The following is a 144,179-nucleotide window of genomic DNA, read 5'->3' as shown; positions in this document are numbered from 1 at the left end:
AGGGGGGATTTACTCGGGGCAATGCCATTATTCCGAGAGGCTGCATTCTCAAGCCTCTCTCTATAAATATTGAATAAAAAGCAGGTGGTAAGAGCCTGCCATGGGGGGGGGGTCAGTTCCTCTGCCGCCTGACAGATTGTCCTGAGAAAATCTCAAAAAAACCCTTTTCTCCCACTTCCTCATTCGTCAATAGCACACACACACCCTTACGATTGCCGCTTAGGGCCCTCTGTCTCCAAGCTCTTGGCTCTCCTACTTTTAAGGCTCGCCAGGTTCTGGGAGGTGGTGGGTCTGAAATCACTACCACTAGAAAGGCTTTCTAGTGGTAATGTGTCAGCCAGCCACTCCGGCTCTGCCTCCTCCTCTCCCATTATTTTCCAGCTTTTCCCCTCATCTTCCTGTGAGCTGTGACCTCCCTCAAACCCCTGTTGTAATTCTGAACTGTCTTCTTCTTCTCTGGCTGGGGGGGGGTGTCTCCACCATCCCTCCTCTGCCCAGTCCCTGACATTGTTGTTGTTGTTGTTGTTGTTGTTGTTGTTGTTGTTGTTGTTGTTGTTGTTGTTGTTATTCCCCTCCTTCTCCTCTCTTTTTTCTTTTTTGCAGAGTTTAAGCTTTCATTCATTGTTGTTGTTGTTCTTTAAAAAACCACCACAATATTAGCGTACTCTAAACTGAGTCAGCAAACCTTATGCAAAAGATTCCGACCTCCCCTCTGTTGAAGCGGGAAATAGTCTGTCAAGTTATAAGTCCCTTTGCTACCCAGTGTTAGTGCACTTTTGGCAGTTTGAGGGAGACAATATGTGAAATTAGAAATTAAAAGCAGGCAAGGTAAGCCTGCCTGGAGGAGAGAGGTCTGTGAAGCATGAAAGTTGGTGCCCCAGCCAGCATTGTTTTCTCATTTTCTCATTGGAGTGGTGATGAGGACATGAAGTGTGGGGAGCAAGTGAGGAGAGGTCAACTGGGGTGACAGTGGATGGGTCTGGAGAGCAGGACAAGGAGTGAAGAAGAGCAGCTGAAGTAGAAAGGGAAGTAGAAAGTAGAAGAGGAGAGCTGGAGAGACGGAGAGACCAGCCTTCAGCCATTAAGGAGCAGTGAATTTCAGCAAGTGTACATCAACATGTTGAAGGCAACTGTGGCGTTTGCCCACTCATTATGGAGATGTCGTACTGGGGGAGGGAGAGAAAGGGTTAATAAGCTGACCAATAAGAAAGCCCGGGGCGGAGCCTAACTGTGTTTAAGGCTCAACACAGGGGTTTGGGCAGTTAGCTCGGTTGGTTTCTTGCGGGTGGGAGTCATAGGAGTCAGAGTGAGTTAGAGACACAGGGGATACAGAGAGTGAATTGGATTACAGCGTTTCAGAGTATTTAAAACTTGTTTGCGTTCACAATAAACTTGAATCTTTGTTAATACGTTACAACCTGACTGAGTCTGCTTGGTGGCAGTGGAAGAGATAAGCTGTGGTGGTGCAAGGTCAATAGTCCATGGAACAACCGGGGGCTCTGTGCAAACGCCACAGCAACATAGCCATGGGCACCTGCAAGGCTGGTTTTCCTGATGTTGTGGCAGAGTACATGCTTACATAACTAGCATCAGAGAACAGGTCTGCTTAATATGGTAAGAGTTGGTCTACTCAGTTCAGTTAGACTTGGCCCTCGAGAAATTTGCAAAGCAGGTCTACCACTTCCTTTTCTTCTCTCTCTCTCTCTCTCTCTCTCTCTCCCCCGTCCTAGCCATAGAGGCTAGTGGCACGGAGAACCACGACGCCGGGCGCTGGAGGGCGCTGGAAGGGCACCAAGTGAGCGCAGGGTTCCGGCGATCTGGCCAGGACTGCGCTCCTTCTCCGAGGACTCTGCGCTGCGCCTCCTCCTCGTTTCCCCAGCGCTGGGTTCTGCTCAGTCAAGCTTTGCCACCAGCACGCACACAGCGCCCAAGCGGCTCTTGCTGGTCCCGCGGTGTGTGCGCTGGTGGCGAAGCTTGACTGAGCGGAACCCAGCGCTGGGGAAACGAGAAGGAGGCGCAGCGCGGAGTCCTCAGAGGTGGCCTCCCGCTGCTGCTGCGGTTCGCTTGGCACTCCCAGGTCCTTGGAGGGCCTCTGGAGGGGGGGCGCTGGAGGGACCTTAGCGCCAGGGCGCTGGGTGGGCTTAATACGGCCCTGCTCTCTCTCTCTCGCTCTCTCTGTCTGTCTGTCTGTCTGTCTGTCTGTCTGTCTGTCTGTCTGTCTGTCTGTCTGTCTCACACAGAGAGCTGCATGCCCCTGCTATTCAGATAACGCTAAAGGTGTGTTCAGGCAAATCCTTTTCTGGGGAGATGAACCAGCACTTGTCCAGTCCCTTTTGATGCTGTGGAGTTGTGTTTTGAGGTGATGCTCCCACACTTCTCCCTGGTATTGCTGGACCCTCTGGTCCTAGCAGCATTTCTGTCCCACGTCACTGTCCGGTTCAGTCTTTACTGCAGCCACTGCAAGAACTTGAGTACCAGTCTCCCTTTTACCCCTCTTTGAATGCTACTCCCTTCCTTCTTTCCCCCTGCTGCCTTAGCTGCCCTTTACTGCTGCTGGAAAGCATGGGGGATGACCTTGGAATAGCTGTCAATAGAGCATGAGACTCTTAATCTCAGGGTCGTGGGTTCGAACCCGCACCTTGGGCAAAGATTCCTGCATTGCAGGGGGTTGGATTAGAGGACTCTGGTGCTCCCTTCCCACTCAACGATTCTATAATTCCATGAGTCTGTGCTCTTGTGTACATGTTCTGCTCCCTGGTTTCCCGCAGGCATCTGGCTGGCCACAGTGAGGACAGGGTGCTAGACTAGATGGGCCATTGGCCTGGTCCAGGAGATGTTCTTCTGACATACTTATGACTCTCCCAGTGTTCCAATTCCCTTGGCAACAGTCACCAAGGCCGGCTGAGAATCCTCCCCCTCCCTTGTTATGGTTCTGCTTATCTTCTGTATTTCCCAGGCAACTGACCTTTATGAAATGACAACAGCAAGGGCACACAACAATGTAACACAACCACATGAGGACATGGAGGGTGGAGACCTTGGGCTGCTCCACTGCCCTCGGTAGCTCAGGCGGTGATGGCTTGGAAGAGGGCCTTCTCAGTGGCAGCCCCTAAGTTTGGGAACTCCCTCCTCACAGAGGTGTGCATGGCATCTTCATTATACCATTTTCTGTGAATGGAGAAGACACACCTCTTTGCCCTGGCTTTTGACTCCATGAGGTACATATATTTTAGGAGCCACCCTAATTTGTGAGCGTAAGTTGATTTAAATGTTTTTAACATTGTGGTTTAAGTGCTGTAATCCACCCTGGAACCTATGGGTAATGAATTAAATCCTTGGCATCATCTGGCACAGCTGTAACCATGTATGGCGGCTGGGGGGGTACAAACACAAGACCTGCCCCCCGTGCCTCCATGTGCATTGCCCCATGGTCTCAGGACAGCCTTACATAGAGAACATGGCAGCAATCTATCCTGGAGTTTACCAGCACATGGAAGTCAGAGGACAGGCAATCCTGGTCCAGAAACAGCTGCTGCAACCAGCCAAAACTGATAAAAGGCACTCCGAGTGACAAATATGGATTCATGAATCTGCCCAGACTATGAATCTGCTTCCAGGGGCAGTACAACCCCATGCAAAGCAGGTAATGGAGGAATGATCTGGACTCAGGCTTATTTGTGATGGTTAACAAGGAAAGGGACCCAGGTGGCGCTGTGGGCTAAACCACTAAGCCTAGGGCTTGCTGATCAGAAGGTCGGAGGTTCAAATCCCTGTGACGGGATGAGCTCCCGTTGCTCAGTCCCAGCTCCTGCCAACCTAGCAGTTCGAAAGCACGTCAAAATGCAAGTAGATAAATAGGAACCGCTACAGCGGGAAGGTAAACGGCGTTTCCGTGTGCTGCTCTGGTTCGCCAGAAGTGGCTTTGTCATGCTGGCCACATGACCTGGAAGCTGTATGCCGGCTTCCTCAGCCAATAACGTGAGATGAGTGTGCAACCCCAGAGTCGGTCACGACTGGACCTAATGGTCAGGGGTCCTTTCTCCTTTACTTTAACAAGGAAAAGAACTACAGTAGGCGCAGCATATTTTGACTGTGGTGTGTTTGGGATATGTGGAGGGGCTCACGCCATTAACATCCCAACAGATCTTGCTTCTCCATTACGTTTCGAGAGAACCCACCAAGTATCAGCTTTGGATTCAGCAAAGAGCAGACATGCCTCTCTTTGTCTCCAGTTTTAGCCCCCCCACCCCCCACCCCAGCTATATACAGACCATCTACCTCGGATGCATCCAGGCAGCTGAGGGGTGTGAGGAAAATTCCTGTCCATTATTCCTGGAGAACACCATCCCTTAGTAGTAGCTATTGCAACCTAGCTCATTCTGGTGTGAGCACTTAACTGGCAGCCAAAGCCATTACCTTAACAAATGAACAGGTTTCCTTTTCTAGATTCTGCCCCAACATATATGAGATCACAGGGTTGGAAGGGGTGCACACATGTCATCTAGACTGATCCCATCACCAAAGGAAAAAACCCTCATAACATTACTTAATCAGGGAGCAATTCCCATGGAATTTGGTGGGGTTTACTTAAGTGCTGAGGGACACAGGTGGCGCTGTTGTCTAAACCACAGAGCCTAGGGCTTGCTGATCAGAAGGTTGGCGGTTCGAATCCCTGCAACGGGGTGAGCTCCCGTTGCTCGGTCCCAGCTCCTGCCCACCTAGCAGTTTGAAAGCACGTCAAAGAGCAAGTAGATAAATAGGTACTGCTACAGCGGGAAGGTAAACGGCATTTCCGTGTGCTGCTCTGGTTCGCCAGAAGCGGCTTAGTCATGCTGGCCACATGACCCGGAAGCTGTCTGTGGACAAATACCGGCACCCTTGGCCAGTAAAGCAAGATGAGTGCCGCAACCCCAGAGTTGTCCATGACTGGACCTAACGGTCAGGAGTACCTTTACCCTTTACTTAAGAGCTAAGTATTACTAAAACTGCAATGTTTAGGTGTCTACTGTTTTCTCCCCCCCCCCCTTTTTTTTTTGCAAAGGAGTAGAATGGAGAGAAACTCAGAATAGATGGAAGCTACACAACATTTTTTGAATTATGGTGCTGGAGGAGACTCTTGAGAGTCCCATGGACTGCAAGAAGATCAAACCTATCCATTCTGAAGGAAATCAGCCCTGAGTGCTCACTGGAAGGACAGATCGTGAAGCTGAGGCTCCAATACTTTGGCCACCTCATGAGAAGAGAAGACTCCCTGGAAAAGACCCTGATGCTGGGAAAGATTGAGGGCACAAGGAGAAGGGGACAACAGAGGACAAGATGGTTAGACAGTGTTCTCGAAGCTACCAACATGAGTTTGACCAAACTGCGGGAGGCAGTGGAAGACAGGAGTGCCTGGCGTGCTCTGGTCCATGGGGTCACGAAGAGTCGGACACAACTAAACAGCAACACAACATTTCCCCAAGCAGTGAAGAAACTGTGACAACAGGGACCCCTTCTGAACCAAGGTGAGAGACGTTTCAGTTTAGTTAGTTGTTAGCTTAGTACAACTTCAGTACTTAATGTATCTTGCTTATTGTTGCAAGAGAACACCAGAAAAACTTGGCTGCACCTCCCTGACCCCCTTGGCCACTAAGCAGTCCCACCAGGTCCAGTGCCCATGAGCCATCACTGAGAAGACCTAAATGTTTCCTGAATCCATTGTTAAGCATCCGCATCTGAAAATTATTTGCGTCAAGCCCTGCTTTGTAATTTCCAGTGAAGCAACAGGGATGTGGTTGTCACTGGGGGGCATGGGAGCCTATGGGAGCTATTAGAAAAATGTCTCCACCCATTGTATTTCTCCATGCATTTTCATTATGCAGCAAGTTGTAAGGGATGTTTCACAGGCTGTGACTAATGTGCTGAATCAAAGAGGTACCTGGACAGGTAAAGAGGAAAAGTTCAATCTTATGAGTGACACTAATTGCACAAGACACATTTTAGCAATGAGCTTCATATCAGATCAGTAACTGTAAAAACTGCAGAGGCAAAAGTGGCATGAATCATAGAGGCATTGTGCCTCCACCGGGAGCCCAGTCAGCGCAGCCAAGATACATATATATAGAATACATAAATGCATACATTCATACATAATTTTTTTGTATGCTGCCTTTCTATACTTCAAACCATTCTCAAGGTGGCTTACAACATGGAAAAAATTACACAATTACAAACATAACAAAAGTAGCTGTAAGCAAAAAATAAACAAAAAGTACAAAACCATTTCCACACAAATCATAAGTTCTAAGAATAAAAATACAAAAAAATATCAGTAACAACAACAATGCCCCCCTCAACAAAAAAGCCCTAAACCAGGCACCCCCAAACTGCGGCCCTCCAGACGTTTTGGCCTACAACTCCCATGATCCCTAGCTAACAGGACCAGTGGTCGGGGAAGATGGGAACTGTAGTCCAAAACATCTGGAGGGGCGAAGTTTGGGGATGCCTGCCCTAAACAGCCCAAGTGTCTGTTCAGCTGCCTAAGCTTTTATAGCTGGAGTCAGTCCGGGTCCCGCCCTCCCAAACCAGCTGGAAAAAGGCCTGCAAGCCAGCAACAACGTAGCTAGCCGCTCAGGTGCCTGGGGCGGCACACGCAACCTGCATCTGGGGGCGGAGCAAGCTGGGGGCAGGGCGAACCAGGGCAAGGCACACTGCACAAAGTCTCTCTGCCGCCTCCCCCTCAGCTCTAGGGCGGCTGAGGGGGAGGCGGTGCCATTTCAGGCAGCGCGGAGCCTGCAGTTGCCCAAGCCACCACGTCACTCCCAGGAGAGACACATGGCTCGGGCACACTGCAGACCCCATGATAAGTGCCGGCCCCCGCGGTGTGGCACCCAGTGCCAGCCACCTTTCGTTGCATTTGTTGACTGAACTAAAAAGTTTTGTGAGCCCCCCCTCAAAAAAATTTTTTTTAAATAAAAACTCATATTTTTGCCCTTTTGTCACCCGCCTCAGTGATGACACCTGGGGTGGACCGCACCCACTGCACACCCCTTCCTACCATAGCTGCTAAGTCTCCCGTTTCCCCTGGGAAAACCCCGTTTTTCCAGCCTTCCCCAGCCGAAAAAACGGATTTTTTTGTTTTTTCCCGGTTTATTCTGGCGTGGTGTCCATTTTGGAACTGGGCAGAGCATGCTCAGAAGCGACTTTTGATGCTGCTCTGCCCAGTTCCAAAATGGCTGCAGCGCGACTTTCGGTCCAATTCCTTATTTTTCAGAGAGGAACTTGGCAGGTATGCTTCCTACGCCACTGCAAGCCAGGGAGTAGGTCTTCCAGGACTCACAGGCAAGATGATCTGTGGCCACCTCCGCAGCCTCCGCTTTTGTAGGTGGAGTCAGTCAGGTCACCAAAGATTCACAGGCAAGGAGAAAGTCAGGTCACCAAAGACAGACCAGATTAAGATCCTAACAAAATGCACTAAGCCTCAGCCTGTTCTGCCGCCCAACTCCACTAGCTGATTTCTGCGAGACAATCAACAGCACCTTCTTGAAGACCCCAATTAGGTTTGCCAGGTCTCCCGAGAGTCTGTCATGGGCCAGAAATCGGCTTTACCTGCTGAGCAGCAGCCTGAAGGAGCAGAAGGCAGAGTGACTCCACCTGCTGCTGATTAGCCTTCTTGCTCCTGATGAGAACCAGCTGGCTTCAGCTTTTCTTAAGCAGGGTTTCCAGCCTCAGTCAGTTGCTGGAAACAACATTTGTTGTTCCTGGCCAGACATTGCTGCTTCTCGTGACCTTGGACTCTCGGCTTTCTTGATCCCCCGGACCGTCTGGCTACGTGAACTGAGATACTCCTGACTTTAGGACTGGACTGAACCTTGCAATGCATATGCATCTGCCTCCAGGCAAGTACCCCCCCCTGCCCCTGCCCCTGAGCTCTGCCATGGCTGGGCAGCATGGGACTCCTACAACAGTCTACTCCTGAGTCATGGGTGGCATCACTTGGGATCACAAGGGCAGCACCTGTTGAAACAGGAAATTGATCCTAGTTATAAAAAAAGAGGTAATGTAAGATGCCCTCTCTCCCAAATCTTACAGGTTTTCAAAATGTCTTTATGATGCTTACATCGATGTCCACTTGCTATTCTCTCACTCCCACAGAAAAAAGAGGTGTTTGCAATGGGGAGAAAATGCAATATGCTAATCATGCTGAGCTGTGCCTCTCTATGCAATACCTTACCCCCTCCATCTCATCTCCATCTCATCTCTGGGTTGCATCAATAGGAGTATAGTATCTAGATCAAGGGAAGTAATAGTACCACTGTATTCTGCTCTGGTCAGACCTCACCTGCAGTACTGTGTCCAGTTCTGGGCACCACAGTTCAAGAAGGATACTGACAAGCTGGAACGTGTCCAGAGGAGGGCAACCAAAATGGTCAAATGCCTGGAAACAATGCCTTATGAGGAACAGCTTAGGGAGCTGGGTATGTTTAGCCTGGAGAAGAGAAGGTTAAGGGGTGATATGATAGCCATGTTCAAATATATAAAAGGATGTCATATAGAGGAGGGTGAAATGTTGTTTTCTGCTACTCCAGAGAAGCGGACACGGAACAATAGATTCAAACTACAAGAAAGAAGATTCCACCTAAACATTAGGAAGAACTTCCTGACAGTAAGAGCTGTTTGACAGTGGAATTTGCTGCCAAGGAGTGTGGTGGAGTCTCCTTCTTTGGAGGTCTTTAAGCAGAGGCTTGACAGCCATCTGTCAGGAATGCTTTGATAGTGTTTCCTGCTTGGCAGGGGGTTGGACTGGATGGCCCTTGTGGTCTCTTCCAACTCTATGATTCTATGATTCCAGCTCCCTGATATTTAGATTTGATTTACACATATGCTGCCTCCCTCTCCATACTCTGCAGACTGAAAGCTCATTGGGGCAGCGAGTTGCCTCTTGCTCTGTAAAACACAAAGTATACTGGCAGCCCTCTATAAAATAGGGGAGGAGAACCTGGTCCTCTCCAAATGTTGTAGAGCTTCAGGGATGATGGAAGATGTAGTCCAAGCACATCTAGGGAGGGCCACAGGCTCCTCCCCCCCCCATCCCTGATACAAAATAATTATTACCGTATATACCACTGGAAACCAGCTCTTTTTGCATTAAATATCCCTTGGTGCATTTCCCCATTTTTTAGATTTTAGATATTTTAGATTTGACTCTTAAGCTATGGATCTTACTATGAACTGGCTTCAAACAGTTCTGATGAGAGCAATAATTTTGCTTTAAAATGAAGACTTGCTATGAAGAGTGCTTCACTAGTGGCAATTCAGGAAGCAAAATAGTCACACACAAAACCCCACCCCACCCCCCAAAAACCCAAACCCTTGTCTGAGAATGCGGCAGGCTAGAGATGTTGAAAAAGGGTCAACCTTTAGCAAAAATCTATTTTATGTCTTCTGTCATGCTTCAAAGGTACGCTGGCTATTCCTGTCTGCTGTTCCTGCACATAAAACCAATTCGTTTGTCAGAAATGGGTGGTTGTTGTTTGAAAGACATGTTTTTCTCCAGTTATGAAACACCCATAACATTCTAAGTACTTCTGATTTGCACTCAGGGGAATCACTCAGTCCAGCAGAGCAGACACTTTGGCTCCACTCTCAAAGGGTTCATGCAAGGCATTAGAAGCCACTCATCTCCCAAGTTTAGCTTCAGAGGGAGAACTCTCTCCCTGTGTGATTATTAGTAATGATGGGCCACATTCACTCTAGAATCTCCAAGCAAGAGTTCAGCAAGAGCTGAAAGTTCTCCCCCTTTTTTCAGAGCAAGTGCAATTATTTCATTGATGTGACAGGACACCTTTCAGATTTTATTACAATAGCTTCTCAGAGAATGTGAAAAATAATCAAACAGAGGCTGGATATTTCTTTCCTTTGGTAGGGTTCCTACCTCATGGCAGTAGTTTAAATGGTAGCAATCCTTCGCAAGAATTGTCTGCATTTCTGATTAAAAGCTAAAGTGTGCTCCAGTTGACTGAAGATCTTTGTTTAAAACTTGCTATGTTTTACACACTGAATCTACGCAGTCTGAAGTAACCACTACAATAGTTAGAATTGGTTGTAGGTTTTTTATCAAAAAAAAATCGGCATTTTCCAGCACTTCTTATATCTCTGTATTGCAGACCAACCTTGTTACCCCTTATATTACAAATGTGGGGTGGGGGGAAGCAGAGAATGGCAGAATCGCTCGAACTTAGCAACTTTCCTCTAGGCAGATGCTGGAACTCCAAATGGTGACCTGCTCAGGGAAGCCACTCCTCTCTGTTTAAATAGACAGGACTTGGTTGGCCCAAGACACTTTGCTACCTGAGAAAGAACAGTGGTATAGAAAGCAGTCCGTCTTCCCAGGGGGAATTGTATATCTGGGAGAGGAATAGGTGGTCTCCAAACAAACTAGGATTCTTTGGGGGACTACTTTGGGGTGTGTCCGCTCTTAAAGAAAACTTCATTAGATCCTTAAAGGTAAAGGTAAAGGGACCCCTGACCATTAGGTCCAGTTGTGACCAACTCTGGGGTTGCGGCGCTCATCTCGCGTTATTGGCTGAGGGAGCTGGCGTACAGCTTCCAGGTCATGTGGCCAGCATGACAAAGCCACTTCTGGTGAAACCAGAGCAGCGCACGGAAACGCCGTTTACCTTCCCACTGTAACAGTACCTATTTATCTACTTGCACTTTGAGGTGCTTTCGAACTGCTAGGTTGGCAGGAGCTGGGACTGAGCAAATTATATCCTTTAGATCTATCCAATTACTGCCCAGTTTCGAATCTTCCGTATCTGGGTAAGGTAATTGAGAGAGCGGTTGCTGAACAGCTTGGTAGGTTTCTGGAGGAAACATCGGCCTTAGATCCATTTCAGTCCGGTTTCCATCCTGGTTTCGGGACCGAGACGGCTCTGGTAGCCCTAATGGATTATCTCTGTAGACAACTGTTCCGACGCACAGAGGCCCAAAAGAGGAAGCTCAGGGCACATGCATCAGGGCACATGCATCCAATGATCCCACCCACAACACAGGCAGACAGGTGGGGTGGGAGAAAAAGTATTCTGGGGTACTTCTGTGCCCCAGAAGAAAATCCTTGGGGGAGGGACCACGGGACCCCTGTGCCCTAGAGTGGATTCCTATGCCAGGATAATACAATGTCCTTCTTCCTTCCCAGGGCCGTGGTTTGGGAAAGGCTCCAGCCAAGCAGCAGCCCAGCGGTGCCATGGGGAAACCCAAAATGTGCAGGTATGCTGGGACCTTCTGTGGCAGAGAAAGTGTTTCACAGTCACCTTGCCAGCTGGAGGAAGGCGGCCTGATTTAGATATTCCTATAGTTTTATGGGAAGTGTTTCTCTGTGTTCCACCTGGGCAGGGCAAGGGGCGTAATTCTCTCTCATGCCAACACCACATCCCGAGGCTGGGCTGGGGCAGTTTTAGGATGGCATGACCAGTGCGCTCACACTGGGCACCACGCTGCAGAGAGTGCCAAAACAATGATGAAAAAGAAGAGGGAGGGGTGCCAAATTGTAGGGTCATAGCTGGGCGGCTCACCCTGCCCTCGGCTCCAGGACACGCCCCCACACCAGGCACCTGAGCCACGAGGTACGCCACTGGTTCTAAGCGGCTAATGTGAACATGCCCCATGTTTCCTGCATTGCAAACTCATGACTGAAGCAAATGTCAACATCTTTTAGATCTAGTCTTACTATTATGAGCTTATTTTTGTGCCACCTATCATATTTACTGATTTCTTTTTCAAAGACTAGCAAAGGCTTGGCCACATTTTTCTGCTCCATACAAATAGGTAGTAGATGCTGGAAAAAATCATTTTCTTAGATGCTCTTCCTTCATCCCTATTTCTTAATGCATGTGACAGTGTTTGTGTCACTAATGTAGCTTTCATCTATCTGTCAAGTGTGCACCGAATCGCATTCTTGTAGGTATAAACTCCCTAGTTCAATGGCGTGAGATCATGGATTAATTTAGAGTACTTATATCCAGTGTTTCTTTTGTAAACTCAGGAGATAAAGCTTAAAGTGAATGAAAAGTTAGTTGTGGAACATTCTGAGGTGAAAATCCAGTAGGTTAGGTGGGAGAACCAATGGGAGGAGAGAGTAGGCCCCACCTTGCAATATTTTGCGTGACAAAGCTCCCAGAAATCCCAAATAACTCACAACTGACACGATATTTTAGGTTTGGGTTTTTGGCATTATTTTGGCCACAACTTTATTCAAAATACATTTTAATTCTGAGTGTTGACTTAGGCTTTGGTTAATCCATCTGTCCACTCTAAGGGACAGGACCATTTCCATCTGACCCCCGTTGGGTCAGGACCATTCCATCTGCCCTGGTTGGGCAGGACCAATTCCATCTGACCCCCTTTGGGTCAGGACCAGCTCCGACTTACCTAATGGTAGGTAAGTCAAGTAAACACCCCAAGGGATTGGAGGTACAGTTCACAGGCACTCTCCTCCCCCAAGGAATGTTCCCCAAGGCTCGGCTCTGTAATGGCCGCACCATCCTTGCCTATGGCAGGATGAATGGACTAGAGTCCCTGAGCCCCAGGATTCCTTTAACGGAATACTTCTATAAGGAGCAAGTAAGGGGGGTAGGCATTTTTATGCCATGCCCCTCCTATACCAATTTTTAACCAAAGCCTAACGGCCAACCTAACAGGTTGTGACAAATTGCTTGTCAGTAGGCAAAAACCAAATGGCAACAGCCAAACAGCCAAGTGGCAAAATTCCTACTGGGCCCCTGAATACAGGCGACCCCCGCGAACGGGCAAGCAGTGTCGACTAAGCCTAAAAGCAGCGGTGGGCGGGTGGGAGATTCGAAGGCTTGCCGAGAGTGAGAGGGAAAGCGAAACCGACCTGGCGTTAAGTAAAATACTGCTGTCAATCAAAATCAGTGGCACGCCCCATGACTCAGCCTAACTACAGCCCACCCCCTCCCAGATTTCTTTTGAGCTCGTCCGCAAACCCCACTGCACTCTATGAGTGTAATGGGCTTTGCAGGAGGAAATCTAGTAACATGTAGGAGCGCAGAGTAAAGTCTCATCCACATTTGCCATTTGCCCTGAGCTTTCTAGGTACAGGTCTGTGCTTTCCCAGGCCATCACTTTTTCTTTCTTTCTGTTTTGCCCCCTTGGCTTTTGACAGGAAAACCCGGAATCGGAACAAGAGCTTTCATGGGGAACAGGAGGGGGGGACACTTGGACACAGACCAGAAAAGCACAGAGGAAAACTAGTGTGGATGAACCGTAAGAAACCTAAAGGGATTTTGATGGTTATGATCATCTTGGTTTTAAATCTTGGGCTGGCGAAGGAGAAATGAAATTCTGTGCTTTGATTTCACTCATTCTCACTAATCGGGCAGAAATGGGACCTAGGCAAGTCTCCTCATTCCAGCCCCAGTGCTGTGGACCTATATCATTTGCTGCTTATCCACATTAATTGTGGGAAGGAAAAGCTTTAGCAGTATATTTCCATGGCCATCTGAATGTGAAATGACTTGGAGTTGGGGATGCTAACTCGATAAAGTAAATCAGATTATCTCCACACTTTATACCTGTTCGTAGTAGACTTTGTTAAATACAGTGGTACCTCGGTTTATGAACACAATTGGTTCCGGAAGTCTGTTCATAAACTGAAGCGTTCATAAACTGAAGCGAACTTTCCCATTGAAAGTAATGGAAAATGAATTAATCCGTTCCAGACGGTCCGCAGAGTAAGCGTTCATAAACTGAAGCAAACTTTTCCATTGAAAGTAATGGAAAGTGGATTAATCCGTTCCAGACGGGTCCGTAAAGTACTTAAACTGAAGCGTTCATAAACTGAAACATGGGTGTAATTGGTTCCGGAAGTCTGTTCATAAACTGAAGCGTTCATAAACTGAAGCGAACTTTCCCATTAAAAGTAATGGAAAGTGAATTAATCCGTTCCAGATGGGTCCGCGGTGTTCATAAACCGAAAATTCATAAACTGAGGTGTTCATAAACCGAGGTTCCACTGTACTGGAAAAGCCACATTTCAGTCAACCAAGCATTACGCTAATTTTCCTGCATCTAATGGAGGTGCTCAATTAACCTCGCTAAGACAGTCTTTGCTTTTGCTGTCACATTGTAATTGAATGAGCCAATGTGTGCTTGAAAATGAACAATCCATTTTCTTGAGAATCTGCCAGGTTTCGACATTTAATGCATCAGGTGCTCAGCATCCCTTCCTCCCCAGTAAATGCACTTTCCACCAGTTCATCAATAAGGCTCTGGTTCATGGTACAAAGTGACTGTGAAGTTCTTACTCTTCTGCTCAGTGACGAACTGTTGCCTAAGGAAGCCCTGCCAGAGAGCTGTAAATATTTTTTTCCTGCGTGATTGCAGTCCATCATCCTTAGCACTATAATAATGGAATATTACCAAGCTGCCTACATGCTTCTGTAATGACAGGTGTTTTGAAACTTGGAGCTCAGTGAAGTAACCATAATGTACTCGTTTGCTTATTGGTGTAGCAGTATTGTCATGACAGCAGCCACACCCTGGGAGACTGCTTCAAATGGCCTATTAAACCAGGCCGATGGGTCTCAAACCCTTGATGTGTTAGGGACTTTCCCTGCATGCAAACACAGGCTCCAGCAGATTAAGCAGATGAGACCAGTAGTGGGTCCAGTGGTTGAGAAGGCAATTTCTGCACATGCTGTAGACCAGGGGTAGGCAAACTAAGGCCCGGGGGCCGGATGCGGCCCAATTGCCTTCTCAATCCAGCCTGCAGACGGTCCAGGAATCAGCGTGTTTTTACCATAGCTGCCAAGTTTTCCCTTTTCTCGCGAGGAAGCCTATTCAGCATAAGGGAAAATCCCTTTAAAAGGGGGGTAACTTGGCAGCTATGGTTTTTACATGAGTAGAATGTGTCCTTTTATTTAAAATGCATCTCTGGGTTATTTGTGGGGCCTGCCTGGTGTTTTTACATGAGTAGAAGGTGTGCTTTTATTTAAAACGAGTCTCTGGGTTATTTGTGGAGCCTGCCTGGTGTTTTTACATGAGTAGAAGGTGTGCTTTTATTTAAAACGCGTCTCTGGGTTATTTGTGGGGCCTGCCTGGTGTTTTTACATGAGTAGAAGGTGTGCTTTTATTTAAAATGTGTCTCTGGGTTATTTGTGGGGCCTGCCTGGTGTTTTTACATGAGTAGAAGGTGTGCTTTTATTTAAAATGTGTCTCTGGGTTATTTGTGGGGCCTGCCTGGTGTTTTTACATAGTAGAAGGTGTGCTTTTACTTAAAATGCATCTCTGGGTTATTTGTGGGGCATAGGAATTTGTTCTCTTTTTTTCCTCTTCAAAATATAGTCTGGCCCTCCAGAAGCCCCCCCCCCAATGATCTCTGAGGGACAGTGGACTGGCCCCCTACTGGAAAAGTTTGCTGACCCCTGCTGTCGAGGGAAGTGAGGGGCAGGTGGGGCTCATCAACATAGGAAGGTAGCCCATCTAGGAGAAGGAGAACTCTAGTCCTAAACCTCTGCTGCCTTTCGACTCTGCTCATACTTGAGAAAGGCTTGGGAAGTAAACCCCAAGGGAAAATCCATACCTGCTGCCTTGCGGTACATCTTTGAGAAAAGAAAAGGCTAAGGCGTAAACCCTACACATATCCGGATTGGAGTCCCTATGATGGTTGGATAGTGTCTTGTATGCCTCCTTCCAGCAACTCCTGTAGCCAAGTGTACTGCTCTGCTTTCCTTTGGGCCACATCAGTGAGGCCAAGAGAGGGGTCTTGTCATCTGGGCAGCCAGGACTTCCATGCACACTGCCCAGGCTTGTACCCCGGATAAGTCGCTCAGTGCTGCTAATGCAGCAAAAACAATGCAGGAGGCAGCAGTTACCAGTCTCTGCAGCCACAGCGGACACACTGTGATTCTCCAAGCAGTTTGACTTCACCCCATTGTCTCTGAAGACAGGCAGATGCCAGCAAAAAAAGTCATATATATAAATGGGATGATACCTTTTGGATTTGCAGCCTTCTGGCCTTTGTCTGTAATTTATCCCAGGGGTTCCCAACAAAATTTTCTCGAGGACCCCTCATCGAACCGCTATTGTGACAAGGACCCCCATTAATTCCTAATCCTAAAAAAAGTGAGAGCCAAATTAAGAGTCTTTTTATATTTTATATTTATACGTTTTTTACAGTTACAACAGAGTACTCCATCAGTATACAGTTAGTTTTAATTTTCAGTTCTTAATGAGATGAGTTAAATCTGTCCTTTGAGTCCATTATTTCTGAAATATTAGGTTCCAAACCTGAAACTTTCACTCTGAAATCTGACCGCATGTTGAGCCGATTCCTATATTTGTTTTTCATGAAACACATGGAAGAAAATGCTTGCTTTGTTTACAAACACTACTGTTTTGCAAAGAGGCAGTGCGCGCCAGGGAGGAGGGAGGGGAATGGAGAAGACAGGTTACCTGCGCAGTAGCGCACAAATGAAGCCGACGCGCGCAAAGCATCTTGGGGAGGTGAGCGTTAGTAGAATGCGCGTGCTGCCTCTTTGCAAAACAGACTCTGCGCTAGACTCTGCTCATGCAGGAAGCGGCCAAAACAAAAAATCTGTTATCATACGAAATATATTTAATATATTTTTTATTCTAATAGCATCTTGCGGACCCCTCTATTATAGCTCGCGGACCCCTGGGGGTCCGCGGACCACCTGTTGGGAACCACTGATTTATCCCATTCGGGTAGAAAGGATCCCCCTCCTGCCAGGGTTGCTCTCAATAAGTTTTGTTTTTTTAAATTTTTTTTGGTAGTGCAAAGCCCAGTTTAGGTGGCACCAAATTTGCCTGCTTCCCAGTAGTGCTCACACAAGGCTCCCTTGTAGCCCAGTCAGCTGTTAATCTATACTGGTGGATACGCTTGTGGTCAGATCTGTGCCTGGCAAAGAGGGTATGTCCTGACTCCTGACTGTCACAGGGGTTGCCCTGTGTAAATAATGTATATAAGCAGACATTTTGGGGAAAGAGCCATTCTTCTTCTCTCTTCCTCTATTGCTACGACAAGCAGAATAAAGAGCATGAAATTCACTCTCGATTCCGAGTATATTTCAGGGGTGGAGATGCTCCTTCAGGTATACTGGGCTGAGGGCATTTATGGCTTTAAAGGTCAGCACTAACACTTTGAATTGTGCTCAGAAACGTACTGGGAGCCAATGTAGATCTTTCAAGACCAGTGTTATGTGGTCTCGGCAGCCGCTCCCAGTCACCAGTCTAGCTACCACATTCTGGATTAGTTGTAGTTCCCGGGTCACCTTCAAAGTAGCCCCATGTAGAGCATGTTGCAGTAGTCCAAGCGGGAGATAGCTAGAGCATGCACCACTCTGGTGAGACAGTCTGCTGGCAGACTTGACCTGCGCCTCCAAGGACAGCTGGGAGTCCAAAATGACTCCCAGGCTGCGCACCTGCTCCTTCAGGGGCAGAGGTGCCCCATTCAGGACCACACCCACCCGCCCCCTGTCCCCCCAAAACAGCACTTCTGTCTTGTCAGGATTCAACCTCAATCCGTCAGATGAGTTTATTACTCTTATTTTGATTTAGAAACGCAGAAAATTGGCAGTCGTCTTTCTCAAAAGACAATGGAAAAGTGTGCTTTTGAGGTTGACGCCAAACTGTTGGAGAGTTACAGCGCCTGCTGTGGCTGTAGAGACTGGTACAGGAGAGGCATGTTTTGTTGCACCTGGGCCAGAGGAGGGCGTCTGGCTATGCTGCTGCAGAAGCACCAGGGTGTTTCTTCTCTCTGCCCTACTCCCAGCTGTTATTTCTCCTCTGGTCACTGGCTGTGAATACTCAGCCTGACTATCTGTTGCCAGGCACTGCAGTTGTCTGCAAGGGATTCACACATGATGGAGTTGATGTTCCCAGCCATCATGTCATGTCATGTTGGCAGGCATCTTTGTAACTCGGAGTTACAAAGTGCCTGAAGCCAGCTCCCCTTGGGGATCCTGCCATCTTCCATTCTGTGTACATGACCAAGCCACGTTCCTTAAAAGCTTTAGAATGAGAATGAAGGTTTCCTTTTTAAAAATAAAAAAAGAGCCAAATAGCAATTTTTTGCTTATTTTTTTAAAATCTCTTTCAAATCAAAGTTCCTTAAGAGCAGAGAATTTAAAGGAACAATAAAAAAGGGAGCAATAGATAGAAGTCAGGATGGCTACATAAGGACATGCATGGGAAATTGGGGGGGGGCAAATGTCCAAGGGTAAAGATTGCTTTACAAGAGCTGATAAATTACAAAAGGGGTGGGGGGTTAGGGTGGAAGAAAAAGGAAATATTAGGTCTGCTGGGTGAGAAGATAGAGAAGTCTTAGTGGGTGACAGAAGAATACTGTGCCTCAGGCTTCTCTCACAAGCGAAAAAATTATCCTCAAAGTGACAAAATAGCCTAAAGGATAAAGAGATGAAGTCACAGCTCCAGTATAGGCAAAGAGGTTTATCTCCTGGCACCTCCTTAGTGACTGTCTTGGCCTACAGTCACTATTTTAGCAATGCTGCTAGCCTCACTCAGTTACTTTCAAATCTCTGGCAGCCGGTTGAGAGTTGTGGCTAGGACCTCGGGATGGAAGAGGGATCGGATTTAAAACAGATTTAAATGCAGAATATGGTGGCTCTAATAGGATCAAGCTTTGCTCACATCATATCACTCTTTGCACTGAGTGTGCACTTTCATCTGAGTCACTTGTGCATTGTTGCACATTATTGTTGCACCAATTATATACAAAATTATGCACACACATCCCCACAAATCATATGCATGTATAATACATCTGTGTCAAACCCGATGCTGTACTATGTTTCTGCAGCATAATTTAGTTAACATGCAAGTATTTTTATACAGTTATATGCACTGTTGCTGTATGTATCTGTTTAGGGAACATGGAGTAAATACATACTATGCATATAATATTCAGGAATTGTCTGTATTTTTAGCAGAGCTGGTGGGAGGAAATAGCTTTTGTGGAGATCAAGAAGCAAGATGGGAATTAGGAATAATTTGTGAGGATTAGTTGGATGGTGAGATTCTCAGTAGAGCCTATCCCTACTTGAGATTCTTAATTTCGGGGTCATGGGTTCAAGCCCCACCTTGGGCAAAATATTCCTGCATTGCAGGGGGCTGGACTAGATTACCCTTGTGCCCCCTTCCAACTCTACAACTCTGTGATTCTACTAGGGACACTCTTTTGTGCCTTCCCGATATATCAGATTGCTGCCAAAGCAGAAAAAACAGTACAGTATGTTGTTGTTGATTTTCTGCACTCCAACCTCTCTGGTTTTGATTAACATGAGAGTGTTGCTATTTTTTCATTTTATGGATTTAACCTAATGACACACAGTTATTGACCCAAAATTGTTGTTGTTTCTAGCTGCTGAATTTTGGGGAGGTCAGGATAATAATTATTGTAATAATATGATTTTTGCTCCTTCAGCAGCAGCAATATTTATGAAGCCATATTTCTTTTTGCTGCAGTGATTTCCTTACAGCTCATCTCCTTTTTGCTCTCCTAAGCATATTTATGCTGAAGGTGAATAGATTATTCCTTTGTCAAAACTGATCGTTCTTTTTCACTTGTCTTTTGCAGCACATTGCTACAAAACGGGAAGAAAACTTCTTCCAACTCAGGTGACAGGTAGAAATGGGATATAGGCAATGGTTTGTGGCTGAAGTCAATCATAGGTATGATTCTTGCATTAGAGATGCCAAGGCTCTTAGAGGAGGTAGAATTCAATAGTTGACTTTTCCACTGTAAACAGTCTTCTATTATACTGTAGCTCCATGGGAGAGCACATGCTTTGTATATTTGAGCATGCAAAATAAAAGAATGTGACTGAGAATGAAGGCAATTTTAGAAAGTCAAAACACACATTGCTACCATTATTTTAAGTGTATGAGATGACTTTCAGGTAGGCATACAAATTCAGCTCAAAGGCTTAACAGAATACAGTGGTACCTCGGTTTATGAACACAATTGGTTCCGGAAGTCTGTTCATAAACTGAAGCGTTCATAAACTGAAGCGAACTTTCCCATTGAAAGTAATGGAAAGTGGATTAATCCGTTCCAGACAGTCCGCGAAGTACTTAAACTGAAGCGTTCATAAACTGAAGCAAACTTTCCCATTGAAAGTAATGGAAAGTGGATTAATCCGTTCCATACGGGTCCGCGGAGTACTTAAACTGAAATGTTCATAAACTGAAGCATGGGTGTAATTGGTTCCGGAAGTCTGTTCATAAACTGAAGCGTTCATAAACTGAAGCGAACTTTCCCATTGAAAGTAATGGAAAATGTTAATCCGTTCCAGATGGGTCCGCAGCGTTCATAAACCGAAAATTCATAAAGCGAGGTGTTCATAAACCGAGGTTCCACTGTAAAAATGTGCTGTGTATAATGGGGGGGTTGCCAACCTGGTATTCGCGGGTACCATTGGTGCTACTGGCCAAGGGCCCTAATGTCTGAGCTTTCATTTTTTAAAAAGTTGCCCCTCTCCTCTTTCTCCCTCCTAGAAATAGGCCATGAAGCAAAATGTGCAGGTACTCTTCTAACATTTGTGCTGGTGTGGCTTCTTGGAGGAAGCTTGCCTCTGAAGCTTGGCTCAGAGAAAGCTTGGCTGTAAAGCCTGGCTTCTTAGTGCTATGGTACTGAGAAATTTGTGGCATTGGAGCTCAAAAGGCAGAGAGGGGACGGTTTGGTTATTGTCCTTGTGAAGCCCAAAGATGTCCTGAAACAGCCCGAGTTTCTCCTGGTTCGTGTTGGGAAACTAGCAAGAGAAGTGGCAGTACTAAATGGCGGGGTCGGTCTCTACCCTCTTTATTCAACATCCTGTTATGACCCTTGAGGTTGCTACTCAGAGTTTGACTGCAAGGGTTTGGCAGGGCTTGGGTTATTCATCCTCCCTCTTGCCTGCCCTTTCCCCTTTCTTTAGACCCAGCAATAGGAATCCTTCCTGGGGTCCTGAAGAGCTGCTATTTTCCCCTTCCCCTTTATTGAATTTTCCTGCCTGTCTTATTTTATAGTTAAGTTTGTCCCTCCTTTCCCCCCTAGCAACCAGGATGCATCTTTCATGGGGTGATTCATCTGACATTGGGCAGTCCCTAAAAGTTACCGTACTTTTCCGTGTATAAGACGAGGTGGTTTTTTTCCTGTTAAAATAATGTAAAAAAAATGTGGGTTGTCTTATACATGGGTCGTTCAGATTGGGGACCGGTGATTGAGTGCTGTTAATGTGGCAATTGGGCAGGCGATTGGCAGCTGCTGGCGATGCCTCAACAACTCTGGGCAATCTCTCCGCCCCCCCCTTTTCTTAATTTTGAGTCCCCCAAAATAGGGGGCATCTTATACACGGGGGCGTGTTATACACTGAAAAGTACGGTATTTTCTGCAAACACTACTGCACAAAAAATATGGGTGACAGTGGTGCCAACTTGAATAAAATATTGGGGGCTGGCAGGTAAGTTATGCCCAGCATAATTGATCACGAATCACAGCACAGGCACACCATTTGAATGGTAATGCCTCTCACCTTTGTCAGGGGGGCGGCTCCCTCAAATGCATTATGGGGGGGGGCTGAAGGGACCTCAGTCCCTAGGAGTTGGCTTCTGTGATAGGTGAGTCAAAAACAACCCCCCTCCCACAAAGGGCAAATGTGAAAACTTTGCAAAGAGACATAGGCGTGTCTCCTCCTGATCAAGCACTCAGTTAAGCATTTACTGTACAATTAACTTTCAGTACAATGGTATACATTTCTACTTAGGAGTAAGTCTCTTTGTTTTTAATAGGGCAGCCTAGGCTTGGGTTTAGGGTTGGCATTTCAGGGAAATGGGGATCATGTGCCTTTAATGTGGGGATCATGTGCCTGCATGTACGGCATGCAGAAATTCAACAGTTTGTCTTTTCTAGAATGAAAAAGCAGTTATGGGAAAACCTCCACCATGTCTTTATGATTTTATGTTGTGCCACATCCCCATGGCAGCCATTTTGTGACTTGAACGCAGAATATCTCTCCTGTTGGTTGTTGCTGTTTCTGACTAGCTGTTGATTTGGTTTAGTTTTATGTTCTAGCAATGCATTTACAATTACATGACTTACTTGCAGTAGGAACATAGGAAGTTACCTTGTACTGAGTCAGACCATTGGTCCATCCGTTGTCCTCATGGATGGGTGTCAGCTTTCCAGGGTTTGAGGCAAGGGACACTCCCATCCCGACCAAGAGATGGCAAGGAGCGAACCTGGGACTTTTGCATGCTTGACCACTGAGCTGTTGCACTGTATGTAATTCAGCCTGACACTGCCTGGTGAAGGGCAGGCTAAAGGTAAAGGGGCCCCTGACCATCAGGTCCACTCGTGTCCGACTCTGGGGTTGCGGCTCTCATCTCGCTCTATAGGCCGAGGGAGCCGGCGTTTGTCCGCAGACAGCTTTCGGGTCATGTGGCCAGCATGACAAAGCTGCTTCTGGCGAACCAGAGCAGCGCACGGAAACGCCGTTTACCTTCCCGCTGGAGCGGTTCCTATTTATCTACTTGCACTTTGATGTGCTTTTGAACTGGTAGGTGGGCAGGAGCTGGGACCAAGCAACGGGAGCTCACCCCATTGCAGGGATTCGAACCGCCGACCTTCTGATCAGCAAGCCCTAGACTCTGTGGTTTAACCCACAACGCCACCTGGGTCCCTGATGGGCTAAAGGTAAAGGGGCCCCTGACCATCGGGTCCAGTCGTGATGTAATGTAATTACACTGTATGTAATTCAGCCTGACACTGCCTGGTGAAGGGCAGGCTATAAATGTCTATTAATCAGATAAGAAGTGAGCTCCAGCCTTCTTCGTTTGCTGTACTGTATGTTAACCTTTTAGGAGTATTTATGAATGATTCTGACTTGGAATCTCTTGCAGGTCTGTACTGGTAATATTTAGTCTATGATGAATGGGGAAGGAGGAATGCCTAGGGTGGAGATACTAATATACTCTTTTCAGATACTTCAGGTATAGTACTCTACAACATATTGGCCTTACATGTCTTTTCCAGTTACTCATAAGCTCAGGCTGAGCCACCAGCAGATCCTTTGGGCTCTGATACTTTTCTCTCCGGTTTAATTTCATTTGGCAAAGCTGGGGGATTGCAGCACAGATTACAGTTGCTCTCAGCAGAAAGTAGAGATTTATTGCTCCCTAACTGTTGCCCAAGAAGAGAATGGCTGGGGTTTGCCTTGCTGAAGAGGTTCGTAAAAAGTGGTTCATTAAGTATTTGGCAGCCTTGACATGATGGATGTCTCACTTCCATGGCAAAACTATAATGAGCAGAAACAACAAAAAAAAGGAGAGCATAAATCACTCCAAGTTGGTGGCCTTCAGAATTGCTGTAATACATGTATCTGCTGGAAAAAAATATTAACAACTGGAATCCGATAGCAAATATTTTATTAAAATACAACAGGACCCGTCTGAAATAACTGGCCAATATTTAAGTATTAAGGGACGATTTGGAAATAGTCATAGAATCATAAAATTGTAGAGTTGGAAGGAACTCTGAGGGTCACGTAGTTCATAATATGCTGAGATCTTGTTGTGCTTGCCTGTCTTCTTCCTCTGTGTATGCGAGAGTGTGGGTTGGCCAAGGTAATAATAATAATAATTTATAATAATTTATTATTTATACCCCGCCCATCTGGCTGGGTTTCCCCAGCCACTCTGGGCGGCTTTCAACCAAATATTAAAAACAGGTAGGGCCAAAAAAGTTAGTCACACACACACACACCCAAATGTAAACGTTTAATATGATAAAAGTGTGTAGAGATGTGACCATGGGTTCACAACACAGTATTTTTTTTCCCTTATTCCATTCCAGTGTGTGTGCTTGCTTGCTTGATATTATTTATATGCCACTGTTCTGGAGTGAGTTGTGCCCAAAGCAGCCTACGGAAAATTTATGTTATTATCAAAATAGAAAACATTGGGTCTCACACCGTACCCACTTCTCCCTGAAATGACCCATCTAGTCTCCACTCCAGTTAAAATGAAACTAAATACTGAATACCTCTTGCATCAACCCCTCGGCTCCATTTCTATAACTTATGTCATTGTACCAATATGCTTGTTTACAAAGTTTTCTTCTACCAACCTTACTGTATGCTTGTGAAATATGGACCACTTACAAATGTCATCTCCAACTCCTTGAAAGATTCCATCAACGTTGTCTCTGAAAGTTTTTACATATCACTTGGGAAAACAGCTGAACGAATGCCTCTGTACCGGAAGAAGCAAAGATCACCAGTGTTGAAAAAAATGATTCTTCAACATCAACTTTGTTGGACTGGTCATGTTATTTGGATGCCTGATTATCGTCTTCCAAAGCAACTATTTTATTCCGAACTTAAAAATGGAAAGCATAATGCTGGTCGTCAACAAAAGAGGTTTAAAGACTCTCTCAAGGCAAATCTTTTTAAAAAATAGTATAAACACCAACAACTGTGAAACACTAGCCTGTGAGCTCTCCCATTGGAGAACAAAGGTGTCATGGGCTTTGAAGACGCTCAAACTCAGGACGCAAGGGAGAAACGTGCTAAGAGGAAGGCATGCTTGGCAAATCCACACCGTGATCAACTCCCGCCCGGAAACCTACATCCCCACTGTGGAAGAATGTGTGGATCCAGAATTGGCCTCCACAGTCACTTAGACTCATTGTTAAAACCATGTTTATGGAAGACAATCTTGGCTATGAGTGATCGCCAAAGAAGAAGACGACCAGGCAGCTACGCTTCACTCTCCGTGGACCCTGGAATCAATGCCTGCCTTCCAGGCATCTGCCTGGCCATGCTTTCCCAGATGCTGTTTCGCTGTGGCAGATTTTGGATGCATGATCTGTTCCTCCCAAATGCTGCAGTGCAAGCCACAAACAAGAAGATCAGATGTGTTCTTCATGGCTTAATTATTTCTGCAAAAAGCCAGAACCGAGGATTGGACAAGATGCTGGAACTCATATTTGGAGAAGGAAACCTTTCAAATAGATCTGGGCACTGGATTTGCTTGAAACCCGAACTGAATCTAGCTGATTCAAGGGGATCTGGAATAACACATAAGGGGAACACGCAGGTGCAGTCAAAGTGAGCAGGATTGTATCCTCCACTCAGTGGAGGGTTTAATCCTGCTGTCTGCCTTGCAAGCATGTTCCCTAGTGGGAATGTGCCAAGGAAGCAGCAATCAGCAGGATTGAACCATCCCGCTCTCTGCATAGTCAGTTGTTGTTTAGTCGTTTAGTCGTGTCCGACTCTTCGTGACCCCATGGACCAGAGCACGCCAGGCACTCCTGTCTTCCACTGCCTCCCGCAGTTTGGTCAAACTCATGTTCGTAGCTTCGAGAACACTGTCCAACCATCTCGTCCTCTGACGTATAGAGTTGTATTTCACTATTAATATACTTCTTAATTGTATTTCAGTTCAACAATTACTTTGATAAATTCATATTTTGTTATGTGCAAATGGCTTTAGATACCTGTTAGGTCCATAAATTACCATATAGCATATATTCAACAACAAAAGTGACAATTTGTTAATAATAATAATAATAATAATAATAATAATAATAATAATAATTTATTTATACCCCGCCCATCTGGCTGGGTTTCCCCAGCCACTCTGGGTGGCTTACAACAGAAAAATGAAATAAAATAATCTATTAAACATTAAAAGCCTCCCTAAATAGGGCTGCCTTCAGATGTCTTCTAAAAATCTAGTAGCTGTTTTTTTCCCTCTGACATCTGATGGGAGGGCATTCCACAGGGCGGGCGCCACCACTGAGAAGGCCCTCTGCTTAGTTCCCTGCAACTTGGCTTCTCGCAACGAGGGAACCACCAGAAGGCCCTTGGTGCTGGACCTCAGTGTCCAGGCAGAACGATGGGGGTGGAGACGCTCCTCCAGGTATACTGGACCGAGGCCATTTAGGGCTTTAAAGGTCAACACCAACACTTTGAATTGTGCTCGGAAACGTACTGGGAGCCAATGTAGATCTTTCAAGACCGGTGTTATGTGGTCTCGGCGGCCGCTCCCAGTCACCAGTCTAGCTGCCGCATTCTGGATTAGTTGTAGTTTCCGGGTCACCTTCAAAGGTAGCCCCACGTAGAGCGCATTGCAGTAGTCCAAGCGGGAGATAACCGGAGCACGCACCACTCTGGCGAGACAGTCTGCAGGCAAAGGACAGCTGGACATATAAAGGGCCCCATTACCTTCATTAGCTTAGGGCCTCATCAAACCTAACTCCGGCCGTGGTGATGTGGCTGGAATACTTGCACCAGGGCTCATGCCTGCTGAGTGTAGGTTGTGACCTAGAAGGGCTTTTGAACACAGGCGGAAGGACAAAATGACAGCAAAGGTGTAAGCAAGGATATGCTGTAAGGAAGTGGGTGGTGGCAGCAAGGGAGTGAGGGGGCAGTGGGCTGGTGGGGGGTATGCCCCCAATTTGCCCTCCCAAAATCTTGGGGGGTAAGGAGTAACAGAGTGGGATGGCGATGTTCATTCGGGTGTGTATCTGAACGTACATGCCACTGGAAGTGATGAAATGAAGATGGACCATGGCTACAGATTTATTTTTTTGTCTGATTATGAATACTGATTTTTTTTTTAAAGTCATTCTGACATTTCACTCTCCGTATTTGTGCTGCAAACAGGATACAAAGCATGCTGGTCAGCTGTGAAAAGCACATTGCAGAGATCTCCAATTTCTTTTAAAAATGCATTTTATGCTCAATTTACATTTTCATTATCAATAGTCTTTCTCAGTAATCCCTCCTGCTAGGAAGAAGATGGCCAGGGTTCTGTAGTTGCTTTACCTTTGCTTCTGGCTCAGAAAACAAAAAAGATGGATTTATTCTGCTCCAGTGAGAACATGATTTTCTAAAATACCACCACAATACTCTGGCAACATGACTGCGCCGTGCTCCATGGAAAGTGTAATTTCTTTTCTCCTTCTCCTTTAATTTTGACTTCGGCTTATTTTCCACAATTAGACAAGGTATGTGCAAATAGGACTAGCCAATTTTGAGTTCATGGGAGGCTGCTGGGCTAAGGAGTGGAGGAAGGATAGGCTGGGGAAGATCCTGGCAAAGTCTTTCTCCAGATGGCTTTTCAGCTATGAGGTTACCCGCCAGAATGTGGTTTTACTGGTCAGAGCAATAAAATTATGAAACTCAGATAAAAGTAAGACTTCAGAGATCTTACTCCTCATGCGTAACTGTAAATGAGAGGGCAACTGTTGGAAAAAGAGCTTTGGGAGAGAGATCTCTTACTCTCTTGTATCAGTTAGCACAATGGTGATTGTTCACATTAAAACTTGGTTAGATTTACAGGTGAAACTCGGGAAATTAGAATATCGTCGAAAAGTGCATTTATTTCAGTAAGACAATTTAAAAGGTGAAACCAATATATGAGATAGATGCATGACATGCAAAGCATGTCAAGCCTTTATGTGTTGTAATTGTAATTATTTGTCGTTAAGCGGGTCAATTATAAATGGAATGTAATTAATGAAATATAATAGGGATGTTTATTTTTATATTCTTGTAACTATTTGTTTTATTACTGTGGAATTTCCAAAAGAAAGCATTTGTAAAAATTAAAAGAAAAATAAATAATAAGTTGCATTACTGAAATAAATGCACTTTTCAACAATATTCTAATTTTCTGAGTTTATTTATAATTGACCCGCCTAATGACAAATAATTACAATTACAACAAATAAAGGCTTGACATATCTTGCTTTGCATGTCATGCATCTATCTCGTATCTCATATGCATCTATCTCATATATTGGTATCACCTTTTAAATTGCGTTACTGAAATACCGTAAATGCACTTTTCGACGATCTTCTAATTTTCCGAGTTTCACCTATATGGGTCAAAGGGCCTGTTTTAAGGAACTTTGTGGTTCCTTGAAATCTTAGCAGGGTTTTTCTCTATGAGAACAACTTCCAGAGCAGGAGCCATGTTAGCTTTCAAGGTGTCACAATACCTAGTTGTGTTTTTACTGCAACAGACTAACCAATTTATGATGACATAGGTTTCGGGGTCTAGCAGTCTGCTAAAGCTTTTTTGCTCTTTAAGGTTCCTCAGTGAGTTCAGGAACTGTGTGCAATCTTTCTTGAAGGACAGATCTTTCCTTGTCATGTGCTGAGTGTACATTGTGTATGGCAGGGATCAGCAAACTTTTTCTGCAGGGGGCCGGTCCACTGTCCCTCAGAGCTTGTGGGGGGCCGGACTATATTTTGGGGAAAAAATATGAACGAATTCCTATGCCCCACAAATAACCCAGAGATGCATTTTTAAATAAAAGGACACATTCTACTCATGTAAAAACACCAGGCAGGTCCCGCAAATAACCCAGAGATGCATTTTAAATAAAATGACACATTCTACTCATGTAAAAACATGCTGATTTCCGGACCGTCTGCGGGCCGGATTGAGAAGGCGATTGGGCCACATCCGGCCCCCGGGCCTTAGTTTGGGAACCCCTGGTGTATGGCTTCAATGTATGACCAAAGGTCTTTGGAACCTCTCACTGCATATGTTTTACATACATAAACTTTTAAACATAATAACATGCATGAGTCTTACCATGATTAAAATCAAAGCTAAAGCATTTCTTTGAATATCAGTCCAAACATTGGAAAAATTGGACTTGTTCAAATGTCTTGACCAGGGGTCCCCAGACTTACCTGGCTTTGGGCCGGTGCCCGCCGCACCGATCGCACGGCGGGCCGGAGGGTAGGGGAGTGCGCGCCCGTGCGCATGTGCACACACACTTACTGGCACGGTGGCGCACTTCCAGGTCAGAAAAATCGCCGAAAATCATTTGTGCGCATGCGTATGGGCCTCCCCCCGACCCGGAAGTGCACCGGAAATGACCTCTTCTGGGTCGGGAGAGGCCCAAACAAATGCGCACAAACGATTTTCGGCACTTTTTTCTGATCTGGAAGTGCGCCACCGCACTGCGCGCCGTAAGAGCGGGCAGTGGGGGTCGTCGCAGGCCGGATTGGGAGGCCAATTGGGCCGCATCTGGCCCGCGGACACCCAAAAACGTAATGCTAAACTTGGAGCAGGTGGCTGTTCATTATTCTTTCTTGCAAAACGAACTGAATTTAAGTAACCTCCTTTTTTAGCGTCACTCGTTCAAGAAGAGGAATACCATGCTGTTGGCATAAATAATAACCAATATCTTGTCTTCAAAAAAAAATACCCTAGTCCCCCAAATCCATTTAATAGATTGGCCCTCAAATATTGGGTCTCGTCTTGTGGCCTAGACCTGCTGTTCTCTGCCAAGTCCTGGGTTCTTGGCAGTGGCGTACCCATCATACTGTGGTTTGGAGAGCGTCACACACAGAATGCCAGGTTATACACAATGGGGGGGGGAGTATTACATTTTAAGGAGGCAGGTTAGGATGCCAGAAGAGCATCAGGACACTTGTTCATAGCCAATAGGCCGAAAAATGATAGACCAATAAATACCTTTAGTTTTCCGCAGTAGCAGGCTGGGGAGGAAAGAGATGAGATTCCTGCAGCATGGCTGTTTATGTAAAAGTTTAAAAGGAATGAAGCCATGTTTTGCCCCTCTAATTATCTGAATTACTTTTTGTTAAGGCTCCCCTAGGTGCCAAGCCTTATTTTCATAGTAATACAGTATTATTATTTATTTATTTATTTATTTATTTATTTATTTATACCCCATCTGGCTGGGTTTCCCCGGCCACTCTGGGCGGCTTCCAACAAATATAAAAATATCACAGATTAAAAACTTCCCTAAACAGGGCTGCCTTTAGGTATTTTCTAAATGTCAGGTAGTTGTTCATCTCCGACCTCTGATGGAAGGGCGTTCCACAGGGCGGGTGCCACTACCGAGAAGGCCCTCTGCCTGGTTCCCTGTAGCTTTGCTTCTCACGGTGAGGGAACCGCCAAGAAGGCCCTCGGCGCTGGATCTCAGTGTCCGGGCTGAACAATGGAGGTGGAGACGCTCCTTCAGGTATATAGGACAGTAGTACCTCAGAAGTCGAACGGAATCTGTTCCGGAAGTCAGTTTGACTTCTAAAACATTCGGAAACCAAGGCGCGGCTTCCGATTGGCTTCAGGAAGCTCCGGCAGCCAATCAGAAGCCTCAGAGCCCACGTTGGACGTTCGGGTTCCAAAGAACGTTCGCAAGCTGTTTGCAGCGTTCGGGAGCCAAAACGTTTGAGTCACAAGGCATTAGACTTCTGAGGTACAACTGTAGTCAAATAATGCCATGTGGTGGAGGTGTCAGGACAGGACGAGGGCGACCCAGAAGGTGGCACCAGCAGCTACTGGGGGTCCTTGGGACTCGGGTCAGGAGACCTCGGCACTCGTGTGGAACATGGGAAGGCATCAGAGCAGCTGGTAGACAGCAGGGAATAAATACCAGGTCACACAGCACCCCATCCCCCTCTCCAAGGGCCAGAAGGGGGTCTGGGAGGACAGAACGGCTGTTGCAGCTGCTAGCAGTGAGAAGTTCCAGGCTCACTTTCTACTAACTGGGTCGTACTAAGGATTACATCATGGGATTACTAAATGGGGCTGGGTGTGTTGGTCATGCAACTCCTATGCTCGTAGCTCCTAGCCTCTCTCTGAGCCCAAACCAAACCACCGGTTTTAACCTTTAAAACGCTTCACAGGGCCGTGGCCTCTGAGAGGCAGCAGCAGCTAAACTGGAAATGCTAAATAATAGTCCCACTTATCAAACACTGAAGGATGTGGTTTCAGACCCTCTTAAGCAGGCATCTCCAAACTTTGGCCCTCCAGATGTTTTGAACTACCATTTCCATCTTCCCCGACCATTGGTCCTGTTAGCTAGGGATCATGGGAGTTGTAGGCCAAAACATCTGGAGGGCCGCAGTTTGGGGGTGCCTGCTCTTAAGTGTGCCTGTTTTCCAGAGACAGTCCTGGATTTACAGAAGCCGTCCCAGTTTCTGATTGGATCCCACAGCGTCCTGCTTTTCCTTGTTGTTGTTGTTGTTGTTGTTTAGTCGTTTAGTCATGTCTGACTCTTCGTGACCCCATGGACCATAGCACGCCAGGCACTCCTGTCTTGCACTGCCTCCCGCAGTTTGGTCAAACTCATGTTCGTAGCTTCGAGAACACTGTCCAACCATCTCGTCCTCTGTCATCCCCTTCTCCTAGTGCCCTCAATCTTTCCCAACATCAGGGTCTTTTCCAGGGAGTCTTCTCTTCTCATGAGGTGGCCAAAGTATTGGAGCCTCAGCTTCAGGATCTGTCCTTCCAGTGAGCACTCGGGGCTGATGTCCTTCAGAATGGATAGGTTTGATCTTCTTGCAGTCCATGGGACTCTCAAGAGTCTCCTCCAGCACCATAATTCAAAAGCATCAATTCTTTGGCAATCAGCCTTCTTTATGGTCCAGCTCTCACTTCCATACATCACTACTGGGAAAGCCATAGCTTTAACTATACAGACCTATATGAATGGATAGGTTTGATCTTCTTGCAGTCCATGGGACTCTCAAGAGTCTCCTCCAGCACCATAATGCTTTTCCTTAGGACATCCCTATTTTCATCGGGGTAACGTTGGAGGGTTTGTTGTTTAGCAAGGAAGCACAGCAGCCAACTCCTAGGGGCCGAGGTCCCTTCACCCACCCCCAACAAAATATTTGAGGGTGACAGCCTCCCCCCCCCCAGTTGATGGGTGTTGCCATTCAATGGTGTGCATGCACCATTTGTGTTCTTGTGTTCAAATATGCGGGGCAGGGCTTACCCCATATTTTATTCAAGTTGGTACCCCTGCAGGAAAGCATTGTTTACGACTGTGGCTCCTCAGCCAAAAGTGCAATGCCTGACTCCCAGTCCTGTCTGTGATGATGATCACATAATAATTGGTGGTTTTAAAAAAATAAGGAAATGGAAGTTAAACAGATTTAAAGCCAAGGCTGCATGGAATAGCAATTACTAACTCCTGAAAAGACTTTTGCCAATTAATTGCAATCTTTACTGAAACCACTAGATGGTAGTCAAGTATAGTGACTAAAAAACAAAACGGCAAATGGTTGTTGGAGGGAGAAAAAATGATGTGATACATTCTTTTTTGTTCCATCCTACCAACTCAAATCTACCTTCTGAGACATTAGAGCAGGGGTGTCAAACTCAAATTCACCGGGGGCCACATCAGCAGTTTGGTCACCCTCAAAGGGCCGGTTGTATCTGTAGGACTATGTGTCCACTCTTTATTATCATAAATTATTGTCACTGCATTCAATTATTACTGTTTTTTGTAATAATGTAAGTAATAACTAGCTCTGAAAGCAGAAACATAGTCAGAATAATGGCAAGTAGATATTCAAATGTACAATTATTGTACAATTTATTGAAAAATGATTTTTGATAACTGCACTGGGTGGTGGAGGCTCGCTAGGGTTTCATGCAGGACCTTTGCAGAGCTACTAGTACCTGGAGATGCTGGGGTCCTTCTGCATGCAGGACAGATGTTCTGCCAGTGAGCCACCACCCTTCACCAAAGGGACTGGCTGAGGCTGACTCACTGGAGCTGCTCTCCTGGTTCCAGGGTTTAAGGGCCAGAAGTATAAAGCAGCACCCTATGTTTCTGAGGAGAGGGAGAGGGAGAGGGAGGAAGGAAGGAAGGAAGGAAGAAAAGAGGGAGTGGGAGGGAGAGAGGAAGGAAGGAAGGAAGGAAAGAGGGGAGAGAAAGAAGAGTAGGAAATAAGGAAGAGAATAAAGAAGGAAAGAAAAAGAGGGAGAGAAGACGGAAAGGGAGAAAGAAGGAAGGAAGTAGAGGGAAAGAAAGAATAAGAATGAGGGAGAGGAAGAAAGATGGGAAGGACAGAAGGAAGAAAGAAAGGAAGGAAGGGAGGAAGGAAGGAAGGAAGAAAAGAGGGAGCAGGAGGGAGAGAGGAAGGAAAGAGGTGAGAGAAAGAAGAGTAGGAAAGAAGGAATAAAGAAGGAAAGAAAAAGAAAGAGGGAGAGAAGACAGAGATAAAGAAGGAAGGAAGGAGAGGGAAAGAAAGAATAAGAACGAGAGAGAGGAAGAAAGAAAGGGAAGGGGGGGTCGCCGCCTTGATTCAGCGCCAGAAAAGAGCACGAAGGGACCCAGGGGCAAAAAGCATTTCCTGTGCAGCGTGAGGCAGCGGGTGTCCGTTTTAGGAGAAGTGCGTAAAGCCTCAGAGTTGCACGTTCGTGAGGCTGAGCTGCTGCTGAGCTCACGTTCATGAGGTTGAGCCGCGGCAGGAGGAGGAGGAGGTGAGGCAAGAGGAGGAGGAGGCAGAGGCTTGCTGGGTCGGTGCCCGGCAGCGCCGTGCGGAGAGTCCCGAGCCTCTGGGACGCAGCAGTGCTCTGTAGCACTTTGGATCCTCCTCCTCCTCCACGAGGTGCTGCTGGGTGCTTTGTCTGTGCTTCAGCAGCAGCAGCAGCCGTTTCCAGGCGCCGAGCCGTGGCAGGAGGAGGATGATTCAAAGTGCTACAGAGCACTTCTGCGTCACAGAGGCTCGGGACTCTCCGTGCGGCGCTGCTCCGGCCGCCTTTCTACCCCCCCCCCCCGGCCCTAGCTGTTTGTCGGCACTTTGTCGGCGCGGCGCTTCAGCAGCAAGGTCCCGCTGCTGGGTCCTCGGCGGGCCACATGACGAGGTCTGGCGGGCCGGATTTGGCCCCCGGGCCTTGTGTTTGACACCCGTGCATTAGAGGATGCAGTTCAAGTGTAGTATCACTTCACTGTTACAAGAATAATTAAATACTGTACTTCTATTCTCTTCCCGGGGATCAAAGTTCCACATTAGGGCTTAAGAAGTGGTACTTGGGCTCTGCGTTTTAAACAGGAGAGTTTGGAGTCAGTATTTGGGGGAATTGTATGGATGGCTTTGGTATATTTGAACTTGTAAATACAGCTGGTTTGCTAAGTGTGTGCATATGCACTTAAGCCTGTACTTGCACATTTTGGTAAAAGGTTTTCTAGCCTTCTGCACTGACCTTGCTAAGAGCAGCAAACACAGCAACAGAATTTCATCCACCATTCCCTGGCTGCCGCTTCACAGATCCCAAAATTGATTTACATAACATGCAGGTTGTGGTGATTGCTACTGATTTACACATCCTTATGAGCTTGGCCAATATATGTAGGATATAGGGTGATCTATCGGCTGCTACTGGCCATAGCACCTCAATGGAGCCTCCAAGTTCAGGAACAGTGTACCTCTAATATCGGCTGCTTTGGGAAAACAGCAGGGGAGGGCTGTTCAGTCATGCCCTCTTTCTGGACTTGTATCTAACTGACCACTGGTGGAAAAGGGATGCTGGCTTCTAATTAGCATGCAGCCCTGGTTAGACATTCTGGACAGTGTGAATGAGCAGCATGGAGACTGGAGGGTTGGGGTTAGTTCCCCATGTTCTTTCATCTGGAAACAGGTGTTTGGTGCTCCTCAGAATATCTAAATCTGTGGTGAGAACCAGGTCTGCCCCACCTCTTGCAGAACAAGTTTGACAGGCTGGCAGAGCCGGCCACCTGTCAGTTGCTTGGCATAACATTCACCCTGTTTTGTAGGAGCTTTGCAAGACAAGACTTTGCAAAGGGCTCTGCGAATGTCTTGCTTACAAAGCCCCTTTCAAAGTACTGTGCAAGATGGTGCTTTGAGAGGGTTTTTTGAAGATTAATCAATCAGCTGTTGCTATGTAGAAATGCAGTCTAAACTTGCATGCATGTTGTCTTGGTTAGCCCATCTATGTCCCTTGACACCCCCACCCCCATTTTATTATTCCCCAAAAAATGTAAATACAGAGGAAAATATTTTATTAGGTTAGGTAGTTTGTATTTCCAGCTGGGATATACTAGCCAGAGAACTGAGAGGAACCATAACTTTATTTGGTTACTCTGATTAAAACTTAGAGTACAGTTAAAACCCGGCATATGGAACTTTTCTCCACAGCTGAAAATCATCAGAATGTTTAAAGCATGTACTAGCAAGCTGACCTTTCCCAAAAAAACAGCATTTCTTTTTGTAATTAAATGGAAAGCATGAGGTCTTTTCATTTTAACCAAGGGCACACAAATTCAGGAAAGGGGCAGATAAATATGACTTAAGTTAGTTGGTTATCCACAAAGAACCAAATCGGGATCCCTTTCAAATTGAGGTGCACATTAGAGTCGCGTAAATACGGTAACAAGCATTACACAAAGTGAGACATTGCTATCTCCACTTGAAATTCAAGGGAAACATGTAAGGATTTTCTAACAAAGAAGCAGTTCCTTATCAGGCATTCAGGCCTGAGACCAGGCTAGACCCCTAGGTCTGGGCATCAGCTGACCAAGCAACCAGCACATCTGAATATTTACGGAGGAAGGGGGGGATCAAACTGGTGGGAAGATCTTGCCCCGACATGATACATACTAACGAGTTAGACCAGGGGTTGTCAATCTGGTCCCTACCACCCACTAGTGGGCGTTTCAGGATTCTAGGTGGGCGGTAGGGGGTTCTACGGCACAAGCTGAATCTTCCTTCCATCAATCACTGGTGGGTGGTAAGGAAATTTTACCATCAAGAAGGATGCATTAGTGGGCAGTAGGTATAAAAAGGTTGACTACCCCTGAGTTAGACCGAAGCACTTACTTCAATAGAACAATTTTGAGCTGTGATAATTCTTTTTGTTTGTCAAAACTCACACCCACCCTGAAAGAAGGGGGCAGAAAGGAGAGTTGTAAACTAACTTGCACAGTAAGAAGTCCATTTTAGGAAGGACTTACGCATGTTGCATGCTCAGGGCAATGCAAAGGTGGCTATGCCACCTACAAAATGAAGATGTTAAACTTTTCAGGGCTGGAGCTTTGCTTCTGTTTGGCTTTGATTAATAAAGGTAATAAAAGCCACTGTTTCCACAAATATATCCTCATAAAGGAGGTTCATGTTGCCCATAATTATTGTTTTTTAAAAAAATTATAAGCTGCTTAATCCAACAAATCTCTCTGCAGTAGAATTGTAGAGTTGGAAGGGACCCATAGGATCATCTAGTTCAACCCCCTGCAATGCAAGAATCACAGCTAGATCATCATGACAGATGGTCACCCAACCTCTGCTTAAAAACCCCCAAGAAGATTCCACAACCTCCCAAGGGAGTCTGTTCCACTGTTGAACAGCTCTTGCTGGCAGAAAGTTCTTCCTGGTGTTTACGGTAGTTGGAATCTCCTTTCTTGTAACGAAGCCATTGGTCCAGGTCCTAGCCTCCAGAGCAGGCGAAAACAAGCTTCCTTCATCTTCCACCTTTTAGAGATTTGAAGGTGGCTATTGCAATGTCCTCTCAGTGTCGTTTCCAGGCTAAACATAACCCAACAGCCTGACCCCTTCCTCATCAGGCTTGGTTTCAAGACCCTTGATCACCTTGGTTGCCCTGGACTGGGATAGCCTGCTGTCAGCTGTAATAAGATTGGGGGGGGGGGGAAGGTTCCTTTAAGGTGACCCAGAGGCTCCAGCCAAGGTAGAATGTAGCTGCTAGGCTGGTAAGTGGAGAAGCCTGATGGGACCATCATGGTGCCACTGGCTGTGAATGTGCTGCACTGGCTACCAGTGAGCTACCAATTCAAGGTGTTGGTGCAGGCACACAAAGTACTAAAACGGCTTATGCAACCCAGTACTTAAATGTGCTAGCAGTTTTATTGCTGCACCTTGAGGATTAGCAATTTTTCTAAATTATAAAATGCCCTTTTGAGAAGAAACTTATTTGGTTAAATATTAGGCTGGCAGAAGCATCCAAGGTTGTCAGGCGATCATGCTAATGTTTTCCGCAGTATTTGTCTATCTGAAAAGAAAGTTCAAGCTGTCTGCTAAGTGCAGTTGAATGGGTAAATGACTGCCCTGAATGGAAAACAGGACACAGGTAAATAAAGAAACCAGAGAGGATCAAACCCGATGCACAGTGTGTTGTTCTGCTGTTGAATTGGTTTATTCAGTCCCTGCAGCGGACACAGAAACACTGGCTGACAACTCAGGTTTGTCTCCTTTTAACGCTGCTCTATTCTGCTTTAATTAAAGTAGCCAGCTTCATTTCAATATATCCTGATGTATTGTCGTAAAAGATGACAAACCCAGCCTTCAGGAGACGGGGGGCTTAACACTGTAACTATATTATGAGGTGTCTCAATTTATAGAAAGTATTTGTACTGCTATCGGCTTCCCCACTTGCCCCTTCACCCTAGTGGACTGATCTCTCTTAGAGCTTTGGGATGGGCTCTGCCTCAGCGATGGCAGCCAAAACAAGAGAGACCACCTGCAGTTGAGGAAAGAGATGAGCAAAGAAGTTAGCTGTGTCATTCAAATAGTGGGCTGAAAGCGAAGTAATTTCCCCAGCCAGATTTTTAAAAAGTTATTGTTGCCAACAAGCATATAGAAAAGGAATTGATTGCTCATGCCTCGTTATTTTATGACTTACATTATTGACAACTGGGGATTCTTTTCACACTCATCACACCGGGAACTGAACCTGAACCTATATGGTACTCTAAAGCTGGGGTACAAAATTGTACAGACCAGCTATTAAGAGTCATTAAATAAATCAGTATATTCTCTAAAAGGTAGAACATTTCTAATAGACAATATTGAAAACTGTGACCTGATTTCAAGCTGTTTCAGTCTGAATGTTAATGTATCATTAGCTGCTGCAAAAATAGATCTAGTTCACATATCTAGGTAGTGAAAAGTAAGGCCTGAAGGGGGGAAAGGTTTGTGGGTGAGACAGAAGCTTCAAATCCCTCCTTTCTTGGATGGGCAAGAGTGTCTCTGGCAGGTGTCCTCGTGGCCAGTCTGCCAACTCGGCTCCCATCCAGCTGCACAAGGAGCAAGGAAGAATGGTCAGGCGAAGCTCAGAGGCTCTTTCTCCTGCCTGCCTTGGAAGATGCTGTGAGCGGTCTCATCTCCTGCTATTTTTTGACGGAGGAGAGAGGGAAAGGAGCAGGAAACTTGGTGGGTAGCAGCTGAAGCTCAAATAAACCAGGATCTGGGGAGCACCCACTTTCTCTCTCCTTTTCTGAGTCCTGCACAAGCCATTTTTAGATTGTGCTTCTTTCTGTTCTGCAGGGTTTCAGGGAAAGCAAAGAACTGATAGTTTTAAATGCATTTTATTAAATGGATCTTGCCCTCGATGACGAGACCAAGAAGAGGCAGGATAAGTACAGTATTTCAAAATAACATTGCAACCTTTCGAGTTCTCAGATTTTGGGACATTTGAAGTGGCAGCTATGAGATACACTTTAATAAGTGTCAGGGCCCTGGTGAAGAGTTACGTAATTTCTGCTAGCGGGTAGATGTTGAACTGAGTCCTCAGGCTGCCAGTTTCCCATCAGTTTGGCAAAGCCCCTCAAAACAGAGGTACCAAAGATCATCAAAGTGGCATACGTTCCTTAAAATGGACACACTTTCTGTGAATATTTTGGCTTGTGAGCAGTTAGTTAATTTATTGTTACGGTTCTCGAACAGCACACACATTTATACATCAAACAATCCAATATACCGGTACAATTTAAAAGATATGCAATAAATATAAACTATAGCCATTATAAAAATTATTTGATAATGGAAATTATCACTACTTGGGAGGGTACATATATAAATAATATGTCTAAACTTTCACAATTATAAAATTATTAGATAAAAGCAGGTATCACTACTTGGGCGGGTACAGCTAATAATGGCACTGGAGCATCTTTAGCTCTGTCCTGTAATTTTATGAGCACTACTAACTAGGTCAGCCCGGATTTTTATGGCTCTAGCACAGAACTTGGCTGCCCTTGCTGTCACATTAGAATTAGCATCTGAAAGGAGCCACTCTATATAAAAATTGTCCGAGTGTCCAGGGAGTTCAGCCAGCGTCGTGTGGATGAGCTCCCCTCGCACCTCCTCGTAGAAGCTGCATCGCAAGAGTATGTGGCCAATAGTTTTCACTTCCCCAGATCCGCACGGGCAACATCTCTCACACATTGGGGTCCGTTTATACTTCCCTTGAAAAACTGCTGAGGGCATTATGCGATCTCGGGCTAACGTGAAAGCTCTTCTATGAGATGGTATTTCCAGATGGCATAGATATGCAGCAGGGCGGGGTATGTACCTCCTTTCCTCCTGCATAAGAAAGTGGGGTACTTTACTCAAATCCATCTGCCTTTCTGTATCTGTTATCCTTTTAACTATAATCTTTGCAGAGTTGAGGTCCCGTGATATCAGGCTGGCTGGATGAAGGCCTATACTTTGCATCTTATTTACTTACTCCAAAGAGATTTATAGTTATCTTTAGATAAGAGCAAGGTAAGGCCCTGAGGGTTCAAATTAAGTTTCAACCATAAATTGCAAGCCTGCATTTAAATTCTGGCCTCCACGCAGATCATACCCGTTTCTAGTCGTAAAGCAGCGTTTGAGACACATGGGGGTATTTGTAAGGCTGCTCTGAGGAATTTTGACTGGACTCTTTCAGCTATGTTCAGATTGGGTGGCGGAATGTTAAGATTGGCCCCAAAGAGCAGCTGAGCCATCACTTTAGCCTCAAACAGTTTTAGTGCCGCTGGTACGTATTGACCCCCCCTTTGATCTAAGAAAGCTTAGAATTGCAGCGGAGGACTTGTGGGCTGCTATTGCTGACTGTATTAAATGGGCTTTCTTTATCCCCTTGTCGTGGAAGATGATGCCTAGGTATTTTAGGCGATGGACCTGTTCAGTTTTCTGGCCGTCTATGCACCATGTATAATTCTTGGGACGTTTAGCGAAAGCCATTATTTTTGTCTTTTGATAATTTATAATAAGATGGGATTCTTTGCAGAATTCCGCTACTGACAGCAACGCCCTCCGTAACCCAGTTGGGGTCCTTGATAAGATCAAAGCGTCGTCCGCATATAAAAGGATAGATATTTGCCTATCCGCCAACTTAGGTGAATGAAATTGTGGGCCTTTTACTTTGAATACCATGTCATTTATGTAATAGTTAAACAGAAGTGGAGCTAAAACGCAGCCCTGTTTAACTCCCCACTCCTCGTCGTGTTAGTTGGCCCTGCGGGGAGCAGCAGATCCTAAGGTAGATGTTCGTATATACTCGTCTTATCAGATGGAATAAACGTGGGTCTATTGATGAAGCTTTCAACTCCCAGAGTTTGGTTCTTGAGGTGTAATCGAAAGCAGTCTTTAAATCGATGAAAGCCGCATATATAGCGGAAGATTTGTTGACTGTGTACTTTTCAACAAGGTGCTGAAGTACTAGACAATGGTCGATTGTGGCTCGGCCTTTTCGGAAGCCAGCCTGTTCGTCTGCTAGTAAGGCTTCCATCTCAAGCCAGTCTAATAGTTTATATTTGAGGTGCAGAGCATATAGTTTGCTGACAGTGTTAAGTAGGCTAATGGGTCTATAATTACCTGGGTCTGACTTGTCCCCTTTTTTTATAGATAGGGATTATAATGGCCATTCCCCAGTCTTTTGGGACGTAGCCCGTCTCGTCGATATAAGTGAACAGGGATGCCAAAGCTGGGCACCACCACTCTTTGTTTTCCTTAATAAGATCAAGTGGAATTAGATCTTCACCTGGCGCTTTCCCTGTTCTAGATCTGGATAGTAAAGATTGAATGTATGACATGGAGACCAGGTTCCAGCTTGGGAGATTCGTCGGAATAGCTGCGTCCTTGTCTCTACTCCCGTCTGTATTTTCATACATTTGTCTGAAGTGGTGCTCCCACTCATCAGGTGAGATTGATTGATCAAGCATTGTGGGGATACTCTTGCTGTTGGAAACCATCTTCCAGAACAGAGACCAGTTTTCCCTTTGGCGGCTTGGATGAGTCAGGCCCATGTGGCCATCATTGCCGCCTCCTTTTTTTGCTTTAAGACATCTTGCCGCCTCCTTTTTTTGCTTTAAGACATCTTTATAGCGCTTTTTAAGTTCATGGATTTGAGTGATGGCTATGTTTGGTGTTGTGGATTTATTAGTTTTAAAGCTTGAGTATGCCGCTGTCAGAGGTTCTTGCGGCTACTCTTGAGTAACGACTCTCCACATCTGCTTGTCTTTAAGATGTTTTTTATTCTGCATACTATTTACAGTGCAAAGTGCCTGAAAACCATGTCTGCTTAGTCTGAGTCAGAACCTCGCAATGGCTTCTTTCTGTTTCGCGCCCAACATAATAGCTTGGGAACACCAAAGCCGTTCGTCTCAACTCAGGCATTGGGGGAAAGGGCCGTCCCTCTGACTGTTCTCCGGTCCCTTCCTCCCCACCTTCCTCCCCCTCCACTCGGTGGAGAGGCTGTCTGACACTGCTAGAGGCTTGTCTCTCCCCCTCTGCTTCCCGACTCCTGTAATCTGATCTGCTGCTGGACTTACTGCTCTACGAGGAACTCGGACATGATGGGGGGGGCTGTTCCCTATAAGCCTTCCCCCTTACAGCCGCCATAAGGGCTTCTTTGGCCTTAATACAATCACTGTCGAACCAAGAGTGAGATACCAGAGCATCTTTTTTGTGAAGCGCGGAGCGTCACCTCCTAAATAGGGTAGTAGTTCTCGCACAAGGGTTTCGTAAGCTCTTGTTGGATCATGTTCTTGTCCTATTGTCATCATTTGCTGTCTTTGCTTAATAATAGGTTTAGCGGCTAGGACTTGCTTTAATTGAAGGTCTAATCTTTCTGTCCACTTTTCCCTACGTCTAATTTCCATTTGTGGAAATTGGGTTGCTGTAATGCATGTCTCCGGAAGAAGCCTGGGCTTAATAACTGCCAGTTTGAGATAAATTGGGGGGGGGGTGATCACTATCGATATACAGGAGTACCCTTAAGTTTTCCAACTTTGCCAATAAGGGCCCCGAAATGGCAACGTAATCCAAAATAGAGGCTCTGTTCCCGGAGAGATGCGTGTATTCACCTGGGTAGTCAGCTGGAAAGGAACCATTTACAACATGAAGGTTCAATTTATATGCTGTCATTGCCAGATGTAATCCTGCCAGATTTGCCTTTGTATCCTTGCAGTTCCTAATAAGGAGCTTGGGGGAAGATCATGGTCCATATCGGAAGGGAGAAACCGATACCTATTTGTTATACAGCGTATCATCAGAAAGTGCCATCCTAGCGTTAAAATCGCCCCCAATTATCACTTGAGAACTAGGCGAATTTATGGTTAGTTCAGTTATATATTGTTCTAATAAGGCCCAAGTTGATTTAATATCAGCCGTGAGGTATTGAGGAGGTAGACACACATTAATTATTAGCAGTTGAAGCTCTTGATGCTGAAGGCAAATTGCTGAAGCTATTTGTTGGCACGCTGGTAATGGGAAGATATTAGCCTGCAATGCGGTAGAAACAAAGGTGATTATGCCCCCTTTGGCCCTACCATGTCTAATCCCAGCTTGGGCCCGTATTCCATACGAGCTTGTGTGCAGAAAGCTGTCACTTCATTAGCACTGAACTAGTTTATAGACATTTTGGCTTTAAAATCTATTTAATGTAATTAAAACCTCCAATCACACAGCCGTGGTATTTTGATATTTTACAGCTCAGAGCCAAGTGCAATAGCAATGAAATTGAGTCTGCAGCAACCACCAAAATAGTTTGAGTACTCATTTAGAGAGGAGAGAATGAACTTTTAACCTATGGTATCATGTAGGAGAAGGTTGCTTGAAGTGCTCATTGGGAAACCAATAAAAAATAGCTTAAACCACCTGCATTAATATGGGGGGGGGAACCAAACAGCTGATCAACCACCACCAGTTTCACTGGATGGCAGCATAAACAGCCTGCTGTGGCTGGTGTTTGTGGCCAGTGTTCACCACAAGCCATCCTTGTACTCAATTCATAATGACGTAATGTACTTACTACTTTGTATAATTCTATTGTAAGTCACCTCCCCTTTGTGCTGTGCAAAATTCAATCGGGATTTTTTTAGTTTAGTAGGAGGCAGACAATTCCAGAACTCCAGTTTTTGTTATATAATTCGCCTTCGTTATATCAAAATCTATCCCCGTTTTCTGTCTTGATAAGGGAGAGAGCTTATGTAGATTGATGGCTGCTAAAAACCAAGCTACCCCCTTTTGTCCTATAGGTTAAACAGTTCCAGATCAATAAAACAAAACAGTAGAACCTGTTCCCTTTCTTAAGAAGCTAGGATCCTAATGACTTATTTGGTTACAAAAACTGTACACCAGTGTTCATTAATAATCAAAGCAGTAAAAACATTAGAATTTAAAATCGGTCATCAGGATGTGTTAGCTGGAACTGATCCCACATCTGATGCTGCTGTAGCAGCAGCATCTAAATCACTGCAGATGTTGTGAGAATGTGTTCTCTACCATCCGTTGTGGAAGTGAATGGGTAACACTAGTGAGATAAGCAAAATGCATTTGGGGCCATGTGAATTATGGTGCTGGAGGAGACTCTTGAGAGTCCCATGGACTGCAAGAAGATCAAAGCTATCCATTCTGAAGGAAATCAGCCCTGAGTGCTCACGGAAGGACAGATTCTGAAGTTGAGGTTCCAATACTTTGGCTACCTCATGAGAAGAGAAGACTCCCTAGAAAAAAACCCTGATGTTGGGAAAGATGGAGGGCACAAGGAGAAGGGGATGGCAGAGCATGAGATGGTTGGACAGTGTTCTCGAAGCTACAAACATGAGTCTGACCAAACCGCCGGAGGCAGTGGAAGACAGGAGTGCCTGGTGTGCTCCAGTCCATGGGGTCACGAAGAGTCGGACACGACTAAACAACAAGTGCTGGGTCACATGCCTCCTTTACGGAGGCGCTGCAGCATGTACCCTTAATGCATGAATCCATCCAACACCAAATGATTTAATTGGCAAAGTGGTCTTTCATCAAATAAATGCCCTACTTCTGCACAAAACATAATAAGCACTGACTTCCTTCTGCTTAATTGAAGGCCTTGCTATCAACTGCTTTATGGCTTGTGTTACTTGGATCACATTCTTCTCAAGGCAGCTACTCTTCTTAAAGGTTCAGCCAAATCCATAACCTGCAGCCTTACCTAAACCTGAAGAGTACGGTATGTTCACACTTTATGGAGTACATGCAACTTTACAGTATTGACAGCATGGCTTACAGTAAACACATATATTGGCTGTTCGCAGGTACCGTATGTATTTCCCTTTCATACATGAATGGTGCTTCTTGTTGTTTAGTCGTATCCGACTCTTTGTGACCCCAGGGACCAAAGCACGCCATGGTGCTTAGTATGTTATTATTGTGGAATCTTTGTTTCTCCCCGTCTTTATCTACTTCATCTCTTGGGCACCCTTTCTTTTTTAAACGGTATGCCCCAAGCTACTTGCACCCATGCCAGTGTTGCTGAATTGCAGGGGTTATGCAGACAGGGCAGAGTTATTTCTGAAACATGCATCTTAGAATGAAGTGAAACTTTCCATTCTTTGTAATGGCATGTGCTCTCTTGCCTTAATTATAGAGCATGGTAGATGCCACCCATAACAAAGGGTCATAGAAATGAAACAAAAAAATGTCAGGCATTCCTGCCCTGCCCTGAAGCAACTGAGTGCAGTTTTAACCTCACAAGAACACAACAAAGTAGGTTAGCCTCCTCAAGTTGCCCAAGGGTACACAGTGAACTTTACAACTTGGTGGCCCTTTAAACCTGGGGTTTACCCAAGGAAACATCAACTCATACTGTATACATACACCATCTACTGTGGAGGAAATGCCTTGCCCATTAGCCCATCCAATCTTAGGTCAGTCTGAGGAAACATGATCTTTTAAAAATAGTAGTAGTTGTACTAATAAAGAGTAGTTACAGGAAGGTAGCTGTGTTGGTCTGCCGTAGTCGAAACAAAATAAAAAAAAATCATTCCAGTAGCAACTTAGTTGTCTCCAAGGTGTTACTGGAAGGAATTTTTTTAAATAAATAGTTAATAATAAATCATTATGAACAGTGGTGCTCACGGCACTGCGCCTTGGATTCTGCCACTTTTCATGGGTACCTGCCCATCTAATCTGAGATGGGACCATTGGTCTAATTCAGCGAGCTGGTTTTTACAGTGGAGGAAAATTGCTTATTGCTCTCCTGATGATCCTAAGCCTTGGCTGGATGTTTTCAGTCAGCTTGAAAAAAATATTTGACTGTGAAGCTGCAGCGTTATGGGTTTTCCATGGTTTACCTAGTAGCATAGCTAGGGGAGGTGGGGAGACCGGGCACACCCAGTAGCACTTACCTTTGCAGGCACACAAGCCTAGGCACACCAGAGCCCAGTGCACCACTCCCAAAAGCAGCGCGGCCCAGGGCTGGGCTCACAGTGTGCCAATCTACTGCGTACCACCCCCCAGCCCACAAGAGGACACCCGACATGGACGCAACCAGCATGTGCTGGCCTCCAGGTGGAGGGCGGCTGAGGGGAATGTGCTGGGTGAACGCCTGTCACCTACCCCTCAGCCACCCTCCACCTGAAGGGTGCCTGAGAGATGCTGCGGCTTGAGTGCTGGCGCTATGTTGCTTTTGCAGGGAGTGCAAGGCCAGCGCATGCATGCCCCCGTTCCCCTCAGCTCCCCTCCAGTGTTAGGAGTCATTCTGCAAAGAAACAGAAAAGAGGATTGTAACTTTAAGAACCTTTTCTGTGAGTTCTGGGTGTGGTTTTCTAGGCTGATTAGACACAGATGGTGATGTGTATAAAAGAAAAGTCGCAGTTTGAATTTTGCCTGCTTTGTGTTTGTTGTTTTTGTATAGCTATAATAGCTATATAGCTGGAATAAAACATTTGTCTGAGTGTTTTACACCGGTCTAATGGTTCTGTTGTCTGCCACCAGAAGAAAAACCGCCTCCAACATTCAGGTGGAGGGAAGGCTGCACCGATGGCTCGGCGCAGCCCAGCATGCCCTGCCTCCATGGTGCAGCAGATAACATTGGGGCTCCCTACACCACTGGGTTTACCTTATCCCTATGGGGTATGAATCTGCCAGAGCAATACCCACAGAGCATATTGCAAGTGGTGAATGCCAATAGGCTACAGGCTTAACTTCAAATAGCATGCTAACTAACTTCAGTCCTATAAACCAGGGAACTACCTTTATGTGCTCTCTGCTCAAAAACATTGCTAAGCCTTTACATGTGAATGTTCTTCCAACCAGCAGTTCTGCAGGGGAGGTTCCAAAAAATCCCGTCAACATAACTACTCATTTTAATCTGGAGGGGCGGAATCAGTAACTCATGTTCCTATGCATCAGTCTTTTTATTGCATCTTTTTTACACAATTTCTCAGTACGATCAGATGCATTTTATGCTTCTGCACTGCTTTCAGATCGGAATGCATCCATCCGGTTAGATAGTTGCTGCTGCGTGAAAAAACTCAACAGCAATTTTAGCAAACTTGCAATTTCGTTTTCTGTGTCTGGTGTTCTATAGTATGGTACGGTTATTAGTAATTTTATTTCTATGGTTTTCTATTTTGTTTTGCTTGTACAAATATATAAAATACCACCAAAGTTTCAGAATATTGGTCATTGTCCATAATAAAGAGGTTGAATTGATCCAATCATGGTGTTTCAGACTCATCTCAAAAGGAACTGGGCCTCGCTTAATGTGAGCTGTTCAGTGCCTCTGCTACACATTTCAAAATCAGGAAGTGACCAGCCTAAGGCATACACAAACTTTAAGGAAAACACTTATCAGAATGGAGAAAGGTATATAGAATCCAATATTAGTTGGCTTAGTTTGTTCATAACTCATATTCCAGTCTTGAGATCTGTATGTTACACGGAGCTGGGAGAAAGCTAAAACCCATCAGGAGTAACAGAAGGGAAGCCAGGAATAAGCAGACAAGGAAGAACAAATGAAAAATCCCTTCTCAAATGGCATGCCCGCCTCTTCTCTTTTGTTGTGCCTGGAACAGCCAGCAATACCACCTGCAGTGGAGTTGGCAAGGAGTAGAACTGAAGGGGGGTTGTCTCAGCCCCCAAGGTGTATTCTCTATAACATTTAACTTCCTGCCAGTGGAGAAATGGATGGAGACATCCCTACAGGAGAAAGGGTTTTATTTTGTTCTCACTCAAGGACATTCATTTACGGTACTTAGTTTCGCTTTCCTCGACTAGCCACTGCCCCCAATCGCAGTTAACTGCTTTAGCAACATTAAGACTGCTATCAAGTACCGTACATGTCATAAAATTGAGTTATGAGTAAACATACATAGGATTAGGATGAGCCGTGTCTGACAGTAGCTAAAACGCTGTCGAGATACAAGAAACCCAGCTGGCCAACCTCTTTCAAACTTTCTGGGTTCCTAGAAGGACAGGATGCAGAAATAAGAAAACAAGCAACATTCTAGAGCAACTACAGATTATTCCTGGCCTAATAGCCTTCCTGCTTGCTTTTTATGTGCACTTCTTAATGTAGAACACATGCAGTTCTTACTGCTGGAAGTATGCTTTAATTTAGAAGAACTTTTTCTTGTCTCTGTGGTATTACCAAACAAATTACAACCTGAAAGGCACATAGTAGATATGAACAACTCAGGCAAATATCATGGAAAAGCTCTGCAGCATATATCAAGGTTCCTTCATTCTGACTACTTAGCTAACATTTAACTGAAGAGAACATTACTAGGACAATTGATTCACATTTATATAAAACACTTAGCGCTCAAACTGCATATAACAGTGATATGATGGAGAGAACTGTGAGGGGACAGCTTCCCCATTTTGTGTTGGAAAGGATTCTGGTTCTGTTTTATAGATGTGTCACATAATGGGGTCAAAATGAGAGAATGGCTGATCAAAGCAGCATATAACCAACTGGAATGGAAACAGGACTCCACATTCTTTTCAAAATTATCCTAGTCATTTCCATGTTTCTTTCTTTAAAAGACAGCTCATTTTGAATGTTATGAACCATAATATTACTCACTCCCCACTGCTCTGATTTTTCAGAGATTGCTGAAAGAAGCTATTCAAGTTCAAAATGCTGGGCTAATGTAGCAGCAAATCATAGGGCCTTCAGTTACAGTAATTTTTAAAAGGCCATTTCTACAGGTTTCTTTAGATTTTATTAGGAAAAAAAGCAGATCAACATTACAATTCAAAAAATGCAATCTAAATATGAATGCAATCGAAGTATGGAGTGGAAAAATGTTTTCAAGAAACATTCAGTTGTCAACTACTTATTACCTGAATAAGCAATATTTGTAGGCTCTGACTGGAGTCAAAAAATGAAAGATTTATTGCTGTGAAAACAAAACCTGTAGTACAGTAGTAAGAGAGTTGGCCATTAAGCATTATCAGTCAAGTTAACAGATTTTACTAACAAATTCTTAAGTTGGTGATGGAAGGTCAAAAGCTGATTGACCCAAGTACAACTGAAATAGCAAGTCACATCTCCAGTTTTCAGATCATTTTAAAAAAAGATGTATTAACAGTTCCAACAGCCTGCAAGCCAAAATGAAAAATTTAAAAATGTTGAACTGACAAAGAGCCAATTTTATTTATACTCGATTTTACTTTTGCTCCTAATAAGCTCAAGACCCATCAGGGGAGGAAGAAAGGATATTAATGGACTACCACACAATTGAACAGAAATTGTGTCTCACTTGGATATTCCCCCCCCCCCCGAAGTAAAAAATCTACATATAAATCTGATATTTAGTATTACAAATTGTACTTATATAGTTCTGATTTGCTTTTTTTGCCTCTGAACCCTGATTCTTGCTTCAGTGATTCCCCCCCCTTGTGATATTAAAACTTCTCCATTCATATTTGCATTTATGTTTGATACCTTGGTTAACATTAAACCTTGTAAAAGAATCTTTGTAACAGCACCTTTGGCCAAGGCTGCTGATGTACAAGCGAACTAGGTTGTGCCACTCTCCAGAGTGCGTATTTCCTTGATTGTTTCCACAGTCCAAATGTTCTATTAAATGATTCTTTGATGAACTATTTTCAATCTTGTAAACATCAGTGTGCGCAGGTTCACAAGTACTCATGTAGTCCCACACCCTTAACACCGGGATGGCTGGCTCTTCAAGATTTAGAAATCTGCTTCAGTGGCCAATAAACCTTGCAGCCTTTGCTTGCTACATGAAAACGTAGCCCACGTACTTGCTGAGGTAGTCCAGTCAATCCTCCTCTTTGACTCCTTTCAGAATATTTCTGGAAGGGTGACATTACGAAGAAGCCACTGCTGAGAGCGGCCACCACTGCAGTCTTTGATGCTGGGTACCTGGCTGTCTTCTTCAGTGGCTTTATCCAGGCACTGGTTACTGTTCACATGCAAAAGGGTTAATTTCTTTATTGGTGGGGGAGAGGGGAAAGAGGGGGGAAAAGTATATTTTAATTAGAAGAGGAAGAGATAATCTACACCAGTCAGTAGGTTTATGTTAGGACTACTGCTAGGAAAAGGACAGTTGTGTTTTCCTCTCTCCAAGTGGTCCACATCCTTTGAGAGCATATATGGAACTTAGTACCTCTAACCTAGCAGTTCGAAAGCACGTCAAAGTGCAAGTAGATAAAGAGGTACCGCTCCGGCGGGAAGGTAAACGGCGTTTCCGTGCGCTGCTTTGGTTCGCCAGAAGCGGCTTAGTCATGCTGGCCACATGACCTTTACCTCTTAGGTATCTTGGGCTTGTGGGAGGGTGTCTAAGATATTTTTTTTACATGGTTCTTTTCACGAGCAGCCTCCCTTGCAGTGCACACTGCTTTTGAAACTCTAAAGTTTTAAAAGCAACTCTCAATGTAGTGCGGGGGGGGGGGGGGTTTGTTTTAAAGTAATGACTTAGCATAGACTTAAATCATGATTTAAATCAGCAAGAAAAAGGGCCATTTTAAAACACTAGGTAATATCTAACAAAAATCATACTCCATGGACCACGGGCCCACAGATTTAAAAAGGTACTACTAAAAATTAACTATCAAAACTTTTATACAAATTGATGTTTCAATCCAAACCATAACCATGTTCTAACAGCAATTTCTAGCTTTGCCTTGATGTTGCTGTAACAGAAATTTAAATGCACCACTGCAGAATGAGAAATGGGGAAGAGTTGGAAAAGGTTTGCATTTAAGTGGCCAACAAAAAGGTCATTGGTACCTTTTGTTCAGGCCCTTTGGAAAACAAAACTGGGTGTGACTGCAAGCTCCAAGGCCGCCAGTGCTCCCTTTAATCATGCAAGGAATTACTGTAGTTTGAGAAAAGCAGGTAAAACTAGCATTGCAGTTTGCGAAAAGAATATGTGGTGTTATTTGTTAGGGTACAGCTGTAATTTATGTGTGTGTCCTTTGTAATCCATGGAACACAGGAATGAATTATCTCCTTAGATGAGTTCCCTCCCATTACTTACAAAACTGCAATACTTATAAAAGAAGCTTTAATTCCAACACAGTTTAAAAATTGCAACACATCATGTTACTTATCTTAAATCATTACTCCCATCTCCTAGTTCCAACCAGCATTCTCCACAATAACTATAATTATACCAACATCTATTATCACTGAATTTTCTAATCACTTGAACTTCAGTCATAAGACAACTTACCACTGGATCATATTCCCAAAGTTGATTGCCTTTTAAGTGGTGGCACTTGAGCATTGTGACAGGACCATTAAGTTTGGAGACATCTAAGCACAAATCATCTGTTCGAATTTCTTTGTTGGCTGTATATGAGAAAACCTTGATGGAAAGCAATAGCCTGTTATTACCATGCTATATACCACTTTATATGTTTTTCTGAACATTAAACCTGTCCTCAATGTACACATTTGGAAAACAGCTTTTGAATAATTAATCTCTTTGCATAAAAGAGTTTCTTAAACTAGTGGTAGATATAGTCACTGGATGCCTGGATAGAGGACAGGGCTGCTGCAGAACTTTCGTTCCAGAGCAATAGTTTTTTGAGGGGAATCACAACTTTCCCCGCCATATTGCCCAACAGCACCCATCCATGTCCTAAAACAAGCAGGTCTACAGCATGACACAGGATGATCTCCCTCTAGCTGCACAAGCTTGCAACCTCACAACAGTCAAGTCAATATTATTCCAAGCAAGTGCTACAGGAATCAAAGCATCCTATAAAGAAGTCGTCACTGTGCAATCCTATTTCCATTTAGAAATGGGTCCCACTGAATTTAACAAGGCTTACTTCCCAGTAAGTGTGGAACCTTTTTTTGAGGTCAAGGGGCACATTGTCTCTGGGAGATAGTGACTAGAGCCACATACCAATGGCAGAAGGAGTGGCCAAAGCACAAATAAGTGGGGACACTCCTCTTTCTCCTCCATTCTCTCCCTCCCCCACATATCTCACTCCCACCCCCGTCTCTCACACACAGATCTGTGTGCACACATATATGCACAAATACAATCACACATGTACACAGAGTCCTACAGATGCATACATTCTTGCTGTTTGTACACTCAAACATGCACGCATGCACTTAAACACGCATGCGCGCGCACACACACAGTCATGCAGACATATGCACGCACACTCCCCAAAACATTAATTCCCCTGCACTCTGTGACACATATGTGCACACAGTGCTCATGCATGTGCACACAGAGACATATGCACTCTCACATTCACATACACAATGACTTGTCTAATTATATACAGTTTAAAAATCTAATATATTAGTTTTCAGAATTTTATATTGTTACCTGATTGCCACCCATCCCGTGACAATTAAAAATGCCAACTTTTTCATTTTCTTTCCTTGCCATGTTATCCAGACACTGATTTGTTTCCATGTTTCTTATCTGAAGACAAGAACAAAAATTCAGCACACTCCGTTTGCTATACATATTTACATTAGAAAGACAATCTGCACGCAAGCCTTGGAAATCACAAGCAAGAAAGCCTTTGTGTATGTGCCCTGTTCAGTTACCCTGTCCACCCTATAAATACAAGACTGTATTTCTCCATATGAGACCTGCGGGTATACGGTAGGGCAGTATTTAAATTGAATAAATAATAATATGAGCCGACCTGAGGCCATTCTTTGCGGTGAACTAATATCAGTGTACTGGAAGAAGGAAAGATCACCAGTGTTGAAGCAATGATTCTTCAACATCAACTTCGTTGGACAGGTCATGTTGTGCGGATGGCCTGATGATCATCTTCCAAAGCAACTACTCTATTCCGAACTTAAAAATGGAAAGCGTAAGGCTGGTGGTCAACAAAAGAGGTTTAAAGACTGTCTCAACGCAAATCTAAAAAAAATGTACAGTAGTATAAACACTGACAACTGGGAAACACTGGCCTATGAGCGCTCCAATTGGAGAACAGCCTTTACCAAAGGTGTCATGGGCTTTGAAGAAACTCGATCTCAGGACGCAAGGGAGCAACTTGCTAAGAGGAAGGCACACTTGGCAAATCCACACTGTGATCAACTCCCGCCTGGAAACCAATGTCTCCACTGTGGAAGGACATGTGGATCCATAAACCGTGTTTATGGAAGACAATCTTACTCGGCTGCGAGTGATCACCAAAGAAGAAGATTCTTTGCGGGCCTCCTCCACAGGAGGTAAGCAGGTGGCAACACAAGAACAGGCCTTTTCTGCAGTGGCTCCCCATTTGTGGAATGCTCTCCCCATGAGGCTTGCCTGGCACCTTCAGTGGTACCTCGGTTTAAGAACAGCCCTGTTTACGAACTATTCGCTTTACGAACTCTGCAAAACTGGAAGTAGTGTCCCGGTTTGCAAACTTTACCTCGGTCTAAGAACAGAAGCTGAACGGTGGAAGGGTGGGGAGGCCTCATTAGGGAAAGCGCGGCTCGGTTTAAGAAAGGTTTCGGTTTAAGAATGGACTTCTGGAACAGATTTTGTAAACCAAGGTACCACTGTATACGAATTCAAAAAACAAGCAAATAAATAAATAAATAGATCAGGAGTAGCATTAAGGCTCTTTCCATACACCTTCTTTATGCCCTTCACTGTACACAACGAAGAAGCACAATGGAAGAGCAGAGAAACAGTGAATAAGCTGAGGCATGGGGGCCATGTGGTGATGCAGGGCAATACCAGGCCTCAACCTTGCAGCAGTATGCTTCCAAATCAAATTATCAAGGCAGCACACACAATTTTAAAAACTAGCAATAAAACGAGCAGCATGGTATTCAAGAGCTATTTAGAGCCTTAAGACCCCTAAAAGTCAGTAAAGAGCAATTAATCAGTGATTGCCCCTTGAAACGTAATAGTCTTCAGTGTCTTACTATAGCTCACTTTTTCCCACTGGCTGAACTTTGGACCACTTGCCCCTCTCTCCGTTTCTCTAGTCCACAGCTTTCTCTTATCTTTCTCTTCAGCTGCTCTACTCTACTACTTCTCCCCAACTGTCACCTAACAGACTTTTTCCTCCCCACATTCTAGTGCTCTCAATTCAGTAAACCAGTATTCTACAGTGTTGTAGGAGTAAGCACTGCACTAGTGGAAGCCGTGTTCTGAGTCAGTTGAATTTTCTAGTCTTCCAAGGGAACCCCACATGGACTGCAAGAAGATCAAACCTATCCATTCTGAAGGAAATCAGCCCTGAGTGCTCACTGGAAGGACAGATCCTGAAGCTGAGGCTCCAATACTTTGGCCACCTCATGAGAAGAGAAGACTCCCTAGAAAAGAAAGACCGTGATGTTGGGAAAGATGGAGGGCACAAGGAAAAGGGGACAACAGAGGATGAGATGGCTGGACAGTGTTCTCAAAACTACCAACATGAGTCTGACCAAACTGCGGGAGGCAGTGGAAGACAGGAGTGCCTGGCGTGCTCTGGTCCATGGGGTCACGAAGAGTCGGACACGACTAAACAACAACTGTGAGCTTAACTTTAGTTAGGGCATGGATAATATGGCCAGATTACACTTTCCCAAGAATGGTTAAAGCTTGTACACCAGCTAAGCTACCCATGCCTATCCAACATCTGAGCTTTTAATAACACTAAGGCTTACAACTTAAACTCATTGAACCCCTTGTTCTTGCATAGTCCAACAGATGTTTCAGAGTCAATGTTATTTTTAAAATGTGGAAAGTTTTATCTAAAGTTTAGTGAAAATCAGTACAATTGTTTAGATGACAACATGTGATAATGAGAATCATAGTGGCAACTATGGCATTCAATCTAAATTGTCAAATTAGTTTACCCTTAAGATGGGCAAGAGAGGAAGGATAGGAGTGAGATTACCTTTCCAACCTGAAATGGGATAGGATTATGGTCCACTTAGCTTTGTCAATCCAAGATCAGAATCTAATCATCATTTTGGGTAGGACTCTCAAGCCCTGTCTATATTCTTCCTTGGCTTCATTTTAGAGGCAAGCAACAGTCTTTTTATTCCATAAGGCAGTTGGCCTTGATTGACCAGAGACTGTGTACGTTTACTGTTGGCTCTGCCTTTTAAATAAGTTTATTATAATATAGCATATAATGTAGGGCTGCTATTTTTAAGGAAATAACCAATAACGACAATGCCGACATGGGTTGCCATACGTGCAGATTTTCCCAGACATTTTAGCAATTTCTGCCTGGACACTGCTTGTGACTACAGTATTCAGGATATATTTGAGAAATTCTGGACGTATGGCAACCCTAATATAATGCATTTAAAATTAATAAAATTCATCCCCAGGGAAATAATTTTGATGTCCATTGGGAGCATCATTTTTATTGTTTCTTATTTTAATAACGGGGGGCTCTAATGTGTATTATATATGTTGCAAACTGCATTGTGAGGGAAGAAGAGGAGGAGGAGGAGGAGTTTGGATTTGATATCCCGCTTTATCACTACCCGAAGGAGTCTCAAAGCGGCTAACATTCTCCTTTCCCTTCCTCCCCCACAACAAACACTCTGTGAGTTGAGTGGGGCTGAGAGACTTCAGAGAAGTGTGACTAGACCAAGGTCACCCAGCAAACCCGGTCACCCAGATTATGAGTCTACCGCTCTTAACCACTACACCACACTGGTAGATACTCTGTATGGTAAGTTAAAGATTTATTAAATAAAATTCAGGAATTTTTAAGCCGTTGTAATGTTGACCACTTTGGGAAGATTTGTATTAAAAGACAGGTTTCTCCCTACCAGATTTAAAGATATATTATGAAGCATCCTGTATCTGTTGGATTTAGGACTGGATTAAATTAGAAAACACAGATCTTTTAGATTTAGGACATGACAATAGATTTGGTTGGCATGCATATTTATGGTATAATAAAGCCAAAGTGCACAAAGGATTCCAAGCCACATAATAAGAAATGCAATTTTAAAAGTATGGGAGAGATATAAGGATTTATTAGAACAAAAGACACAATGGTGGATCTCACCGAAAGTAGTAATATCAGTAAAAAAAGGCTAGCATAAGGACTAAATGGCCAACGTACAGAGAGCTGCTAACAGAAGTGGATAATCAATTAAAGTTGAAAGATTCTGAGGAAATCGGAGTAATAGTAATAGATTGGTTACAATACTTTCAACTAAATGAAACTTTTAAAAATGACAAAAACGATTTAGTTACACCATATCAAGATTTCAAAGAGAAATGGTGGAGGATAATATAAAATTACTGTCGAAAATGATAATATAAAATTACTGTTGAAAATATATAATTTGCTGTTGGAATGGGAAAATAAAAGCGAAGAGGTTAAGTGTGTAATGAAGTGGGCAAAAGATCTGGGACATACAGTGGTGCCTCACTAGACGAATTTAATTCATTCCACGGGTCTTTTCTTATAACGAAAAATTCGTCTAGCGAATCCTATAGGAATGCATTGAAATTTTTATTTGCCCATAGGAACGCATTGATTGAATTTCAATGCATTTCTATGGGAAACCGCGATTCGCTAGACAAATTTTTCATAAAACGAATTCGTCTAGGGAGGCAACCTCCGCTCGAAAAATCCTTTCGTTAAGCAGAAATTTCGTTAAGCAGGGCATTCGTTAAGCGAGGCACCACTGTACCATGTTTCCCCGAAAATAAGACACTTTTATTTATTTTTCCTCAAGAAGACACACTATGGCTTATTTTCAGGGGATGTCTTATTTTTATTATGTGTCCAGCCTTGCCTCTTCCTTGGCGCCCTCCAGAACTGCGCCTATCACTATGTCTTATTTTCGAGGTATGGCTTATATTACGCAAATGCGTAGAAATCCTACTACGGCTTTTTTATGGGTATGTCTTTTTTTCGGGGGAACAAGATAATATCCAAATGAATGATTGGGAAAAACTGGAAGGTGGACCTCAAATTTACTGCATGTACCACACTTAAAGAGAGCTATATGAAAATGATGTATTGGTGGTATATAACACCGATAAAACTTGCCAAAATGTATAAAACAAGTTCTAATAAGTGCTGGAAAAGTAGAGAAAAAGAGGGCACATTCTATCATATGTGGTGGGAATGTAAGGTTATTAAAAGCTACTGGGAAATGATATATAATGAATTGAAGAGAATGTTTAAACTAACTTAAAAATAAAAAACCAGAAGCATTTTTATTAGGTGTAACAAGAACAGAAATTCCCAAAGAACAGAAGAAATTATTTATGTACACCACAACAGCAGCCCGGATCCTGTTAGCCCAAAGATGGAAAGAAGAACAGTTGCCAACAATAGAAGAATAGCAAATAAAACTTATGGAATATGCAGAAATGGCAAAACTGATGGCAAAACAGAGATTCTGACAATGAGAAGTTTAAAAAAGAATAGGGAAAACTTATTGTATATGTGCAGAAATATTGTAAACAAGTTGGTACATTAGCAGGGTTTGATTAAGCACTTGTAAGCAGTAAGGAACTAGAAAATGTTAAGGAGTAACAACTGGATAAAAATGATAATAAAATGCAGAGAATGATGTAAGACAGGCTTCTTCAACCTTGGCACTCCAAATGTTTTGAGACTACAATTCCCAGCATCCCTGACCACTGGTCCTGCTAGCTAGGGATCATGGGAGTTGTAGGCCAAAAACATCTGGAGGGCCGTTGAGGTAGCCTGATGTAAGATGTAAAGAACCAGTAGAAGGTGGTGGAAGGAAGTCTTGAGGTTTAAAGAACCTCAAAAGAAGGCTTGTAAAATAGTAGGATGCCTTATTAGAAGTTCAAATGTTAGATTGTGGTTTGATTTTTTTTGGTATCCTTATTTTATTGTTTACTATCTGTGAAAATTAGGGGGGGAAATTATTTACAAAAAAGGCAGTATAGAAACATGCCGAACATAGTAAGAGGAAAAGAACTTGTTCTGAGAAAACAGCGTTTCCTCTTTAGAATCCCTGCTACATCACTAGCCTGTGGTTACTTAAGTTTAGAAGCTGTTAGCTAAAAGCACAGTGCACATTAGCAGCAGCATGTAAATTCCCTGTTTCTGGAAAAGAATTTCCTTCCAAGTATTAATTTAGATTTTATATGACCTAAGGATTTGAATTCTTATATTACAGCATTACAAAAAGACTTACACATGGGAGAAATAAATCTGCTTTAATCTTATTACACAAACTTTAAAACTTTGCACATTAAAAAAAAGCACAGGTGTGCCGTTGACAGACAATTTTTCCTTCAACACTTGAGGCATATTAAAGAATTCTACAATTAATTAAGAGTTCTCAAAACTGTAAGGGTCTTAAAATCGTTACCTCTCCCAAAGAGAAATAGAGTCGTGGTATTTGGGAATCAGGATAAACATTCTCTAGGTACCAGGAAAAAGGTTTGCACTGCAGCTTGTGTCGAAGTCCAAGTCGTGATGATATGTCTCCATAATCTACCTTTGTAACCCCTACAGAGAATTGTATCTCAGTTAGTTCCAGTTTTAATTGAATAAATACAGTAATAGATGACCTGCACAAAAAAGTAGACTGGGTGAGAAGAGTAGTCTTTACACAGATCTTTGAGGACAGGTTCTGAAGCAAGATCAATATACCTTTATTCTGGGTATCTTAATATCACAAAAAAGTCTTACAAGAAATATGGATGCCTTTTTTAAAAAACAGTTTTATCTGATACTGTCAGACTGCATCAATTTATTATCTACAGACCATCTTCCATGAAAATTGCTTACAGAGCTACAAATGAACATTTAATAGCAGGAGTCTGAACATTCCAAGGAAATTGCAGCCAAACAGGGTAGTTTTGGTACAGTCTTTGAATTGTGCCTAAAGGTGATACATTATTTGAGCCCCAAAACAGCACAAGTATCTTTAAGAGTACAGTACAGAAATGTTTACAGAATCTAGTCCAACCTTCTGCTTGATGTAGGAAATCTAGAGCTAAAGCATCTGCAATGCATGGCTGTCTAGCGTCTACCTGGAGTCTTCCAGTGAGAGAGCCTGCCATCCCTCTAGGTACATGGCTCGATTGTTGGACTACTCTTGCTGCAGTTTCTCCTAATGTTCACCTGAAATCTCTACTTCTGCAGATCTATTCCTGCCGCTTGGGAGTAGCAGAGATTCCTTTCTATTATGTGATAGCCGTTCGATCCCCTCAGCCTTCTGTTCTCACGGCTAAACATACACAGTTCATACAACCTTTTCTCATATGATGTCTCATCAATCCCACAGACCACCTTGGTTGCCTTCTAATTTTTCTACATGCTTCTCACAGTCCTCCTCCACAACTGCACACAATACTCCAAGATGAGGTCTGTCTAGTACAAAATGAAGTGTAACTTATTTCTCATGAGATGGAAACTATGGTTTCTATTAACACAGCCTAAAACTGCATTAGCATCACATTTCAGAGCTAGATGAATCAATAGTCTGAGCAGATAGCTTTATACATTCATTGTATCAGTTTAAGACAATATATTATGCTGAAGATTCCTTGCTCACCTGGGGAAATTATGTAGAAGAAATTCTTGAAGCCATCCATCCAAACTTCTGCAAGTCGTCTATTATTTTTATTAATAATCTGCCCTGTGCCTCCTGGGAAAGTGTAAGGAGTGGCTTTTCGAAAAACGTGTCCAACATGCGAACATGTCACAATTTCCAAAGTTCCCCCACACTGCCAAATCTGAAAATGTCAAGAGTTCACCATAAACATATTTCTATAGTTTTAGGGGGGGAGTTCTGATTACTATGCAAACTATAACTGCATGAGTAATAATTCTGCATTATAAATTTACTAATGATATTTAAATTGTATTTACACATCACACTTGACCAGTGGATATCACCCTTCACCACTTCATGGAGAACTCATTGCAGATGTCCCACTTCCAGCCCATGTGAAATCATATCCAGATTATGTAGCAAGACCATTCTGTTGCAGCAAGGACATTGGGCACTTACCAGTATTACTGAAACATCATAGATGGTAGCATGTTTAACTATTCTTCAGTCAACTGCACATGCAGGTACTGGGATGTCCTAGAGCTTTGGTTCAGAGCTGTGAACCATGTGCTTTGCAGTACTGCACCAGAGCACTCTGGCAAATTCAGCTCTTCCCTGAATTTGTTTTTAATTTTAAAAAATAGTCTATTGTTGAAAGATAGCACTCATTTGTTTACCTTTTACGAATTGTTTATACCAGGGGTGTCAAACTCAAATTCACCGGGGGCCACATCAGCAGTTTGGTCACCCTCAAAGGGCCGGTTGTATCTGTAGGACTATGTGTCCACTCTTTATTATCATAAATTATTGTCACTGCATTCAATTATTACTGTTTTTTGTAATAATGTAAGTAATAACTAGCTCTGAAAGCAGAAACATAGTCAGAATAATGGCAAGTAGATATTCAAATGTACAATTATTGTACAATTTATTGAAAAATGATTTTTGATAACTGCACTGGGTGGTGGAGGCTCGCTAGGGTTTCATGCAGGACCTTTGCAGAGCTACTAGTACCTGGAGATGCTGGGGTCCTTCTGCATGCAGGACAGATGTTCTGCCAGTGAGCCACCACCCTTCACCAAAGGGACTGGCTGAGGCTGACTCACTGGAGCTGCTCTCCTGGTTCCAGGGTTTAAGGGCCAGAAGTATAAAGCAGCACCCTATGTTTCTGAGGAGAGGGAGAGGGAGAAAGGAAGGAAGGAAGGAAGGAAGGAAGGAAGGAAGGAAGGAAGGAAGGAAGGAAGAAAAGAGGGAGTGGGAGGGAGAGAGGAAGGAAGGAAGGAAGGAAAGAGGGGAGAGAAAGAAGAGTAGGAAATAAGGAAGAGAATAAAGAAGGAAAGAAAAAGAGGGAGAGAAGACGGAAAGGGAGAAAGAAGGAAGGAAGTAGAGGGAAAGAAAGAATAAGAATGAGGGAGAGGAAGAAAGATGGGAAGGACAGAAGGAAGAAAGAAAGGAAGGAAGGGAGGAAGGAAGGAAGGAAGAAAAGAGGGAGCAGGAGGGAGAGAGGAAGGAAAGAGGTGAGAGAAAGAAGAGTAGGAAAGAAGGAATAAAGAAGGAAAGAAAAAGAAAGAGGGAGAGAAGACAGAGATAAAGAAGGAAGGAAGGAGAGGGAAAGAAAGAATAAGAACGAGAGAGAGGAAGAAAGAAAGGGAAGGGGGGGTCGCCGCCTTGATTCAGCGCCAGAAAAGAGCACGAAGGGACCCAGGGGCAAAAAGCATTTCCTGTGCAGCGTGAGGCAGCGGGTGTCCGTTTTAGGAGAAGTGCGTAAAGCCTCAGAGTTGCACGTTCGTGAGGCTGAGCTGCTGCTGAGCTCACGTTCATGAGGTTGAGCCGCGGCAGGAGGAGGAGGAGGTGAGGCAAGAGGAGGAGGAGGCAGAGGCTTGCTGGGTCGGTGCCCGGCAGCGCCGTGCGGAGAGTCCCGAGCCTCTGGGACGCAGCAGTGCTCTGTAGCACTTTGGATCCTCCTCCTCCTCCACGAGGTGCTGCTGGGTGCTTTGTCTGTGCTTCAGCAGCAGCAGCCGTTTCCAGGCGCCGAGCCGTGGCAGGAGGAGGATGATTCAAAGTGCTACAGAGCACTTCTGCGTCACAGAGGCTCGGGACTCTCCGTGCGGCGCTGCTCCGGCCGCCTTTCTACCCCCCCCCCCCCGGCCCTAGCTGTTTGTCGGCACTTTGTCGGCGCGGCGCTTCAGCAGCAAGGTCCCGCTGCTGGGTCCTCGGCGGGCCACATGACGAGGTCTGGCAGGCCGGATTTGGCCCCCGGGCCTTGTGTTTGACACCCGTGGTTTATACCCATTTTCCTCTTCCCTCTGGTAACATTCAAAACACATCTCCCTACAGTAAGCTAAGCTGCATTACATGGGAATAAAAATGAAGTTTACTTACTCTGAATGAAATTTCTAGGTTTTCTCCTCCCCATATATCCATTCCTGCGTCGTATGTCCCAATTTCTTGAAAATAGTCCCTATCTATAGAAAAAAGGCCTCCTGCCATTGTAGGCGTCCTAAAGGAATATGAAAATGTTTTAAATCCAACCCTGACATTTATTATTACATTTATTACTCTTGGTACTGAACTCTATCCCAACACAAATATAGCTAAAATTGGGTCACTGAGGGTGAAAAAGAAGGAGGCATTTGCAAGTCTGGGAGTACAGGAAGGCAATACAGATTTGAAGGAGAAGGTATGTTGCAACATCCTGAACTGCATCTAATGCCAGTCCAACTCAGAACATTAATTTCAATAAAATTAATACATGATTAACTTAGGTCCATTAATTTCCACAGGCAGTATCCAATTAAGCAATTACATTAGCACAAGCACTTTGGGCTGCACAACAGAACTCCCCCTTCCTCTCCTATATCCTTGTGCACCTCATAACCATGCTCTTGGGGGTTGTTTCACTGTTGCAGGTTTAGAAAAGGTGGCATACTAATCACTAACTTGAAATGGACCTCCCTGTCCAAACTAGATACTCACAGTTAAGGGAGAACACACTTCCTAGTGTAAGAGTTGTATGATCTACCTGTTTCAGCAGGCTTTCTAAGATGTGTCTTAATTTACTGGGTGTTTTAAAATGAAGTTAATGGTTGCTGATTACTTCTCATATGTCCCTCACATTTCCTTGCACCATCATAGTTCTTTTTAATGTAGAAATGGACTTGGGAACTGATTAAACCTGGATTGTATTATTTGAACAGTATATACTATATTATTTGAGCAATTAGACACATGCATAAAGGGATATCCCAAAAATGCTCATCAGCTCCCTTTACCTGACTGGAAGGGTTCTGTCACCTTTCCTTCGGTCCATTTCTCTCTGAGGAACAGGATACCACCGGAAATTCAACTTCCAGTTGAATCCACCATAAGTCATATCAGAACCTGCCATGTATTCAAATGTATCATCGCTGATTACATCAATAATTGGACAAACTACTGTTCTCCTAAAGAAAGAAATGGCATAGACCATTAGAAGAGAGAAGGCAAGAATGTGACAAAATACAAGAGAGCAGCCTTTGTTACATACAATATCAGCCCTACACCACAAATAAGCATCTCATTTCCAGTTCATCTCTGAAAAAGTTTCAGTTTTAGTACATGATAGGCATGATCCAGCTCATGTTAAGTATCTACAAGTGTCTTTGAAATACCTTCAGTTATTTCAACGAGGCTTAAAACAGGCATAGGCAAACTCGGCCCTCCAGATGTTTTGGGACTACAACTCCCATCATCCCTAGCTAACAGGACCAGTGGTCAGGAATGATGAGAATTGTAGTCCCAAACATATGGAGGGCAGAGTGTGCTTATGCCTGGCTTAAAATGTTCACTTTTGTCTGGCTCATGCTAACTTCATACCACAGCAACGTAGAATACAAGAAACAGTGATATGCTATTAAAGTAATGCTCAAACCCTTGAAATAGTCCTTTATCTGCAGGAGCTGTCACTTCTATTCTAGGTGGGGTGAAGGGTAGATAAGAAATCTTATAAATGATAGATGGAAAGAAGATGCAGTTCCAACCAAGGATGAATGGCAGGCAAAACTAATGGGCTACGCACAAATGGCTAAGGAACCAAGATGAGGGAACTTTTGAAAAAGAATGGGAAAATTATGTGAAGTATTTTAAAAATGATTGTAAATCGTTAACTGCATTGGCAGGATTAACTGAGGATGAGCAGTTAAACGATTAACCTTTTCAAAGTTGAGAGTAACAATTATAAGGAGTTATAGGGGAGATGCATAAATCAAAAGTAAAAATAGAAGAAACCACAGAAAGTGGGGGAGGGAAGGAAGTCAAACTATGATGTACGTATTTGTGATGAGGTATTGATTATTGTAAAATTGGGGGGGGACAAAAAAGAAGAAATCTTAGAAATTAAATAATACAGGGTAGTAGACTGAAGCTCAAGTTAACCATATTCAAAAGTGTTAGCTCTCTAAATAAGGTATTTGTATTCAGAGGCAGATGGGGTCATAGCCCCTAGCAGTTAGGGCAGGAAAGTCCTTAAATGAAACAAAGGTTTAACTTGGTAGAATGGTAGGTTCCTATGTACCTCAGAGAACAGGTTGCTCGATTTCCAGAGAAACATGTTGCAAGTCATGAGCATAAGACAGAAAAGCAACAATAGTAACAGTCTATGGCGGGATATCTGAGATGTATTAATTATACATATAACTGTATCTGCAATACATCCATACTGCATTTGAAGATTACCAAGGTCTGCCACTGCTCTTTAATTAATCCTTTGTGCAAATATTCTTCTACTACAAATTTCTCATATTCTAAGGATTAATGAAGTTTACCCACTATGTCCAAGGCTGAGTCACACTTAAAGAAACAGAGTAGCTGCATTAGTCAGTACAGTATTAACCTTTAACATGTTTTATAAAATAACCACCTGTCTGCTTTTATCCGTGCTAGCAGTGGCTCCAGCCATCCGACTGTACATTCACAATGAGCATCTAAAAAGGTGATGACTTGGCCTTTAGAGGCAGCGGCTCCTTTCAATCTGGCTCTGATCAGTCCAGAACGCTGCTCCATTCGAATCACATAAACTGGTACTCGTAATTTCTTCACATAGTTCTCCAAGGGTCTCTTCAAGAACTCTAAAAAGTATGGCAAACAAAAAAAATGAAGCATTCAAGCTACATGTACACTCATAATTTTAGTAAGAACTCTTAAAATGGCTTATGTCTAATTGAACCCTCAACAGGAGTGCTCAAAAGGGGCAGAACAACCCAGATATCAACACTAAATTTAAGACTGAATATACTATTAATTCTGTGCAATAACAGAACCAGGACACACACATTATGCTCCAAATTCCAGATTTTAATGGAAAATTAAAACTCTCTTTTTCTCTTTCTGGTTCAGGCTGGTGACTTTTTCCACATATAATCAAAACAACTAATCGGTATTTATCCACTATTTTTCTTCTAAATGAAAAATTAGCACTTCAAAATTATGCGAAGAGTAAGTAGTCTTGTATTCTTGATGTTTCTTTTTCCAGTGCAAAAGTGAAATATTATGCAAATCAACTTTACTGGGAATATGCCAGCAGCAGATACAAAGGTAAAGCTGAATGTTTGCTTTATTCAGTTTACCCAACTGAATGCTAAAATTTGAAACCCACTCTCTCCAGATTAGGAATTTTTTGTAGAAGCCCAATTCCCTACTTACAGAGTATTTAACCAGCATGTAAACAGAGACTGCATTTTCTGCCTGCATCCTTCAGTTTGATAAACTTCAAACCCAATTTCTTTTTAACAAAGTTCCATGTGAGTCACAGAAGTACCATCAAGGAAAACATTAATATAGTACTGTGTAGCTATGTACAACTTGAAGAGTCAGGTATACATGGTTTCAGAGTACTATACACAGTTAACTTAAGTACTATAAAACTCTTAGGGACGCGGGTAGTGCTGTTGTCTAAAGCACTGAGCCCTGGGCTTGCCGATTGGAAGGTCGGCGGTTCAAATCCCTGCAACGGGGTGAGCTCCCGTTGCTTGAGCCCAGCTCCTGCCAACCTAGCAGTTCGAAAGCACGTCAAAGTGCAAAGTTCTGCTCTGGCGGAAAGGTAAACCATGTTTCCGTACACTACTCTGGTTTTACCAGAAGCGGCTTACTCATGCTGGCCACATGACCACAAACGTCGGCTCCCTCAGCCAGTAAAGCGAGATGACCCCAGAGTCGTCTGCAACTGGACTTAACTGTCAGGGGACCTTTACCCTTCACCTTTATAAAACTCTTAAAAGCAAAGCTCACACAACAGCTCTTTATTCCAACACTGCTTCAATGAAGAAATCCATAACAACAATGATTCTACATAAAGGCAAAAGAATTGTCTTAAGAAGCAGGTTCAGTGCAATTCCAAAGGAAAAACAGAATGTGGATGCACTGTACACAATACGGCAAAATCCAACTAAATAGTGATTTAGAGATTAAACAGACACTATTTAATGAATATTCATTTCATGCATGTTTGAGCATTAAGGGCACCCTAGGTTATTTGACGCAGGTGGCGCTGTGGGTTAAACCACAGAGCCTAGGGCTTGCTGATCAGAAGGTCGGTAGTTCGAATCCCTGCAATGGGGTGAGCTTCTAGCAGTTCAAAAGCACGTCAAAGGGCAAGTACCCGGTAGATCTTGCAAAGTACCTTCCTCCAAGCAGGAAGGTAAATGACGTTTCTGTGTGCTGCTCTGGTTCGCCAGAAGCGGTTTAGTTATGCTGGCCACGTGACCTGGAAGCTGTACACCGGCTCCCTCGGCCAATAACGCGAGATGAGCGCCGCAACCCGAGAGTCGGTCACGGATGGACCTAATGGTCAGGGGTCCCTTTACCTTAGGTTATTTGAAGAGTGTGATTTACTTTACCCTGGCATAGAGTAATCTCTATTTCAACATATGGTCTGTGAAGTGTTCAAAGGACTGCTTCCAGTGGGTAGCTTTAATGAATTCATTAAATTCAAAAGAGTGAATGTAATTAGCAGGGCATCAGGCGCATTTTGCGCCTAAAGATTCTCTGTTTGTGAGCACCTCAAAAAATCTGGGTGCCACTTTGTGCGCCTGGCTGTCACTCAAGGATTACTGAAATGTATGTGCTTTGAAGCTTCAAAGTATATGTTAAGGATAGACAATATGTTTAGGAGTTTAAGAATAAAGAATAGAGTGTTTTGAAAACTGAAGTATGGTAGCAATATTTTTATGGTAAACACCAAATTAAACATGTATTAACAATTTCTGTTAAAAATGTGATATTAACAATGTGTCACTTATGAGAATTGTGTATTAGTTCATGCTTATCAAAATAATAAATAGAAAGTGTTGCCGCCCCGCCCCAAAATGGTGACTAGACATTCTGTTTTGGCACCCACATCCCAAGTTTCAGGGGCCATTTGGCTCCTAGCTTTTCTATCCCCATTTCAAATAGGGATTACAAAACAACCTAAAAGAATCGGGTTGCTTTTTAAAACTGAATTTTAAAATCAGATTTGATTTTTTAAAGTGTGAATACTGCATTTCTCTTAAATAATAATGAATTTAATATTAAACAACATGTATACAAGCACATTAGTCCTATGATTAATCTAAAACAGGTGTGGGGAACCAATGATCTATGGATCTATTTAGATCTGCCAGGCCATTTTGGCCAAGCACTGTGGACCTGCCATCATATATGATGTGAAGTTTAGGAAAGGTAAAGAAAGACCTGGCCCAGCCAAAATGGGGTTTGCAGATCTGCAAAATTATGCACAAAGTGTTTTGCAACACCACGCTTCCCCACTGCTAACTTGAATCAATTCCTCTACCATATGCATCTGACTTAAAGGAGTCTTTCTCAAATATAAATATTTATACTCTACCTATCAAAACAGGCAGTTCATTTTCACGTGATGAAAACGGCTCTAATCTTTCCAGTAACTACAGTCATATCAGCAACCGGCATTTCAGTTTTGTTTGCTACTCAGGTTTTTTAAAAAATTCATGCAATATGCCCAAACTGCACCTTATGCAATCTTACCTCTTTCACTAGCATCATCTACCAGAATAATTTCTTCCAGCATGTGTCGTGGTGACCGGTTTATGACACTATGTACAGTTCGCAAGAGAGTACTCCAAGCTTCATTGTGAAAGACAATTACAACACTTGTTGTAGGAAGGTTATCTGGATATACTTTTGTCTTACACCTAGACAAAACACAAATAAAGCAAAGCAGTAATAAATGAACCCTTTATTATTACATTTGAATAAAAAATAATATTCTCTTTAATATTCTCTTTATATTAAAAAATATAAGGTAGGGACAAGGAAAACTTCCCTGGGGAGGGTGTTTCATCAATGGGTTGTCATCACTGAAAAGGCCCTTTCCCCAAGCTTTTAGCAATAGGCCCTTGTTCACTAATGCATTCAGAACTCACCTGTAAAAATGCCCTTTGGCGCATGCTACACTAGCCATTTCAATTGACTACTTCAACTGAAACACTGAAGCAAGAAGGCTGTAATCGCATTAACTTCCACAGGTCATCAATGAATGCACAAGAAAATTATGGGTACAGTTAGCTGTGTGAAACATGCTTCATGCAGAATAGAATGTCCTGATGTAGAGTGAATTTCCTGACAAGGCTATTGCTCAATTAAAATAGTTCTTACACATGAAGAGGATTTCCAGGTTATGGCTAAAGAATAATCCTTTATAATTAATCAGAGACTAGCTGAAGATGCCATTGGTGACCTTGCCACCATCAATGCTCCAAGCACTGAGTGAACCACTGTATCAGAAACTCTGGCCCAATCACAGCTAATCAGAACAGAACTACAACTTGCAAAGTACTGGATCAAACTCTACATACACAAGAGGCAGAAACAGTCTTGAAGGAGGCAGACCAGTACCTCAAATGTTATTCTAACAATGGGGCTTTCCCAACATCTCTAATGCTACCCATCCTAGGGAAGTGCTTTCAGGATGCTGGTATTTCAAAAGAACTATATTCTTCTGCCACACTAAGTATGTTCTTAGTGCCTTGATCCAAAAGGTTCTCCATTTTGTCTATGAAGGTATATTAAGCTGAGTTTTAGATACCCTGCACAAAAAAGCAGCAAATGCACCTCAGGTTTCCTCCATCAGCATGAATATAACCGCTCCTATTACCCTTATGAGAACGGTATAAGACTCCATGAATATGCAAACAGCTTCCTTCCTGTCCAGTTCCAAATGTACTACTTATCCTAGAAGCCTATTCTCCCAGTCTCATAAGACAACAGTTCCCCCGGTAGGGAGGTGCACCTCAAAATCCCAGTAGCCATCAAATGCAAAAGAGGATCATAATCCATTTGCTAACAAGGAAGTCTTTTTGTTAGTAAGCCTGGGAGCTCATTACAAGGAAAATTAAACTGTTTGGCTTTTAACCAGTTAAACTAATTTACATGTCACAAAACATCAAGTAGCTTTGACAACTCTGAAAGGAGAGGACGTTCTCATTCAAGAGGAAAAGAACTTACAATCTAATAAAGAGAAGCTATCAACAACAGTTAGAACATAATCTTTTCAGTATATTTAGGAATATGAAATATTCTGTTAAAGTAGCATACCAGTAACAAAATGGTTTAAAATTAAAGGAATGGAGTACTACACTAGTTGCCCTGGTTTAAGACATACTGACGCATATTTCAAATGTCAAGTTCTGTTACTTACAGTTATTATTAAAAAGAAAGCCACAATAATTTCAGTAGGAAAGGCAAGCAGCCTTCAAATTTGGATAGAAACACAAAGGACAGGGTATTTTCAAACTCCCCACAAGAAAAGGAAATTGGTGAACCTGTGCATCAAGCAGAGAGCTGTGTTTTTTTCTGTTTTTCTGCTAGAAGTGAAGAACTGATTGAGTCAGGATTGAGAACTGGTAAAGCAGAATAGATTACAATATGTCAAGACATTGAAAGGCAGTCCTTGATACAGTACTTTGACTATTGTTTCTATTGACTGAGGTAAATGTGGGAATGTATCCTAGTAGCCAAAAAAATTGAATAGATTAAAATATACAATGCATGGTCGCTACACACACAGTAGTTGAAATCCCCTCCCCCCAGCAAGACAAGACAAATGAAGCTGCTGCCTGGCTGACCAAGACAGACCTTTACAAAAACAGATTTGATAGGATGATCATGAGAACCATTTAAATTCCAAGTCACAATAGAGTAATGTTGAGACGTGGAAAAGGGCTTCCATACAGCACACTCTTTTAGCTGTATGAGAAAACTTCTGAAGCTCCTTTAGTGTCTGGAACAATAACCTGCTTTATTATTATACCCGTGTTTCCCCCTTTTTAAGACACCGTCTTATAACTTTTTTCCCTCAAAAAAACACAGGGTGGCTTATTTTCGGTGGGTGTCTTAAGTAAGATGCAAAGTGGTAAACAAAATAAGGAAAATATTAGGTGTGTGCAAGCAGTTTTGCATTTATTTCTATTATTAAAAGAAATTTCTTTCATTAGCCCTTCATTAGAATTGCAGTTGGTTCATTCATCATTTGTTTTATGATGAATGCTCTTCTGTTACCCATATTCACTTTGATTGCTTGTCTTGTCTTTTCTTACTTTCTATGCCTGTGCCAGCCAAACTGATCCTGAATTTTCCCAGGCATCATTCTGAGATTTTCAGAGGAGGTGTGTGTGTGGGGTGTGTGGAATGCTAACCATCACACCAAAGAAATGGCAGCACCAACTGAAACACGCCACCCCATTCTGCAAAATGTTCTGGGATGATGCAGGATCTGGAGCAATCTGGGGGGAATAAAATGGCAGCTGCCAAAAGGCAGTCTCCAAACTCTGATTCTGCTGCTGAGTCTAGTCTTTTTACAACACAAGGAGGCGGCTTGCCAGGTCATCACCCAGCAGCGCGCGCAGAGCGCCCCAATGCTCTATGAGCCGGCAGGAGGAGGAGGAGGATTGCCGGGTGGTCACCCAGCAGCGCGCACGGAGCACCCCAAATCCTATGGGAGCCGGCAGGAGGAGGAGGAGGAGGTTTGCCGGGTGGTCACCCAGCAGCGCGCACGGAGCGCCCCGAGCCTCTGGGAGCCGGAGGAGGAGGCTTGCCGGGTCGTCGCCCAGTAGCACGCTCGGGGTGCTCCGCCAGCCCAGACTTTGCCCTCTTCTCACTTGCTGAGGGAAGCGCAGAGCAGCTCCTGGCTCGGTGGCAGCGCTTCCTGTTCAGTAGCATCTCTCAGTCCTCCGCCTCCTTCCCCGCCCCGGTTGTCTCCTTTCCTCCCTCCCGCCTTTTCTCTCACACACAGAGAGGGAGAGCACCGTTCCGTGCACACGGCCGCTCAGCCATTCTTTCGCGAGCGTGTCTCAAACGCCGCTCTCCTCCTCCCCCCACCCATCCTTTCTTGTGTGCGTGTGCATGCCTCCTCTGTGCTTCTAATGCTTGGGTGTCAGGTCAACAGCCCGGGGAGCGCGAGCGCCGAAAGAGGGCCGAGCGCGCAGTGCTTGCGCCTCCTCCTGCTTCTCTCCGGGTGCCAAGCCGCGGCAGAAAGAGGAGGAGGCTTGTCGGGTTGGTGCGGAACAGCGCCGCACAGAGCGCCCCGAGCCTCCGGGACCCAGCAGTGCTCTGTAGCACTTTGAATCCTCCTCCTGCTGCTGCTGTGGCTTGGGGCGCTCCGTGCTGCGCTGCTGGGCGCTTTGTCGGTCCCGCTGCTGGGGCGCTCGCGGTCTCGTTCTAAGCGGCGCTGCAGCAGCAGCAGTAGCCAGTTCCGGGCACCAACCCAGCAGCCCTCCTCCTCCTCCTCCTGCCACGGCCGGCATGCTGGGTTCTGCTGGCTCGGGGTATGGCTTATTTTCGGGGTATGGTTTATAATCCGCAAAAGCATAAAATCCTGCTACGGCTTATAAAATGACTACGTCTTAAAATAGGGGAAACACGGTAGTTAACTTAGAACATGTATTTAAAGCCACCTAGCTGTGAAGCAGAGGTACAGTCAAACCTTGGTTCCTGAACGGCTTAGTTGCTGAACAAATAGGCTCCCAAACGCCGCAAAACCGGAAGTGTTTCAGTTTGTGAATGTTTTTTGGAAGCCAAACATCGACGCAGCTTCTGCTTGAGTGCAGGAAGCTCCTGCAGCCAATTGGAAGCCGCGCCTTGGTTTTCAAATGGTTCCAGGAGTCGAACGGACTCCCGGAATGGATTAAGTTCGAGAACCAAGATACCACTGTATAAGATTCTTAATCTAGGAGGAAATGTCTATGTAGATCACCTAAAATGTAACAAAATATTCTACAGCAGTCTTCAAAGACCCATTGTCTTGAGCTGGCTCTATGTCAACAGCAGAATAAGGTTAACAAAGGACCACTGGCATCCAATTAGACCGTCCAATAAGACATTTCAAGTCTAAAGATACCCTAGTGGCTAATCAATCGATACTTGACTGATTATATTCTATGTACCCACAAACAGGTAAAGGTAAAGGGACCCCTGACAGTTAAGTACAGTCACGAATGACTCTGGGGTTGCGGCGCTCATCTCGCTTTACTGGCCAAGGGAGCCAGCGTTTGTCTGCAGACAGTTTTTCCGGGTCATGTGGCCAGCATGACTAAGCCACTTCTGGCAAAGCCAGAGCAGCACACGGAAATGCTGTTTACCTTCCCGCCACAGTGGTAGCTATTTATCTACTTGCACTGGCGTGCTTTCGAACTGCTAGGTGGCAGGAGCAGAGACCAAGCAACGGGAGTTCACCCCGTCGCGGGGATTCGAACCGCCGACCTTCCGATCAGCAAGCCCTAGGCTCAGTGGTTTAGACCAGCGTTTCTCAACCGCTGTTCCGCGGCACACTAGTGTGCCGCGAGACGCTGGCTGGTGTGCCGCGACGTGCGGCGACGAGAAGGGCGATTTGCAGTGTCACGTGCCTGGCGGCCGCCAATACACAACACTAGCCCGCCGGAAAGGAAGCCGGCCGGGTCACGACGCGGGGCGAGTGCAGCTCTCAACAGCCACTACCACGGGAGGGTGGTTTTAGACAAACTTAAAGAAGCTAGCTGGATGAGCTCAACCTGAAACTTGCTGAGCAAAGGATTGTGCTGGCAGAGAAATCAGTGGCTTGTGAAGCCTTATTACAGGAGATTGCAACCAACACAGCAATTGGCAAGTGTTTCTTACAGTCATAATTATATAGTCAATATAGGGCGGCACAGAGTTAAATTTTTTAACTTTTTTAATGGTGGTGTGCCTAGTGATTTTTTTCATGGAACAAGTGTGCCTTGGCCCAAAAAAGGTTGAGAAACACTGGTTTAGACCACAGCACCACCCGTGTCCCATTACCCACAAACAGGTAAAAGTTTATCAATTGTGATTACCATGGATTATCGGAAGCAGAGCTAGTCAAACTGCTAATAATTCTAGGCAACCCTCAAACGAGGCCAAGCATGTCGCTGGTTCAAAATTGTTCAAAAATGCCACAAAGGGAAAAAGTACTGCAGGAAATACATAACACACACACACACACCCAAGGTATATTTTATAGATGTACAGCACAATCTTATATATCAAAGGAGCCAACTCCTAGGGGCCAAGGGGGATTTGAGCCCCCAGTAAAATATCTAGGGGGCCAGGGCCCCCCAAGGTTGATGGGCATTGCTATTAAAATGTCATGTAATGTGATCGATTATGTGGGGTGGGGCTTACCTGGGCCCTCGCAATATTTTATTCAATTTGGCATCCTTGTTAATCTACTCAAAATAACTCACAATGAAGGAAGTGGGACATTCTCCCATATAAATGGGCACAAGACTGCATCTAAAAAACATTAAGTGTTCATTGAGATTTTGTTCCATACAGGATATATCAAACTTGAATGCCTGTTTTGTAATCCCACCCAACAGGCAGTATGATAACAATGAACTTAATTGCCAATAGTTCAGAAAACAGGCACAAGACAAATGCAGAGTGGAACATTTCCTGAGGAAACAGCAATACTTTTACAAAAATTGATAGGAATTTGTGTGTTAAGTCTCTAAGAGACACTACTCCATCTAGTAGCCTATGTATACTAAATCTTTTCAGCATCCACACACTGGTTTGTAGTCAAGTTCAAGTCTGACTTTAACAGTTATTTCATAATTTACCTGACATCAAGAGAATGAAATTTTCCTCTCTTCTGATATAAGAAAGTTGCAATATCTCATGATTCAAGTAGAAATCTTCTTTAGACCCTAGAAACAAAATCCAAAATGGTCCTTAAAACCATTGTGGTTAGAGATTCAAGCAGAATTCATATAAAGAAAGTTCTGAAGATTTTCTAGTGCTTATGGCATAAGCCAGCTGCCCCCCAAGAGAGCTTTCTGGTGAAAAACTTAAAATTCTGTTCTTTGCTGTATAAAATTATTTTACATGCTAACTAGATGAAGGCTGAAATACCAGACTGTATGTATTAGTAAAAGATGTTACAAATCTAGGATGTGTAAAGTTAGTTACTTTTGAGAAGAAAAATAAAAAAAGATTTAGACTTCTGGTTTTTTCCAGGAAAATCCACTTTTAAAATGTAGGTGCCTAAAGAAAATCCTAGGTCAATTCTGTCATGGGCTCCAAACATGGAATATTGCTCTGTATTTAAGAGAAGCAACTCTTAAGAGTCTCCAACTCTCCTCTAGGACAGAAGTTCCTAGAAAGAACAAGAAGCACAGCGGACTGATGTATTTTCACCTCCTTTGTTTGCGATCAACTAAGAATGTTGGAGGCTGCTATCGAAAGTTAACTTTATTGTCAGGGCTTTTTTTCAGACAGAACTCACTGACACCTCTCAGGTAGGCGCCATTGTCATTGCAAGAGAACAAGGCAGGCATTCATGGTGAGTTCCGGCATCTCGTTTTTCTAGAAAAATAGCACTCCTTATCATGAAACCTACTTAAAATCTAGTTCAAAGCCGAACCTTGCGTGGGTCTTGAGCAACCATAACTCTAAACATTGGAGGTGATGTTCCTATCATCTTTCTTACTAATACATTACCTCCACAGAGGTTATTGAAGTACACACTTTATTCAATTCAATTTTATTCGACCGTCAGTCAGAAATAAACATTTATCCATACAAAATTTAAAACATCTAGACATTTAACATCTAAACATCTAAAAAACTTAAAACTGAAACCGACAATAAATTAGGCTATACTGTACATTTAGACCCATGTCAGCGCTGTCGATTTTAACCTTACGACGCTTAAGGGCCAAAAAAAAGAAATTTGGCCACCAAGGAGGCTATTGTTCCAGTAACATTATTCAGTAAAAACAAAACCTTTCTTTCTCTGGCTACAGGGCTAAGTTGGCATAGGAGTGGGTCTATAAGTTTTTGTCTAAGGTCTGCATAAAAAGGGCAGGTCAAGAGAATATGTTCAGTTGACTCAACCACTCCTAGGGGACAATGACAAGTTCTCTGGTCATATGGGACTCTCCTGTACCTTCCCAACAAGACCGCCAGTTCAAGGACATTTAATCTGGCAGCTGTGAGAAGTCTACGGTATTCCACGTAGTGGATTTCCGTGAGATAAGGGGCTGGCGATGTACACACTTTAAGACATTTTGGTTGGTCTTGTAAAGCTATTGCCCTAATGGGGATTTTTGAATTTTTATTGTGGGACAAAATTGATACTTTTGGTGTTAAAGCTGCTTTACCTTTCCCATAATTACCTGAAATATTATCTAAAAGCATACAGTAGTCATGGAAAAGAGAGCACACAAGATAAATAAGCATGAATTTTTGAATGAATGCACACCAAGACTGGGGAGAAGATAACACTCTACCAATGGAATAAACCTCAAGCTGCAGATGCATTCAACTTTGGGGTTGTAGACAAGACAAAATCTGGCATCCAAAGATCAAACAAAATCATCCACCTTTTCCACTGTTGAGACTTCAGAAAACTTCCAAAAGATCACCCAATTCATACAACTGAAAATATATCACATAATCACTAGTAGGAGAATATTCTTCATTTTTTACATGGAATTCCAAATTAAATTAAATGGCATGGCTCTGAATGCAAGAAATCAAGATCTAAAGGACTAGATGTGTACATTAGACCAGACAAAAAATACTTGGTCAAAGTATTTTCAAAATTTTACTAGATCAGATCAACGTGCTTAATAATTATGCTAATTACAAAAAAAATAGTTAATTCCATTGTTTCACAATAGCAATTAACTTTTTTAAGGCACATATGCTCAGTAGGTAGACCGTCTTAGAAACAGAATGGGTATTAACCAACATGCAAGACCTTGTTCATACATCTAAATAAAAACACAATCCATACATAACTAATTTAATCTATGTGAAAAGTCCAAAATAGAGTTGTATATCCACGCACAAGTTAAAAACAAGATGTGTCTCCAAGCAAGTTTTACATACCCTGATCTAAGAAATATGGGCAGCACTCAAGTGATAGTGTTGCTGAGCAGGTGATTTTGATACTTTTTTATACTGCTTTTCAACTTTGAAATGAAAATATAAACCAAAGGACAAAAAAACCTATCAGATATGAAGAGCAGAATCAAACAATTCAACTACCAAAGGAGAAACAGAAAAGAAAAGCTTTTAACCTGCCTCTAGAAAGAAAGAAAAGGTAGTCATACAAATCCAAGGGTGCTCATCTGACAAGTCACTGCAACTACTCTAGGTGGCTTCCAACGGAATGTACTAATACAAACACACATCAGATATTAAAAACTTCCTGATACAGGGCTGCCTTCAGATGTCTCCAGAAAGTCATGTAGTTTATCTCTGATGGGAGGGCATTCCATAGGGCAGGTACCTCTGCCGAGAAGGCCCTCTGCCTAGTAGCCTGTAGCATCACATCCCACAATGAGGGAACTGCCAGAAGGCCCTCGGATCTGAATGTCAATGTCTGCGCTGAACGATAGGGGTGGAGATGCTCCTTCAGGTATGCAGGGCCAAAGCCATTTAGGGCATTTGAGGTCAGCACCAACACTTTGATTAGTGCGCAAAAACAAACTGGGAGCCAATGTAGATCTTTTATGACCGGTGTTACATGGTCCCAGCAGCCATGCCCAGTCACCTGTCTGCAGCAGCATTCTGGATGCAGTAGTTCAAGTGGGAGATAACTAGCGCGTATTACCACTCTGGTGAGACAAGGCGCTGGCAGATAGGGTCTCAGTCAACATGCCAGATGGAGCTGGCAGATAGCCGCTCTGGACAAAGAATTAACCTGTGTCTGCATGGACACCTGAGTCCAAGATGACCCCAAGGCTGCGTACCTGGTCCTTTAGGGGCACAGTTACCCCATTCAGGACCAGGGTGTCCCCCACACCTGCCCGCTCCCTGTCCCTCAGAAACAGTGCTTCTGTCTTGTCGAGATGCAGCCTCAATCCACTGACTGCCATCCATCCTACAACTACCTCCAGACACTCACACAAGATGTTCACTCCCTTCACTGATGAGAGGTAGAACTGGGTATCATTCACATACTGGTGAACACCCAGCCCAAATCCCCTGATGATCTCCACCAGTAGTTTCATACAGATGTTGAAAAGCATGGGGAGGTGAGTGCCCAGGGGTCCGAACACTCATCTCCCAACATCACTTTCTGGATACGGCCCAGAAGAAGCAGTACCACTGCATAACAGTGCTCCCAATCCCCAACCCCACTATATGGTCCAGAAGGACACCATGGCCAATGCAATTAGCAAGAGTTGAGGAGAGCACTGCGACGCAGGTCAAGGGGGAAGAAGAAGAAGAGGAGTTTGGATTTGATATCCCGCTTTATCACTACCCGAAGGAGTCTCAAAGCGGCTAACAATCTCCTTTTCCCTCCTCCCCCACAACAAACACTCTGTGAGGTGGGGGGGGGCTGAGAGACTTCAGAGAAGTGTGACTAGCCCAAGGTCACCCAGCAGCTGCATGTGGAGGAGCGGAGACGCGAACCCGGGTCCCCAGATTACGAGTCTACTGCTCTTAACCACACCACACTGGGGAGGCGTTTTGGGGTGCCCCGACTACTTTGCTGGCGTAGGAACAGACGTACGCCATTGCCAGATTCTGGTTCGAACTGAGGGGTCATGTTTTAAGCTATCTCTGCACTGTAAATACCATGCACAATAAAAGTCTTTAAAGACAAACTGAACTCAAGCGGAGTTACTCTAGAGTAGCCACGACGACCCTCTGACACCTATGCACTTATAGCCCCAGCTGTTAAATTAGGCAGACAAAATTCCATTCACAGTGATTTGTATGCACCTGATCCAGCAATACTGGAATAGGAAAAGTTGAACTTACCATGAAGTTCCTTGCTGTTTGTATTTATAGACCAGGCAGCATTTATCCTGCCTTTCTAATTGGTTCCTATTACTCACATAAGCTTACATCGAATAAACTCCTGCAATTCATAATACAAAATCTTTAACACCCAAACAATATAAAAATACACTTTAACAGAAGGCAGAGTCAAAGATTTTGTGACCTATCCAGAAAGAGCACTCTCAGAGTCAAGGCTTATTTCAGTATCCTCCAGCAACAGGAGGCACAAACAGTACGATTTTTCTAGAAAAAGAGGTGCTGGAAGTCACCATAAACACATCCCTTGTTCTTTTATAATGGCAATGGCGCCCACTGAAGAGGTGCCAAATCTAAGTTAGGGTGATGTTCCAGCTGAAAAAAAGCCCTGGACACGAAAGACAGTTACTAAAGCAGGGGCCAATCAGGGAATTAGGAGATAGGAAAAAGGAAGGTGTCAGAAGGCAGAACAGAGCGGTTTCTTATGGAAACCTTGATCTATTCTGGCTATGAACCTTGTACTCACTGGAACTGAACTCAAGGGTGGTCTGCCTGCCATCCTACAAAAGGGGTTGCCATTTTTTTTGAGCCAGGCATATATGGAATGTTGAACAACTTCCATGAGTGCTGCTTATGAAGATGTCTGACATGCCTTTTAAGACTTGGGTCAGAGCCCTTGATCTAAGATGCCCTGCCTAGATAAAAGCCATCTATGATAGAAGCAACACTGACATATGTGCCAGTGTTGGAGAATCTTACTTGTGGATGTGCAAAGAAAGGCCAACATATCTGTATCACTGCAGAGGAGCAAACCTCTTTTCAGCTCTGCAAGATCTGAACACCATGGTCTCTGTGGCTATCATGAAGCCAACAGAATCACCTCCATCCCCAGTGTCCTCACCTTAAGAAGGACACTTGGAAAAACGGGGAAAGAAAAAAAGCAGCCCTTTTGACCAAAGAACCAATAAAGCACCAGTCCCTTCTAGTTCTTAAAACCTGGTTGTTTACTCAAGCACCCCATCTGCTCATGGTCACTCTGAAAACCTCTCAGTGGAGTCCATTCTTCCAATCTTTCTTCTGGCAGTTGAACCAGTCTGTCTGAGTATTAAATATATTTTCCTTCTCCACTGCAGTAGAAACCAGATTCTTTTAAAACTGTGTAGTAGTCAAAACAAGAAGCAGTGGGTTGTTTTTTTTTACTTGATGAGGAAACCATGACAGACTAGACAATTGAAAGCAGTGTCCTAGATTCCCTTTCCCTAAGAATGCCCAACTATGAATATGCATGGAGCCTCTTGGTTCCTAGGCATGCAATTAGGGCTGCAGTCAGCTTTGTACAAGCCCCAGAAGCAGAGGGCAAGGCAAAGAGATGAAGCCTTGGATTGCTTTATCTCTCACACACAATGGGAAAAGCAGCTGAAACTGAAGCATAGAAATGTGCAAATTGGCTTCTGCCTGGTCTACAAATGGCATGAAGTCCCTTGGGCAGAGTTCTGTGAGAAACTGAGGCTGAATCATGACAGGATGGTGTTGCTGTAGGTGAGAAATTTGGGATGTAAGAACTGGGTAGACAGCCAGTTTTGGAAAGTGTTGCAATCTCCTTGAAGGAACATGTACATAACTTGAGTACTTGATTCAGTATTGTCACTGATTCCCCAAGTAGTATCAGTGACATGTTTCCAACTTTGGCTAGTTTGCTAGCTACAGCTGTACCTGGACAAGGGTTGCACTGCCACAGTAATCCATGAAGGTAAGGGAAAAATACAAGTTTTTAAAAATAAAACTTACCTTTCTTGCTACACCCTTTACTTCAAAGATACACCAAGAATATCACACACATAGTGTAAAAGCAAAGATAAAAATAGAATGATACATAAAAAGACACCATCATGGATATACAATTTTTAGTCTTGTTGAAACTGGCTCATAGCATGAGTAGATTTGCATTCTCTTGTACCTTATTATACTGCTAACCAATAAATACACTCAATTTTTCCACAAAGAGTTCAGATTGTCTTCCTTCTTTGACCCTCCCAATATTTATCAATTTAACCATATTCACAATATCCCATACTTTAGTTACCTTTTCCTCCAGTGCTCACTTTTCCCAAATACAACAGATGATCAGTCTAGCAGCTGTCAATAAACTTTGAATTCCCTACTTCTAATAATATTTGATACTTTGTGAGCCCAAATAATTAAAGGATCCGTTGGCAGACACCATTATCACTTCAATAACTTTTACTATGCCAGCCCAATATTTCACAATCTTAGGGCAAGTCCAAAATACACCGTTTTTGTCCGTGTAGAAGACATGTGGGTGTCGTCTTATACACAAATTCCTTCAGTAGCACCTTAAAGACCAACTAAGTTTTTATTTTGGTATGAGCTTTCGTGTGCATGCACACTTCTTCAGATACTTCAGATATACTTCAGATTCTTCAGATACTTCAGATTCTTCAGATACTTCTTCAGGTATCTGAAGAAGTGTGCATGCACACGAAAGCTCATACCAAAATAAAAACTTAGTTGGTCTTTAAGGTGCTAGTGAAGGAATTTTTTTATTTTACTTCGACCCAGACCAACACGGCTACCTACCTGTAACCAGTCTTATACACAGATAGTGAATGCAGAGGGGGATGTGTGATTAATGGCAGCAGCAAGCAGGGGATTGGCAGCAGTGACTGGGCGGGAGATTGGTGGCTGCAACAAGGCCTGCTGGCGATTGGCTGTGGCTGTGTTAATTGGCCAGTCAATTGGCGGCTGCGGCAAGTGGGCAGGTGGGCTGTTGGTGGCAGTGAGCGGGCAGACAATTGGCGGCTGTGGCAAGGTGTGAGATCAGCAGTGGCTGTGGCAAGCGATCAGCAGTGGTGGGCAGGTAGGTGAGCAATTAGCAGAACTGACCTCCCCCACCTCCCAAAAAACAACTTAATTCCTTAATTTTGGGTTAAAAAATAGGGGGCATCTTATACATGGGGGTGTCTTATACACGGAAAAATAAAGTACTTAACATTCCACCATCAGTTCTCTTACACCTCCAATATAAATTACTTGTATCGTAGATATGACTGAGTCATAATGGTATTAAATAAACAAAAGATGAATGTATAAAAACTTGCTTTAGGTATTGAGCTGGTTGTATAAGGGACATTTTGCCAAATCCAACTCCACTGACCCAGTAACAGCTCATGTCCCACATCTCCCTACCATTTACTTTGAGAAGTACAGGTAGCGACCATTTAGCGTGTGTTCAATTGACACACGAAAGCCAACACACAGGTCATTTTGGACCCAGATAAGGGCGGAACAAAGTGGGCTTATACACGCTCTACCAATGCACGGGGGCGGGGGGTGCCGTGCCAGGAACGCAACACCCAGGCAAATTGAGGATTGCCTGTATTAAGTGTTATATCAATAATCTTAATGATTTTGTATAATTTGCTTAGTAAATTTTATGAGTTTCCTCTCATCAAATTTACAAATTCAATCCTTTTTCTAAACTGCCCATGTCTTACCAATAAGGTATTGGCTATATTTCTCAACTGCAAGTATTGATAAAAGAGAGGATAATTTTGTTGTATATCATTAACAATCTGATTGCAAGTTTTAACAGTACCCTCTTTAAAGAACTTTCTGTGTTCAAAATGCACATGAATCTTTCATAAATTATTATAACCCCCCCCCCAAAAAAATCTCTTCCTATATTTTTTCATTATATTAAAGTTCTGTGAGAGGTGATAGTTCTGGACTTGATTTATGTTTATATATACTTCAAATATTTCATAAAGCTTTGGTACATGGATTTAATTTAATACCCTTATCAAATTTTGTGTAGTGTCAGTCTTTTTCAAAAATTCTGCTGAAACAATGAATTGTTCTAATATGATAGATCTGTCTGGGTGGCCTGACTGGGGTAAATTTGTAAGCACAGCTGCATCGTATTATTTACTTAAAGGGAAGGCTAGTCCACCATTCTTAAAATTTGATCATTTTTGCAGCAACTTTTGAGCTTTTTCTTAACCCAAACATAATACTGCCAGCTAGTAATTATTTTATAATTTATTCCTAATGGAAGATTTAAAAGAAAGCATTTTAATAGCCACTATTTTGCCCATCCATGAAATTTCCATTTGGGTCCAATGGACTATTTCTTTCTTACCTCCACCACTAATCTGTCATGAATATACTTTGCACGCCCAGGAAGTAAACCAATCCAGAAGCGGGGCACCGCCTATGACTTAAATCAAATAGGAATGTCCCGTTCCCCACCCCCCACCCCACAGGATTGGAGTGCTATGGCACTTGCCCCCACCTGGGCATCTGGACAGAAGAAGCTCCATCCAGCTTCCTTTAAACAGGACAGCCCTTTCCTTCAGAGGGGCATGCAAAGGCTACAACCTCCCATCTGACCAAGACTTACCCAATGTCTAAACCGCCAAAGTTGTAATGATTGTTATGAGGGAAGAAGAAGAAGAGGAAGAGTTTGGACTTGATATCCCACCTTTCACTCCCCTTAAGGAGTCTCAAAGCAGCTAACAATCTCCTTTCCCTTCCTCCCTGACAACAAACATTCTGTGAGGTGAGTGAGGCTGAGAGACTTCAGAGAAGTGTGACTAGCTCAAGGTCACCCAGCAGCTGCATGTGGAGGAGCGGGGAAGCAAACCCGGTTCACCAGATTACGAGTCCACCGCTCTTAACCACTACAGCATGCTGGCAAAACCACAAGGAGAGAGCCAATTTGCTGGGTGGGAAATTCCTGCCCAGCCTCAAATACGACCAACGATGTCCCATAGCACAGAGCAGAATACAAGGAAAGGAGGGGTGGGAGATCCGGCAACAAGTGCATGAGAAAGTCATGGGCAACCTTTCTTATATACCCCAGGAACAGACCCAAGCAAAGCCTGCAGGCTCAGTTTGGCCTGTCCCTTGGGCTTGGACAGCCCCCTAGCCTTCCTGTGATAGGCCAATTTGCGGGCAGCCTTGTATTCACAGCCGAGGCCATCAAGGTAGGCTGCAAACCTCTGAAGGCCAGTGGCTGCTGCTAAAAGGCACCCTGTCACTGGATTGTGTTGCAAGGGTGGCAGTGGCCCCCCAACACTGCTGCAGCTGGAAAGGGCAAGCATACTTACTACATCTCCTAAATTTTGCATTTTTAATATATTCCCAGATATTTGATTAGTAAGTTTCTCTATGGCAACTTAGGGTGTTATTCTCTTTAACCTGTTTATTGATATTCAAGTCCTCACTAATTCAATGTTCAGATTTTGTTGAATTAGTCTTATATCCATATGCCATGCTAAATTCATTAATTAACATAAGTACATTCTCAAATGATTTTTTCTGGATCTCTTACAATCAATCACTGCTACATAATTTGCATAAAGATTAATGTTGAATTCTTCTCTCCCTATTGTTACTCTCTTAATTGTTCTATCTGGTCTAAAAGCTTCCGCTAATGAGTCTACAGACAATGCAAAAACTAATTGTGACAAAGTGCATCCTTATTGGGTTCCTGTATTCATTTGGAATGGGTCAAAACTGGTTCCATTCATGAAGATGCAAGCATCTGGGCCAGCATATATTAGCTGAATCCAGGCAGTAAAATCTCCATTCAATCTGATATGATCTTACAACTTGATAAATAAACTCCCACTGCAAACAGTTGAATACTGGATTTGTTGATTATATGTAGGAATGAGGTACAAGGTAATGCCCAACCACATAGCTTTTGGTATCTTGCAAACGTAGATTACTACAAATTGGCTATATGGTCTACCACTGTCTTCCTTTTCTTTTTCTAGTGCTTATTGCTTAGTAGATATTAAAAAGGCTTTGCTTGTCTTTTTCCTGAAGAGATGATGATGCTACAGTTTTACTACAGAGTTTTTTCCCCCATGCAAACAACTTGCAGAGACATCCCTTTTATACAACTGTTTTGTTTTCCACAATACAGAAAACAGAGGAACTCCATGGATACCTTGCGTTGTATCCAACACTGCAGCTCTGCTAACACAAGGGACTTCCATGTGCCCAATGGAATTTCCTCTTCCTCTCAAGCTTCCCATACACTCTCAAAATCAGTTTCAGGATTGGAGGGTGCTCTGGAGCAAATTTTGATTTCCTCTCCTTCTCTGTGCCCCCAAAGTCACATTGCATCAACACAACCCACTGGCACAGCACTGAATATAACCACTTACTTTTTTGTTAAAAGCATCATGGAAAGTATAAAAATAACTTAGCTATGAAATTAATGAGAAATTGGTACCTAAAAACAAAACCTTGAAAATTTATTCTCTGAAATAAAAGGTTGAGGGACTACAGCTATTGTGGATCTAGAACTCTTCTGAATATGTGATGTGATATGTTCTCTGCTACTACTAAAACTCAGGAACAAACACACTAGATATCATTTCACTAACAATAACTCTCATGCAGTATCAAAGTTTTTAACATAAGATTTATTATGACCAGAGCTTTGGCAAGTGCATAATTATTATCTGTGGAGTTCTAGATCAGTGGTTCCCAAATTTTCCCACACACATTTAAAAATTGTTCATGGATTTAGCAGACCACTTTATTATATCTCTGCCTGCTGCAGCAATTGTAGTATGCTGTGCTATATATCCTGCATGATATTTCATTGTCTTTTTACAAACATCCCAAATTCAGTTTGTGGACCACAGGTGGTCCAAGGACCACAATTTGGCAACCTATGTACTTGATAGCAATTTTCAAATTACTATAAAATATGCATATGCTATTAAGCTAACAGCAAGTAAGTAATTCTACTCTAGTTTCCAAGGTCTAAAATTTTCCACCATAAATTACACTCAACATATGTAAGCAAGTTCCATGTGTTGGATTCCTGAAAAAGGAAGCAAGGTCTGTCTACCATATGTTCTAATAAGCAGGGAGGGATGGTTGACAGTTCCTGCTTGTTCTCACCTCTTCCCTGGTTGCAGGGTATTGCTAAGGCACACTGACTCTTAACAACACTGGCAACAGATCCAAGATCATTCCCTCCAGAGATGATGAAGTCACAAATACACATATTTTATAAATTGTATTTATGTAGGAAAACAGTTTTTGTTTAGCCATCCTTAACCTGCATGGCTAAATAGCTGAAAATATTTGTTGTATCACCAGCATGGCAGAGATCGTGGCAGTGTGATTCAATACCACACATTAACTAACAGCAGGACCAATACTTCATAGGCTATCGATATAGTTCTCTCCATAAGTAGACACAACTGATGAAGTCTCAGCGCATGTGAGTTCTCTTTTCCTACTACAAACAGTCCTTCAAACACAAACTGTGGTACTTGTAACATTCATGGACAAGGCAGGAACACAAGATAGATTTCTTTTCTAGACTTCTAAAACTATAAGCAAAACAACCTGGGATTCTGCTCAGGCTTGACTCCACCTAATTTCATGATACATCTAGTTAAAACACTCTTGGCATAAAAGTTCATAGAAGCTTCCAACAGGGTTGGGCTGTGCCACACAATAGAGTTGATGTGGAAATTCATTCAGTTTGCATTTTAATGCAAACCAACCAAATTTGCACTTCTCAAAACAATCCACGAAATGAAACAAACCTTGGAATCTGTACTTTTCAATTTTGCAATGCAAAAAATGTAATGTAAAAATATGTACAAAAACACAGAGGAAAATGCACAAAAATACAGAGATTAGGGAAAACAATGTATAAACTTGCATTAGTGAAAACCGCTTGCAAAAATGTGTATTGGGGAAAATGCACACAAAAAGGTGTACAGGCTTTCAATAGAAATGTTTGTAAAAGTTTGCAAACTGATATAGAAACAAACTGAAGTTTGGGAAAATGAGAAACAGAAACAAAGATTGCCATTTGATCATCTGTAGTTCCACCTATGATTCTTCAATACAGGAAGAGCTGTAGGACATGCTTATCAGTAAGATTTTTAAAAAAGTAAGTTACTAGAACCTTAAAAGGTAAAGGTAAAGGGACCCCTGACCATTAGGTCCAGTCGTGACCGACTCTGGGGTTGCGCGCTCATCTCGCATTATTGGCCGAGGGAGCCGGCGTATAGCTTCCAAGTCATGTGGCCAGCATGACAAAACCGCTTCTGGCAAACCAGAGCAGCACATGGAAACGCCGTTTACCTTCCCGCTGTAGCGGTTCCTATTTATCTACTTGCATTTTGATGTGCTTTCGAACTGCTAGGTTGGCAGGAGCTGGGACCAAGCAACGGGAGCTCACCCCGTCACAGGGATTCGAACCGCTGACCTTCTGATCGGCAAGCCCTAGGCTCAGTGGTTTAACCACAGCGCCACCTGGGTCCTTATTCCACTAAATAAGGTTTAAATCAAAAAGTGAGGAAGTCTCAATTATGCAGGAAAATTAGAAAGCATGATCTGAATAGCACTTGGGAGATACAGGAAATGAATATTTGAACTTATAGTGGCATGCTAGCATGCTTGCGGTTATCTTTCAGTAACTCATGATTCCTATATAGTAAGAAATTAGTATGACACTGAAAATAATGGTTAATTTCTGGATGTCAACTCAGATTTCAGATGTCAGAGTAAGTACCGGTAGATGAATTTCTATTATTTTAGATACATAAATTCTAGAGAAAAAAGATACACTTGTCTTGAAAATGTGTATATATGTAGAGAAGAAACATAACCCTAAATTATGCCAGCCCCCTGTGGGAAACTTACTGTTTAATGGGGACGGAGTTTCAACTTGTGGGGGTTGTTTTAAAGTGTTTTAACCTGGGAATTAACTGTTATAACTTGCATTTGTTTTTCAGTTTACCTTTTTACGTTAGTTAGGTGTATACATTATTTTGTTTGGGGGGGGGGGAGAGGACAGGGCTGCCCAGGAGAGGGCCCCAGTCAGCAGAATGGCTGGGGCAGGTTCTACTAGAGGGAATGCATTCAGACACCCGATCTCAGTGATCACAGGTAGGAGGAGTCACACTAGGACCAGACCATGTCACTACCGGGGCGGCAGGTTTAGTCGTTGTTTGAAGACCATCCCTGCCACCGGGTCTGGCCCTGACCAGGATACTAGTATCAACAAGGGTGACCCCCATGACCTTGAGCTGCTGCTATGCAATGCCATGTCAATGACTCACAAGACCACTGCCATCCATTAACTGGTCATGGATGGATGAATTGACCTGGCATGTGTAACAGACACCTGGCTGGACATGGCAGATAGGCCTGTTCCTGCTGCTGCTTGTCCACTAGGTTTCTCTTATGCACAGCAACCCAGGTCATGTGGGCGGGGAGGCAGGGTTGCAGTGATTTTTAGGAAGTCATTAGCTTGTGCCAGGCTTCCTATTGGGGAGACCCAGTTTTCTGAGTGCATGTTCTGAAAGCTAGGCAATAGGGGCAGTACAGGATTCCTACTGGTGTACTGACTTCCCCGCTGCACCAAGGATTTCCTGCCCAGCTGCTTCAGGTCATGTCGGATGTTCTCCTGGGGACACCAGACTGGTGGTCCTAGGGGATTTGAACATCCATGCCAACACAACCTTACAAGGGGCTGCTCGGGATAGTGGAAAGCATAGCTTCCATGGGGCTGTCCCTGAATACGTTTGGCCCAACACATAGCTGTGGACATGTCTTAAACCTGGTGTTTATGTCTATGGACATGGGTGATCTGACACTTAAGTTCCAGTGAAACCAAAGAAGTGCCATGGTCAGATCACTTCCTGGTGCAACTAGACGTCTCTGTGACTTTCCCCTCGAGGGAGGTGGGACTGATTTGAATGGTCCACCCCTGCCACTTAATGGATCCAAATGGCTTCCAGAGAGTGATAAGAGGTGTCTTATCCCATGTTGATGGCCTTTCAGCTAATTCCCTTGTGGCCTGCTGGAATGCAAAGTAAACCAGGGCAACCAACTATCTGGCTCCAAAGTGCCCTCTCCAATTGCATGGAGCCCAGATGGACCCATGGATTCCCCCAGAGCTGAGGGCGATGAAACAATTGCTGAGACGGCTAGAGCACCAGTAGCGAAAAACTCTTTCTGAATCAGAATGAACACAGGTTAGAGCTCTAACCTATCACCTACTAAGTGGCGATAGTGACGGCAAAGAGGACCTTCTTTGCCGCCTCTATTAAATCTGCAGAAAACAGTACCAGGAGACTCTTTGAGCTGATTTGTAGTCTAACAGAACTACCTTTGCCATTGGGGTCTGGTGAGGATCCCAAGATCTTCTGCGATGATTTTGCAAAAAAAAAATGCAGATAAACTTTTTTCAGATTCAGAAAGAGGTAGACTCCACCGTGGTAGCAGGGCCAGGGTGGGAGAGTCCCAGTGTTCTGTCTTGTCAAGTTGTATGTGACCAATTTCAACCTGCTGCCTCCTAGGATCTGGACAGGCTGCTTGCACAAGTGAAACAGACCACCTGCCTCCTTGATCCTTGCCCATCCTGGCTCATAAAAGCAAGCCAGGCAGGGCTGGAGAATGGGCTCCGTGGCGTGGTGAATGCTTTCCTCTGTGAGAAGGTATTCCCAGACCCACTAAAGAAGTGGTTATTGAACCAGTTCTTTAAAAACCATCACTGGACACGGCAATTATGGCCAATTATCACCCAGTATCAAATCTTCCATTCCTGGGCAAGGTGATTTGAATGGGTGGTCAGTGAACAACTCCAGGAATGCAGACCATTTGGATCCCTTCCAATCAGGACTCAGACTCCACCATGGTCACACTGGGTGATGATCTCTCGCAGGCCACGGACAAAGGTGAAAACTGTTTCCTGGTTCTACTAGATCTATCAGCAGCTTTTGATACAACTGGCTAACTGGGTATCCTTCTGGACCATATAGGGGGGTTGGGAATTGGGGGCACTGTTATGCAGTGGTACTGCTCTTTCTGGGCCATATCAAGAAAGTGGTGTTGAGAAATGAGTGTTCAGACCCCTGGGCACTCACCTCCCCATGCTTTTCAACATCTGTATGAAACCACTGGGAGAGATCATCAGGGGATTTGGGCTGGGTGTTCACCAGTATGTGAATGATACCCAGCTCTACCTCTTATTTAAATCGGAACCAGTGAAGGGAGTGAACATCCTGTGTGAGTGTCTGGAGGTAGTTGTAGGATGGATTGCAGTCAGTGGATTGAGGCTGCATCTCGACAAGACAGAAGTACTGTTTCTGAGGGACACGGGGCAGGCAGGTGTGGGGGGACCCCCTGGTCCTGAATGGGGTAACTGTGCCCCTAAAGGAACAGGTATGCAGCCTTGGGGTCATCTTGGACCCACAGTTGTCCATGCAGACGCAGGTTAATTCTTTGTCCAGGTCGGCTATCTACCAGATCCATCTGGTATGTTGGCTGCGACCCTATCTGCCTGCGCCCTGTCTCGCCAGAGTGGTATATGCTCCCACTTGGACTACTGTAATGTGCTCTACCTTTAAAGGTGACTCAGAAACTACAACTAATCCAGAATGCTGCTGCCAGACAGGTAACTGGCCGTGGCTGCTGGGACCATGTAACGCCGGTCATAAAAGATCTACACTGGCTCCCAGTATGTTTTTGCGCACTATTCAAAGTGTTGGTGCTGACCTTTAAAGCCCTAAATGGCTTTGGCCCAGATACTTAGGTGTAGCCTGGAGGGCCTTCTGGTGATTCCCTCAATGCGAGACGTTACAGGGATCCAGACAGAGGGCCTTCTTGGCAGTGGTGCCCTCCCTGTGGAACATGCTCCCATCAGATGTCAATGAGATAAAGAATTACACATCTTTTAGAAGATAACTGAAGGCAATTTATTAGTATTTTATGTTTTATTATGCTTTTATATGTGTTGGAAGTTACCCACAGTGGTTGGGGTATTGTTGCTGTTATTATTATTAACCCATGCTTTAGTGGCATAAGCAGGAAGGTACAAAGTGCACTTCAGGCCTTCTCTTTCTCCTATTCCATTCACATATCAAGGACTATGACTTGTGTGAAGTTTAGTTTCACTTACCAAAAAACATACTCTGTTGTTACATGCAAATCTCAGATAGTTTAAATCTCAAACTCTCATCAGCTTCACAAACCAGCTTCATAAACTTTAATCTAACTTTTTAGAAACTAACCTGTTTGTTTCCAAACACGATCTCTGGTCTGCCTGCAAAAACAAGTCAGGTTTGTGGGAAGTTAATCTAAATTCTTCTAGTCCTCCTCCTGTCTGACTGACTGAGAGAAGGGAAAGTGTTTATTTTCCCTCAAAAATTTCATATTTGGAAAATACTCCAGTGTTAAATACTTTGTATACTGATTTGGTGCTAAAATGTCATTCACACTGAAGAATACAGAAAGTGCAATATGTATCAACAGATTCTGAGACTCTTTTTCAATGTTGCGCTTTCCAACACGAATGATTATATAAGGTAATTCAAAAAGAGACCATTTTAAACCAAATATACATTTATAGCACTGTAAATGCACTTACCCTTCCAATCTGACATCAGGTAAAGATCTATTGAGTGCAATCCTTTCACTTGCCATTAAATTAAACTGGTTAATTTTAAACATTTCCTTCATTTTTTCTTGGTCCTCTTTAGGAATGACAACAGGTTTCCCCATTTCTCCTGGGCCTTCATGAGGTTTTTGTACAAGTTCTGGAACTAAAAAAAATGTTTCTATTAAAAAAAAGAATTCAAAAGGCACTTAACATCTGTACGTACACTGGTATAACTCCAGTTACAGTAACCCCATTTTAAAAAATCCACTACATAAATGAAAATACATTTTAGAAAAGAATAGAAAATAGGGTTTAAAATTGTATGAAATAGAAAATAAAAGCATCAATTCTCTAGAGCAAGCTGATATAACTCATTCTGATTTTGCATACAGGCTATTCTGTAACAAGTGTTGTAAAATAACATACGGTACTGATTATGACACATGTGTGAGTGGAGAAGATAAACAGATGAAAACAAAATACCAAAGCAAATTAACAAAATGGAAACATAATAGATACTCAAGTAGTTTGCCTGCCAATATATAAATGTTAAGAAGCTCTTCTTCTTTGGCGATCACTCGTAGTCAAGTAAGATTGTCTTCCATGAAAACAGTTTTAAGGATGTGTGTCTGTAGGTGACTGTGGAGGCCAACTCTGGATCCACACGTCCTTCCACAGTGGGAACATAGGTTTCCAGGTGGGAGTTGATCACGGTGAGGGTTTGCCAAATGTGCCTTTCCTCATATCAAGTTTCTCCCTTTCGTCCTGAGTTCGAGCATATTCAAAGTCCACAACACCTTTGGTAAAGGCTGTTCTCCATTGAGCGCTTGCAGGCCTGTGTTTCTCAACTGTCAGTGTTTATACTACATTTTTAAAGATGTGCCTTGAGAGTGCCTTTAAACCTCTTTTGTTGACAACCAGCATTGTGCTTTCCATTTTTAAGTTCAGAATAAAATAGTTGCTTTGGAAGACGATAATCAGGCATCCAAATAACATGACCAGTCCAACAAAGTTGATGTTGAAGAATCATTTTTTCAACACTGGTGATCTTTGCTTCTTCCGGTACAGTGGCATTCGTTCACCTGTTTTCCCAAGTGATATGTAAAAACTTTCAGAGACAACGTTGATGGAATCTTTCAAGGAGTTGGAGATGACGTTTATAAGTGGTCCATATTTCACAAGCATACAGTAAGGTTGGTAGAATAATAGCTTTGTAAACAAGCATATTGGTTTCCCTGTGAATATCCCCGTCCTCAAACACTCTGCACTTCCATCGGGAGAAAGCTGCACTTGCAGAGCTCAGGTGATGCTGGATTTCAGCATAATAACTGCCCAGGTAGGAGAAGTGATCCACACTTTCTAACATTGCACCACTGAGTTGGATTTGTGGCACTGCAGAGGGATTGTTTTGTGTTTGTTGGTGCAGCACTTTGGTTTTTTGGATGCTGAGCGATAGGCCAAGCTTTTCGTAAGCTTCTGAGAAGATATTTTGGATGGTTTGCAGGTCTGAGTGTGCACACACTACATTGTCATCAGCATACTCAAATTGTACAGTCATACCTTGCAAGTCGAACCAAAGCACGGAAACCAAAGCACAGCTTCTGATTGGCTGCAGGATGCTGCAGAAGCCCTGTCAGACGTTCGGCTTCCAAAAATAGTTCGCAAACAGAAACAGTCACTTCCGGGTTTGCGGCGTTCAGGAGCTAAAACAGGTCAATAAATAACATATTCAGAGGTTGGTTTTGCTCTCTGCATTGTTCTTGAAGCTGTCGAGCGATGAAAATCATGTCCACTGTCCCCTAGAAGGTCAAAAACCATTTTGGGATTCAGGAAGGGCAGCCTCAGATATAGTTTGCTAAGAAACTTGCAAGAATTTTGCCGGCCGCAGCTAATTAAGAGATGCCTTAATAGTTTCTGCAATCCATTCCATCATCTTTTTTAAAAAAAAAAAGGTTGAGAATTTTGGCATCCATAGTCTGCTGAGATCTCCTCTCTCTCCCAGAATTTTTTGATGACCTTGTGAAGTTGTTGTGCAAGTTCAATTCTGCCCACTTTGAAAACTTCAGCAGGTATCCCATCAGGTCTGCTGGTTTTGTTGTTTTTCATTTGGTTAATAGCTGTGCATTCCCTCGGCCTATAGAGCGACATGAGCCCCGCAACCCCAGAGTCGGACACGACTGGACCTGATGGTCAGGGGCCCCTTTACCTTTAATAGCTGTGCACAACTCTCGCAGATTTAGAGATACTGCAAGCTCATCTCTAATTTGTTTTTGCAGAATTTGTATGGGGACCTCAGCAGCTACGGGGGAGTTGTGGTTAAGGAAATGCTGGTAATGTTCTTTCCAGCGCAGTGCAATAGCTTCTTTATCTTTTAGAAGTGTGGTACCATCTGTTGAGTGTAGGAGGCATATGCCATGATTTATTGGTCCATAGATGGTCTTTGTGGCTTTAAAGAAGCTCTGCATCATGAGTGTCAGCTAAGTGCTGGATCTCTTTAACTTTTTTAAATCCACCAGGTGTTCTTTAGTTCTCTGGTTCTTCTTTGAACCTCAGCCTTAGTGTTGGCATAGGTGTTTTTTCTTAGTGGCACAGTTTCTATCTCTTTGCCAGATCTGAAAGGGCTTCCTTTTTCTTGTCAATAATGTGTTCAATCTCACTATTATTCTCATCAAACCAGTCTGGGTGCTTCTTTTTTTGGTATCCAATAGTTTGTTTACAGGCTGCAATAATGGATGTTTTTAGCTTGGTCCAGTGTTCCTCAATGTTATCAGGCAATTCTGAAAGCAGATGGTCCTTAAGAGTCGTTTGGAAGCAACCCCCCTTAATAGATGTTGAACGGCTCGAGTGTTCATTTTGCACCTTGGTTTCCTTCCTTGAAGCCCGCGTTGAGGCTTAGCCATCGTCATCAGCACTTGTCATAGCACTGGTAAGGAACACATCACAGCAATCTTCCGCTCAGACAATTACATAGTCTAAAGAGGTGCCAGTGGTTTGACCAAGGGTGCCTCCATGATGTTTTAATTTTATTTTTTTGTCGAAAGAACAATATACCGGTAGCGCATGTAGTCAAAAGTAAAATTCCATTCTGGTTGCTGTTGCCAATTCCTGCTTTCCCAATAATCCCAGGCCACAGATCGAAATCTCACCCAACCCCTGCATTAAAATTGCCCAGGATAATTTTATCCTCCTTAGGCTTCTCTGATAGGATGGTATCCAGCTGAGAAAAAAAATAATCTTTAATGTCTTCATCGGCATCTAGTGTTGCAGGGTTGAAAATTGCTCATTAACGCTGGTAGGGACTTCTGACAAGAGCTTCACAAGATCGTTTTTTATAGCAAAGCCTATTCCATGTATTTGACATTCTTGTTCAGGTAGACCTTTCCAAAAGAATGTGTAGCCTCCTTTTTATTCCTTGTGCCTCTCCTACGCTTTGAGTTTCCTGAAGCACTGCAATATCCATGTTAAAACGTCGCAACTCTCTTGCAATGATGGCAATATGATGGCAGTACTGCATTCAAGACACTCATTATCTGTTATCCAACGAAGTCCGGATATTCCATGATCCAAATTTTGATTGTCTTTTACGACTGCTGGGTGGTGACCCCACTGGGCATGGTAATCTAGTCAGGGGGGAAAGTGAGGCAGACTATGTTTAGGGCACCTTTTCTAGTCCCTCCCCCTTTTCGGGTGAGCAGAGTGGATCCTAAATAGGACTGTTCAGTCATGGATACAGCTGCTGAGCTACTCAACTTGAGTCAGAGCGACTGAATCTGCAACTTGAGTCAGAGCGACTGAATCTGCATCGGTAGATTCTTATCTGCTGCAGCCTTCATCTGTCTTCACAGCTGTTGTAACATACCGCTTGTTATCTTCCACCTGTTCTACCGCTGAGGACTTCTTGGCTCATTCTTTGTCTAGCTCCTCCCCTTTGACCTTACCACCTTGGGTGACCCTGCTGGGAGTAGACTCCTGACGGCTTCGCTCACAAGGGTCATAGGAACATGTAAGCCTACTCACCACAACAAGGTGAAAATCCAGCTGCACTGACCTACAGACATGAAACAAATTCCCACACAGGCGTCTTCCAAAAACCCATCCCATTAAGAAGGAATGGTCTACTGGCCTGAGGGGTCTGATTCTGTGTTCAGATTACTCTCAAAGCTATTAATTTCCAGTCATCTCAATTTGCATCAAGCCATTGTGCAATGACACTGCTCTGTGTCAAACCTTGGTCATGTTTCAGGTTTTTCTTACCAACCATTTGTACAAATCTAGAATCATATATCTTTCTTCCTACTAAAATAATGTAATAACATGAGAAAATATCCACATTAGTGTCTGCAACACTTGTCTAGTTCAGACAATAACCATACTGGTGAACTGGGCCAGTGCCTTAACCACGAAAGCTGCTTTTTTACAATAAATAAGTGAGGGTTTAAACCTGAAGTTTAGTGTCTAGGAGAGAGCAAAGCAGTTTAGATGAAATGTAGGAAACACAAGGGAGAGCAGAAGATGGAGTGGGAGGGCGGTGGTGCCACAGGGGAAAGAATGAGATGATGGTGCTTACTGGGGAAGAAAGAGCCAAATGGGTCATTATATGGGGCCAAAGAAGAGCTGAACAGGCCCCAAGGTTCTGCACCACCTATATAAAATTATAGAGCTGGATGGGACCATAGCTTATTCTGCCCTCCTCTCCCCCCCCTACTATTATTCCACAGAAGAAATCATTTTTTGAGAGCCAACAATGAAATGTTAGTTCAGTGTATCCAAGCAAATTCTGTGCATGCGTTTCTCAACCAGCATGTTAAAACGCTTTTGAAATGAAAGAAATGCAAACAGTCTCTGATACCACATAAAAGGTCTACTGTTCAGTGGATAATTTAAGAAGAAAACAAACACACATTCCTCCTATCTGTTGTGGTCTTAAACTGGCCATTACTTCACTTATTTTATGTGGTATTTGACAACTTAATCTTTGGTCACTAAATACTATTAATACTTACCATCTCCAGGCGGTAGGCCTCTCTCTTTTTTCTCATCACATTTGTTGCATTCGCTGAAGTAAAGTAACAAAAACATATCCAGAAGGACCCAAACCAGAGAGGTGGCAAGGACCACCTTACAATATGCAAATTTTCTCATGGCACTTTAAGTCAAAAACAAAAATGAAGTGTATATTGAAGTCAGTGATGCTGCTGTAATCCCATTTCAGAGATCATGTTCCACATCTATGGAGAAAAAAAGAAAAGAGTTACAAAGGATCTGAGGAATTAAGTATCCTTCTCAAAATATTACAGACAAGTTTAATGCACTCAAGTATGATTATTAAATAGATGCTTAGGCAATGTGAAGTGCCTCAAGCATAGGCACTCTAGTGAGCCAGATCTTACCGAAAATGACAATTCCATTCTCAGCAGAACTCCTCCCAAAAGCAAATGGGCTCTAATTGAAATCTGGTGTCTCATTATCCCAAAACTATCCAGAGTATGGTAGCTCCAAATAAAAATGTAGGGGGGAAATACTTGATCTTATGTACTCCAAGATGGGCATCCAATAGCATTGTTTTCATTAATGCATGAGCCAGCTCTTCCATTTCCCAACACCTAAGAGAATGCTTTTAGAAATACCTTCTCTGCATCACACTTACAAAAATGTGGGAGAACTGCCTAACTTCCCCATCAATTTCTGAAGCTCAGAAGAACTATTAAAGACGTTCTGAAGCAAACTACTTCTCCAAGCAAACTATTCTAATTAAGTAATTTACCCAACAACCCTGTGTGCAAGCTATACACACAAATCCATCCTGAAAGCAGTGATCTCTACCAAACAGAGAACTGGTGCTTGAACAAATAATCCCTGGAACTAACAGGATATATATCTGTTTTCATATTTAAAGCATTTTGTAAGGTTGTTGCATCATATGATGTTGTTAGCATTTAAAACGAAGTGTAAGAGGCATGACTAGACATATGTAGGATGCCTGTATGGAAGAGTAAGGTCAGATCCCAGATTATCGTATACAAAGACAGGGTCTGAAACTTTTCTAGGACTCTTGGCACTTTTGGAATTATCAGCAAGTGTTTACCACTCATATTAATTTATAATACTCTGCTCCATCACATCACCAAATTCCACAAAGGCAACTCGACTCCAGCAACCTCTTTATCCAAGGACACCTAGACATGTACCCAGAGAGAAGTGGGCGGGGGGGGGGGAGACACAAACTCCCTTCCTTGGTTACCTTTTCCAAGGATGACAACTGCCTTAATGTAGCTATGTGCCCCTGTGTCACCAACAAAAGATACCTTATCTGGAAATATTGAAACCATGAGGGTGGCCATTATTCTGCTTTGAGAGATTTCATACATTGAGACATGAGTAGTAAACATTAACTACTGTTTAATGTGATTACAAACACAACTACTACAAATAAGTTTGAATTTTTGGTTCTGAATCATCACCAGCCCTTCAGAATAAAAAGCTACTAACCACTGTATTAAAAGTGACAGCAACGTAATGTGTCCACAGTAATTCCTGAAACTGAGTAGTTATAAGAACTGAGGTGTCACAATAATTGACTTTTGCAAAATTATTGACATATAATTCATAAAAGAGAAATTAAGGGGAAGTATTACTAAGCATAACTGAACAATATGTACCATGACAAAGTAAATGATTTTGATAAATTTTGTCCCCTTGACATTTTCATATTCTCTTAATGATCAGTTCCTTCTGTCACTTATGGTCAAACATCAGTTGCTTCAAAGAGCTCAAGCTTAAGTGTTTGGTGTACAGTATTGTTCAAAATTACTATGAGCAGTATTAACTTTTTTAATAACCTTAGGAAGTTTACATGAATTTGTAGATAAGTTTGAAAGGTAAAGGGACCCCTGACCATTAGGTCCAGTCGCAGACGACTCTGGGGTTGCGCGCTCATCTCACTTTACTGGCCGAGGGAGCCAGCGTACAGCTTCCGGGTCATGTGGCCAGTATGACTAAGCTGCTTCTGGCGAAACCAGAGCAGTGCACGGAAACGCCGCTTACCTTCCCACCGGAGCAGTACCTATTTATCTACTTGCACTTTTGATGTGCTTTCGAACTGCTAGGTTGGCAGGAGCTGGGACCGAGCAACGGGAGCTCACCCCGTCGCGGGGATTCGAACCGCCGGCCTTCTGATCGGCAAGCCCTAGGCTCAGTGGTTTAACCCACAGCGCCACCCGCGTCCTTAAATTTAAAATTTAAATTTAAAATCCTTAGTTAAAAAAAAACATCAAGTACAGCAGGAGTTGCCACCATTTTGACCAAGGGATAGCTCACTCGGTACAGCATGACACTCTTAATCTCAGGGTTGTGGGTCTGAGCCCCACATTAGGCAAATGTTTCCTGCATTACAGAGGGTTGGACTAAATGACCCTCAGGATGTCCCTTCAAACTCTACAGTTCTGATTCCTGCCTCTACCTGACCAAATAGCAAATAATGTACTACTTGTAGCAAATAAGCAAATAAGGGAAAATGAAAAGGATCAAAGCTCTTCAGAACCCTTGGGGGTTATTCAAAATCAAAGTAATAGAAGCTCAATTCAAATGTGCATTTCCACAGTGGGGAAAATACCTATAAGAATAAAAGAGCTCCTTAAAAATTAGAATTAAAAATCAACACAAGAAATCAGCTAGGATTTAGGGGGCTGGAGCAACTCCCATATGAGCAAATGCCATGCTTAGGTTTTGTTAGTACAGTATAGGAAGAAAACACAAGGAGGGGAGGCATGACTAGTGTATAAAATATGCCATGTGCAGGGATTTGGTTTCTATGTGACAAAGGTGAAAGAAAAAGTTTTTTTCTTCTCCAAAACCAGAACCTGGGATCATTCAATGAAACTGATCAATGGAGTACACCAGGAAAGAGAAATGTATTTTTTTCTTCACACAGCAATATCAAATTTGTTACAAGAAATAGTGATGGTCACCAGCTTGGATTGTATTAGACAAATTCATGGAAGATATGACCACTAGCCATAATGGAAATATTACGTCAAGTCAGGAATAGGGAAACTCGGCCCTCCAGATGTTTTGGGACTACAATTCCGATCAACCCTGACAACTGGTCCCGTTAGCTAGGGATGATGGGAGTTGTAGTCCCAAAACATCTGGAGGGCAGAGTTTCCCTATGCCTGCCTCAAGTCATAGGTACAGTGGTACCTCGGTTTATGAACACAATTGGTTCCAGAAGTCTGTTCATAAACTGAAGCGAACTTTCCCATTGAAAGTAATGGAAAGTGGATTAATCTGTTCCAGACGGTCCGCGGAGTACTTAAACTGAAGCGTTCATAAACTGAAGCGAACTTTCCCACTGAAAGTAATGGAAAGTGAATTAATCCAACAGGTCCGCGGAGTACTCAACCTGAAGTACTTATCCCGAAGCGTGGGTGTAATTGGTTCCGGAAGTCTGTTCATAAACTGAAGCATTCATAAACTGAAACGAACTTTCCCATTGAAAGTAATAGAAAATGAATCCGTTCCAGAAGGGTCCACGGCGTTTGTAAACCGAAAATTCGTAAACCGAGTCTTCGTAAGCCGAGGTTCCACTGTATTATTGCTAAGAGTAACATTGTTATAGATGGCAAACAGTTGAGTGCTAGGTTGGCCAGTGGGAGAATAGAATGCAGGACTCTTCTGATCCAATAGGGGTGTTCTTAGTAATTCAGAAGGGCACTGCTAGCAGATGCAAGAAGATAGCGGTGTATGCATGCTGCCGAGAAAATGTGTAGGAATGAATTCTCTCTTCTCTCACAATACTCTAACCTGGATTCTTTCCAAGAAATTGAATGGGGGGGGGGGGAATTCAGGACAGAAAAAAAGAAAACTTTTCCATAGAGAACAGAGTTAAAACTAAGGAATTCATTATCACAAGACAGGGCAAGCAACTAACACAAGCTTAGAATGGGGGACTGAACAAATTTATGAAGGTTAAGGTTTTCAATGGCTACAAGTCACGATAACCATAGACAACCCCCAGGATCAGAGGTATCATGTCTTTTATGGTTGCTGAGGAATAAATGAGAACCCTGTTGCATTCATATCTTGATTGTTCACTTCTGGGATGCATCCACTTAGCCACTGTAAAAACAGAGTACTTAACTAAATATAACAACCAGGAGGTCTGCATTTACCGTATATTCTTAAGGTACAATGACAAAAGAAGATTCTCTTCTAACTTTTAATCACATGACCTATGAGATGTTCTGATTTCACACAAAAAAACTTCGCATGGAGACAGGGCAACTTTGTACTATGTAAATTTACAGAAGTTAAAGCCAGAAGGCTTGAAGCTGTTATGTATTCCATTTGATACTGATGTGAGAGACACAGCTGACAGTTCTGCACCAATATGGGTTGCAATAAATGCAAAGTGATTCAGACAAGAGAGGTAAAGGCACCAAAGAGAAGCTGCCTTTCATAGTGCCACTATACTGAATACTATGCAGAGATACCTTCTGCTGGTTTGCTCCCACCCTGTCAATTATCCCATTATCTATCTATATCTATATAAAAATGTAAACTAGGCATGTGTGTTCGTCTCCAATGTTCAACGAAACCGCTTGACTGATTGCATTCAAATTTTGACACAAAGTCAAATGTGACGAGAGCAAGCCCATACCGTTTTCAAAGACAGATGTCACACCTGTGCAATGTAAAACCCCCAAAACCCCGTGTTCAAAACCTCCCCACTCAGACGAAAGTGCATGCTGGGAAATAGAATGGAGAAGCAGCGTCTGCATTGGCTGCAGAAAATCGGTGACATCACAAAATTCCATGGCAACCAACTGAAAACAGGCCTTTTGCAGCAACAAGGCCCAGCATTGCCCAACTGACTGAATAAGCCGCAACATTGCCCGAATAGAGGTGGGGCTCCCCTGTGTGGGGGGTGGGGGGAGGAGGGAGTGGGAAAGGTCATGGGCCGGGACAGGGTGGGGCCGATCACAGGGATGAGCCGGGGTGGGGGGAGGAGTCAAAAGGCGGACTCTGAGGGCCCATTTAACAGACTAAACCACCGCAACGCATGGGAGGGCCAGCTAGTAATAGTATAAATCAGGCATCCCCAAATTGCGGCCCTCCAGATGTTTTGGCCTACAACTCCCATGATCCCTAGCTAACAAGACCAGTGGTCAGGGATGGGAACTGTAGTTCAAAACATCTGGAGGGCCGAAGTTTGGGGATGCCTGGTATAAATGAACTCTAATTCCTTAGGGAAAAGTTCAAAGCTAGCATACTTTATTAGAAAGAATAATTGCATAATCTGTTCTATTTGTCTAAGGGAAAGAGAGTACAGTGGTACCTCGTGTTACGTACTTTATCCATTCTGGAGGTCCGTTCGTAACAGGAAACTGCTCGTAACATGAGGTGCGCTTTCTCTAATGGTGCCTCTCGCTGCTACTGTGCCACCGGAGCTTGACTTCCGCTTGCATCCTGGGGCAAAGGCCACAACAAGCAGCATCTACTTCCAGGTTAATGGGGCGCGCAACCCACAGCATTCGTAAGTGGGATGGTACGCAACATGAGGAACCACTGTATCAAACCTCTCCATCAGCAATACTGTACTGAAAAACCAGCAACTTTTGGCTCCTCCTCTTCAAATTATTCTATTTCAGTTGATATTAAAAGAACCTTATAACTAAGAATGCTGACAGATTTCCTTCTCCCTTCCAAACCCTTTGTGCTTTGTCTTTTAGACTGTATGTGTTAGAACAAGGCTGCCTTATTTTCATTTGTAAGCTGCCTGGGACCATATTTTTGGCTAAAGAGCTGGATAAAAAAAAATCTTTAAATTCATACATAAAAGCTGAGAACAGTCTTTGGCCTCTGCTAAATTACTGAAAATCCAGCCTGCAACTTACAATCAGGTGAGAAACAAAACTAAAGATAAACTGAGGAAAACAGGCAGAGGACGGAATTGAGAGTAATTATAAAGCTCTATTTCACTGCAAACTGTTAATTGTTTTAGCAGCCAATTAATATGACTATATGAGTTATAACAGAGATGGACAAGCTGTGGCTCTCCACAAGTTGGGTGTTCTAGTTCAGCAAAATGAGAAAGTCGACAGGCTCTCCATCTCAAAGTCAGACATTTGTAAACTCCAGTTTTCATCAGTGATTGAAAGCTAGAGCTCTTTAAAGTCTAATGAATTTTAAACCATGAATGTCAGTGCAGAATGTGGACATACAAACCACGTGCACTCCCATCCTGCTCCTACAACCAATTGAAACAGGAAAAAAGTCTTGCTGTGCAGGGAAGCAATGGCTCAGTTGCCTGGGTAACAAGGATACATTTTCTCCTTAGAGTGAAGGGTTCGTTTGCCCTCTGTGACATTGACACAATTGCCTGGGATCTTGGATTGAAAAACATTTTCAACTTTAAAAAAGCACCGAAGCAGTAGCAGCAGGGGCAGGGGCAGAAAGCTGAAAATAGATGTGAAAATGCAGGGTGGAAGATGGGAGCTTTTTTTATATAACTCCTGTCTCCCTTCCTGTGCCCAACTGCTGCATCAAAACCCAAACTTTTAGAAGATCTAGAAAAGCAAGATGCTGTGAGGATGAGCCAAACAGTGGTTCAAGCCCAATATAAATTTTGGAGTCACCTGGGGGATTTTGAGGACTGGTGGTAGACAAGCTGAAGTTTTTTAACAATGGGAAACTGAATGTTAATGCAATGACAGGTAGTGTATATATATATCTCAGAAAACCTTCATCTAATCAATAGCCAGTTAATATAATTAAATGGGTGTGGCATTTGATGTTAGGAATCAAGATTCTGTACATAATCATAGAATTGGAAGAGACCACAAGGGCCATCCAGTCCAACACCCTGCCAAGCAGGAAACACCATCAAAGCATTCCCAACATATGGCTCTCAAGCCTCTGCTTAAAGACCTCCAAAGAAGGAGACTCCACCACACTCCTTGGCAGCAAATTCCACTGCCGAACAGCTCTTACTGTCAGGAAGTTCTTCCTAATGTTTAGATGGAATCTTCTTTCTTGTAGTTTGAATCCATTGCTCCGTGTCCGCTTCTCTGGAGCAGCAGCAAACAACCTTTCTCCCTCCTCTATATCCTTTTATATATTTGAACATGGCTATCATATCACCCCTTAACCGTCTCTTCTCCAGGCTAAACATGCCCAGCTCCCTAAGCCGTTCCTCTTAAGGCATCGTTTCCAGGCCTTTGACCATTTTGGTTGCCCTCCTCTGGACTTGTTCCAGCTTGTCAGTATTCCTTCTTTGGCAAGCCCTAGACTGTGGTTTAACCCACAGCACCACCCACATCCCACTGCTCCTCATTTAGCAAAATCAATGCAACTATAGTCGTACCTTGGATCCCGACCACCTTGCGAGTTCAACATTTTGGCTCCCAAACACCACAAACCTGGAAGTGAGTGAACATCTGACGTGGCTTCCAATAGGCTGTAGGCTTCTTGCAACCAATCGGAAGCCGTGCCTTGGTTTCCGAACGTTTTGAAAGTCGAACGGACTTCCGGAACGGATTCTGCTCGACTTCCGAGGTACGACTGTACAATTCAAATTCCTGTCAAACTGGATACATTGTAACTTCAGTCTAGATCAATTAAGCAGTTTCCTCAGGAAGCTAGCTATACAGTGGTACCTTGAGTTACAAACGCTTCAGGTTACAAACTCTGCTAGCCTGGAATAGTTACCTTGAGTTGAGAACTTTGCCCCAGGATGAGAACAGAAATCATGTGCCGGTGGCACAGCAGCAAGAGGCCCCCATTAGCGAAAGCACACGTCTAGTTAAGAACAGTTTCAGGTTAAGAACGGACCTCCGGAACAAATTAAGTTTGTAACTAGAGCAGGCATCCCCAAACTCCGGCCCTCCAGATGTTTTGGACTACAATTCCCATCATCCCTGACCACTGGTCCTCTTAGCTAGGGATCATGGGAGTTGTAGGCCAAAACATCTGGAGGGCCGCAGTTTGGGGATGCCTGAACTAGAGGTACGGTACCACTGTACCTCTTTTTCATTTATCTACTGATGCAGATCCCCATAGAGTCAACTAAAACCCTAATAGTATTTACAATAAAAAAGTTTTTTAAAATGGTTCAAATCCATACACTGGGGTGAACACCTGCTACTTTGTCCCAGCTCTTACCAACCTAGTAGTTCAAAAGCATATCAGCGTGAGTAGATAAATAGGTACCGCTGCATCAGGCAGGTAAACGGCGTTTCAGTGTGCTCTGGCACTCGTCACAGTGTTCCGTGCCCCAGAATTGGTTTAGTCATGCTGGCCACATGACCCGGGAAAACTGTCTGCAGACAAATGCCAGCTCCCTCAGCATGAAAGCTGAGATGAATGCCACACCCCATAATCGAATTCGACCAGACTTAACTATCCAGGGGTTCTTTACCTTTAGTATTTACAATCTAAGGTTTCAGTCCCAATCCATAATTTGAACAATTTTCTCTTAAAGATGTTATCTCCACAGCCATCCATCATTGAACCTTCTGCCTTAAACTGGGAATACACAGCATTTTAAAAATTTGTTCAGAATTTGTTCAGAATGGGATGATCCATTGGCTATGACTTCCAAATTTCCAACATCAAGCACTCTTATTCAACTAACCCCTCCCCTCCCTGTCATTCATCACTTTGCTAGTCTAATTTCTGGCATTTGAAAGCCAGGAGCGTGTGAGAGTCTGGCATCTTTACGTTTGTACAGGTGGAGCTGTGAAACATTGCTGAGAGATAACAAAAGATACACTGAAACATCTAAGTTTCCCTGCAGGCTAACTTCGTTAAATCTGCTGAGGCAGCTTTGCCTCATCTATCAGGCCTAAAAGTTCCCTGCCTTATATGCAAAATTAAAAAATCTAAATATAATGGGGTATGTTTAACACTACTAACTCACCAAAACCTATTGCTTTTTCACTGGCTTTTAACTTTGTCAAAGTGACAGATGCTTCATGCTGCAAGGACTAGTCAAGTTTTGGTTCCTCATGAATTAGGTTCCCCTGCTTCCCTTGGCCCTACTTTTAAAACTTCCTAACCAACAAACTCTGCCAGAAATAATTCTACTGTGCAAAAGCAGGGATCCAATTTGGCCTGCATTGCCATTTCTCTTAAACCATGCCAACCTAGTCAAACAGCTGGTGTCACTTGTTACATCAGCCGCTGCATGAGAGGCAAGCTGCCTGCTCTATTACTTCACAGCAGGGACACTGATTGGCACCAGTGTTAGAAATTAGCCAGGCACCAGTCGCAAAATGCAATTGGCCTTTCGTGACTGGAGATGTCCAGGCACCACCCTTGGCACCTAGCATCTCCATCTGCCTGGCTGCAGTCAGCTTGTTTGCCAGGCACAGCAGCAGCAAAAAAGACACGTCTTTTGCTGCCATGCTACCCTGCAGACCCTGATTCACCCGGCAGCAAAAAAATAAAAATAAATTGCTACCACACTGCCAGGCGAATCAGGTGTTTTGCAGGGTTGCACAGTAGCAGAAGACACATATTTTGCTGCCACACCTCCCTGCAGACTACCTGATTGCCTAGCCCCATTTCCCCCCCCCCCCCGGGTCTGCCTGGCCTGGTAGCAGGGCAGCAAAAGAAAAAACCTTTACATTTTGTTTTTGCGCCCACAACCTAGGTCCCAGGAGTCACATGGCTCCTAGCATTCCTCTCCCAGCTTCTAACACTGGTTGGCATTATGGGGACAGCATTCCAAATTGGGCGCTACGTATCAAATAGAAGACTTCTCTTGTTGCCACCCTCCAAATTTATTTTGGAAGAGGCACAAAGAAGGGCCTTGGATGTTGATCTCTGGGTCCAGGAGAGTTCACATGGGAACCATGCAAGGCTTCATATGTCAAAACTCTGAATTGCACTCAAAAATGAATTGGCAGTCCATGTGATTGGCTCAGAACGGGATACATGTTCAGAACTGGAGTTTCTGAACAGTCCCGCAGAGGCAGCCCAATGTATAAAGCATTGCAGTAATCTGACCCAGAAGTTACCACAGTACATGCCTTCTGAAGTTCTGAATGGCACCCTGAAGTAGGAATTGCATTGAAGAAATTGAACAAAATATTCAGCGCTGTTCTGCATGATGCTTTTCTTTGATCTGCAAGCCTTTCCAATCTCAACTGAGACTGAATCTAGGTAAAAAGGATTATCTCACCTACAAAAGGGGCACAATCTACCAATAGATGAAAGATAAGATGATTCAGGTGACGGGAGAGATTCAAGCATCTTTTTAAAAGTTCTGTCAACAGCCATGCCTAAGGAAAGCATTATCTCCCCCTATGCTCAATGGGTGGTGTGGGGGACTCCATGGTCCTGAATGGAGTAACTGTGCCATTGAAGGACCAGGTGAAGGACCAGTGACGTTTAAAGCCCTAAATGGCCTCGGCCCAGAATACCTGAAGGAGTATCTCCACCCCCATCATTCAGCCCAGACACTGAGGTCCACTTCCAAGGGTCTTCTGACTGTTCCCTCACTGCAAGAAGTGAAGTTACAGGGAACCAGCTAGAGGCCCTTCTCGGCAATAATGCGCTCCCATCAGATGTCAAGGAGATAAAGAACTACAAAATTTTTAGAAGACATCTAAAGGCAGCCCTGTATCGGGAAGTTTTTATCGTTTGATGTTTTATTATGCTTTTATATTCTGCTGGTCAAAATGTAATCTGAACAAACAAGACTTTTATTGGGGAGGGGGAAGGTAATGTGTGCCTATTTTATACCATATGGAACAAGCATGCATTATACCACATGCAACATGCACCAAGCATTCACTTCCTTTATGAAAGTACAAAACTACTATTGAGTCACCTATTGTAGTAAAGTGCTTGGATGGAAATTCCTAGTCCACATCTTTATTATAACCTTGGTAACAAGAACACTTACGGTAAGTACATACACTGTTCTACTTCTCAAATAAGCTCAGATATGGCATTTGACAAAATTAACACATGGTATTTGAGCTTAGGAGACATTGTTAACAACAAACTAATTTTATAAAGGTTAACCTGCAGTATGTTATCATTCACAAGTTTGTTGCCAGGTGCAGCAGACACATGTCTGCCAATGTCACACAATTTAATAATAATCTTTCCAGGATTCTTGGGGATATGCTGCTACCATTTTGCAAAATGGGAATGATTTATTAAAATACTGCAAAAGTTACTTCCACACAAGCCTTTTTCCAGTTATTTATTCATTTAATTTCACATGGCACAAAGGAAACAAAGGACTAAACAAACCTTTTAATATACAGCTACTGTACTGCTACTAGTACACACAGATGCACGCACTGAGCAAAGTAAAGGGATGCTGAATGCATACTCTTGCACACAAAACTGAATAAAGGTATTCCAAACTGTACTTTTGAGATCACTATTAAGGAGAAACTGTACTCCTTCGGGAAATTACTGAAGTACAGCACTCAACACTTAATGTATTAGTATCCTTAAAATATCAAACATAGCAGCATAACTATGAAAAGCACCCATTTCTTAGAAAGTCAACACTCATGGGTACTCAATGGGAGAGATGATGGGAGTTATAGTCCAACAACATATGGAGGCACAATGCTACCTACCTGAAGCAAAACACAGTCCAGTTCTCCATCTCTCTCTTCTCCCCCACAAAAAATCATGGGCACACAAGCATCAAACTTTTGCAGAGAACCTTAATTCCGTGAACACCTGGCATCTCCCCTGAGCTAGCCATCTAGCCCCTAGCCCTCCACTTGACCAAAGAAAACAAGCTCTGTTACAATCACTGTCTAGTATCTGCATGAAGAGACACCCAGGTCCTAGAAAGGAAAATGGGAAGCACGTCACTTACCAAAACGAAGACCAGAAATCCAGAAATTCCCTCTCTATATCCTCTGTATCTATGATTTACCAATTAAAGACACCAAACCTCAAAACACACTTAAAGCAGCACTGAAAGACTGAATAAACCAGCACTGGTGAATGAAAGTATTCTCTCCTCCAAATAAGGCACATTTTATTAAAAAAAAACACTTTAATGTTAGAAGAACAAACCATTTCCTAAGGCTACATGTATATATAGACAGAAAATTTAATAAGGTCTGTCAAGTCTGTTACCAGGATTGCAAAATTGTACAAAATTTCTCAAAAACTAGTTGCAAACATAATGCCAGCAGCATGGTAGTATTGTTTCCCCAAACGTGTCCATTTCCCCATCCCTCCCTAAAAAAAAGAAAATCCTCCTACTTGCTGTAAACAAAGGGCATTATACTCTTTGGTCATGGAAACATTTCTAATTACCTGAGGTTCATTAGATACAGTACATAGTAAAATGCATTATCTTACTATCCCCAGCACAGCCTAGAGAAGCTTTTCTGAGTCACCTTTTTCCTACCCCAAAAGAGTTTTGAAGAGGGCTTGCTGTTTAGGCAGTTGCCTTTTTGTGCTTCACTTATACTTTAATATGTTTGAAATGGAGATGTAATCAGGCCAGCAAGAAGAAATTGGGCATATTTAGTAGTCAATCTTACAGTGAAAGAGGAACTTGTTTCCTTATAAAGAAGAGAACAGGAACACACCATTTGAAATAGCCAGCGGCACAGCCTGCTTCAGGATCATTAATTTCCTCCACAGCTATGTAAAACAAGCAAACTTTGAGACAGCAGTGCCAAGCGGTACAATTATAGGATTAATAGTGCCAATTATTATGCCATTTTTGTATCAAACTGTCCACGTGAAAATAGTCAAATTCACTTGCTTCAAACACTTACACAGAGGACTGCACAGCACAGCTAAAACGTTTAACGTTTAGTAAAGGAAAGAATAAAGTCCTGCAGCAGTGGGCTCATTATGGCGTGATGGATAGATAGCAGATGAAGGCAGGAACTGGTGCCTGAATGCTGAAGCAAGAATTTTTAAACAGTGTTTGTGGGGTTACAATTTTGACTCAGTTTCAGGCAACAAAATAACCTTTACACTTGGGGAAAGGGCAGAAGGGAAATTATGCAAAAATTAATAATAATTAGGGGGGCTGGCTGAGGCTTGGAGTCCAGCAACAGCCAAAAAGCAAAACACCCCTGTTTTGTGGGCAGGAGAGAGAGACCCTATTGCTGGAGGAGAGTAAGGCTGTGACCCTACACATGCTTTCTTCTTAGTAAGCACCGCTGCATACTGCCATACTTGTTTCAGGTGCACGGGATTGGGCCAACTTGGGCAAATCCACCCATTCGCCAGTCAATGCTGTAAAGGGCGATGCCCCAGCACTGACTTGGCAGGGCGAGGGTTGGGTTCAGATCTCACCCTAGCCAATGCCGACTGTCCAGCCACCTCACGACCTGCCCCGTTAAACTCGCTCCGCTGCTTCGCTGTGATAAGAGATCTAAGCGCCGGCAATAAATGAGAGGGTAATCCATTAAAAATGAAATGAAACAAACGCGTTAGGAACCGCAACTACTCGACCAGCGCCGGTTAAAAATGAGCGAGCCATTCGGGCGAGGCGAAAAGTTTCCGCCAGGCCGTGTTAAGACGACGCGCGTAGACGCCGCGTTTGGAACTCCTGCGAAGCCCGCAAGCGACGCGGGCACGTCGTACGTGTGAACCTGCCCTTTCCCAGGCTGGGTTTGGGTTGTCTCTCCCTTTTTTGCAAGGAGGGAGGGAGGGAGCGAGAGAGACAGCAGCCCTATGGAAGAGACCCACCTCCATCGAGCTCGCCTCGGAGAGGGAGGGGGAAGCAGCGAACGCCCCCCGTCTTCAAGTAGCCCTTGGCGGTCAGCCGTTGCCGCCAGCGTCTTCGGAAAGCGGGCTGAGGAGATGCCGCCGCCGCCGCCCTCCCGCCAACGGAGCCCCCCTGGCGGCGGAGGGGAAGGCGCCGCCGCCAGCTCGGCACGGGCCGAGTCCGTCCCCTCAGGAAACGCAAGCAGCCCCCTTCGCCACGGAGACGAGGACGGCGCCGCCGCGACGGCGGGAGGCGGCCGCTGGGACTCCGCGCCTCGCCGGAGATGGAGGTCGCTCGCTCAGCCGGCCACCGCCGACGCCCTCAGCACCGCAGCCCACTCGGCATCTCCCCTCAGCCGCGCGTCTTCACGGCCGGCGGCGGCGACTTCCTCCTCGTCGTCGTCGTCCTTCCCTCGAGCGGGCTGAGGCGTTAAACGGTCCCACCTCAAAGCTCAAGCGCAAGCGCGCGCGGCCGGGCGTGCACCCCGACTTCTCAGAACGCAGTCGCGGTCGGCGTGCGCGCGCGCACACGTCAACCCGGCCCCACCCAGTAACACCTGACTCCTCCCACTCCCCTCAAGGAAAGGAGAAGGAAGCGGCGGTTGGTTATGGGTGGTCTTATTTCCGCCTGCAGGTGACCCGGATGTCGGCGTCACGTGCCGCCGCCTTCCCTGGCTTTGGAGTGAAGGGAGGCGAGGAGGGGGCGGGGCGTGTCACGCCAGTCAATCCATCTATCAGAGACTGCACAGAAACCTGAAGCTAGCGCGCGGGAAATGTATCTTCCCCCTCCTCCCGAGTTTTGGAAATTGCAGAACTCAAAGTTCATTCTGCGCTGTGGGTTGGGGCGTGGAGACGGATGATGTTGTAAAATGGATGGGACTTGCCTATCTCCCTTTCCCGCGCTTCTCGTGATTCGTGTTTTTTCCCATTGTTCGCTGCACTTCGGAAACGTGCATAAGGTGGGTATGGGGTGTGATTCACCCGGGCTGAAGTCGTCTTTCCATCTGGAAGAAGAGGGAGCTGAGGAGCCCCTTGCTCGCATTTGGCCAGCTCTCAGCACATATCCGCCGCTATGTCCGCAGCATCGATTACTTAAAAAAGGAGGGAAAATGACAAAGCACACATACACACCGGCGCAGCTCAAAGTTACACACCGCAAGCATCAATCGGACGGAGGCCACAACTCTGTCTGTGCCACGTGGAGATAGGAAGCGGCCGATGAAGTTACGGCGATCGAGGCAGGCACTCTGCCAGCATTGGACGGCACGCAGCCACGCCATAAGGCTCTGGGAAGCTGCAGAGAGGAGTTCCGGTGCGGTCCTTCGCACCACACGCACACCTGCTGGAGCGGGGGTGGGAGAATAAGTAAACGCAGTCTGGGGCAATAAGGTTGTGCCAATACTGGAAGCCACGCTACAGACTCCACCGGGCAACTCCCTACCGGCTAAGCCAAAGCAGCAGGCATCAAGCATAATCAATGGTGGGTTATTTGTGACATAAGAAAAGCCTGATGGATCAGGCCAGTGGACCCTCTAGTCCAGCATCCTGTTCTCAGGGTGGCCAACTAGATGTTTGTTGCAAGCCCACAAGCAAATTCAAGCAAAAGAGCACTCCCTGCTCCTGTGGTTTACAGCAACTCGTATTCCAAACAAATTGCTGCTTCCAACTGTGAAAACAGAGAATAGCCATCATAACTAGTAGCCTTGAATAGCCCTCTCCTCAACGAATTGGTCTAATCCTCTTTTAATGCCATCTAGCTTGGGGGCCATTTGGCCCCCTGCTCCCAACCCCAACACCCAATCATTGATGTGAAGGGAGCTATGGTCTGGTCAAACAGTGTGATTTCCACACCAGAGGCCTCTCTCATACCTACAGTGTGTGCAAGCGGTCCTATCTTCCAATAAACAGCCCATGACAAATCTATTGAACAGCATCTGGGATAGAGATGTTCCTGAAGGCTTGCAACCTAGTCATGACTACTACAGGGCTCCTGTGCCTTGGACACTGACTTGACAGGAAGTAGTGCCGCTTGTAGCATAAGCCCCCCAATTGAGAAACATCTGGACTCATTGTGTAACTCCCTTTAACATATATTCAAGTGTAGAGGAACCCGCCTGGAGTAAGCAGGTTAATAATCTCAGGATCACTGCTACAGCCCTGGAGTGAGCCTTCTTCCTGATCTGCACTAAAACGGGTGTGAATATATTCCTGGTATAAAGTCCTGCCTGTGGGCATTTCATGAGAGTAAAGGGACTTTGGATGTGGCGTAACTATGCCACACCCACAACCCACCCAATTTTTACTCATAGAGCCAATGTGCATGCTGGTGGCATTCTGGGAGAGGGATCCTGGAGTTTTGCCAATGTATCTGACATCCCAAATCGTATCTGAAGAAGTGTGCATGCACACGAAAGCTCATACCAAAATAAAAACTTAGTTGGTCTTTAAGGTGCTACTGAAGGAATTTTTTTATTTTATCCCAAATCAGATCATTTAATATGGTCAGAGCCATTACAACTTCCATTGTACTTACCCTGTTTCTCATATTTTAAGACATACCCATAAAATAAGCCATAGCAGGATTTTTAAGCATTCAAGGAATATAAGCCATACCCGAAAATAAGACATAGTGATAGGCACAGCAGCAATGCCGGCCACGGCAGGAGGAGGAGGAAAAAAATAAGACATCCCTTGAAAATAAGCCATAGTGTGTTTTTTTGAGGAAAAAATAAATATAAGACATGTCTTATAATATGAGAAACACGGTAACTAATACATTAGCACCATGCAAGCATTTGTTAACTCTGCCCACAGAGGGACCATGTGTGCCAGACCTGCCTGCTCCACCCCTAAACTTCCCACATTGACATCTGAAGGGATTTTAAACACAATCATATGAAAGTGGTTACAATTCTCCCCCAAAACAGGAAGCCTGTGTAATAGGTTCCTGATCACAAGAAGGTGGAAGCTTTAGGAGGCAGCTCTCCCTCCATGGATGCAATTACTGAATGACTGAATAGGGCTGTAATTGGCATTGATATTGCTTCTCCAGAAATGTATTGGAAATATTAATGTAACTGGAGGAGAGGGGAACCATTATATTTAAGAGCAGCACAAAACTGGAAGCAGCAGCACAGAAAGCAGTCATGACTCAGCATTTCTTCTTTATCATGACATTCTGAAAGCTTCAAAGACAATTAAGTCTAAGTGTAAAGCATGTAATATAGACACAAAAGTTTCTGAACTTTCGTTTGAATTCTTCACATCCAAAAGAAATGTTAGGAGGCTGTGATATTTTTCCCCAAGGTGTTGTGTGTGCTGTAATGGGCACGTGAAGTCAACAAAACTTTTCCAACTTGGTGTTGCCATGAAAATTATCATTGGCGATAGAAAGGTACTTAATATCCATAATCCTGTCAGGCACTTTGTCAGCTACAACTGTGTTGAAGAAATGGAGAAGGAATGAGAATACGTATCACTTGATGGACAGTGGGCAATCCCAGAAGTAATGAAATCACCACAAATTAGTAATGGGAGTTGCCAAAAATAATTATGATGCATGTGGTGGAAAGGGATTCTCCATACAGTTGCTATCTGCTTTCAGAATGTTGCATGGGAAGCCTTGCAGGAGGAAATGCTTGAGACTTTGCCAAGGACTTCAATAGCAAAAAAAGAAAAGAACAGAACCTTATGGGAAGACCATATGGGACATCAAGGAGTACATTTTCACCACATGATAACAGTAGAAGATCTGTGATTCTGGACAATTAAGAAGATTTAATTGTGCATAACATGGTGTGGATGATGTCGCTGGTGTTTATGAAGAAGGGAATTACAATGTGGGCAGAGTGGAATTTCAAAGGGTTGTTAGATGAACTTCCGCAAATGAAAGACAAATCAACCAGTCCCCAACGCCACTACAAGCTGTGGCAGAAACTATTAAAAGATCCTTCAGAAAAGCAGGGTGCCAGCTGAAGAACATGGCAAAACATAAATGTGACAACATATGGTTTGGCCAGAGGCATGCCAGTTGCCAGCACCCAGGGCGGGTGCCCACGTATGCGTGCCAGGCAGGCGTGGAGTGAACTCTCTAGCTTTGTGCCACCGGGTGGGCACTCATGCTCGTGCACCGGACAGGAGCAGGGCACTGAAGGTGAAGAGTATCCTCCACACTCTCCAGCCCTTGCTGGGCGGGTTATTGCACACCAGGCAGGGGCAGGGCGCAGAGGGGCTGGAGGTTATTGGTTTATTTTGTTTTTGTTTTGATTGTGTATTTTTTAATCTTGTATTTTTTATACTGTGAATTGAAACTGGGACATTTTGCATGCAAAGCAATTGCTTTATCACTGAGTTCCCCTATATAGTATCAATGCATTTCTGGAATTTTTAAAGAAAACTGAATCAGGTGAGCTTGGGGAAATAGTGTTGGTTTAACCACATCAAGCTAATTTACCTGCTTAAAAGTTTTCTCACTGTATACACCTTGGCAACCACAACTTGCAGACAGACAAATGAAAGTCGGATGTCAAGCTTGTGTTTTGTCAACTGAATTATGACTGATGGCTTTTCTGACTACAACACAGTTTCGAAAATGGAGGAGACTCACCCTGGCATCACAATATATTTCATACAAGGGGCTCCGTCTAAATGTCAAACAGAAAGGAATTTCTCAAGATCTACTGCTGACCTGACAGCCAACACTAATATTGCAAGTTGCCTAACAGGATTTTAACATTTACCAACTCAGTATCTGCCAGACAGAGCTGGGCATGAAGCCATTGCATAAGAACAAGCATTTTGAGGCATGTGCAAAAAGTTTCCACAAACAGGAAGGTGTTACTGCTGAACTTTGATCTCCCAACATAAGAAAACATCGTGCAGAGTTCAACACCATCTTTGTAAAGACTGAAGAACGCCGTTAGCCATTCTAATAGCATCTAGACAACCCTTGTTTCACTATTGTGCTTGAGTTTACAATCTTCTATAAGGATGCTGTTGATATAATTGGGGGGGGGAATACTCTCAGGCTGCAAATCTGTCCCTTTACCTGGGAGCAAGTCCTACTGAACGCAGGGTTATTTCTAAAGTGGTCTCAAGGCTTTTGGGGAATCCATTGCATCTACCATAGAGGTCCTGATACAGGGGGAAACTACCAATAACTGAGAGGAATGTGTTTTACATATGTTCAGAGGTGGCTATTATAAATCCACATATTCTAGGACTCAGCCCTGGTGCTAAAAACAGATTCTGGGGCTGAGTATCCCTCCCCACTGGGCCCTTATTAGCAGACATTGGTAGGTGGCAACGTGTCCAGTATGTGTATCTCCATGTATGGAAATGTTTGTCTGCTTCTTTCTGCATATCAAGCTGTTGTTAAAGGCACAAGTCAGGTCAGGATTCCCCCCCCCCCCCCGATCAGTTAGCAACCCTAGCTAGGACCCTCATTTAGACATGACCTGTAATATTGTTTTTAAATTTACTCACTCATGCACTGAACCTTTCTGTTTATCTCATTCTGTTCAACATGATATAGTTAGAAGTCAGGTTATTGTGCGGTTGTTTTTCTGTCCACTTGCTGGGTTGTTAACATGCAGTATGGCCCTATGCATGTTTTTTCTGATTTCATTGGAATTTGCTCATAAGTAAACTACAGAGCCTAGGGCTTGTCGATCAGGTCGTGGGTTCGAATCCCTGCGACAGGGTGAGCTCCCGTTGCTTGGTCCCAGCTCCTGCCAACCTAGCAGTTCGAAAGCACGTCAAAGTGCAAGTAGATAAATAGGTACCGCTACAGCGGGAAGGTAAACGGCATTTCCGTGTGCTGCTCTGGTTCACCAGAAGTGGCTTTGTCATGCTGGCCACATGACCTGGAAGCTGTACGCCGGCTCCCTTGGGCAATAACACGAGATGAGCGCCGCAACCCCAGTCGGTCACGACTTGACGTAATGGTCAGGGGTCCCTTTACCTTTAATTGTGCAGAGAACCTGCAACCTCAGTGGAATTTCAGTCGTGAAACTTCTTTCTTCAGTTCATAGGTCTGTTGTGAAAAATAATTCCCTTCCCCCAAATCAGTCTTCTAGAACAATTTTTCACAATTTCAATAAATGAAGAAAAAAATTGCAATTAATCAAAGATGATGAAACAAGTATAAATAATATACTGTATATTCCTGCGTATAAGACTACTTTTTAACCCAGGAAAATCTTCTCAAAAGTCGGGGGTCGTCTTATACGCCGGGTCGTATTTCTTATATGGCGAGTATATCCCAAACTCTATATTTTAACTGGAAAAGTTGGGGGTCGTCTTATACACCCAGTCGTCTTATATGCTGGAATATACAGTATTTTAAAAAAAGAAATCACCCCTTCACTGTATTTCCAAAGAAAGCTGCTAACCACTTCATTTATTTTCTTTTTTTATTGAACTGTGCATAGTATTTGCTATGAGCCTGCCTGGCAAAAATCTTTACATAGCTCCTTTATCACAGTGTCTCTCAACAGTAAGACTTAAAAATGCTACTGTGGGATATCCACGTTTGTAAAATCTGTTACAATTCAATGTGATTTTATCATACAGTACTATAAATTGGCAATTGTTTATCTACTGCATGAATTTAATTGCTAGTTCCCTGTAGTAGATGGGTACTTCAGCAGCGAAAGCAATTAAGCAGTAAATAGATTTTGAGCTTTGTGGGGGCAGAGGACATTACCTATTTTGTCTCTGTCAGCTCTGGAGGATTGCTTGGAAACTGCAGCTAGTGCAGAGCAGGCTGCCTTGAACACTTTAATCAGCAATCCAGTCTGTGCCCTAGCTTCCTATAACTGTAGTCTTTTACACACATGCGCACACATCCCACTTGAGAACTGTAGCCGCCTTGAGCATTCTCTGAAAGCAATTTAAAGAACTGTCTGCATCAGTATTTAGTGACTTGAATCCATGCCAGTAGGAAATAGAATTTTCACAGTTCCCTGTATTTCCAACGTTCAGGCTATGTGTGATTCATAGCATTGTCCACAACACAAGAGGGAGGTATCAATAGGAACGGGAGATTGCAGAAGTGTTTTTGAGGGAAATCTACATGCGATCTATGTAGAATTACATGTATTATCCATTATGGGCACTGAGCTCCTGATGAATCATAAGTCCACATTCGCTTCAGAGAAAGGGGTATTTCAGCTGAGGATTTAGGACAAACAGTACTGATGTTGCACTCAAAGTCAAGCAGGAAGATAGGCTTGAAACCTGTCTTTTTTTCTTCTTTTTAAAGCTCTTCAGTGCCTGTGCCTCAAGAGGCACCTTCCATGCCTCTGCCCTTGAATTACTATAATGAATTTCAAAATTGCATAACATCACATACAAATCACTCACCCTAACTCAGTGTGTAGCATGGGTTGCCAGTGTGGGGAGAGCAGCCAGGCCCACCTCCCTCCATCTGTGCCCGCTCACTGTGGACCTGGCTTGCTCTGCCATATTCCCTGTAGAAGCCAGCACTTGGTTGCGCCCCCCTCAGAATTTTGCACCCAGGACCACCATCACCCCTGTTCCCCCGTGACACCACTGCCCTCTAACCACAGCATCAGAAAAACCTTGGAAAGGGATCCACACTACATTCACACTAAATGTCTATTGAAGTGTCTTATGGAATATACATTGATGACTCTGTAATGTGAGCACTGCAAGATTTAATATTAAAATACCTTCCTCAAATGTCCTTTTGGAATCATAATTGTTCCTTAAAGATCGCAGGAATGTTAAACTACTTTCCAACAATCTGACATGATTGCTGAGGCTGAATCCTTCTTGCTGCTGGTGGTCCTCAGTACCTTCTGGAATCAGGCGAGGTCACAGGAAAGACCTTCCAGGATCTTGCACCAGTCAGGAACCCTGTTTTGAACCCCATTAATTGGGAGAGACAGGATGTCACCACAGATTAACAGTGTTTCTTTTGCATAGAGCACCTAAATTAAACTACATGGAGCTGACTAAAATTTAGCCTGACAGTTGTGAAATTATTATATATTTTAATATGAACATGCTAATTCCACTGTGCATAGAGCATCTTCAAAAGCTTGCAAACTACTTCAGAACATCTGCAGTTGCTGATAGCGAACAAAAATATTATCACTCAGAACTTGCTTTTACATAGCCAGTTGAACCCACTACAACACTGGTGAAAGTCACCAAAGGAATATGTTCACTATAACTCGATACCTAATAAGGTGTATAGTCAAATGGTATGTAGTCCTGTTAAGAATTTGTCCTTGTTTCAAATTGTTGTTTGAGGGACATTATTGTTCTTTTAAGGGATTTATTATTATTTTTATTGATTATACAGTAATTGTCCATGGAGTTGTGCCAAGTTTGTTGGATTCTCAGCTCAAATCCCTACATGGTGAGTCTGTTGAGGGGAATGGGTTTAATCTCCCTAGTTGAAAGATTGGGAGAGGGTGTTTGTATTGCCCCAGGTGAGAGATGGGAGAGGAAATGAAATTAAACAGTTGTGGGGGTTTTGTGGGATTTGTACGTAATTGGATGTTGAATGCAGTGGTAGTTGTACTGAATGTGAAATTTGTATTTGTATATAATATATATTTATTTTTGTTGAAACTGCTTTGAAATTTCCTGAAAAATATAGCATAATAAAAGTTAAATTCATCCTATTTTCTCTTTCACAAATATCAACAATTTTAATATGAGAAAATTAACATTAGAAAATCACATTTTGGGGGAAAATTCTATCATAATCCTTTACTTCCACATGAAGGTGACCACAGGACAACTTATTCAAAGCAGAATTCTAGTAAGCAGTGTCTAAGGAGAGGTTGCTAATTACAGATGTATAATAACTTTTATCATAGTTGGCTCAAAATTATTGCTAGGTTTATTCCTTGCATACATGAGGAGTACAAATATAAAAACTGCAAACTGAAAAGTGCTATAAAAAGACAAATGATGTATTTTATTATATAAAACAAGCACTTCAGGCTCCATACGGGTTTTATTTGTACTCCAGTCTGACATTTACTGGGGCTTATTGTTCTTGGAGCTTTTAAAATCAGATGGTCACTTTTCAGATATTTCTAACAGCAAAAAAGGCCATCCAAATGTTATTGGGTAGTAAAATAAAATAAAACCATTGTCAAATATTTATACAGCCTAAAAAACCAACAGTGCAATCCTAATCCATCACTTTTATGTCATACTAGCTGGCCCGGCCACGCATTGCTGTGGTTCTTTCCTGTGATTCCCCCCACTCTGTCCGGACACATGACATATCCTGCCCCCTCCTCCCCCCACTCCCAGTTCATCCCCGTGACTGCCCCCACCCTGTCCCGACCCATGAGCTATCAAGCCCCCCTTTCCCCCCCACCCCCGTGGCACATCCATGTGACTGGCCCCACTCTGTCCCAACCCATGATCTATCGAGTCCCCTTCTCCCCACCCCTCCAGCACATCCCTGTGACTGGCCCCACCCTGTCCTGACTCATGAGCTATTGAGCCCCCTCCTCCCCCTACCCCCCTGTCTGAGCCCTCTGTTGTCTCCGGGGAGTGTTGGCCCCTCCCCCGTTTCTCCATACCTTGGCCCCCACCTTGGAGAAGGAACTGTCAGTTTCTGGGTTCTATTTCCCAGTATTGACTTTTGTCTGAGCCCTCTGTTGTCTCCAGGGAGTGTCATCCCCTCCACCCTGTATCTCCATACATTGGCTACTGCGCACACATCGTGAACATTTATATATATATAGATAGATAGATAGATAGATAGATAGATAGATAGATAGATTAAAAATTTTTGAAATAAGAACATGAGAAGCAGAAGTTACTATTGTTTAATTTTATTTTTGGGGTTGCCATTTATTTTGGTGGGTATTGTATGATTTGGACGTTGTTGTGTGTTTTGTGGATTGTTTGATTGTTTTGGTTATTTGGATTTTCTAATTTTAGAGTAGGTGTTTTGAATGTAGGATGTGGTGTTGGTTTTTTTATTGTGCTGCTTGCAATGTTTTATTTCTCTAGTTGGGGTTGTCATTTATTTTGGCGTGTAGTGTATGATTTTGGTGTGGGTGGTTGTTTTTTGGTTTTTTATTTTTGGTGTAATTTTTTTGGAATGTAGGATGGGATGTATTTTTTTTTAATGTGCTGTTTGTAACGTTTTTTTATTTTTATGGTTTTTATTGTAGGTATAGTTGAGGAATATTTGGTGTTGAGGAAGGTGGGGAGAGGTCTGTTTGGGCAAAGAAAAGATCGGGGGTGATGATGCACCCCAGGACCCAGAGAACTACTTTAAAAATCCCAACCGGGGGGGGGGGGGGTCAAATAGCAAAGCCTCACAGCGCCGTAGCTGTTCGGTTCCATAAAAAACCCAGGAAGTGGCGAGGGGAAGGTAGGGGATTGGCCACTGCAAATATCCGAAGACTTAAACTGGGGAAAGAAAGTGTATGGTGGTGGTTGTTTTTAAAAGACGCAGAGGCTGGCAATCAGTCATAGTATAAAGCCTAGGTTAAAAGGGGAACAACTGCCCTTACTTAAAATGGCCGCCGTAGCCTCACATGTGACACAACTCCCACTAAATTAAAAAGCAAAAACCCCTTGCCGTGCCCCCAAGTGCATGTTACGGGAAATGATGAATGACTGCCTAATGCTGCCAGGCGTTTATTAATGCAGCCACCAGGAGAGGCTTTAGGCTTGGGCTTTGGAGGTGGAATGGCCGTTTTGGTGGTTGGCCTACTCAGTTTTTCCTGTCCCAACCCACCCCTCACTGCTTTGGCTGACTCAGGGTCCTCCCTCTCTCCCATGGCTATGTGTCCCCCCCCCCTCTCTTTGTTGTGCCTCATCCCTGTGCCCCCCCCCACTGTGAAAGGCCCTATTCTGTTTGTTTTTCCCTGCTTGGCAATGCTGCGGCCTATTGAAAAAGCTGGGCCTTGTTACTGCAAAAGGACTGTTTTCAGTTGGTTGCTGTGGAATTTTGTGATGTCATCTGCCAGCTGCTGGAGTCTTCAGAGCTTCTGGTGGTGACGTCTAATTTGGGCGCCACTTTTTTGTGTTTAATCATTATTTTAGGTGTGAAAGGTGTGGTTTTTTTGGGGGGGGAATTATGCCAGATCCCTCCCTGATGGGCATGGAACATTGTGGCCAAATGTGTTACATTACGGTTCAGCAGTTACGGAGAAAGGCTGTTTCATCCGCGTGCACAATGCCTACATTTATATATAGATAGATAGATTGTATTTTATTATACTGTCTTACTGTAAAATGCAATAAATAAGGAAAGCAATAAAAACACAATTAAAAAATATACAGCATACAGCATAGCACATTACAATTGCTACAGTAGGCAGAAAAATCATTAAATGGTCCAATAAGACCCTCAGCGATTTTTGCGTAGTCCTGGTGGTGGGGTGGGATTTGGGAACCACGGGGTTGTGCCAATGGAAGTTAAGCCAGTGTAAATGACAAAAAGAAGCCTGCCAAGGGCCGGGAATGGGCATATTGAGGTGGGGAATGAGGTGAACCAATCTTAACTCTTTTCATTCACTTATACCTCCTACAGAGATTAGTACAACTAACACCATCATAAATGCAAATATTACTAAATTAATTCCACAAAGTCAATGGAAGGCAAGAAAATAAGAGCTTACTCTGTCTCAAACTACACAGGAGATAGGCCACAGGCCTGGTGTAATCAGGTAAAGGACCCCTGACAGTTAAATCCAATCGCGAATGACTCTGGGGTTGCGGCGCTCATCTTGCTTTACTGGCTGAGGGAGCTGACATTTGTCTGCAGACAGTTTTTCCGGGTCATGTAGCCAGCATGACTAAGCCACTTTTGGCGCAATGGAACGAAACCAGAGCAGCACACGAAAATGCCATTTACCTTCCCGCCGGAGCGGTCCCTATTTATCTACTTGCACTTTGATGTGCTTTCGAACTTCTAGGTTGGCAGGAGCTGGGACTGAGCAACGGGAGCTCACCCCGTCGTCTTTATTTTCCCATTTTTATAGTGTTGGCAATGTTAAAAATACAGTCAAAATACAGCACAGTTTCTACTAGGTAATCCTTTTTTATTTTTTAATACCAACAGCCCAGAGGGTGGTACTTTGAATGCTAACAGCTGAAAGACTGCATTTAATGAGAGAGTAAGACTAAAAAACATTATTAGTCTTCTGTAACTTACTCTGTAAAACAACTTCAAATACTTGTTTTTAAAGATACTGTCATATTTGAACCAAAGCACTTCAGTGCTTGCAGCAATATAGATAATAAATGCAAATCACGGGAGTCTCTCTATGCGCTTTGCTAACTAATTGAAGTGTCTATGGCTGCAATCCTACGTGCACTTACCCGGTAGTAAGACCATCTGAACTCTATAGGGCTTGCTCCTGAGTAGACATAGGATTGCACTGGTACTGTACAATGCGTGTGGAGGGGGGATTAAGCCACAAAATGGCAGGACTCTAGGGAGTTGGCTTGATGACCCGTAAAGCTGAGAACTTAGTGTTTCTATCTTTGAAGTCCACATGTAAAATATAGTAAGCATTTTATTTTATTCAGCAATTGACTATTTCACTGAACTCCTGCTGGACTTTAAAAGAAAACTTTGATTAAAAAACTAAATTGCCTTTGCTACTATGAAAATTGCACAAGCCATGTTCCTAAATTAAATAGGTTAATCATGAGATTCATAATGTTTGGCAATCTTTTTGTTGATCAGCTGGAGAGGCACTGTTTAGTTGCCTCTTTCCAAAGCAAGTTTGGTTTCAGACAGAGGTTTTCAACCTTTTTGAGTCCGTGGCTCCCCTGACCAAACTACATTCTTTCTGTGGCACCCCTGTGGGGCTCAAGAGCCCAGTTATGCCACCCCTTTGCTTTCAGATCTTGCAGCCTCTCACCCTTTTTTGAAGACCCTTCCTTGCGGAGTGTTCCCTCAGCCTCCTCTCCTTGGGCGTCTTTCTGGGTATTAAGGTAATAATGTAATTCCCTATGAATCCTGGAATATGCTTATATTAGTGAATTATGGTAACCTGTTGCTTTAAAGAAACTGATGATTCAGCAAGAAGCCCTCCCTACTGGGATAGAAGGTCAGCTAATACGTAAATCACAAAGAAGCAATTCATAAACTAGAACATAAATTGTTACATCCACACGTAACACAGGTTCCCATACATGCAAACTAACAATATGTAACATGGGCAGCCGCTGCTTTTAAATAAATAAATATTACGAAATTACAATTATTACCGGTAAGTGAGCCAGACATGCCGCTCTTGGGATATGAATCTAGATTTTGGGTGCCACAGGTAAAAAGTGCCTGCTTGTTTTATCTTCCCAGAGAAAAGCCTCAGAAATGGATCAAAGTACTTTAATGTTTTGAGGTATTTGAATTGTTACGGTTTTTTTTTAAATGTTGCTATCAGTTGTTTGTGAGCCTCTTTGAATATGTACAGAAGGAAGTAAAAAATATCAGAAACAGCAAATTAAGTAATACACGCGCCGAACGGCGAACCAACCAGGCGGCGCCCTCGGCCGCGGTGCGCATGCGCCAACGGCGAACAGCGCAACGCAGCGGGGAGAGGAAGCTCATCCTGAGGAGGCGTTCGCCGCAATGGCGGCTCCGGCGCCCGCTGCCGCTTCCTCCCCGCCGGCCGCCCCGACGCCCCCTGCGCCCTCTCCGGCCGCTCCTCCTGGGCCAGGGGCAGGAGCCGCCGCACCGCGCGGCAAGAAGCGCCCCTCCAGCCCTGGGAACGGCAGCTCCGGTAAGAAGAAGCGACTAGCGGCCGTTGGCGGAGGCGTGAGCTGCCCTCAGGTACTGGGCGCGGAAGTGCGCCTGCGCGGGTTTGCGCCCGAAAGGGAGGGAGTGGAGGACAAGACACGCCTCTTTCCCCGCCCCCTCTTGGAACGTACGATAGCATTAGAGTCGTACATATATTTACGTATATTTCTCAAATGATACAGTGCACTTCCTCTCCATTTATTTCCAAACTTTCCATGTGTTCTGCAGTCCTCTTTGGTGGTAAAACACTGTTGAATTCAGTGGGTTTTGCTTCCGGGCGAATGTGCATAAAATTTGGGAGTGGAAGTTTTTTATTATTATCATTTCGTAAATTTCATACACTGCTTGGTGTGTTGTTGTTTTTTAAAAAAATCAAAGCAGTTTAAAAAAGACAATTTAAAAAAAACAATAAAATCAAGAAAAAAATAGTAGCAAGTTTTCCGTGTGTGAGGAAGTGGAGATAAAGGCGCCTGAAAGTTTCAAGAGAGTTTGAAATCCTCCTTGTGTTGTATTCAACACATTGCTGCCATAGCTGGAATGAAACAAATGGTTTTATTTCTTGTAAGTGGCATTATCATTCACTATTATCACAACACAGTTCTGAGTATGTTTATGAAGATACGTATCTGACTTTTAATCCTTGTTGAGTGGCATAATGGCTATTATTATAGTACAGTTATGTGTATATTTCTGCAGATATACTTCCAACTTGTGACACTGAACAGAAAATGAGAATGTTTGTCGTTCAAAAATTAGGGCAACAGCAGCAAGTGTTTTTTGCGAGATTTGGATTGTATTGTGTGTGTAAATATGGGTGAGATTTACTCAGTTTTGTTGGCTTTGGGTGTAAGCATTGAATATGCATCTACCGACCCCTGAGGAAATGCAAGCATATCTGTGTTGCATGCAAGTACAGGCAACAGCCAATTAACACGTGTCCGAACGATGCACATGCATATGGCACTGAAACCAGAAGTGATTTGTGCAGGGGCCAGGAACGGAACCCCCCCACAAAATGGTTTTTGACTACCTTGGGATTGAACAAAGAAACCATACACCCAATTAGGGAATACTGTAGAACCACTACCTACGTCCCGCTCTACTTAGGCCTGTTCCAAGTCACGACTGCGGCAAACACCGGGTTTCCTGTGATTCGTGCACGCGCAGAAGCGGCTACTGCCAAATGTGCCTGCGCACAACGGTGCTTCTACCAGTGACCCGTTTTGCCATAGGGACGGGCCTCCGAACGGATTGTGGTCGTGAGTAGAGGTTCCACTGTACTGAAGAGATCTGGTACAATTCTACTATTCTCATAGTGAGCTAGAAGCTTGCAGTCAAATAATCACCTGTTTCCTATATTGACTGGAAAGAAACTGTCTTAGTGGTTTGCTCTGCACTCTTCCCCAAATCTCTGTTTTTCAACTACCTTTCTGTCATGTTTTTAAATATTACATTCTATTGCACCACCTCAGTCAATCCATGAAAGTGCCCAAAGCACATTGCTCAAAACATTAAGACCACCAGCAAGAAGTTCTTTAGTGGCAGGAGATAATCTAATGAGGCAATGGGACTGTTAGATGACAATGGCGTGAAATATGTGCTAAAGGAGAATGAGGAGATTGCAGAGATGCTAACAAATTATTTGCATCTGTCTTCACAATGTAGGGCAGATCCCTATTTATCTAATTGCACTTTGACGTGCTTTCGAACTGCTAGGTTGGCAGGAGCTGGGACCGAGCAATGGGAGCTCACCCCATCTCAGGGATTTGAACCACTGGCCTTCTGAACGGCAAGCCCTAGGCTCTGTGCTTTAACCCACAGAGCCACCCGCATATTTACAAAACGTTACAAACAATAAAATAACCCATCAACCCAACTAATCGAAAATGGGAGCAATAATTTTTTTAAACCACAACAGTGTATTACAATTTGCTAAAGACAGACTGAAAGACCACTTGAAGGCTGGCAATGATGGGGCCATGTGTAAGAAGGGAGTTAGAATAATTTAGTCTGGGTTTAATCAAACATCTCACAAGTTTTCCTCAGATAGGCTGACTTGCCAGCTGCAACTGAGTGGGTAAAAAGTGCTCCTGGCCACCTATATGGCCTGCACATCTATGGACAACACTGAGTCCAGGAAGCTTCCCAGATTGTGTACCCATCTCCTCAGGGAGAATGCAATCCCACCAAGAACCAGAGACAAATATCCATTCATACCAGCAGTTTTCCCAGCCCAGCACACATCCAGTTTATCTGGATTAAGCTTCAGCTTGTTTGCCCACATCTAGCCCCAAACTGCCTCCAGACATCTGTTTCAAGATTGCATCGGATAAACTCCACCTGCTTCAATTCTTTTTTGTAGAAACTGTTAAAGATCTGTCTCTCTTATCAGCTCCTGGATTAAGTTGTTGCGTGTTACAGATTTCTGAACAAAGAAGGCAGCAATAACTTTATAAATAGGAATGTAATCTAAAAATGAACAGTCTTCTGCCCCAAAGAGGATTTGTTGCATACAGTATTCCGTTTGAAAAAGGCTGTCCTGGCAAATTGCAAAGAACTGCTTCCTATTTACTTTGCATTTGGATTACCCCTGCCTTGGAACCAAACAAGAACAGATTATAGCACTTCCCCCATTACAGTGGAACCTCGGTTTATGAACACCTCGGTTTATGAATTTTCGGTTTATGAACGCCGCGGACCCATCTGGAACGGATTAATTCATTTTCCATTACTTTCAATGGGAAAGTTTGCTTCAGTTTATGAACGCTTCAGTTTATGAACAGACTTCCGGAACCAATTACACCCATGCTTCAGTTTATGAACGCTTCAGTTTAAGTACTCCGCGGACCCGTCTGGAACGGATTAATCCACTTTCCATTACTTTCAATGGGAAAGTTTGCTTCAGTTTATGAACGCTTACTCCACGGACCGTCTGGAATGGATTAATTCACTTTCCATTACTTTCAATGGGAAAGTTCGCTTCAGTTTATGAACGCTTCAGTTTATGAACAGACTTCCGGAACCAATTGTGTTCATAAACCGAGGTACCACTGTATGTTGCTTTAGGGATTTAAAAGGGGAGCAGGAGGGCTTTATTTTTATTTCCCGAAGTGTAAAAAGCCTCAGATTCTCAAGATTCTAGATTTGCTTCTTTCGGACAAACTAGAATAGGCTTCCTCAAACCTGGCCCTCCAGATCCCTAGCTAGCAGGACCAGTGGTCAGGGGTGATGGGAATTGTAGTCTCAAAACATCTGGAGGGCCGAGTTTGAGGAAGCCTGAACTAGAACAATGCCCTCTTCTAAGGAAACATGGTTGCTGTTGTTTTTGCAGCAGCAGCACCTTGTCCTCTCTAGAAGTTTTGGACTACAACTATAAACTCCAGCCAGCATGGCCAATGGTCAGGGATGATGGGGATTGTCCAAAATATCTGGAGAGCACCAGGTTGTTGAATAAAGAACTGCAGAAAGCAGGCCAGCATTTTCTCCCAGAATGTCTATACTAGCAGCCAAGATGGACATTGTTTGGAGTAGGGCAAACAGAAACAAGTACTGTACAGTATCTGACCACATTCTTGGGTTTCAATTGCAATGCTGCCCATACAAAAATGACTAGAAGAGCCTGGGCGCTTTCACTGTTGACTCCTGAACAGGGCTGAGTGCATAGCCAAAACTCCATAATTATGCAACCACTGTTTCTGTGCTAGAGGTTTGGGAATTTCCAGGTTGTGGATGTTAAAAAATTTGCTGTAATAAACATATTCTTCAGCATGCCTTTAACATGACCTAAGATAACCCTTCTAAAACCGTGAACATCACTTGTATAAATAAATAAATAAAGTTCAGCCAAGTGTTGTGCAATGAAACAAAAGTTTTCCAAAGTTCAGCTATATACTTAAGAGGAGGCCAAGAGAGCCCTGCCAGTGCAGTGAAGCTTCCTGTGTCACAAATTGACCACATCTGTTTCCTCCAGGAGCTTAATGGAAATGTTACCATCTTTGTTAGTACACTTGAGCCTTTCAAAATGTTGCGTGCGCGCGCGCACACACACACACACACACACACACAAACACCATTTATAGAGCTTGCTTGAGACAACTTTATTCCACCACTGATGTGGCTAAATCTACTAGTACAGTCGTACCTCAGGTTACAAACGCTTCAGGTTACAGACTCCACTAACGCAGAAATAGTACCTCGGGTTACGAACTTTGCTTCAGGTTGAGAACAGAAATTGCGCAGCGGCAGCAGCAGGAGGCCCCATTAGCTAAAGTAGTACCTCAGATTAAGAACAGTTTCAGGTTAAGAACGGACCTCCAGAACGAATTAAGTTCTTAACCCGAGGTACCACTGTATTTCATATATTTCAGTATTTTGGCTCTCAAAGCACAAACTTAAAAAAGATAACCATTTGAAGGTAATTTAGTGGTGCAACCTAAGAGGCAGTGATGTTAAATTCTCGAGAATAATCTTTTGGAGAATATTCTCAAGAATATTCTCAATTAATGAGGTGTCTACATTTAAAGACGCGGGTGGCGCTGTGGGTTAAACCACAGAGCCTAGGGCTTGCCGATCAGAAGGTTGGCGGTTCGAATCCCCGCGACAGGGTGAGCTTCCGTTGCTCAGTCCCAGCTCCTGCCCACCTAGCAGTTCGAAAGCACATCAAAGTGCAAGTAGATAAATAGGTACCGCTACAGTGGGAAGGTAAACAGCATTTCTGTGCGCTGCTCTGGTTCACCAGAAGCGGCTTTGTCATACAGGCCACATGACCTGGAAGCTGTACGCTGGCTCCCTCAGCCAATAACGCGAGATGAGCGCCGTAATCCTGGAGTCGGTCACGACTGGACCTAATGGTCAGGGGTCCCTTTACACCAGGCATCCCCAAACTTCGGCCCTCCAGATGTTTGGGCTACAATTCCCATCTTCCCCGACCACTGGTCCTGTTAACTAGAGATCATGGGAGTTGTAGGCCAAAACATCTGGAGGGCCGCAGTTTGGGGATGCCTGCTTTACACCTTACATATTGAAAGAGAACTCTCTGAAAATGATCCATAGATGGTATTTAACTCTGAGTAGATTGGCTAAGATGTATAATGCGGAGTCGGATTTGTTTTGGAAATATAAAAAAGGAATCTTTTTTCATATGTTCAGAACAATTTTCCTCAAGAAACCAGAAGCATTTCTGTTAGGAATTGTTCAGACAGTGGTTCACAGGAATCAGAAAAAAATATTTATGTATGCAACGACAATGGCTCAGATTTTGCAAGCTCAAAAATGGAAAATGAGGGAGGTCCCAAGCAAGGAAAACTGACAACTCAAGATGATAGAATATGTAGTTAGCAGGTCTAACAAGTAGAATAAGAGATCAAGAAGAGCAGGTATTTAAAGAAGAGTGGAAATTTTTTTGGTCAAGTATATTGAAAACAGTTGTACACAGTTGAAAATGCTGGCAGTATTAAAGTTAAATTCAACAGTACTGTATAATGAACATTGAAGTAATAGAATTAGATGGATATATCAAAATATGCAGGAATGGTGGAGGGACCGTGGAAGGGGAGGGAGGGAAGTCAATGAATGTATGGTATAAAAAAAGATGTTTAATTTAAAATTTGTAAATTTAATAAAAATTATATATATGTAAAAATGTAGAATACTGACCCCCAAAAGTCCTGGTTCGTGTCCTAATCTTGGATGTTGCTATCAACAGCATCTTTTAACATGTTTACTTCTCTTTCTGATTGTGTGTGTGATACTGAATGGAGTTTTTACAACTTGATTTTTTTTCTTTTTTATGAGTGAAAATGGACAATATACTAATACTTCTAATACTTTGATTAAAATTTAGTAGGCTGCCGGGGGGGGGGGCAAACTTAAATAATCACAATGGCTGGATATGCCCCACAGGCCTTTTATGTATAAAACCTTTCAGTACATTAAATGGCTTGTAAGCATTTTGAGTGAAACCATACAACACTCATGCTTTCCAATTTGCTAGCTTGCCTGCCATTAAAAAGGGAAATGGTGATTGCTGGGCAATGATACTTCTCTATTCTCTTGCAAGCCAGCTCTGAGTAAGTAATTGGACAAAAAAAAAACTCTTACAGACAATTTTAGCTTTGGTCCTAAACATGCTTACAGTACTTCAAAATACTATTGAGATCAATGGATTTATTTCCAAGTAAATTAATTCTGGATAAGGGTACTTGCTAAAACATTTTTTGTAGCTGAAGTTTTCAAATGAAGCTTGTGGGTGCTGATTCAGAAAATGTAATCTAAAGGGTATAATTTGATTACTTAGGCTGTGTTCCTTGTGAACAGTTTTATATGCACATTTGATAAGTTGAGAGTAGGTCCCTTTGGACTCAGTGGCATTATTTCTGAGTATATGCAACGGTTTTGGTTATTGAGGCCTGAAACATAATAAAGGCTGAGCAGGTTATTGCTTCATAATGTAACATGGCTGTAGAGATCATAGTGCCTGTTAGGGTAACCAGACGCTATAAGAATTCAAATAAGTTTGTGTGACAAGACTTGCCTTTGCAGAAGCCATAATGGCTCTGCTTCACCAAGGCATGTTCTTCTACATGCTTGGTTATTTTATCTTTATACTTGCCACCAGTTTTCCTACAACAGATGTTAAACAAACCAGCCTGTAATTTTCAGGATCCTCCTCTGGATCCCTGTTAAAAAAATTAGTCTTACACTAGCTGTTCCCAGCCACGCATTGCAGTGGCTCAGTCTGTTAAATGGGAAAGTAACTCCCCCACCCACACGCATTGTAGAAAGTCCCCCCACCCCGTCCCAACCCATTCATCCTCCCCAGGCCCATGGGCCTCCACCACTCAGCGTCCCCGTTCCCCACCCCTGTCACATGACGTCACGACACCCCTCTCTCTTTTTTCCCCCCTCGCCACGTGACGTTATAATCATCCCGCGTGACGGCATTCGCCACCCCGACCCCTTTCTCCCCCTTGCATACCCCATGCACACCTTGGGGAGGGCCTGGCCGGTTCCCACGGCGGGTCCCGGCAGGTGAAAGGACAGGGTTCGGTCCCCACCTTCCAGACAGCCACACCCAGCATCCTCTGCGCACTCCCACATTTATATTCAGTAGGCTGCCATGGTTTTTTGTGATGTCACAGATAGCCAATGGCAGCAGCTGAGGCCTGAGATTATGATGCAGCATCCTCAGCTGTGCTGGCTGGGCAATGCCATGTTATTGTGATGTCACAGATAGTCTGTAGCCAATGGCAGCAGCTGAGACATCCTCAGCTGTGCTGCTTTGACATCCAGCAGATGGTAATACAACTCACTTTGGAAGAAAGTTTTTCTTAAAAAAGAAGGTCACACGTGAGACATCTATGTAATCTAGGTATATGAAAACGCTCCAATATTCGAATGCAGATCGGTCAAGTACTTTCGGAGCGCATAGATTGGTAACGAACCGACAGTTACATTTTTATTTATATAGATTGGCTATTTCCAGTCCTCAGACAAGAAGGCTGATCTGAGGGACATATCTTTGTTAGGCCTCGTACCTACGGGACCGCCTCTCCTGGTATGCCCCGCGGAGGACCTTAAGGTCCACAAACAACAATATTCTGGAGATCCCGAGCCATAAGATGGCTAGATTGGCCTCTACTAGAGCAAGGGCCTTTTCATTACTGGCCCCAACTTGGTGGAACGCTCTTTCCCAGGAGACCAGGGCCCTGCGGGATTTGTCATCTTTCCGCAGGGCCTGCAAGACAGAGTTGTTCTGCCTGGCCTTTGGGTTAGACTCAGCCTGACCCCTGTGTTTTCCTCCCTCATGGCTTGGATTTATGGACTACTTGAAATGAGGCTGCACTTTAAATTTTAATACTGTATTTTAATCTGTATTTTAATTAATTGTTTTTATGTTTTATTGTAATTCTGTTGGTGTGAGCCACCCTGAGCCTGGTTTTTGACTGGGGAGGGCGGGGTATAAATAAAAATTTATTATTATTATTAAGAAGACCAGCAATTTCACATTTGCTGTGGCAGACTCAGAGAGAGAGAGAGAGAGAATTTAGGTTGTCAGTGTGTACTCTGGAGCCTAGAGCTGATAAATGGGCATTCCTCATTTCCATGTTATATAATGCAGCCCTAATTAAAACCAACACTCAAAGAAGCTTTGTGAAGTCCGGAATTCTTAATTTTGGTTCCACTAACACAAGAATATACACAATGTGCCTTGTCGCTTTCCAGAATTCCAAATTCAAAGTGAAGCTAGACTGTTCTTGGCTCAGTTGTGGATTATATAAATGGGTCCTGAGATGGCAAGGCCCTTTCAGCAACAGAGACTTAGATTGCTGTTCTCTGGAAAGCTTCTTCAAAAAAAAAAAAGCTAAACTGATTTTAATAAAACGTCTTCCTCAGTAACTGTACTCGGACTTCACTAGGGTTGTCACCAGAAGACAGCCTCCCCAAATCTGTCCCAGAGGGTTGGGGGGGGGGGGAACCTTCGGGAATAGTGTGGGCTGCAGAGACAAGAGGGAATAAGAGAAAATTGCCTCTCCTCTTAGAGTGGTAGACATCTCCAATGCTCTAGAACGATAGCACTGGATTTCACTCAATATTTTGAAACGCTCTAGTCGTGCTCACTCCCCCCCCCCACTTGACTTGTACTATCTCTGTAAATTTGATGGTCCACAAATTTCTGCACATAAATTGGGTTAAGATTAGTCACAACAAGCAGACCAGTGTAAGTGGCTTGTAAGCAGAACCTACACCAGCTGAATGGGCGTGGGGGGGGGGGGGGAGCTGTGAAGTTTTTTGCTCACTTGTGTTTCCTCCTCAAACCTGACAAATCTTTTCCCCCCAGAATACCAGTGCAGAGACAGCGGCTGAAAATAAAACCGTGACCACAGATCCCAGTACAGGGCCAGTAGAAACATCTATAAAACCATTGCCTTTTAAGTCTCCGAGCTTTGTCGTAAGTATATAGTTATACAAGCTTAATATTTTATCCACCACGACGCTAGTCTTGAAACTTTGCAGATATGAGGCATAATGTATATTTTGCCCAAACCTGCAATGTAGGGCACACTTAAATGTATATGCCCAACGCTCTCCCCCCACCCTCCCCTTTGCCCCTCTGCTTTTTCTTGTTCTCTCCTCCTATTTTGGTTGCTGTTTTTCTTCTTTCTTCCATTTATTTGTTTGTTTATTTTAAAAACTCAAGAGCTGGTCATAGCAAATCCATGCTGAAATAAGCTGCTTTTACCTGATACCTGAATACCACCAGGGAGGGGCTAGCTAGCTGGATCTCCAAGGCAGAGAGTTGAATAGGCTGGGTGCCACAACAAAGAAGGCTTTTCTACCATACCTACCAACCTAACCTGAATGAGCAGGCAGAGTCATGTGGAAGTAGACTGTATCCAAGTTCCATCCATTTAGGGCTTCAAAAGTAATTACTAGCAGTTTGAACTGACCTCTGAAAGAGCAGAAGCCAGCAAAACCTGTCCAATTATAACACTTTTCAAAGGTGAGTTCACAAAGCGTTTGTTACAGTAATCCAGACTTGATATAACTAAGGCATTTGTGAGCTCTGCTTGAACCACTTTCACCAGGAATAGGCAAAGTTTGTTACACCAACCCAAGTTATGGAAAAGTTCTCCTGGCTATTCAGGATCATACCCAGATCCAGGAGCACACCAAATTGTGAACCTGATTCTTCAAGGAGAATGCAGCAGTGGCCCAAAACAGCCTATATAAACCAAATGTTTCTTGTTTTTAATTAACATATGGTGTTTTATTCAACTAACCTTTACTCAGAGTAGACCCACTGAAATTAATGGTCATGGCCAATTTAAGTCCATTGATTTCCTTGGGGTTGCTCTGAAAGAAAGTTAGCTTGCTAGCCCATGTCCATTCCTGACCTTGAGTCACTAGTCCTCCCTGGCGTGTGGTGGAAATAGGGTTGCCCAAAACCAGGCAGCCCAATGTCTAACTGCAATTTTTGCTAGTTACATTAATTAATTATAGATGGACATGTATGGTAAAAAAATTAAAATGGGGGCAAGGTTGTAGGTTATGGCTAGGAATAAGTCCCAGGTCTGAAAACTACACTAAAGTTAGGTAACTGAAAATGCAAGACTGTTCTTACCAATAGTACACTGCTGCATTAACAACACTGGATAGTATTCAACTCAGATCCATTGAAATTACTGAACCTCAGTTAGTCATCATGTCTATTAACGTCAATGGATCTAGTAGGACTAGCATTGAATACCACCACGGGATTTCACTCGGGCTTCCTTTATTTGAAGAAAAATAATGTTTCCATAAAGCTTTTCTCATTAAGGCTATTTCTCCCTTTAATTCATTTTATCCAAGCACACTAGTTTCGGTACAGTTCAGAATGTCCTCCTGTTGTTTGCTGCTAAACAAATGTTTATTTTCTGCCTAACTTCAGATAAATAGATGGAACAATTTTACAGTAGTAACAATAAAGTTTTCAGGGGACCACCAGGGGTCAGCGGGGAGCCCAGCGGAGCGGTGCCAGGTCTCCAGGAGGCTGGCCATTCTGAAGGTGGTATTGAGGCTTCCGAAGCGGAGAAGGGGTCTGGGGATGCTGACAGCACACAGTCTCACCAGGGAAGGTCTGAAGTGCCGGACCTGAGCACTGTGGATGGGGAGGTGTCAGGGGCCAGGGAACCTGCTCAACAGTTGAGCAGTTCGGGGGGCGAAGGGAACGTTCCTGCCCCTTCACCCCAGGAGCGCAGGGGGGACAAACACGGGGAGAAGAGGTGGAGACTGAGGGCTCCAAAGTTCCTATGTTGGCGGATTTCCAGACATGCACCACTTCCGGATTCTGACTCAGACTGAGAAGTTATGGACTTTTGTCGCTCTGATGTACATAGTTGTAAATAAAGCCTTGAAAAATCCACCCAAGGCAGTTGCGCGTCGTTACTCGCGAGAAAGCATCCTGAGTGTCCTTACATCAGTTCAGCAACAAAATGCTACTTTGAATGTATTAATAGTTCACTTGTTTGTAAACCCACTTTTAACCATTCCAGCACTCTGGCATTGGTGGAGCAGCAGCTGGCAAGAAGAACAGAACCTGGAAGAACCTGAAACAAATCCTCGCATCAGAAAGGGCATTGCCATGGCAACTCAATGATCCAAGCTGTAAGCTGCTTAGATGCTTTCCATATATTTATAAATAACAGCTTTCTTGAAAATACACCTCAATTGTTTTCTCTGCATGAGATAGATTGTGACCAAGTTTACCTATGCAATTAAAGACCAGGTGGGCATTTTTCACCATAAAAGGGACAGGCACATGAATGATGTGACATGGGACTGGGCTATAAATTCCCTGCAAAGGATGAGAAATGTGGATGCAACACTGGTTCACTTGGGACTATACACTGCTTTCTCTGTGTGTGTTACAGTGCTGTCCTGTGCATGACTGCTCAGAAGTCCCACTGAGTTCCTGTGTGAATTCAGTCTACATATAACACAGGTGGGCACCTGTTGTTGTTGTTTTTTAAAAAAACAACACCAGTCTTTCATAGTTGTCAATAGATCCATTCTCTACTAGGTGTAATAGCAAAATACTAAGGGCAGATAACATCATCGTCATACACACACACACACGTGCTTCTGAGATTCCATAGGCTCAATAATCCCTAGGAGGCAGATCTCCTATGAATTGAGTGTGCACCCTAGAACACAAACCAGAATATTCTGTGATTCTTCAGAGTTCCTTGTGTGTTCCATGTGTTCCATGTGTGTGTAATTTTAAATTAGTTTTCCAGATAACATCATTGTCATGGCTATCTAGTTAACTTCCACTGGCAACTGGCTGGCTGCTGTAGGAAACAGAATATGGGAATTGTGTAATCATGATCTAATTTAAGATTGCATATTCTCAAGAAATTAAGTTTTGCAAACCATACACCTTGAGTTTTCAGCCTAACAACTTTGTGTGAAGAGATTCTTTGAATTAACAATGAGGCAGTGTGCATATTTCAGTTGCAGCATTTTGGCAAGCCTCTAGTGTCCTGGTGCTCATACTTGTCAGCAGTACATTGGTAGTGCAAACTTTTTAAAAAATCAATGTAGGGCACTGGCTTTCAGGCTTCTTGCCATGATGAAACTCTTTCCACATTTATTTTTCCACCAAGGAACTCTGAAGAATCACAGAATATTCTGGTTTGTGTTCTAGGGTGCACACTCAATTCATAGGAGACCTGCCTAGGGATTATTGAGCCTATGGAATCTCAGAAGCACATTCTCATATTCCCCAGAGGCTGTGCATTTCATGGTGTGGCTGGTATTCTCAGAAAACAACATTTTACAAGACCGATGATGGCAGACAATATTCTCTGATCAAGAAATCCCTAATAAGCAGTCAGTGACCCCCCCAGACTTCTTAGAAAAACCACCGGGCTAGAGTGGTAACAGCCAACCCAACCCTAAGATTTCTTGCAAGACTGCCCAAGTAACGTGGTGTAACCTAAAGTATATAGACAGAAAAGAAAAGAAAAAAGAAAGAAAAATGTGTGTTTCTCATAGTAGAGCCATTGCTCTATTGTAAACCATCTGACTTAGATGTAGAGGGTTCCAGGTTCAGTCTTTGGCACCTTCCAGTAGAGATAGGAAGTATTTCCTGGCCGAAACCCCGGAGATGTGCTGTAAGTAAGGGTGGACAATTTTGAACTAGCTGGATTTGGTATAAAGCACCTTCCCTTGATCTATGTTCAGAACATGGGATCGATCACATGACCAAAACAAAGGCAAATGTGCTAAGAAAATGCAAGCCAAAAGAACACACTCTGTACAGTGGTGCCTCGCTAGACGAATTCAATTCGTTCCACGGGTCTTTCCTTATAACGAAAAATTCGTCTAGTGAATTCCATAGGAATGCATTGATTTATATATATATATGTTTTGGGTTTTTTTATTTTTTATTTTGCCCATAGGAACGCATTAATTGAATTTCAATGCATTCCTATGGGAAACCGTGATTCGCTAGATGAATTTTTCGCAAAACGAATTCGTCTAGCGAGGCACCACTGTAGCTGGAAACCATGCAGTGCTGATACAGCTTTGGTCAGGAGGCTATTTGAGCTAGCGTCTTACTTCAGATGTAATGCTATGCCTCTGGATTTTATTTACAAATGTATAACATCCTATTCTTTGTCAGACACACTCACGGCTTATAGCTGGACTGGATGTTATGGCTGCAAAGTAACTCACAACATGATGATGGTCCCAACTCATGCAGCGAGTTACTCTAATGATGTGGCAGGAGAGAGGATTAGCCCTGCGGGAGTGGCCACTTCCCCATGGGGACAGTAACATCTCCACTAATTCCCAGTGTAAAACGTAGCCCCTTTAATATTTATTGCAGCCACTTAATTAGGATCAAAGGAAAGTGGCAGTAGAAGGCTGACACTTTATTAGACTTTAATTCTTTGTGCACAAATAAATGTGCCACTGTTTTTCAGCATGCTGGCCTTAGCCTGGTGTGTTCCTAGTGTCGTGTAGCTGGCAACTTGCTGATGATGCTATTTCTACTGCATTCTCTGGTTTCAGAAATAAATTTGCATATATTAGAAAGGTGGTTAGAAAGCAAACAGTTGAAGGATGTAAAAACAGCTGCTCGAGAATATTTTTCAGAAGATATTCATGCCATACATAATGATTAAAAGAAGCTGATCTGCTAACTTGGAAATGCTTCAGCCATAAAATCTGTACTAAAATCATCTGAGAGGAAGCGAGCGCTTTGTGGTGAATATATGCTGAAATTAAGGATATTTTAAAGCACTTTGCCTGTAGAAATGTTTGCATGTGGCAGTGTTTGCTATTACTCCCTAAGCAGCTCCAGTGTCTAGGAATTTCCAAGTCCTCATTTAAGCATTCACACAATTTTCTAGGTCATTGACCAGGCTTAAAGTGGTACATGCTTAAAGATTTATCTGATTTAAAAGATTAGTGTATGCTCTCTCCACGCATCCTGGATAATATTAGTCTTGAGCAAAGTTTGTGGTATTATAATATGAGAGGCATATGCCAAAGGCTGTGTTTTTCATATATAATGCTGATGAACCTGCAAGCTACAGGGTGTTTGAAAAGTAACTATGCACCTATGGACAATGTAATATAGTAGGTGTATAGTTACTTTTCAAACACCCTGTATTTGCAATATATAACAGCAATTTCTCCCAGCCAGTTGCCTAGATTTAGGTTCCACTTTCAAATCTGGAGGCTAAACTCTTCCTCTGATCTAGCAACAGAGATCTGCACCAATACTTGGTACAAAGGCATTCTATGTCGAATGTCCTGTTGACCCTGTTGGATGCATCTTTCAATGTGACTAGAGCAGTGTTTCTCAACCTTTTTTGGGCCAAGGCCCACTTGTTCCATGAAAAAAATCACGAGGCACACCACCATTAAAAAAGTTAAAAAAGTTAACTCTGTGCCGCCCTATATTGACTATATAATTATGACTGTAAGAAACACTTGCCAATTGCTGTGCTGGCTGGAATCTCCTGTAATAAGGCTTCACAAGCCGCTGATTTCTCTGCCAGCACAATCCTTTGCTCAGCAAGTTTCAGGTTGAGCTCATCCAGCCAGCTTCTTTAAGTTGGTCTAAAACCACCCTCCCGTGGTGGTGGCTGTTGAGAGCTGCGCTCGCCCCGCGTCGTGACCCGGCCGGCTTCCTTTCCGGCGGGTTAGTGTTGCTTATTGGCGGCCGCCAGGCACGTGACAATGCAAATCGCCCTTCTCGTCGCGGCACGTCGCGGCACACCAGCCAGCGTCTCTGAGAAACGCTGTTGAGAAACGCTGGACTAGAGATGCATATCAACATCCGAGGTCACAGGTCATTGTGCATAACTAATTGCCCACATGGGTGGCGCTGTGGTCGAAACCACTGAGCCTCTTGGGCTTGCCGATCAGGAGCTCGGCGGTTCAAATCTCCGTGACGGGGTGAGCTCCTATTGCTTGGTCCCAGCTCCTGCCAACCTAGCAGTTCAAAAGCATGACAGTGCAAGTAGATAAATAGGTACCACTCCAGCGGGAAGGTAAACGGTGTTTCTGTGCGCTACTCTTGTTTTGCCAGAAGTGGCTTATTCATGCTGGCCACATGACCCGGAAAAGCTGTCTGCGGACAAATATCAGCTCCCTCAGCCAGTAAAGCGAGATGAGCGCCGCAACCCCAGAGTCGTTCGCGACTGGACATCACTGTCAGGGGTCCTTTACCTTTTTACTGCTGAATTGGGATCTTTGTTGTCATCTTTCTCCCTTGCTATTTATAATTAGCATTTTGTATTAGTCATTTAGCACCATAAATGTGCATACCTATCTCTCTTTTTTAACAAACAAAGACAGATTCCTGCTTCACAGGAGATTACAATCTAAAATGTGATGCAGGGGATGCAATGGTAAATAAGAAGGGTAAACAGCGAAAGAATATGTTTGGTTCAGTGACACACACTTAGGTAGATGAGAAGTACTGTAAGGGGATAAGCCAAAGTCTTAATGGAAAAGGTGGGGTTTATGGATGTTTGAAGGAAGAAAACCAGGTGACAATGTAATTGGGAGTTCCAGGGGCAAGGGCGAAAAGGTGGTCATTTGAGAGATTGAGTGATCAATCCTATATGTTTCTAATCAGAAGTCTCATAGAATTGAGAGAGGCTTATTTCCAGTTTAATGGGTATAAGATTGCACCCTAAGAACTTTGGATGACTGGGGATGGAGCTAGAGAGCAAAGGTCCTGGGCAGCGATACATCAGGTTGTGTGGGTGGAGAGATAAGGCTGAGAAGCAACACCATGAAGTATTTGAAGCTACAAATAAGGATGTGCTAGAGCTGGGAGAGGACGAGAAAGTTTGTGTGGGGACTTTAGAAGAGGCACCATGTAGTCTGTGATGCCACATCTTGAGCAAAATTGGTGAAACAACTATTTAAGACATTAATTTGAGTTACATCATCACTTAATTTGGTTTAGTACTTGCTAGTGGTGTGCTTCCTGACTCTTCTATGCTTAGTAAGGATTAATGTTTCTCCAAATGCATTCACGTTGACAAAGCTAGTGTGCTCTGCATGTGAAAACATTAAGGGTGTGGATTCTCAGGGACTGGAAACAGGACTCCAGTCAAATTGATGGAATGATTCTAGTCAGGCCTCAGGCCCAACAATGTGTAAATTAAGAACTGCTTTCCAAACAGAGGTTAAACAAAGAATTGAATGCTTCTTTCTCTCTTTTTGGCACACCTCCAGATTTCAGCATAGATGCTCCTCCTTCCTTTAAACCAGCCAAGAAATACTCTGATATTTCAGGACTTCCTGTAAGTATTTTTCTTTTCATATTTCTCAGATTGGCTTTGGTCTCACTCTGTACTTATTCAAACTCCTGCACAGAGGGATGGTCCTAAATAGCAGTAACAAGTTCTCCATGTTCTGGGGAACCCTGTAGTTCTTTTGGACACTTATCCTCCGTTGGGAGAATTGTGAAGGCAGACAAACCTCTTGGAAAAACCAACCTGTCACTGCAAATCTTCTTCAAAGTATAACCAAAGCACAGCATTGGCTGGGCTGCATGGCACACACTGTCAGTTCACCCAGAACAATGGTGAGGTCCAGCCAGTCTCGCTAGTATTTTTATGAACTGATTATTTAACCTAAAACATGCCCCAGTGCTCTCTGCTAGACACTTGCATTCTCTGCAGGTGGGAAGTTTAAAGAAAACTCTACACATTTTTAACAATTTGCCTCAAGACAGTAGGGCCCATGATCTTTTATTTAACTCCTATTTCGTTCCTTTCAGAGTAAAACCCCTCCCAAGGCAGCTTACAGAAGATAATTAGTTTCATATAGATGTGGGATAATTTAGTTTCATATTTATTTATTTTCAGCATTTAAATCCTGCCCTTTATGCTTTCATGATGGCTTACAAAAACCGGCGCAGCGCGGGGACTCGCCAAGCAGTGTCAGAAATCGCATCTTCGCAGCTGCAGAAGTGATTTCTGGCACTGCTGTCATTTAGGAAATGGGCAGCCACCACCGGAAATCACTTCTGCGCAGCCATGGACATGCGCAGAAGCGATTTCTGGTGCTGCGCTGCCCATTTCCTAAATGACAGCAGTGCCAGAAATCGCTTCTGTGCAGCAGCGGACATGCGCAGAAGCCATTTTCGGTGTTTGGAACATGGGCAGCGCGGCACCGGAAATTGCTTCTGCGCCTGTGCGGCCTATGTCCAGCCCACGGACGATAGTCCATGGGAATCCTCCAGCCCACAGGCAGAAAACGTTACCGACGCCTGTTCCAGAACTTCACTGTACAGGCAGTTCCCAAAGATGTTGAGTAGCCCTTCTGCCAAAGGCATATAGAGGAGCTGATGGGAGCCCCCATGTATAATGTTCAAGGGCTGCACTAGAAAAGCAACAGCCATTGCAATGGGCCTACCCCTGAGGTTGGGGCGGGCTCAGTGGGCTTCCTAAATCAAAAGGGGTGAATCATGCAAATTAGCTTTTGCCTCAGCATGTAGTCATTTTTTAATATTGTCATTTTGCAGCCATCGTATTAAAACAAGAGTTTCATTTAAGGGCTGCATTTGCACTTTTTAGATTTCTCTTGAAATTTAAAAGATGAGCCCCTGGTCATATTAATGCAACAGAAATTTCATTCAGTGCTGGAGGTGGAGAGAATTAAGTGCTCAAACATCTGCCTCCTTTTGAAGACAAACCAGCCCTGTTGCTATAGCAACAAAGATAATTATATATAGCTCAGCTCTGTCTGTGGTCTTCACCCTAAGCTTACAGAAGTGTAAGACTTTTTCTCATCAAAGTACAGTGTTACTTTATCTAACTTATTGTATCATTTGGGAGTGAAATTTATATATTCCAACGTAATTTATATAACCCCATTGCAGTTATTGCTGGTGTGCAGCAATGCCTCAGTGCCTTATCTCCTAAGATGAAGAATATGAATTGACGATAAGGCCACACAGCTTTTGCATTGCTGTAGTAAATATATATAGACAGATAGTTTTAAATAGAAAATATTGCTGCTGGAATATCTTTCTAGACATCCATCGGTGTCTAAATGTTTCTCCAGGAAGAATTAGGAACCCCATCAGGGATAACACTCAAATCACAAAGTTATATTGTGGCTTGATTTGCCTCCTCTCACACCACTGACTGAAAAGTTGACACAAGACTATAATAGCCATTGAGAGACCCATCTTCCTCCATGAATTTGTCCAGTCCCCTTTTAAAACTGCCTAAATTCCATCGTCTGAAGAAGTACTTATTTTGCCTTATCTGGAGCCTACAGCCAATCAATTTCATTGAATTTTATAGACTGCAACTAAGCTTAAAGTCTTGTGTCAGGTTTTCAGGCTGCTAAATGGAACCTCCATACTCAAGAAATAATACCTTCCAAATGCCAGTTCTTGTTGGGCAAGCAATCTTTATTTTCTTACATTTATAATCCTACCTTTCTTCGGTCATGGAACCCAAGGCAGCCTATATGTGGTTCTCAAGTTCTTATCCACCCAGGGTAGTTTGCTGGCACTTGCTGAATGTTGCTCTTAGAAAATCCCAAGAAGTACATTTATTCAGGAATCTAGCTCTGCAGGTTAGCTGTGAGAAAGGAATGCTGATGAGCATTCAGAAAGTAAGCTTGTTAGGTGCACATTGTCAGACCTAGTACTTCAAACCATCCATTTTTAGCAATAACTACATATACTTACATAATACAATTAAATATATTGCCTGTTTATATGTTATTTATTGACATGGTTCTCTAAAGTTCTGTTTCAGAGGAGATCACAGAAATGCAGTTATTTGAGTTCACTGTTAACATTGTTTGTTTGTTTCGCTTTTGGTGGAAATTAACATTTCACAACTAAACCACATAAATAACTATTTAGATTGAAAGTATCTGCCCACAGCATACCCATTCCTCCCAAACAAACGAAGGAAAATTCCCACAACGCTTAATAGGTACACACAAACTATGTTCAAAGCATGGAAAACAGAAACAGACAAATTATCCCCAACCTCATCCCCACTAATTCCCCTGGCTTACCACCCATTATTCCACCATGCAGCACAAAACCTCCAGATAAAAACCTGGCAAACCAAAGGCTTATATCGCCTAATAGACTTTTATAAAAAACAACAACAAACCTTTGTCAACACAAGAAATACAGGATAAACTAGAAGACACTCAAATACCCTGGTTAGCACAACACCACCTACATGCCCTCTTAAACAATCCAGCAGTAAAATCAGCAGCAACCAGGCCCCTGACAACCTTCGAAAACCTCCTCCTAACAACAAAGGGACACGGTAAAGGGATAGTATCTGCAATATATAAAATACTACTCCAAAACCCCATGAATCCCCTAGACACAATCAAAAGACAATGGGAAAACGACATAGGCTATGAGATTAACCCCACTCAATGGACCAGAATGGTCTAAACCCCCCTTTGAATCCATATCAGCAAAAAGGAAAGAACTCACTCTGAAAATCATCTACAGTGGTACCCAACACCAAGAAAACTAGCGCTAATACGCCCAGGAACCTCACCAAAATGCTGGAGAGGATGCACCTCAACAGGCACATATTTCTACATGTGGTGGGAGTGCCCCAAAATCGAACTATTCTGGACAACAACCATAAGAGAAATATGTAAAATAACCCAGTAAACATTGGAAATAACCCCAGAACTGGCCTTGCTAAACATCTTCCAAGACAATAATGCCCACCTGCATCACAAAGAACTCATAACCCACTTACTCTCAGCAACCAGAAACACCATAACCAGACACTGGAAAGACCTGTCAGAAGTAAACATGGACCAATGGTACCAAACAGTATGGGAAACATCCCTACTAGGAAAATTAACCAATAAGATGGAACTGACACGGGGACAAATAGAAGAAGACGGCTTCCCCTTTATCACATACACAGCCCAACAAGACAATGACAAATCCACCAACCACATACAAATCAATATGGCTAACCTGATCCAAAACACTCACCCACCCCACTCACACACAAAATAAAGACCACCAGAGCCAACCACAAAGGAACAACCATATCCTAGGCCAACCCCAACATCTCTCACCACCAAAGGAACACAAGCGAACAGCAGTGAACCTACACAGGAGACGCTGACGAACCCCCACACACACACACACACACATATTAAGCAAAATAGAAACATCGTCACCCGACCCCAACCCCCATCTACCTCTCTTCCCCTTTTCTTCCCAATCTCTCAACAAATGAAACTGATTTGTAAAAATGTTATGAGAGACATTGCACAAATCTTTGTAAACCAAGAAAACCTTTAATAAAATAAATAAATAAATAAATACATAACTATTTAGGAATCTGTATGAGCAACACCATGGTGACCCTTTGCTCTTTACATCGTGTTTTGTGATCTTGACATAATTCTGATTTCAAAAGCTGTGCTTGAAATACATTCAATAATATAATCATCATTTTTTTTAAGGAGACAATATGCCTTTTTAGGGCAAACAATGGGGGGGGGGAGAACCATTTCCATAGTGCCCTGATTGTATATTTTAGAGGGAGAAGTGGCTGGGGCTAGAATGCTAGATTAGTTGGACCTTTGCTTTAATTCATTATGATGTGACTAGCATGTTTTCACCTATTTTAAAAGTGTGTGTGTTTTCACAGTTTTCAGCTCAGGTGTTTGTGTGTGTTCTTCTTTTAGGCAAGCTACACTGACCCACAGAGCAAACTGAGGTTTAGCACCATTGAGGAGTTTGCCTACATTCGGATGCTTCCTTCTGATGTTGTTACGGGTTACCTCACTCTAAGGAAAGCATCCACTGTTGTTCCCTGAGAAGAGGAAACAAAAGCCAAAGCCTTGGGAATCACTGTGCATTTGTGTGTATATAATAAGTCAAAGTTCTTAGAAATAAAATATGAATTCTAATTATTGATTTAACCTTGATGTTTATATTTCCTTTGTAAACAATTTGAGCAATGAATTGGAGCCACACTTGCAGTATAATCCTCCACATTTTATACATTCAGTACTTTCCCCCCAGGTTTTTTATTTTTTAATTTCTGGATGTTAGCTTTGGCTTCTTACATTTTTCTCTTGAAGCGTCTTGACGTGACCTATATTTTTCATGAGATATGCTGCTGTCTTATATCTCTGAAGGGCAGTGGCCAATAGGAAAACTACCTAAAGAAGAACTATGTACATACAATTGGTTGGGGGATGTTAAGGCAGCAATCTTACATGCAGTTACTGGGGAGTAAGCTGCATTGAAACTTAATGGGGCTTACTTCTCAGTAGATGTGTATAGAATTGCAAGGTCTTTCTGCTGCTAGTAAGCTGGTAAACGAAAGCAGATGTATAATTATGTTCTGCCAGCCTGGCTTGTGGTTGGAAAATTATACTGTTTCATACGAAGAGGGTACGTTAGCAATTTCTTTCACTTCCCCCCCTGCATCAGAACGAGTACTGCAGTACTCAAACGAAAAGTTACTTCCTTTCTTTGCTTTTGGACCAACCCTTTTTAACACTTCAGATCTCTTGGAGGGTTACCAACAACCTTGCACAAATCTGATTTAAAGGAGCAGACCCACTTTTTTTTACTTTTTTTTGCTTTTATAAAAGCACAAAATTGACCGCAGAACAAAATCATGACAGAAAGGAGGTATGAAATATCAAAGCAGAGACAAAGAGGGGGGCAGAGACATCCATATTCCACTTCAGAATTTTGATATAATGCAAATTCATAGCTGCCAAGTTTTCCCTTTTCTCGCGAGGAAGCCTATTCAGCATAAGGGAAAATCCCTTTAAAAAAGGGATAACTTGGCAGCTATGCAAATTATGACATGTCTATGAAAATAAAAACTTCACTTTCGAGTCAGAGGCTTTACAATAGTTATGAGAGGATAGTGACATTTTAAAAAATCACACAGACAAAAACACACCCAGTGAAGATCGGGTTAAATAAAATTGCCATAAACTTACATTTTTCCTGGACACTGAATACCAGCAAACGATAGAAGTTCAACAGCTCTTCCAGAAAATATGCACGCTTGTGCTGTGTGACAGATTTTTAGAGGAAGAGAATTCCATTACTGTGTGTAGTTAACCACAAATGCATCTCTTTGGGCCTTTGCTGTTTGAATTTGGTGCCTCAGCAGTACATTCAGTAACATCTTTTCAGTTGTACTTCATGATTGT

General features: G+C 43.5%; 2 protein-coding genes across 3 annotated transcripts; one reads left to right on the top strand and one right to left on the bottom strand.

Moving 5' to 3' along the window:
- Window positions 1-48,178: 48,178 nt before the first annotated feature.
- On the bottom strand, window positions 48,179-108,419 carry GALNT1 (polypeptide N-acetylgalactosaminyltransferase 1). The gene is made up of 12 exons (XM_035134301.2): window positions 108,176-108,419; window positions 94,483-94,707; window positions 89,468-89,642; window positions 66,784-66,950; window positions 63,662-63,869; window positions 62,037-62,207; window positions 61,147-61,264; window positions 58,765-58,945; window positions 57,574-57,713; window positions 51,629-51,727; window positions 50,510-50,644; window positions 48,179-49,263 (listed from the first exon to the last, which is right to left on the bottom strand). Exons 2-12 carry the CDS (start codon window positions 94,619-94,621, stop codon window positions 49,117-49,119), a joined length of 1,680 nt encoding a protein of 559 aa, XP_034990192.1. The 5' UTR covers window positions 94,622-94,707; window positions 108,176-108,419; the 3' UTR covers window positions 48,179-49,116.
- Window positions 108,420-121,707: 13,288 nt separating this feature from the next.
- Window positions 121,708-142,910, top strand: INO80C (INO80 complex subunit C). 2 transcript variants are annotated; one of them, XM_060282197.1, is made up of 5 exons: window positions 121,708-121,941; window positions 130,798-130,908; window positions 132,995-133,106; window positions 138,210-138,277; window positions 142,686-142,910. In XM_060282197.1, the coding sequence occupies exons 1-5, from the start codon at window positions 121,723-121,725 to the stop codon at window positions 142,815-142,817; spliced, it is 642 nt and encodes a 213-aa protein (XP_060138180.1). In that variant the 5' UTR covers window positions 121,708-121,722; the 3' UTR covers window positions 142,818-142,910. The 2 variants fall into 2 exon arrangements, with proteins under 2 accessions (XP_060138180.1, XP_034990194.1); XM_035134303.2 differs by having other exon boundaries at window positions 121,739-121,991.
- Window positions 142,911-144,179: the final 1,269 nt, after the last annotated feature.

Source organism: Zootoca vivipara, chromosome 13, assembly GCF_963506605.1.
Source record: "Zootoca vivipara chromosome 13, rZooViv1.1, whole genome shotgun sequence".
Lineage (NCBI taxonomy): Eukaryota > Metazoa > Chordata > Lepidosauria > Squamata > Lacertidae > Zootoca > Zootoca vivipara.
The sequence above is the reverse complement of the archived record's forward strand: the minus strand, read 5'-3'. Positions and strand labels throughout refer to the sequence as shown.

Coding starts and splice junctions, on each gene's coding strand:
- GALNT1 (XM_035134301.2), bottom strand. CDS start 94,621: ATGAGAAAATTTGCATATTGTAAGGTGGTCCTTGCCACCTCTCTGGTT. Junction 89,643..94,482: donor AGGCCTACCGCCTGGAGATG/GTAAGTATTAAT, acceptor CATTTTTTTTAG/TTCCAGAACTTGTACAAAAA. Junction 66,951..89,467: donor CCTGATGTCAGATTGGAAGG/GTAAGTGCATTT, acceptor TGTTTTGTCTAG/GTGTAAGACAAAAGTATATC.
- INO80C (XM_060282197.1), top strand. CDS start 121,723: ATGCGCCAACGGCGAACAGCGCAACGCAGCGGGGAGAGGAAGCTCATC. Junction 130,909..132,994: donor TTAAGTCTCCGAGCTTTGTC/GTAAGTATATAG, acceptor TAACCATTCCAG/CACTCTGGCATTGGTGGAGC. Junction 138,278..142,685: donor CTGATATTTCAGGACTTCCT/GTAAGTATTTTT, acceptor TTCTTCTTTTAG/GCAAGCTACACTGACCCACA.